The 144,179-nt window shown below is 43.6% G+C and overlaps 4 protein-coding genes, 1 long non-coding RNA gene and 1 pseudogene across 10 annotated transcripts in view; all 6 read right to left on the reverse strand.

Moving 5' to 3' along the window:
• Positions 1 to 7,401: 7,401 nt before the first annotated feature.
• On the reverse strand, positions 7,402 to 15,103 carry LOC310792158 (uncharacterized protein). Its single transcript, XM_083653882.1, has 5 exons — positions 14,821 to 15,103; positions 13,874 to 14,152; positions 10,942 to 11,049; positions 9,933 to 9,976; positions 7,402 to 7,992 (listed from the first exon to the last, which is right to left on the reverse strand). Exons 1-5 carry the CDS (start codon positions 14,873 to 14,875, stop codon positions 7,810 to 7,812), a joined length of 669 nt encoding a protein of 222 aa, XP_083510008.1. The 5' UTR covers positions 14,876 to 15,103; the 3' UTR covers positions 7,402 to 7,809.
• Positions 15,104 to 15,117: 14 nt separating this feature from the next.
• Positions 15,118 to 40,541, reverse strand: LOC310792367 (ATP-sensitive inward rectifier potassium channel 10-like; annotated as a pseudogene). The gene is made up of 5 exons: positions 40,527 to 40,541; positions 32,745 to 32,918; positions 29,875 to 30,002; positions 27,167 to 27,334; positions 15,118 to 15,132 (listed from the first exon to the last, which is right to left on the reverse strand). The product of its transcript is annotated as an ATP-sensitive inward rectifier potassium channel 10-like (transcript).
• Positions 37,342 to 66,650, reverse strand: LOC310791875 (SLAM family member 9-like). Of its 2 annotated transcripts, none has more exons than XM_083653550.1 (7): positions 66,572 to 66,650; positions 50,032 to 50,358; positions 49,660 to 49,947; positions 49,220 to 49,330; positions 48,393 to 48,436; positions 41,852 to 42,045; positions 37,342 to 38,206 (listed from the first exon to the last, which is right to left on the reverse strand). In XM_083653550.1, the coding sequence occupies exons 1-6, from the start codon at positions 66,645 to 66,647 to the stop codon at positions 41,881 to 41,883; spliced, it is 1,011 nt and encodes a 336-aa protein (XP_083509676.1). In that variant the 5' UTR covers positions 66,648 to 66,650; the 3' UTR covers positions 37,342 to 38,206; positions 41,852 to 41,880. The 2 variants fall into 2 exon arrangements, with proteins under 2 accessions (XP_083509676.1, XP_083509677.1); XM_083653551.1 differs by having other exon boundaries at positions 41,842 to 42,045.
• Positions 66,651 to 101,103: 34,453 nt separating this feature from the next.
• On the reverse strand, positions 101,104 to 107,932 carry LOC310791836. The gene is made up of 3 exons (XR_014553454.1): positions 107,889 to 107,932; positions 105,349 to 105,542; positions 101,104 to 101,702 (listed from the first exon to the last, which is right to left on the reverse strand). It is a non-coding gene; the product is annotated as an uncharacterized lncRNA (long non-coding RNA).
• Positions 107,933 to 122,433: 14,501 nt separating this feature from the next.
• On the reverse strand, positions 122,434 to 134,399 carry LOC310792177 (uncharacterized protein). Of its 4 annotated transcripts, none has more exons than XR_014553487.1 (6): positions 133,941 to 134,028; positions 129,499 to 129,810; positions 129,142 to 129,414; positions 125,525 to 127,280; positions 124,355 to 124,398; positions 122,434 to 123,056 (listed from the first exon to the last, which is right to left on the reverse strand). XR_014553487.1 is itself a non-coding variant. In XM_083653905.1 (6 exons), the coding sequence occupies exons 2-6, from the start codon at positions 129,551 to 129,553 to the stop codon at positions 122,874 to 122,876; spliced, it is 672 nt and encodes a 223-aa protein (XP_083510031.1). In that variant the 5' UTR covers positions 129,554 to 129,810; positions 134,306 to 134,399; the 3' UTR covers positions 122,434 to 122,873. The 4 variants fall into 4 exon arrangements, 2 of the variants coding, with proteins under 2 accessions (XP_083510031.1, XP_083510030.1); XM_083653905.1 differs by lacking the exons at positions 125,525 to 127,280; positions 133,941 to 134,028 and adding exons at positions 125,366 to 125,482; positions 134,306 to 134,399; XM_083653904.1 differs by lacking the exon at positions 125,525 to 127,280 and adding an exon at positions 125,366 to 125,482.
• A 1,599-nt stretch (positions 134,400 to 135,998) lies between these two features.
• Positions 135,999 to 144,179, reverse strand: part of LOC310792168 (ATP-sensitive inward rectifier potassium channel 10-like) — a gene marked incomplete at both ends in the record, with an annotated part of 13,130 nt that continues 4,949 nt past the window's right edge. The window contains 4 exons of the mRNA XM_083653891.1: positions 135,999 to 136,396; positions 137,200 to 137,377; positions 137,918 to 138,049; positions 141,013 to 141,224. Coding sequence (XP_083510017.1) covers positions 135,999 to 136,396; positions 137,200 to 137,377; positions 137,918 to 138,049; positions 141,013 to 141,224 — 920 coding nt within the window. The remainder of the gene's footprint in view (positions 136,397 to 137,199; positions 137,378 to 137,917; positions 138,050 to 141,012; positions 141,225 to 144,179) is intronic.

Here is a 144,179-nt window from a genome sequence, read left to right on the forward strand (position 1 = left end):
ATCACTAACATTCATTCTCTGCTCTGTTTAGGTGATTGATTTAATTATCTATTAAAAAACTTTCACATTAGTAAATGTAAACACAGCTAATGTTATCTTTACAACTCGGCCTGCAGAGCCGTGGCGAGCCCCCCCCCCCTCAGCTGAATCACCTCTCTCCCTTCTTTGGATTTTTATGGCCTTTTACATTTAGGAGGCTTTTTCTTTATCCTCGAGTGAAAGTAGTAATGACGTGTGTCATGCTTTGAATTAAACACTGTTAAAAGCAATTTCTGAGCAAGTTATACAATAAAGTATTTTTGAAACTAAAACTATGTTGATGACAGGATTCAGGCAGGAACTGGCTTGACTTGGTTTGCAGAATAAACAGGAAATGCAAAATGCCATGTGGGTTAGACTGCACAAGTGTTGACTCTGTGTATAAAAGAGCAGAGCAGAACTCGGCACATCAGTTCAACAGCTGTCAGCTAGTCTTCATTTCCCACAAGAGACATGAGACTCATGTCGATCTTTCTGATACTGGTCCTGCTGGTCTGCAGAGAAACACCAGGCAGGATGATCCTCCATGTGTTAAAATGTTATTTAATTTAACTTTATTGAAGGAAAAGCCCTTGAGATGAATGATCTCGTTTTAGAGGGGGACCTCATTTATTATTATTAATAATTATTAACAGATATAGCAATGATACCTGCAGGCTTTCTTTACTGTGATTATTGTTGTGATGGTGATGATAATGGCATGAGGCCTTGGGCAGGACTGAAGAATCCATAATGGCTGGGTTTCCCAAAAGCTTCTTAGCACTAAGAAGCTTCTTAGACCCCTCTGCAGCAGTGCAGTGAGATTGGATACTAATTGGCAAATTAAAAACCCAGGAACTTGGTGAGCTAGAATGGTTTAAACTAAGTAATTACATTATTATCTGCATAATTTTCATAACAATAAATGTCCATTTTGCTACTCTCTATCAATGAGGGATAGACCTTGTACCCAGTTCATGAAAGCTTTTACATTTGTAGCCTCAAATGTCACTGCCTGCTTTTTGAGCTGACTCATCTTTCCTGACTCAGTCAAGTTGTTCTAACATCTAATGGGTACTACTGTATATAACAGATGCTATTTCTACCACCTATATTTACAAGCACACCTTTACAGCGGGGGCTTGGAGCTGCGAGGCAGGGCAGTGCAACCTACTGTATGCGTGCACACACTACATCAATGTATCTGTATATAGTTCTTAGTTCATTCATTCAGCAGTTTTGTGAGACAAATATCCATAAAGCCAACACACACAGCTCTCTCTGGCGTGCTGGTGCATGCTACACCTGTACAATTTGAGGGAAACCTCTATGCTTCTTCGAGATTAAGGGTTGAATGAAATAAATTGCGTTTCGTTTTGTAAACTGTCCCGACTCCACAATTGGATGTGACACATGCTATTGGAAAGAACAAGTGGAAAGGAATCCATGTTTTGAATTGGTATTGTATATTAGTTTAATGTGCCACAGTTTATCTCCTCAATCAGATCTGCTACACAGGAGACCAGGGTTAAAATCCCAATTGGGGCACAATTTCACTTACAATTTTTTTTTGCATAAATTGTTAATCTGGACATTATGTATGAAGCTTCTGAATACACACTGTGTACATAGCAGAATAACTGAATATGCCCAAATCATCCCCATATCGGCTGTGATTTGGCCTAGTCCTGGACATCACTGAAAGATGTCATCATGTCATCATAATTTTGCTTGCTGGGATAGCTTGGTACGGTACATATTTGGAACTCCAAAAAGTTCTATATAAGACACACCAGGCAAAATGCTGACGTTTCCTCTCTGTGGTGTTTCTACACCAGTACACAAAATAAACAACCAATATCACACCACAAAATAAACAACAACAATGATGATGATGATGATACGAATAAAATTATATTATAGGGAATAGGGATATATGATTCTGTTTCGGTTGTTCTAGTCTCATATCTAGTCTCGTATATGGGCGACTGAAGTTTATTTATCTACCTCTTTTATAATGGCGTGACGCATGAGAAAACTGTCTCAGAAATGTACAGTTTACCCACCTTTTTTTTACCACTACAGCACTGCTCCACAGAAATTAAAGAAAAGTTTATAATTGACGAACAGTACGGTTCATTTTACATAAGCCAAGTAACATTAAACTTCCTTGATGCAGAATATCTCCTGAGTGGTGATGCTGATTGTGGTCTGAGTCTGACGATAGCGAGGATAGTAGTGGAGACCGGCGCAATTGTTACTTTTTTTTTTTACATTTTCCCCTCCAGATAACATCTGACCACAATCATCCTATGAGAAATATATGTGCGCCAATTGATATACCATATTATCACTGAGAAGGAGAAGACACCGAACCCCCAGATCCTCTCTCCCCAAAGTCTAACCTCCCCAAAGTCTTATAAATATTGACTAAATACATACATGTGATTTTGATCATGTTATCTTTCTTACTTTTACAGGATCCAGTGCTGTGAGCCGTGTGTTTGTGCTGAAGGGAGAGGATGTACGTCTGGAGGTCCAGAAACCTGATCTTCTGAAAGGAAAACTTTTGTTTTCCTGGCGATTCAAAGGTGTCATTGGAGTAGTGGGATTCTCAAATAGGCCTAATGCAGAACCAGGAGTCAACAGAACTTACATAGGAAGGGTTGAATTTTCTGTTGAAGATTACTCTTTGGGATTGAAGAATCTACAAGAAGCAGACAGTGGAGTTTATACTGCAGAAGTGATTAGCACACTGCAGACAGATAAAGTTGCTGAATACCATGTCACAGTTCAAGGTAGGTTCCTTAACATTTCAGACTTTGATAGAGAATAGTACCTGCTGTCCTGTTTGTAAAAGTCTTCAATCCTCTGTCTTCCAGAGGGAGTGTCTCCAGCTGTCCTGACAGTGGACCAGGGCCGGTTCCAGAACCAGATGACTAAGGGTGCATCCAAGATAGGAAGGGGTGCAGATGCCCGGCCGAAGGCCGGGCCCACTCGGGTGGCCGGCCGAAGGCCGGCCGCCCGAAAAATTTGACATGTTATTTTACTAAAAATAATGCATTTGACCATCATTTCAAGTAGAATGATACCACCCAAGCAAGAATATTTCAAGTGTTTCAAGTGCTTTACTGAAATATTTGGACCATATAATGATAATACAATTATCTCAACCTTAAAAGGTTACATATAAGTGCCAAAAAGCCATAAAATCACATCAAAGAACAAAGAAAAACAACAACGATAATTCAAGTTTAAACAGTAAGTGTGCAGCTGTAGCATTTATTTAAAATTTTTTTTTTTTTTTTTTTTTTTTTTTTTTTTTTTTTTTTTTTAACTTTTCAACTGAGCATGCAGACAATTAAAATAAGGGTGCAATGCATGCTTTTGCACCCCCGTAGAACCGGGCCTGCAGTGGACTCTGTCTCCTCCAGCTCAGACTCAGGCTGTAACCTCACTGTCACCTGCAGAGCTCAGGACTCTTCCATCAGCAGCACTGTGACATGTGACACCCAAACCTGCTCTCAGGAGGGAGGAGAGAGGTCAGAGGTCACCACCTCTGCTGCCTCCCTCTATGTCTACCTGTACAGTGGCTCTATCATATGTAACCATAGCAACCACGTCAGCTGGCTCGAGCGTAAGACTGATCATCCCTGCCATCAAGTCCCTGGTAAGACAGAGAGACAGACTGACTTGATGACACTGCAGATTGGAGTTTGAGTTATACAAACATTTCTCAAAGCAGAGCTGCATTGGAGGCAGAAAGTCATAGTTTACTAGTTTGTTAACATGAGAGACACACATTTGGGTCATGTTAGAGTAGAGGTCATGTTTTCAAGTCCTTGTTTTTTGATGATCTCATAATCACAATCTGCATTTTTTTCCAACTTCGTGCCTTAGAATCTTTATCTATGCAAAAAATAAATTCGGAACATGACTAGACCACCTTGTTTGGCTGCAGAGGTGGAAAGCATACGAAAATATTCCACTTAAATATAAGTGTTACTCTAAAGGGACATTAAATAATCTATGACCTTTATCAACATTAGCGATGACTAGGAGTTTCACATTTTCACACTAGGAGTCTCTTGAAATTATCTTTGTTCCAAAACAGAGAAGGGGCCGGAAAGTTTAATTACAGGAAGAACTGTAATCTGTTACTATCAGTGGTGTGGTGTCAGAGTCTCTGTGTGTCTGTCAGTACAGTATGTAATGTAACCTGCTGTCTGCTTGTTGTGCTCCAGGTTCAGAGGGAGTCTCTGGGATCTCAGTTTTTCTGGTGAAGATCGTCCTGCTGTCTGTGGGTCTCATCATCATGGTGTCGGCCGTCATCAGTGTCCACATCCTGGACTGGCTCAGAAAGCAAGAGTGAACCACCGATTCTCCACCGACCAAACTTTCATCTCATCACATTTTACACTGTAGGTATTAGCTCAGCTGAGGCTCTCATCCAGAGAAACTCACAGTGAGTGAATTCCAAGATCGATAATAAAAGCATTAAATGTATCGTTTTACTTCATTTCAAACTTCAGAATCTCACAATATGCCAGGCTGCTCCTGCAGCCAGTGGCGTGTCTAGGGAGTGGCCTGGGGTGGCATGGGCCACCCCTAGAACCCGATTGGCCACCCCAGGTGCCACCCCATTAAGCCCGTAGCCAGGGTTTAAGAAATGCCGAGGTCATTTTAAAATGCTTCAATCTGGTTCACTTTGAGAGCAAAATTAAGAGGCTAGATCTATAAAGAACGACAGACATCATGTTAGATTAATATCCTCTTTACTGTGCTGTTGCTTTACAATGATACAAAAAATAAATGTCTCCCCACATAATATATATTCTGCATACAGGTCACATATGGCAGAATACTGCTCAATTAAATACAATGGCCCATGACAAACATCACTTACAGGGGAGTTACTTACCCATTCACTTCAATAGAACTGTCCCCAAAGTCTAGCCCCAATCTAGCCCCAATGCAAAATTTGAATGTTGTGGTGTGTTATGTCTCTTCCTTCTATAGCACACAGAGAGGAAGCAAATTGTTGCATTTCTGATCAACTATGTCATATATCAGGTTATTTATGAGGGCTTTAAAACATCAATGACAGATGAATAGATCTGGGGGCTGCGGCTATTTAAAAAATAAAATAAAATAAAAAAATAAAATAAATACGAAAATACCGAGGTCATGACCTCGGTGTTGTTCAATGGTAGCTACGGGCATGCGCCCATATGGAGCTTTGCATCGAGATGACGCGAAGAGCAGCGGTCCGACACGCCCACAATTAACGGGCGCTAAGGCAAAATTAGCGCCATTGCGAAGATAGGGCCCTTGACTGTTTGGAGTGAGTACCAAGATCAGGGAGACATTTTATAATGCTGTGCTAGAAAGCCTTTTCATATGGCATGGCTGCATGGTTTGATACACTGACTGTTCAGCTCAAAACAAAAATTGAAAGAACAGTAAAAACAGAATGGAAAGTGATAGAAAAGAGAGATTAGCCATCCCTCCTAACTATTTTCGAGCAAAAAGTGGTTACGCTGGCTCTTAAAATTCTTAAAGACCCTTCTCATGTTCTATACACGGACTATGACCTGCTACCCTCGGGCAGACAATATAGAATAAACAGATGCAAAAGCAACCGCTTCAAGCTTTCCTTCTTTCCAACTTCTGTGGCACTGCTGAAGAAACTACCAACACTGCTGCAACCCGTAGGTGACAGCACTCCACTAGATGAGCTGAGGAGACCTCACACTTAGGAGGTTGTCACTGTTGATCCATTCTCTTAATTCTTAATTGGAAGGACATGTTAAGATTAAGAAAGTCTTGCTTTTATTGTTTCTTTTTGATCTTGCTCTTATTGTTTTTTATTTGTTTTTATTGTTCTTACTTTGTTGTTATTGTTCTTACTATTATGTTATTCAGGCTACTTTATTGAGCCATGACAGATTGCTGTCTGTCAGTGTCTGTCCATGTCTGCATGTATGAGATGTCTTATGACTAATAATAACCTATACCAATTAATTATGTGTATGCAATTATAGCTTATTGATTATGAAATGCCAATGGAACTTTAATTTTATACAACAGCTATATGTGTGGCACTTTATGCCTACCGGTAAGTTAAATGTCCCTTCGGGGACAATCAGGTTTATCTTCACAGTACCATGACACCCCCCCTAAGCCTACATGGTTACCCGCCCCTCCCTCTGGTTTTTACAGATGTGGTCACTGTACCCACTGTTCCAACTCCTCCGACACCAAACATTTTTCTCACCCACGGACTGGTAAAAAGTATAAAATCAACTCCTTCATGAACTGCAGCACCACACATGTGGTTTATATTCTGAAGTGTCCGTGCTGGATGGTCTACGTCGGACAGACCAAACGGGCATTAAAACCCCGTATTGCTGAACACAAGGCTGCAATCCGCAACCACAACATGGATTATGCAATAGCGAGACATTATGCTCAGGCCCAGCATGGCTCTGCTGCCACACTGAAATTCTGGGGTATTGAACATGTGTCTCCCTCACAGAGAGGAGGCGACACTGTCAACAAACTGTTAAGAAGAGAAGCATTTTGGATTCACAGCCTAAATACTGTTGAACCAAATGGTCTAAACGAGGAACTAAGTCTCTCTTGTTATTTATAACCTGTACCTTTCCATTGGGAGAAAACTGTTATTTGTGCCTATGTATTTCTATTTCTATTCTATTTCTATTCTATGGCTTATATTATATTGTTATTTATAAATGTTGGCTGGCCATTATAGCCTACTTCACTCTGCTGTTTGAGTGCTATTGGCTTACTGGGTTTGGGCACCTCCCATCCCTAGCAGCCAATGACAGACTGCGATGTGTACTGGGGAGGCTTTTTAAACAAGTTGTTTTGCTTGTCACCCTGTTTGACTCTGATGAAGACGCAGCAGGCGTCGAAACGTTAGTCACTGCACCTTGAATAAAGCAATTTTCCAGTGAATCGTGTGCTCCAGAATCCTCTTTGGTTTGTCCATTGAACTTTTGTCGTGATACTGTTCTGTCCTGAGAGCACCGACCTCCTTTTGTGGAGGGGCTGATGCGCAAGAGACTCCTTTTGTACAGGTTTATCTTATCTTATCTTATCTTATCTTATCTTATCTTATCTTATCTTATCTTATCTTACCTTACCTTATCTTATCTTACCATTTACCATACTGTAGGCTATACACAAATCATATATCCATATTAATTATTTTGTCAGCTTTCCATTGATGTTTTCAGGGAGCAAAATGGTTGTTGTACGACAGATATACGACCATTAAGCCTTAAACCATTGGAAACTAATTTGCGATTTCTGAATGCATGGGTGGACTCAATAGTTAAAAACTTTAATACTGAGGTTATACAAAGCAGAATCACAATGTCTATTAGGATAGCAAGGGATTTCAAAATAATATATATAGATTTGACATTTTAAATAAGTGAAAGAATATATAATGTACAATATAGACAACAGAACAACTTTAACAACCTGACTTCAAATATGACACGTAGAATAAAAAAAGATTGTCTGCAACTCTGCAAGCTGAGGTCATTTTTAGACAAGCAGAGCCAGCATACAGTAAGGTGACATTTCTCAAAGCCACATCTTCCGCAGTGCACAATTGCTCAACTGTGCATGATGCCAGTGGAGCGGCGAGGCCGTGCACAGTTGAACTGAAGGCGAGGCCGTGCAGCAGCTGAGCAGCACAAGCATGTCCTGTTCTAGTTTAGAACAAAGTGGATTTGTAGAATTCAGATTCAGAGTCTTTCAAGGCCTGGCAGGCTTGGTAACTGAATCATACAAGCTCTCCGGCTGGTTGTTGGCTCTAGTCCCATTAGGTCCCATGGGTGCAGTCTGATGCCCTACCAGCTGGTAGGTGGTGGTGATTTCAGAAGGGACTGAAGCATCAGCTGTGTGATCCTGATTCACAAGTTGATCTCTGTTTAGATTCTGATGGAAAATACGTAACTTTGTTAGAAACATGTTATTTGGAATTTCTACTTTTCAACAGCCTTATTCCAACATTTGCAAAATAATGTATGATACAATAATCAGTCATGTATCAGTGGTTCCCAACCTTTTTTCTCTTATGTACCCCTTGAGCTGTTTTGCCATGGCAATAGTACCCCCTCACTCAAGGGTGTTCTTTGTGCCACAAAGAAAACACTGTGGCTACGGTGGACGTACAAGTAGCTTAAATCCATACAAATATATTTGTCACTGAACTGCCAGTGTTTGGGATTGGCCTCTTTTTTCCTTTTGTCACCGGGCTCCCCTAAACCTGAATCCAGAGAGACAGCAACTGGACGTTTGAGCCATTTATCCACGGTTGCTACTAGCTAGTTGATTTGCGCACAATTTTGACATGGGTGAACGCCACTGGAAATGTATTGGAGTATTTTTTTTATCATACTTAATTTTTTTGATTTTTTTTTTTATCATTTTGGAAATAAATTGTAATCCCAAATCTTTCTTTCTTTTGAAATCATATCTAACCATAAAAAAATATTCTCAGATTTGAGTTTGAGTCTAAAAAGAAAATCATCAAATATGGGTCTAACTACTAAATTAAGGGTCCACAGCGCTTCAGTAAAATTGTCTGCAGCCTGTGCCAGATTCACTTCCATTCAGTTGAAAACAGCTATAGAATTTTTTCTATTAGGGCTATATTGACAGGGCTGGACTTTAATGAAACATTGAACACTCCTGCTTCTTCCAAAGAAGAAATTTTGTTTCTAGACAGTTCCATTATGAAATGACAGCCTCTGAAAAAAGTGCACTTTCAAGGGTTTTCTGTCGTTTTTTTTAACTTTCCAAGATATAGTCACTTTTATGAATACCTTTTGCACTCTAATTTCGAGCACATTCACTGACTCTGGCTGGTGTTTTCTGATGTGGTGGCGTGGTGTGGTTTCTGTGCAGCCTGCGTGCCCCCCCCCCCCCCCCCCTCTCTCCACCTCTGAGCTGCGGGCTCCTCCCCACACGCACAGAGTTTGTTTTCTCACAGACTCCGTTTTTGCCCCGGACAGATCCCAGCGCGCATCAAGGAAATGCCAAACGCGACTGAACAAAAAGGCTTGGCCGTTCGGCTTCGGATGCTGGCTTTCTGGCAGGGAATCGTGTGGAGATAGATAGAAGCATAAGAGCTCAGTTGTGAGCGCGGATGCAGCCGAGCCCACTGTCCGCTGCAGACAGAGCAATCTATACAGCTCTGGCTGAAGCATGCATCGGTTTCCTCTTTGATCACGTCTTTCCCTGCTTTCTCCAGCACAAAGTAAAGGATCTGAGGTGGGTGGCGCAGCCCCCGTGTCGATGTTTAAGGTGGCGCCGTGTGATCCCTTGAAGGGATTCATGCTCACTGGCTAGGTACGACCTTAAACAGCAGAATTATGGAATAATATGAATTATGATTTTAGGACGTCCACAGACGTCCTTGGCACTCCTCGTTACATTTTTTTAGGACGTCCAGAGACGTCCTTGGCACTCAATGTGTTAGGACAGGTTTGATAATGGCTGATCTGATGTACTTAGTTACAACATAATGGGTATTGTTTTATTTGTTTTTGTTTTTTAGGGGTGGGGGGGGGGTATTTTTGCCACGAAGCCACGCCTCAGTTGTGGATTTGGCTCTTCTTGAAGAGGAAATTAGTTTATGAATTGCCGATGCAGTCTGAATATCAGGCTAGGATAGAACAGTAGATAGACAGGAAAGGTGGGGAGAGAGTGGGGTTAACATGTGGCAAAGGACCATTGGTCGGATTCGATTCCGGGTCGGCCACGTGAAGGACTAAGCCTTTGGGGTATGCGCTCTACCAGGTGAGCTACTGGGATCTGAATCTGAATTCACCCTCATCAATGTGGCTAAAGTTATATTAAAAAGTGAGTCTTACCTGAGCAGTAGCATAGATTGTATTGTCCATGTACCTTCTTTCATCTAGAAATAAATACAGTAACATGTATTGACATGATGCAATGTAATGACATTTTGCTTTAATTTGCCTTTCCTTAATCAGCCTTAATTTCAATTTTTCTCATACAAAGTGAGTACACTATAGTTTGTTCGACATTAAGAAGGATATAGCCTACAGAAGATAGCTGTGGTGTAAGTCAAGTCAAGTCAAGTGTATTTGTATAGCCCTAATTCACAAGCCTGTCTCAGAGGAGGAGTTATCTACTGTAGCTAAGTCTAACTAAGCACAATCAATAAACAGAATTTAACAACAAACTTGTGAAAAAAACAAGCATAGCAAAAGAGAAGAGATACTGTATATAGGTGAAATAGGGATAGATCTGGTTCGAGATGTGTGTCTTAACAGCTACTCTATCGTTCGACAATTAAACACCTATTCTCACAACTCTGCATACAGGTTAGGCACACAGTCTGTCAAGGCTGTGTATTCCCAATGGGTTTAGTAGATTTTAATTATTAGCTTTAGTCTACATTTTAAGTCCACCACTGTTTTATTAAACACTGTAAAACGAATTAAATCTAACGAGTCCCACTTTTACACAAATTACATGGAAATCACTACACAGCATCATTAGACCTGCACAAATAAAGCTCTCTCTCTCTCTCCCTCTCTCTCTCTCTATTATACTCTATCTCTCTCTCTCTCTCTCTCTCTCTCTCTCTCTCTCTCTCTCTCTCTCTCTCTCTTTGTGTGTGTGTGTGTGTGTTTTTGTTTTAATTTGATAAAAAAAATGAACTCACAGCTCATTTAAATGTCTGACTTACTGTAAATGTAGGCTAGCCTACTATACACAGTCACTGTGAATGTATGCTTAATCCATGGGCAATCTTCACGTAAAATATGTTTCCCTGTCTCCATAGATTAAACTTGCAAAATTCCACACTTTTAATTATCATTCTGTGTTGAAATGATGCACACCGGGACTTACATGTTCCACACCTTCGGCGACGGAGAAAGAAGACAATACATCCTATGACTATAAATACAAAGCCCAGAACAGCTACCACAATGACCAATGTGTAACCTCGATTTTGATCTGTAAATACAAACAAAAACAAGATTGGAAATGTAGATCTACTTAACTTCAGATCATAGAGCATGCTACTGTAGCTTCATATCTTGAAGGCCTGTGTTGGTGATAGTGTAGATTACAGTTTTATTTCTGCAAACATTTCTGAGCGGCAGAGCTCCTCTGGAAGCAGCAATAATCTCATTGGAGTTCAAAGTGGTTGAGGTTGTCAGACCACTGTTGCAAGGTTGGTGACTGTTACACTCTATAGGCCTGGTGACTTTTTTATTTTAAAAGTGATTAGCGACAAATATAACCTGTTTTTCTGACCATTGGGGAAAGTGTTAATGTTTACTAAAAAGAAGTTGGTGACAAATCGGTACAGGTCGTGCTTCTACTAATTTATAAAGATCTACACAAGCTTGCACCCCCATACTTATCTGAGCTAATCATCCCTACTCCCACACGCCCCCTCCGTTCACAGGATGGTAATTATCTTACCGTCCCAAAAATTAAGAAAAAATCAGCTGGAAGTAGAGCATTCTCCTATCGTGCTCCATATCTCTGGAACCAGCTTCCCCGATCAGTTAGGGAGGCTGGCTCCATCAATATTTTCAAAACCAGACTTAAAACACACTTATTCTCACAAGCATATGATATTATTTGATAGTGCACCTTATTTTATTTTATTAGTATTTCTCTCATTGTGATTGATTTATTACCTGTGTTTTAACACCCTTGCCTTTAACTTTAACTTATTGTTCCTACTGTAGCTCTCATACTGTCTGCTTTTACTTGACTTCTTTTCAACCTGATCATGCACTGTATCATGTATTATTGTATTGTTTTATGATGTTTTCTTTAACAGTAAAGTGTTTTTGGGACCATGTCTCATGGTGATTTTACACTATAAATAAAACTGAATTGAATTGAATTGAATTACAGGTGATGCTGATTTGGCGCTGCTTGTCTAGCTACTCAAAGAGGACTGAGCACAGCGTTTGCCATCAGCAGTGTAAACCCCTGCTACCACTAAGAGCAGAGAGCAGGATTGCTGTAGCAAATGCATGCAAATTAGCACGTGAAATCATTTGGCAACTTCTGGAAACATTTTAAGCAGCTAATAGCTACTTTCCTTGGCAAAGAGTTTGCAGCACTGCTGTGCTAGACTGTGCTAGCCCAGTGCAAAGGGTCAGAGAGGACAGAAGCGAATATGAAACCAAGCGCTGCAATGAGCTAGCTTTATATATATATATATATATATATATATATATATATATATATATATATATATATATATATATATAATTTCCCATTTTTATATTATCCCATTTTTACCCCCCATTAGTGCCAATTTTAATTTATTTATCCTGGTTGCTGCTCCACCCTCTGCCGATCTGGGGAGAGCCGAAACTGGCTCCATGCTTCCTCCGAGACATGGGCAGTAACCAGCCGCTTCTTTTCACCTGACAGGGGAAGCTTCACCGGTAGGACATAGCACGTGGGAGGATCACGCTATTCCAACCAGTTCCCCTCCCTCCGAACAGGCGCCCCTAACGACCAGAGGAGGCACCACATCAGCAACTAGGATAATGCATGTTTTGGTGTGGGGTTCCTATATGAAGGAAGCCCCCAGGGGGCACGGGGAGAACATGCAAACTCCACACAGAAAGGCCCTTTTGACGACCCCACACGGGCGGTGGGCACTCGAGGACATGCGGACGGGCACACACTCCTTCAGCGCTCACAGCGCTTCCCAGGTGGGAATCGAACCCAGGACCTTCTAGCTGTGAGGCGACAGCGCTTACCACTGCGGCACTGTGCCCGCGTTGCAATGAGCTACAGGGGCATAAGTAGGGGCCCCCACACACACATACACACACACACTCACACACACACACACACACACACACACACACTTTACGCCCCTGGTTCACATTCGTTTTAAGTCGCGGCTGTTGTGATCCCATCACAAGATGGTCTCTAGTTAAATTTTTTGCAGTTCAAGTTTGCCGGCCCGGCTAACCTGCGGAGATTATTTCTGCCTCCACTGCAGCTCTGCTTTGAGAAATGTTTGTCAAACTAAAACTCTGATCTGCTCTAGTGCTCGCCACTGGCAGCTGGTTGGAAAAGACTGGGCTGAAGTCTGGGGAAGGAGAGAGAAGACAGCTGCACACAGAACACACAGGCTCAGAGCACGTTGGGAGGAAGCAGCAGCAGACATGAGACTAAGGAAAGCACTGACGGCCACAGCACTGCACCAGAGTCTGAGAAGCAGGGGGGAGATAGGTGCACACAAAGACAACGAGCACACAGAGTACATTTTTAGTGACCTGTTACTTTCACTTAAGAAGACTTTTATACCAAGGTTAATTCATACGGTGCTGCCTCATAGCAAATGGTCATAACATGCTGGGGTTGAAAGGGTAAAACTTCTGTCTTTCAAAACTCATTTTCCACCCTGATTTCTGTTTTTTGACCAAAACTTATTTCAAGAGACAACAAGCAGCAGATGTGCAATTCCTACTGGTGGCTGGTAGTAGGTGATAAAGATAAGAGATTATTTAATGTCCCTTAAAAAATGTCAGCAAAGTAACAGTAAGTGGAATATTTTTGTACCTGAATTCTTTGCATATTTGCACAATGTTAAGAAAAAATGCAGCTTGTGCAGATGAGACGATAAAAAAAGACTAGGGGCTTGTTACAATGACCGCAGCATGTGCCGTGTGTCTGTCATGTTAACAAACTCAACTCAACCAATCAGATTGTTTGTGCCTCCAATGCAGCTCTGCCTTGAGAAATGTTTGTAGAGCTAAAACTCCAATCTGCAGTGTTGGCATGTCAGTCTTACCAGGGACTTGATGACAGAGACGTTCAATCTCCTTCATGTCCTTGCTCGAGCTGACCTGGTTGCTATGGTTACAGTAGATGGAGCCACTGGACAGGTAGACAGAGAGGGAGGTAGCAGAGGTGGTGACCTCTGACCTCTCTCCTCCCTCCTGAGAGCAGGTTTGTTTGTCACATGTAACAGTGCTGCTGATGGAAGAGCCCTGAGCTCTGCAGGTGACAGTGAGGTTACAGCCTGAGTCTGAGCTGGAGTCCACTGTCAGGTTAACTGGAGACACTCGCTCTGGAAGACAGAGGTTTGAACGCTTTTACAAACAGGACAGCAGGTACTACTCTCTATTAGGGATGGGCATTTCTAGCAAAAACACTATTCGAAATTCGCTGGCCAAAGTCGACTTTTAATCGAAATTCGAAAGAAAAAAAAAAATGTAAAAAAAAAAAAAAAAAAAAAATTGTGAGTGAAATGTTGCATTGTCTTCCCTGATTCTAAGTCTAAGGCTTTATTAATTAATAGAAAAAGCTTCTGCTGTGGATTTTTAGCTCAAACAAGCATTGCACCACTGAAGTAAAGAACATGTTACATGACATTGACATTCGAAAATAAAAAACAGTTTTGACAATCATGAGTGGTTCATTAAATATTTAGTAGGCTCAGGTCTGAGTGCCAAAGGGAAAGGGGTGCCAAAGTCACCCCCTCTCCCTCTTCATGGGATTTCATCCGCCATTCAGTTTTCCATAAACTTTGCTTAAAATGCTTATAAAAATTGTTTTACTTGCTCAAACCAAGTGATTCGACTATACTTAGAATCAGGGGAGACAATGCAACATTTCACTCTAAAAAAAAAAAAAAAAAAAAAAATCGACCTTGATAATAACAACGATTATTCGAAAATTCGAAATTCGATGCCCATCCCTACTCTCTATCAAAGTCTGAGACCTTAAGGAACCTACCTTGAACTGTGACATGGTATTCAGCAACTGAATGCTTTTCATCAGTCCCAGACATTTCTGCAGTATAAACTCCACTGTCGGCTTCTTGGATATTCTTTAATCTCAAAGAGTAATCCTCAGTAGAAACCGCAACCCTTCCTGTGTATGTTTTGCCAACTTTTTCTTCTTTTTTATCATTTAATTTTACTACATTGTATGTGTCGTTGAAACTCCAAGAGAAATCAAAGTCTCCTTTCAGAAGATCAGGTTTCTGGACATCCAGACGTACAGGAGCTCCCTTCAGCACGAACATAGGGCTCACAGCACTGGACCCTGTAAAGTGAAAAGACATAACATGATCAAAATCACATTTGGTTAATTAGTTTTACTTCACAAATATAACACTAAGTCAATATTTTATCACAACATATGCATATGCATAAACTTAAACTTAATAAATAAAAACCTTAATAGAAACAGTTTACAGCACGATTTAGTGTAAGGAAATAATGACCATAAAGAGGGGGGGGGGGGGGGGCATTGAGCAAAATAAGAAAGTGAGATTGTGTCTAAAAGGGTAGTCACGTAGTGGTTGCAGCAGTTTATATGGAAGAACACATTTACAGTCAGTAGCCTACGAGCTCTTTTCTCACACTAAAGAATGTACTGGAAGGCGTGTACAGTCTAGAGCCCTGCACGGGCCTAAAATGTAGGCCCTAACCGACCTGAGCCCAAATAGTTATCAGGTCTCAGGTCCCGTCAGGTTCGGGTCAGGTAGCAGACAGGGCTGGACTGGGACAAGAAAGTGGCCCTGGCATTTTTGGCCCACTGGCCCACTAGCCTGGGTAAACCCAGCCCCCAGTGACCTGCTCTCAGGCTCACCCTGCTTACAGTCACAAGCTAGTGACTGGGAACTGAGAGAGCAGGTCACGTGGGGGCTGGGTTTACCTAGGCTACTGGCCCACCACAATCGGTCGAACAAGACACACCTGTACACCATCCATACGGTCCCCTTAATTATGCGTACCTACTGTACTGTTCCCCCCAAATGACTACAAAGCTGACTAGTGCCGTGGACAAGTGTAAGTGTAAACAGGGCCGTAGCCAGGGTTCCGAAATAGGGGAGGTCCAGCAAGGGGAGGCCCTAACGGGCGCCGCCGAAAAAAAATTGAGGTTTTTTCCCCCCCTTTTTAAGCCATATTTAGAGTAATATATCATTTTAAATCAACATTAGGATTATACTGTTGTGATGTCATTATTCAGCGTTTGAAGCTCAATTTGGGCCGTTTGAAGCCCAATTTGGGCCGTTTGAAGCCAGATTTGGGCCGTTTGAAGCCCTATTTGGGTCGTTTAAAGCCAGATTTGGGCCGTTTGAAGCCTGATTTGGGCCGTTTGAAGCCCAATTTGGGCCAAGTCCAATTTTACAATGAGATGCACCCACTTTAAACCTGAATAAAGTAATAAAACCACTAGTAAACCAGTAGGCGGCGCCTCAGTGAGTGGCCTGGCCTGGCCTGCAAAAAAAAAAAAAAAAAAAAAATTTTTTTTTTTTTTTTTTTTTTTTTGGCAGGCTGAAATATTAGGGGAGGTCCGGACCTCCCCGTCCTCATAGCTAGCTACGGCCCTGAGTGTAAATACAAGCCTGATTTGCTGTAATGTTTACAATATACAAATGTAAACACACCTTTTCTGGCTGAGAGCTACTCCACTGTGTTGGGGAAACTAAATTAAAACTGTAGTTAAAAAATGAATAATATGGGAATAATAGAGATATATGATCACAATGAATTGGTTGAGGTGGATAATTTGCTCTTTTAGTTGTTATTATTGCACCACAACTCAGAATACAACCCTGATTTGCTCTAATGCACCGTAGGTGGCGTGGTACCCCCTGGGGCTGACACGGATCCACGTGACTACGTCACGTCCTGTCAGCCCAGGGATAATCACTTACGCTTTCTTCCAGCCGCTGAGAAGACGTGTTTTCTAAAGCTCCGCGGTTAACTCTGAGTTAGCTCTCTTACATAGCTTTAGATACTAGGCTCGTTCCGGCTGATTTGCCCACCTCAAGAGGTTTGCGTGGACAGGATAAAGCAGGCTTCGGGGACCCGACCCTGTACCCTCCACCAGCGGCGTCGGAACAAATCATCTAAAAGCTAAGAGTATCTTCCTTGCGTGATTTCTAACCCCACATAAGATAGGCAATAACCACGCCCTGTGCCCGCCTACGCAGCAGTCAAGCGCCGGGATTGGCCGCTCACGTGAGCCAATGGGACGGTGATTACTTGACAAGCTCCTGGTGCGTGACAAGCAGACTGACAAGGCTTCAGCCTGCATGCTCAGCTCAGCGTGCCGCTACAACATGATTTCGGTAAAAGGGTAAATTAACAATGTTTTAACTAATTTTTCTCCATCAAAACTTCTTAGCAAAACTAACACAGTTAGTTTGTTCTTATAGCACAACTTTTTTCATCTCGTCTTAATATACCAACTGAATAACTCTTGAGAAACGGACAGCGATTTCAGCGGACATTGAGAGCGGACATTGAAATGAATTATGGTCGCATAATAATTGTAATCTACACAATGTAGCCTACACAATCTACAAAAACATGCATGTGTTCACGTTCACGTATCGTTAATTTCCTCATATAATATAATGTATCATATCGTTAATTTCCTCATAATATAATGTATCATATCGTTAATGTCAAGCTCAATTCTTACCCAGAGAAAAGGTAGCCTATAGCACTGTATAAATGTAACATGCAATAGTTTTTTAAACATCTTTATTTTAAAAGATGAATAAACCCAGGTGCTTTAGTCCCAAGCTTCAACAAGCAGACATTTTATCTCAAAAATCAAATACAATAATAAAATACATTCCAGTTTTTTCTTCTACATTTTTCCCAAGTCCAGCTGGGAATCCCTCTTCCAGTCCCAACAAAAAAACTACAAAAATAATAGAAATCACGCATCTTCCTTAGTTAACTGTTTATTGGTACCGCCGTGTAGTTCTGCTGCTACCGCCGTGTAGTGGTTATTGCTGCCGCTGTGTAGCTTTGCTTCGCTCCCCTGGCTGGGGCAGCGTTTTCGTTTGAGGGCCGAAATAGGTCCACGCTCAAAACTGTTAAGCTAGGTTGCATACGTGCTGTTAGCTTACAGTGTAGCACTAGAGCAATAGGCTAGCCAGCCTGGTTTTTGCGGATAAGCTAGCGTGCACCCGTGTCGTTAGCGTCCGTTTGCTTTTTTTAGGCGCCGGCTATATTGTCAGAGCGCGCACGTTACTCCAGGAGTAACGTTAAATAGATAGTTAGCGAGTTGCTCAGTGCAGCTAGCTTGGACTAGCTTGTAGCACTCCAGCTACCTGGCTGCGTCCCCAGACAGGGTAACGACTACCTCTGTGTAGGGCGCGCGGTAAGCGAGAGTAGTAGCTAGAAGCCATGCTCTTCAGTTAGCTAGATAGCTAGCTTGCTACCCGTGCAGCCAGTATCTAGTGTTGTAGCACTCCAGCTTCTTACCGTCGCAGGCTATTGCTTACACGGTAACCCCGTTATTCCTGTTAGCAGAGAGAGGGGGGAACAGCTAGGTGCTGTGTTAGCTGTGAGGCTACGCTGGCCGGTTACGACCGGCACAATGAAAATGATGTGTGCACTGCCTAAGGGCATGAGCACGCTGCACAGGCGTTGCTGGGACCTACATACGGCTTGTAGTGTAGATTTTACTGGCACCGGCCCCTAAGGGGGCACTCTGAGATTTAGCTGAGCGAGTACGCTAGCTAAAAGTTGTTGTGACTTCTCTCAGTTCCTCCCCTTCTTATCCAGCTTGCTTGTCTGCTAAGTGTTGCGTGCAAATAGCATCTACTAGATTGTAACTCCCTCTGAGGAGTTTCTTCTGAGATTGACTAGCTTCGCGGGCCGCTGGCCTCTGCCTGCGGTCACGCTTGCTTCCCCGTGTTACTCAGGGTAGAGACTCGCTGCACCGGCTTGTACGCAGGCTTGTGTTAGCGCACACTTGTCTCTCAGTGCATACGCTAGCTTAGCTAGAGGCTGGTTCACACCTGTTCTCGCGGGTTAACAGGTTGTGGGTATTGTTGCCCCCCCGTCGGGCTAGGCTATTGCCGCTTACGTTACCGTTGCACGCGCACGTTCGCTAGCCTCCGGGTTGCTTACTGTCTAGCCTGTGCTTCTTGTTAGCCTGCTAGCCTGCTTAAACGGTACTCCCGCTAACAGGGTGCGGCCCGCGGGAGCTTGCTATTAGTGATTAGCTTCCGGCTTTCTCTTGCTACTAGCAGGGAAAGTCAGCGAGGGGATGGGCTGTGTGTATCACTGCATTGGCCGAGTATGAACCGGCACGTTAAGTGCGTGTTCTGCCTTGAGCATGAGCACGCTGCACAGGCGCCTTGAACCCGCGGTCTTGCAGCTGCTGGGCTAGCCCAGGGCCGCAGCTAAGCTCTTGAGAGCGGACCAAGGTCCGCTCTCAAAAGAGTGTGAAAGCTAGCTTGCATACGTGCAGATAGCATTAGTACTGTTTAGCACAGAACTATAGTATGGTTGCAGATAGCTGGCGTGCACCCGTGCAGTTAGTATCTGTGTGCTAAGTACATTGGGCGCGAGCTACCTCCGCTACAATAGACGTACCGCCCCGTGCTGGCGCTACGCGTCCAGCAGGGGTTACAGCTCGCCAAGGTCTGGGCTCAGTGCCAGCCTTTGGCTGGTAGCTCTAAGGACAAGCCCACCGCCCTTGGTGCCCAAGGCCCGGGGTGGTTGGGAGCTCTCCATGGGTCGCACTCCCTTGTTGGGGCGCCCCCTGCAAGTGCAGGTAGCCTGGCAGGGGGCACAGCGCACCTTGGTCCATCGCCACGGCCTGGCCTCGGTTGGCAGCGCCCAGGTCAAGCCCACCGGTTGGCTCACCAAGGCTGGGCTCAGTTCCAGCCTGCGGCTTGTAGCTTTAGACCCACCGTCCTCGGTGCCCAAGGCCCGAGTTCGGTCGGGAGCTCGCCCAGGGTCTCATACCCATCATCAAGGCTCGCCTTGGTCCATTGCTGGTCCACCTAGGTAGGTGGACCAGCTTTTACGGAACTGACCATGCGGCGGGGGGGCGTAGCCTCTCACGTCCCGCCCCCCCATCAGGGTACCGGATCAAAAGGTCCCGGTGCCCAGCAATATGCTCATGACGGGTTCCGCTCCTTTGGCCACAAGAGACCATCTTGTCCAACAGGCTCGATGCCTGGGAGCATCTATGTTCCCCGTCCCCATTACGGCGCACCCTCCAGAAGGGATACGCTCTACAGTTTGCCCCGCACCCACGTTCGACGGGACCCCCAATCCGGCCGTGGAGGGGGAGGCCATGGACATACTCCACAAGGAGGTTATTCGTTCCTCGCCAGAGGGGCGATTCGCTCGGTTCCCAAGGCAGATGTGCGCTTGGGTTTTCTACCACAGGTACTTATCGTACCCAAGAAGGACGGCTCCATGCGTCCAAAATTGGACCTTCGGCATCTCAACAAGACGCTGAGGAAGTCCCGTTCCGAATGCTCTCTTCCCCGCCTGTTCAACGAGTTGAGACAGGGGGATTTCTTACTTCCGGGGATCTGAAAGGTGCGTTCTTCCATGTCCACGTGGTCAGGAGACACAGGAAATACCTGAGGTTCTCCTTCCTGGGGAAGGCTTACGAGTTCTGTGTCTTGCCATTCGGCATGTCTTGAGCCCGCGAACCCTCACGGTGTGCGTGGAGACAGCCTTGGCTCCCCTCCGCGCGAGGGGGATCCGCGTCTTCCTATATCTCGACGACGTTCGCTTAGCGGCCGACTCGAGGGTCCGTGCCACGGAACATACCAAGGTGGTGACCGATCACCGGCAAACCTTAGGGTGTTTGGTGAACTGGCAGAAGAGTGGCCTCGTCCCAGCACAGGCGGCGACCTTCCTGGGGCTCGAGCTAGACTTCCTGTGAGCCTTTCGCCAGAGCGACACGCTCTGGGAACAGCGCCTCCGGCTCGTTTTAGTCTGTTTTGGCCCAGGCAGACATGGTTTGCGGACCTGGTCTCCCTGGCGCAAGATCCGCCCTGGGCGTTGCCGGTACGGGCCGATCTCCTATCCCAGGCAGAGGGGGAGGTGTTCCACCCCTCCCCAGGCAGGTGGAAGCTAGCGGTCTGGCTCCTGAACGGGACCAGTTGCTAGCACAGGGCTTGCCCGACAATGTGGTGCGCACTATTCAGAGTGCTAGGGCTGCTAAAAATCGACCCGCACTCAGTACGCGTACAAGTGGCGGGTTTTTTCGCGATGGTGCACAAGTAAGGGTGTGGATCCAGTGAACTGCAGCGTGCGCCCAGTTCTCTGTTTCCTTCAAAGCTTGCTTGACGCGGGCCAGTCCCCGCAGTCGATTAAGGTGTACGTAGCCGCGATTTCGGCTTGCCACATGGGGATTGAAGGGACCCCCGTGGGGGTGTGCCCTTTGGTCTCGCGCTTCATGAAGGGGGCGCGTAAACTGCGCCCGCCGTTGCGGTGCGTTTTTCCCAAATGGGACCTGGTTACGGTGCTGGACGGGCTAACGGGTCATCCGTTTGAGCCCTTGGACTCCGCCGATTTAAAGGTTCTGTCCTTAAAGACCGCGCTGCTGCTGGCCTTATCGTCAGGGAAGAGAGTCGGTGACCTGATTGCCCTCTCGGTACAGCAGGCCTGTATGGTTTTTGGGGACGATGGGCGCAGGGTTACGTTGCGACCTAACCCGGCGTACCAGCCCAAGAATATTAATGCTAGCTATAGGTCTATGGTTATAGACTTATCAGCATTCTGTCCCCCGCCGTTCAGTTCGGGTGAGGAGAGACGTTTGCACATGCTGTGCCCCGTGAGGGCGCTCTCGGCCTATGTGGCCAGGACGCGTTCATTACGCATTACAGATCAGCTGTTGGTTTGCTTTGGGCAAAGGGCCCAGGGCGGACCCCTTTCCAAGGATCGCTTATCGCACTGGATAGTGGAGGCGATCGCGTTGGCATACTCTGCCGTGGGCAAGGTTCCCCCGGAGGGTATCAAGGCGCATTCGACGCGAGGTGTTGCGACATCCTCTGCGTTGTTGCGTGGTGTGTCGGTGGAGGACATGTGTGCCGCGGCCTCATGGTCCTCTCATCACACTTTTGTCAGGTACTACAGTCTCGACGTGTCCGGTTCGCAGTTCGCGCACGCGGTGCTGTCGGTGGCAAGAAAGTAGTATCATTGCCACACTAATATGTTATTCGGTTAGGCATAAACGTTGCCATATGGCCGTGGTTCACTGGTGCCTTTCGGGTCGCCCTGTGGGTGCTCCCGGCAGCAAGGTCGGTTGAATTGAGGCACTAGTGAGAGCTTGAGTTCGAAACGAAGTAAAACGTTAGGGTTGTGCTACAACCCAGGTTTTACGAGTGAGAACGAGAGCTCTCACTACCCAGCCTTGCTGTGTCAATGCGTCACGGGGTGCGTCGGATCTCAGCGGGCTGGAAGAAATTAGAGTGATTATCCCTGGGCTGACAGGACGTGACGTAGTCACGTGGATCCGTGTCAGCCCCAGGGGGTACCACGCCACCTACGGGTGGCTGGTCGGTTTTGATGAAAAGCAATTTTGGAGCAAAATGACAGTCTTCCATAGGGCTGCGTCGCAGCGTTGTAGGCACTAGTGAGAGCTCTCGTTCGCACTCGTAAAACCTGGGTTGTAGCACAACCCTAACGTTTGTAACAACCTACCTAAACTACATGACCCAGGCTACTACTGAAAACGCAACTGCGAGTTTTGGAACTTTGACCATGTTTAGCCATAGATATCTGACATCATAACAGTATCCCTGGAGATGATGCGCCATGGCTGCAGTTATGGAAATCGCCAGCTCACGGGCTTCCAAAATCTGAGTGACTGACAGACAGACAAACACCGCCCACCCACCTAGGTGCCATCATGCAAATGTGCCATCGGCTTATACAACTGTACATCAGAGTTGCTCGAGGGACATCACTGATGACATCACTGATGATATCACAATCGTGACCCACACTGCCACCACACACACCGCCATCCACTTAGCCAATTTTAATTAAGAAGATAATTAGTTGTGTCTCTCTAATATGATACACTGGTTTGATTATGCAGTAAATCATTTCATTTGTAGATAGGCCAGTGCATGCAATATCTAATCATCAATTTATATTAGTAATTTATCCGGGGGAATTTCCACCAATACAAGGCTTCATAGTAGTTTAGACGAAGAAGTGATGTGAAGTCTGACTCAAGACCCACCCTCCTGATTTGTGGATGGGTTTGTTCTAAGGGTAAGCCAATCAGAGGTGGAGTAGAAGTGACATGTCACATTGCGTTTGTTTTTCCACAGTTTAAACCTGTGTCAATGTTAAAACTGTGTCAATTTGAGAATAAAATGACATAAAATTAAAGAAAAAAGTATTGTATGTAGGATTTAAAATACACAAAATACAAGGTCTGAAAGTATTTTGATACAAATTACACCTTATTTTTCTCGGTCCAGCCAAATACAAATTACAAAATACACAAATGTATTTGAAATATGTATTTTAAATACATGTATTTTAAATACTGCATATCTCTGGATATACCTACCTGGCAACCCAAACCCCCTCATTACCCTCCATGAATACCTCACAGATATTAATGTAAGAGCTGGGTGACTCAAAATGTTTCCCACAAGCTCCACTAACTTAATTCAAAACAAAATGGTAGCCTGTCTTCAGGGGTGAAGCAACCAACCAGAAATGTAAGAATGTATTCTGAATCTAACCTTTACTTTGACAAGCAGGTGAAGAGGAATCATGTCTGTTTTTTGAGCTGAGGAACATTTTCAAAATCAAACCATTTCTATCTTCTACTGACCTGGAGAATGTCACCCACATGCCTTTATCTAGTTTATACTACTGCACCTGCCTCTACTGCCTCAGTTACTAAAGTCCCTCTCTCACCTCCAGCTCATCCAGCAAGCAGCTGGCAGGTTTTAATATGTACAGTATCAAATGTAGACAGCACATCACTCCTTGCTTCCTTTCACCAGTTACCTGTATCTTACATAATTGATTTAAAGATTGTATTGATCATCTTTCAAACTCGTCTAGGTCTGAAAACAAAAGGTGACCCTGTTTTAGTTTTAAAACACTTAAGAGCACTTCTTAAGCTTTTTTCTTTCTGTTGAATGATGACATTGCTGACATCTCTTGAGTATAAAAACCTGATAATTTATGCTGTCTGCTGTCAAGTATAAAAAAAAACTCCAATGTTCGCATGAATTTAAAGTTTACACACTCTGATTTATATATGAGCTTCACGGCCAATTGGATATGACATACTGGAAAAATGTATAATTCAAGTGACGATCAATGAGACAATAAACTAACTTCCTGCAGTAAAGTAGTGAGCTATGAGCAACATCACCCAGACTTCCAAATCTATCAGGCAGCCCTGCTCCTCTTCTCAGAGGCTATCAAAAGATAGAAATACCATGGTTGTATAATAGTTTTACCTTGCATTTGGCCTGAAGACAGAAGAAGTATCCAGAGAAGTAACAGTGTTGCCATCTCGAAAGAAACCTCACATCAGGAAGTTGTCTGGCTGTCACAGCCAGACAGAGAAGAGAGAAGCCAGCACCCGAAATGTATTTTTGAATATTTAATTAGTTCCTCAAAACTGGGCAGCAGCAACGAACGTTTCAGTCAAAAGACCTTCCTCAGCGTTGTGCTGTGTCAGGCAAAAAAGACAGCTAAATACAATCATGCCGGAAGTACAATCAATTAATAAATAAAACATTTTACAACATGATATGCCTTACCAATAGAAGCAAGGATCTGATTATCAAGTAGTAATGAGAAAAACATTTAGAATAATATATTTACAATAATCACAAGTACAAGTGTTGTATAAACATTTATACAATTAAAGCGTCAAAGACGGAAGTACTTCACAATAAGGCTCTGTGTAAAGAACCTCACAATACCAACACGTAGAATAGGCTCTAGTGCCAACCAGGGCTGGAAGCACAATTACTTAAGAGGTTGGTTAACCTTACTTGTAGTGAAACAGATAAAAAGGGTCCTATTGTTCTCAGTCCATTAGATAGGAACATAACATACATTGGGAATATAACAAGAATATATATATATATTTTTTTAAGTTTTAAAGAAAACAGCCAATTGAGGCCTTTAGGGTGTTCTGTTTGTAGCGTGTGAATCCAGAAGGCCTCCCTTTGCAATAAGGCTCTGTCTCTGTCGCCCCCCCTCTTAAAGGCTGAATTATGCTCACCCTGCCGTGAAGGGCGCGGGGGTGGAGCGAGGGGCGGGCGCGTCAAATTACGTAAATTTGTTGGGCGTGGTTATTCGCTAGCTCCAGCGGCCGCTCGCGTTGTGCCTGATTTTTTTTCTAACAGCGCGAGCTTCTCTCCAAACATGGCTGCTTTCGAGCCACTGAACCCTGAACACTGAGCTGTGTTTTCACCACATTTCTTGACCCATGTGGTAGGCTATAAACTTAGATTTGCAACTGTTCGTTTTTAGTCATTTCACCAAGTAAATGTGTTGTGTTGAGAGCATGATTGAGAGAGATTAAAAGCAGCACAGAGTAGTAGGCTATCAGGGCTGAGAAGTAAAAACGGCTTTCAGTAAAAACAAGTTTGGTGAGTCCTTCATGTGCTGATGTGCGGTCGTTTGAGAGTGAAAGCGCACTCAGTACTGCACAGAGTTTCATTGCGACTTTTCACGGGCTGTTCTCACCATTGTACAATACATGCTGATCACTTTCTGAGTATAATGGCATCTGCCCCAGCGCGAGGTCTACACGGTGACTCACGGAGACTCGCGGGGCCCCACCCCCACGGAGCTTTGCTCGAGTATAAGAGCACCTTTAAGGGAGCAACAGCTTCGATCCCCTGGAATCTGAGACAACACACATCATGCCCAAATGAATTAAAGTGTCTGGCTACAGACGACTTCTCATCTTTGTTTCTGATATTACTTTTATGTTCAGAAATGCAAATTTTTAGTTCCCTCGTGGTTTTGCCTACATAACAGAGGCCACAGGGACATTTCAAAAGGTAAACAACAAATTTGGTTTTGCAGGAAATCCTACTTTTGATAAGGAACTTCTTACCCGAGTGTGGGTGTAAAAAGGACCCACCTCTGATTAGTCCGTGAGCCAAAGGCTGTTTTTTTGATGAACCTTGTTTCGTCTGATAAAGTTTTTTTCTCTGCTGATTCTTGTACCTTGGGGGTACCTATTCAAAATACAGGAGGGTGCCCGGTGAGCACCCTTGAGCATTTTTAGATATTAACCCCTTAAGTGCCAAAATCCCATAAAAATCGGGATTTATGAGATTTCATGCAAAATCAAATGCATCAAATTTGCTTTCTCCAATGTTTATTCATAAAGAAGCAAGGATGTCATGTATAATGTAGCCTATTTGATTCCCGCGCCATGTGCCCCCCCACCCCCAATAAAAACATGAAATAAGCAGAGGACTTTTAGTCTGATAAATCACTCCCAGTTGTTGAAGCGGTGCATGTTTGCGCAAGTCAGACCCTTCTCCCCCACTCCCCTCTCTCTGGCACTGTGTGTGTGTGTGTGTACGTGTGTGTGTGTGCATGTGCGTGACTGCGTGAGTGTGTGCATGTTTCACTGGCTTTGAGCTGCGACACTTCCTGTCTCCACTCTCAATTCTTGCCTACAGCTGGGGGGAGGGGTCTAGGTGCACTGCTCAAATCCTGTGTGCACATCTCGGCAGGGGAGTTTCTAGGGAGTGGCCAGGGGTGGCACTGGCCCTGAAATCTCATTGGCCACCCCAAAATCCTGAGGATGCTGGCATCTGTGGCCAACAACACTGTCTTTCAGAGGCTGTAGCGGGCTTATTTTTAAGCTAGAGTGAAGTTAGTCTAAATTTTGGTGAGGGAAAACTTTCTACATCCTTCCTAAATGCCACAATCAGTGCTACCCTTGCTTGAGTCTGTGCCCCACTTGGGCCACCCCAGTCAAGATGGCTGGGACACTGCATCTCGCCTCACACACATCTCGCCTCAAACAGACACACGTCACTTATAGATGCGGCTGTGCCGCTTAAAACGTCTTGAGGGTAGAGATGTAACAGTATGAAAATTTCACATGATTATCGTAACTAAAATGATCACGATTATTGTATTATCACTGTATTCATAAAGAAAATGCTGAAAATGTTCAAAAAGTACTGAGAGACTCACTGAAATCATTTTACAACATTTTATATTGAAAACTCAGATCCAAAAAGGATTGATACACTCACTGAAATCATTTCTCAAAGGCTGCACGTTTGCATCTGGGAAACTGTTGCCAACTTTGGTTGATGATGGACAGTATTTACCATGTTTTTCAAAGCACTGCTGTCGTCGATGATGTGGTGAAAGGTGAGGGGCAGGATGAGGAAGGGGCTGTCGCTGGACGTGTCCACCTGGAACGGCACGTTCCTCTGCTCCAGGCGAACCGTCTCACCCTCCTTGGTCAGAGACGTCTGCAGCAGCTTCCCTGTCACCTGACCAAACATCGTTCAGCTATGGTAACCAAGTGTGTTTTGAGTAGTAGTACTGGTAGTAGTAGTGGTTGTACAAGTAGCAGTAGCAGTATTAATATCAGTAGAAGTAGTAGCAGTCATGGCCGTAACTAGCTATGAGCACGGGGAGGTCCGGACCTCCCCTAATATTTCAGAGAAGAAATGTTTTTTTTTTTTTTTTTTTTTTTTTTTTTTTTTTTTAATAAAACAATCTGCATGGAAAAGCATGAAAAACACTGGATCGCTTTTATTTTGAAACGAAAGGCAGGTCAGGCAGGAAGTCATCTGACGCCGCGTCCGCGGTAACTTGATTCCGAGAGAGCAGCAGCATGGTGGTGAGTGATGACTGTCTGTCTGCCTGGCGAGATAATTGAAGGTGAGCGAGCTGCGAGACAGTGAGCGAGTGAACGACAGACAGTGAGTGACACTGACAGATTTTTTAGCAACAACCAAGAAAGTAAGTGTCTAGTCTGTCTCTTAAGTAATGTTACCTGTGTGACACGTTGGGATGCTACTGGCTAATCATGCATGATGCCAAATGCCAAGCTCCCGAAGTCAGGTATGCAGGTGGCTATATGCATGGTTTCAGTTTCATGACCCAATAAGTAACAAAAAGAGGTGGTGTAAAGTTAAAAACAACATAATATATTTTATTTTATTTTTCAATCGTTCCTATCAGGAATAAATAAATGTCCCTCTGTATGTTTTTTTTTATTATCGATGATGACTTTGTGTGTTGTGTACGGCTTGGGTTGTGTACCTGTGTTTGTAGGTGTCATTTTGATATGAATTTGGCTAAAACAGTTTGTGTTTGTTAGTTACAATTATGTTGACAGGAGAGCTGAGCAGGTGGTGACATGAAAGAGAATATACTGAATAATGACATCACAACAGTATAATCCTAATGTTGATTTAAAATGATATATTACTCTAAATATGGCTAAAAAAGGGGGGAAAAAAAACTCAATTTTTTTTGCCACCGAATCCGCCTCCCCTTGCTGGACCTCCCCTATTTCGGGACCCTGGTTACGGCCCTGGTAGCAGTATTAGTTTTAGGAAGAGCAGTGGTTAGTAGTAGTAGTGGTGGTGGTGGTAACTTAGTAGTAGTAGTAGTGTTAGTAGGTGTATAGCACTACTAGTGGTATAGTAGCACAACTACCAATATTACCACTACTACTCCTGCTACCACCACTCATAATTAGTAGTGGTAGTAGCAGGAGTAGTAGTGGTAAAGTAGGGGATGTCTGCCCACCACCTCAAGCTCAACCGTAAGACCGAGCTACTCTTCCTCCCAGGAAAAGACTGCCCTCTCGCAGATCTCTCCATCTCCATTGACAACACCACTGTACTTCCCTCCCAAACAGCTAAGAACCTTGGGGTGATCCTTGACAACCAGCTGTCTTGCTCTGCCAACATAGCTGCTACAGCACGCTCCTGTAGGTTCTCTCTCTACAACATCCGCAAAATCCGTCCCTTTCTCACAAGAGAAACGACTCAACTCCTGGTCCAGTCTCTTGTCTCCTCCCGCCTGGACTACTGCAACGTGCTCCTGGCCGGCCTACCTGCCACCGACATCCGACCGCTTCAGCTCATTCAGAACGCTGCAGCCCGTCTGGTATTCAACCAACCCAAATTCTCTCACGTCACTCCCCTCTTCCAGGAGCTCCACTGGCTTCCCATCTCGGCCCGCATCAAATTCAAGACACTGGTACTGGCCTACAGGGCAGTACACCAGTCAGCTCCCCGGTACCTGCAATCCATGGTCAGGTTCCAAACCTCTCAGCGCTCCCTTCGCTCCTCCACCAGTGCAGGTCGCCTCGCCCCTCCTTCGCTACGGGGGCTCAAAAGTCGCTCATCCGATCTCGACTCTTCTCGTCCCTGGCACCTCAATGGTGGAACGAGCTTCCACCTTCGGTCAGGACAGCTGAATCACTGCCGATCTTTCGGAAAAGACTAAAGACACACCTTTTCAGGCTCCATCTGGGCCCTTCTTGATCTAACTTTGTTCTCTCTCTTTCTTAAAAAAAAAAAAAAAAAAAAAACTAACCTTGTACCACTAACCTAAACTTGTACCACTGTTCCTTCAGAAGTTGTAGTTGTCATAGACTGTGCTCCATAGTTGATTGCTCTATTGCTGACAAAAAATGTGTTATTGTAAGTCGCTTTGGATAAAAGCGTCTGCCAAATGACGTAATGTAATGTAATGTAATGTAATGGTAATGGTCGTAGTATAGCATAGTATTAGTAGGGGTTGTACTACTAACTCCTAATGGAACTATAGTAGTAGTAGTAGTGGTGGTGGTAGTAGTAGGAGCAATAGAAGTAGTAGTAGTATAATAGGGATGAGACTGTTATAAGAGAAATATCAGAAAGCTCACACACACACACACACACACACACACACACACGCACGCGCACACACGCACGCACGCGCACACACGCACGCACGCACGCACGCACGCACGCACGCACACACACACACACACACACACACACACACACACACACACACACAGTATTACCTGACAGCCTAGCAGCAGGCTCTTGCGCATGTTGGCCACCCTGATCATGAGGCAGGGCCGGCCCTCGAGCGTGGACACGCATGCTGGCTGAACTTCACCGTCTCTCCTCGCTTCTTTGGCTGAGCGATCTGAACAGAGGAAGTTTAGTCAGCCCTTTCTAAACCTGATGACCTGTTCATAGAGCAGGTGCATGTAGGCCAGTCAGCCCTGTCTAAACCTGATGACCTGTTCATAGAGCAGGTGCATGTAATTCAGTCAGCCCTGTCTAAACCTGATGACCTGTTCATAGAGCAGGTGCATGTAAGTAAGTCAGCCCTGTCTAAACCTGATGACCTGTTCATAGAGCAGGTGCATGTAGGCCAGTCAGCCCTGTCTAAACCTGATGACCTGTTCATAGAGCAGGTGCATGTAGGCCAGTCAGCCCTGTCTAAACCTGATGACCTGTTCATAGAGCAGGTGCATGTAGGCCAGTCAGCCCTGTCTAAACCTGATGACCTGTTCATAGAGTAGGTGCATGTAGGCCAGTCAGCCCTTTCTAAACCTGATGACCTGTTCATAGAGCAGGTGCATGTAGGCCAGTCAGCCCTTTCTAAACCTGATGACCTGTTCATAGAGTAGGTGCATGTAGGCCAGTCAGCCCTTTCTAAACCTGATGACCTGTTCATAGAGCAGGTGCATGTAGGCCAGTCAGCCCTTTCTAAACCTGATGACCTGTTCATATAGAGCAGGTGCATGTAAGCCAGTCAGCCCTGTCTAAACCTGATGACCTGTTCATAGAGCAGGTGCATGTAGGCCAGTCAGCCCTGTCTAAACCTGATTACCTGTTCATAGAGCAGGTGCATGAAGGCCAGTCAGCCCTGTCTAAACCTGATGACCTGTTCATAGAGCAGGTGCATGTAGGCCAGTCAGCCCTGTCTAAACCTGATGACCTGTTCATAGAGCAGGTGCATGTAGGCCAGTCAGCTCTTTCTAAACCTGATGACCTGTTCATAGAGCAGGTACATGTAGGCCAGTCAGCTCTTTCTAAACCTGATGACCTGTTCATAGAGCAGGTGCATGAAGGCCAGTCAGCCCTTTCTAAACCTGATGACCTGTTCATAGAGCAGGTGCATGCAGGCCAGTCAGCCCTGTCTAAACCTGATGACCTGTTCATAGAGCAGGTACACATGCAACGCTGTCTTGGATCAGCTGCAGCTGTTACCACGTATTTTATTACCAATATTTTAACATTTTGTTATTTTTAAGATTGAGCATTACGATAAAAACAATAGTGCTTACAGTCAAATTTGAATTATATTTGTTGACTTTTTAAATGGCAAAAGAGTAAAATACGCCTTTTTGGCACAAACATTGTCCCAATACAGCCATGCAGAATATGGGCATATGTAAGTAAACAACTGTAAAACACATTCATTTCCATACAAATCCAGCAATTACACTTCATTCAACACTGAAATATAAAACAAGATCAGGTTTTACAGCTCTTTGGATGTGTCCTGGCTGGTACACATTCAAAGAGTAAAACTCCTCATAACACATAGGGATAAGTTCATACCAGCAGTCTTACTATCATAGCTCATCTTGGCCAGTTTACCCTCATAACATTACAATATATCATTTTGAATATAGGCCTAAGTACGTCATTTTTTTTACATTCATCTGCCATGTTAGCATTACTTGACTTAAGTGCTGTTAGAATCCTCGACCCAAAAGGCTTGGTAAGTGTCAAAAGAGGTGTTTTGCTAGGTGTCAAAAGGGTGTAAGTGTAGTATACACCCGGTTGCCACGGAGGAAATGATTCAGTTATTTGTTAATACTACAGTACAATAAATGAAGAATATAGTCTATTTGTATATACTTATATTTAGTGTAGTATTAGCAAATATAATTGAATTATTTCCTTACACATAAAAATCATACTTGCCATGCCCATCTGTCTAATTGCCTGTCAGTCAAAACATCACCACATTCATTGTCATTTCCCCCTGGTGTGGGTAATAGTCTGGAACAATGTTTATAATGAAATCTTGATGAAGAAATATTCAATATGAAGTAATGAGAAAATATTTGAGATACAAGTGTAATTATTAGGTAATAATTAATTAATTAATTAAAGTAAGGAAATAATAGTATCCTGCAGTAGGGGGGCCACGGCCAAAGACTAATGCTATTTGGGGGGCCTTGGCATGGAAAAGTTTGGTCAACCCCTGCCCTATACTGTACTTTTACTGTTATGGCGTTGTGTGTTTAATTACAACTTATGGGGGGGTCATTTCTATGTTCCCCGAGTCCTATGTTCCCTGGGTCCTATGTTCCCCGTTTTTCCCAAATGGTGTCCACCCGCTATGCCGACCACCCGCAATGCCGACCTTAGGTTTAGCGTGGGGGTGGGAGAGGTTAGGTTTTGGGTTAGGGTCTGGGGTAGGTTAGGTTTAGGCATGGGGGGAGGTTAGGTTTGAAGTGGGGGCTGGGAGAGGTTAGTGAAAAACGGGGAATATAGAACCCGGGGAACATAGACATGATCCCCTTATGGGCGATGTCAGTTGTGTCCTTTTGGCACTGAAAATATCTCACTGAGACCTTTCAAATACTCATATTTGCCCAAAATCCAAGCCCTTGGTATATTATGCCTGAATATTTATAAGAGGACTATTTAGGGGGGCATAGTACACACTACACAGTGCTGGTTTGACTTGAAAACGCTTGAGAAAAGGTTCATTCAATTTCCATATTAGGGAGAAATAAATATGAATGTGAAAATATCATGGATCTGTTTCCATGCAGAAGTTTCCTCTTTTCTCTTTGAGACATGGTTGTACCTCCAGCATGTTGTGTCATTCTATAGACTCGGCTGGATTTCTTCAGCGTACCTTGGCCAGGAAGGTACCGGTGATGAAGATCTCCATCACCATGGTGAGGACCAGCTGGATGATGAGAAGGATAATGGCGGCTGGACACTCCTCGGTGATGCAGCGGAAACCTTAGCCAATGGTGGTCTGGGACTCCAGGGAGAAGAGGAAGGCCCCCGTCAGAGTCTGCGGTCCCTATCGTTGCATCGGCGCTGTTTCTAGGCCGAGCGCCTGGCCCAGCTCAAATCAGTGGGCGTGGACCAGCGCACTTGATATCGTCGTGCTGGCGCTAGACGCAGCCTCAACCATTACAACCACGCCTTTTAAGCGTAAAATTATGCACCGTCATGCTCATTGGATAACTGCAATAAACGAATCGCACGCTTGCCTTTTTAGCTCCAATTCCAGTGATCCCGCAAAACCAGACGAAAGCCAAACGCTCTGCCCCCCCCCCCTCCCTTCATCCAGTCTGTCTGTCTGCATTATAGGCTATTATTCCATATTATTATGCTTCTCAAACCAATCTAACTGCAGTTTCAATACTGCAAGCATGTAAATACGCTACACTATAGCAAGATCAAAGTGAAAATAATGTTCTAAACGCATCAGCTAGAAAAATATAGCCTATTAGATTGGTGAAAGTTTGTCCAGAAAGATATCATTTTCTCTCGCCTGCTGCAGGAAGGATGATGCACATAAATATAGCCTACATTATGTAAAGTCATTGCATAAATGTGTTTTTATTGTAAAACTAAGTGTGGAGTAGGGCCAAGTTATTGGAGCGGACATCACAGTATAGCAGATGACAGTAGAAAGCGCGTTCCGCTGTCACTTATCTAAATCACGTTAAATCGACAAGGGATATTTATAGCCCCAATAGGACATATATGTTTCACATAGGGTGGTGTTTTCATTTCGATGTTTTATTTGGTCCAATATTGAAATGTTCTACAATTGGAGGTTGTCTTACCATTACACATTAGTTAGATCCTCCCTTAATATAGGTTTTCGCCTCATTTGGTTGCTATTTAGTAGCGAAATGGAGAGGCACAATGCATGTTGGGACGTTCACATTGCAGTCAAGTTACAGCTTATTTTTTCTATGGGACTCTGAGCGAGGGAGTCAGAGACAGTCGGTATTGTGCCTGTCAGACTGAGGAGAGAGGGAGAGAGGTGACACAGAGAAGGGTGAAAGAGGAGAGAGCCAGAGGGGAGCGTCCGCGCAACTGGCGCACTCTGAATAGGCCTGGTTTTCAAAGGCGCAAAGCGCTAAATGTAGGCCAGGTGCGAAGATAGCAGTACGCCGGTAGTTAGCGCCGACACGCCCACTTTGGCCCATTCTGGGACTGCGCCACGCCCATTCGGCCTAAAGCGCATTTGGCAGCCTAAAGCCATATTGATATCGTCCCAAAACAGGCGCAAGGCACGTTTTTTTGCGTTTAAGGCCCGTTTTAGCGCCGAAGGCTTGTGGGAGAATAGGGCCCCATCTGCATCTGCATCACACACGGCATGTGGTTGGACGGAGGGTCAAACTCTGCAAGAGCCCAGTTGAAAAGACAAGGAAAATTAATTTAAAATTCAATTATAAAAATGGATACTGTGATTCCCTGTGCTTATTTTAAACCCTGCACACCTGATTATTGACTGCTTGTTGTGTATTTAGGTACATTATCAAGCCTCAGGCCTGACTTCAGTTTGCACTAACTTTAAGAACCACAATGGAAACAAGCCCTCGGGCTTTATTGTGTTTTATTCCTTTTGAGCAATATGTTGATGTTGTGTTTGTCTTGTACATACCCGCTATTATTGTTTCAATAAAGTTATCAATCAATCAATCAATCAATCACTACGACAGTTCCCACAGTGTTTCCTCTTTCACAACAAGTATTGCGTAACAAATCTATCTTCAGAGTTAGAATGTGTAAGTCCCTTCTCTTGAGTAAGAGCCACTTTACTTACTGAGAAATTACAGATTGTACTTAGAAATAGTTACTCGTTATTAGCCATTGTGAGATACTTTCTGATGATGTTTATGTAATTACACAATTACCCATAATGCAAAGTGCTATAATGTTGCTATTTGTAGAATATCTCTGGAAACTGTAAAGAATACCCAGTCAAGATGTTTTATATTTAACGATTGATATTCTGTTACATCACCACAAGGCCATCTTGGTAGCAAAATAACAGGTGATTGTAATCAATTAACAGGTGATTACAATCAAACAACAAACACTTAAAATGTACACAATCAAATAAAATTGACTTACTTACTTACTTAAATGACACAGCCAATGAGCTGTGTGTATTGTAAAGTGCCATATTGGTATGAAATGCATGTGACATGATGGGAATACTATGAATACATAGAACTTAATGAATAGGGTGAAACCTGACTTGTTGGTCGGATTGGTCACTTAGGTTTCAATGAACAAACAAGAGTTAACTTAACAGTCAAATGTGAAAAACACTTGTTGTCAGTGGTGGTAAAAATCCCTCTCATTCTCAAGAAAAGTGTAGGCGTTAAGTGTAGGTGCAGTGTGACCCGGATGCTGAGACTGAACCCATGAGTTTTGTCCTTATATGGCTGATTCTCAGTCGTTCCATCCACCCCAGCAACACTTCCTCCCCCAGTGACACCTTTAGACTGCTAGTCATATCACACATCATCTCAAACCACATTTGCTGCACACTTAGTTTTGGTGTTGAGTGTTGCATGCAACGTGTTTTCTTTAGTCGGAATCACACATTGACTTTTTGACTCATATAGGGACTGAAAAGTAGCACATTATTTACTGGACAGAGTTTTGCCGGCCTGTCATCCTGCCAGGGTAAAGATTTGAGTGGCAGCGGGGTCGAGACAAAGACTTATCATGTCATCTTTACTGTACTCATTAACTCAAATCAACTCTCAATAACTGTCAAACTAGATGAATGATGAATAGTTTGACAGTTATTGAGAGTTGATTTGAGTTAATGAGTTATTAATTTGAGTTAGTGTGGACCAGTGATGTCACTGGTCCACACTTTAACACTCAATAACTGTCAAATTAAATGACAGACTTCAAAACCGTTTACAGTTTTCTGATATACTACTGATGTTCTAATGATACAAAGCTGGTTGAAAATGGGCGGAGTGTTCCTTTAAGGGCAGGCAAACAGAGGGAGAGAGAGGAGGCAGAGATGGCAGGGAAGACAGAATCTTTCGTTATACCTACATGTACTTATGTAAGGGATAACGTATATTGAGGCGGTGATTACGGGGAAAATAATGACCGACAGGTGAATGATTGAGCCCGACGCGCAAGGGAGGGCTTAATCAATCACCTAAAGGTCATTATTTCCCAGTAATCACCGCCTCAATATACATTATCCTGCTTAGAACACGGCCTACAACTAAATCGTTCAATAATCTGACAAAAATAATTATTCAAATAGATTTTTTAATAGCGTTTTCAACGACAAAGCGGTTTCATTCGTAATTGGCACACAAGACACCACAGCTGCAACTGGTTGGCCTAATTAGTAGTGTTTTCTGACAAAAAGCTCTTATCAACTGATTAATCCAGGTGTGGCAGAGCAGCGGTCGGTTGTCGAGAAATAATGGCCGGTGAATCTTGTTGATTGACCAATCAGAATCGAGTATTCAAGAGAGCCGTGTTCTAATGCTTAATTGATGCTGATAATGCTTGTTGTCACAAGTACTTGTAAAAACACGCCCACTCCCTCTGGACATAACTAGAGCTGCTCTGTGAGCATCACAGGCATAGCACTTGGGGCTTGGGTGGGTAAAGGGTTGGGGGTGACAAACCTCAGCTGAGGCCCTGCACAGCGGCAGCTTGAAGCTGGCCGCTGCTACCTCCAAATCCCCACTCAGCCTGTCATTTTGAAGTCTCTAAGAATGCTCCTTCCAACAGTCTCTCTGTCAGTTCAGGCAGGCAGGAAGGTCCCCTTTTTAAGCCAGTTCACCTTTACAAATTTCTATCTATGGTCATTTTTCATTTGTGTGCTTTATTTTACATAAGTTGCCTTTAAAGGCAATTGTTGTCATCCACCTTACGAACCACATTAATTAACATATGGTTTAATTAACTTAATATCTCCTCTCTATCTGCTTTGCCATCACATTCCTCCGAGGTCACAGCATACAGCTGTTTCCACCCTGCTCTGTCAGAGCTGTCAACCACACTAACGCCTGCAGTTTACTTTCGTCTCCTACTGTACATTTCCTGAACCAACTTATCAGCCTTTATGATTATATTTTAAAAAGTATGATCATACTTTCCACTTTTACTTTCAAATGATCGATACATACATTTCTAATTATTCTTTTTTTGTGATCATTCTTTTATTGATTTAAATTTTCCAACATACAAAAAAGAATGATATTATATTAATTCATGTTATTATATTGTTCGAATAGTTTGAACAGAACATAATGACATAGGCATAAACAACAAGCAAACAGTCTCCACCACTCAGCAAAGAATAGATAAACGCAACCTATCATGCATTCTATAGCAATCCCTTTCTTAACCTCAATTCAATCATGAGAGACTCGTAATATAATTTTAACAAACTTTATTGAATCAGAATAGACAGTTTGAGTATGGCGTATGACTCCATGATGTGACGCTCCTCTTGCTTATGAGAGAGGGGCGTCAGTGCTGTATGAGATAGGACATCCCCCTTAAGGGGATCTGTTTCCAACAGGAGTCATAACATTGGTGGTGATCTGGGGAGGTGGTGGGATGAAGCTTCTTGCTCTGGAGATGCTGGATGAATGCGTGATGCTGACACGAGGTGAGTGATGACTGCACAAGTGTGATTTAAGCTGTGGTGATGGGGGCTTTATATAGTACCAGGAGAAGGGCATTTATGATGTCATAACTGACGTCATTTGGGCAACTGACGTCACACTGCAAAGGTGACGTCATGGAGAAGGTGACGTCGGAGATGGAGACGTCATTTAGTGACGTCATTTGGGCTGAGGGTTATGACAGCATGGGGTGCTCTATTAATGCCTTATTTGGTCTTCCATGATTGAACTACAGTCTGCGACTACACATCTCATTGCTGATCAATACACACATTTCTAGAGATTCTACAACATAGCAATTATTTTCTTAACCTTAACTTATAGCAATGCAAAGCCTTGTTAGTTACCTGAAAAGTAACAGTTTATTTACAACATTTTCACTTCATAAATCATGTTCCAACGGCTTCATCCTCTGCCTCTTTCTCCTCGCCTCCTCAGTTGCATTGATGTCATTAGATCACATTAGATGTAGAGCCAATGACAGAGTTTGTAATAAGCGGGGAGCGGACATCTGGCAGCGACTGAAACAGTCGCTCCAATGGGAGAGCAGCTGTAGAGCAGGGGAGGGTTACCAGTAGCCTGTTTCCGTGCAGCCAGACTCCTCTCACGGAAGGGAGGGGAGGCTGGCCAGCGAGACTACTCTCAGCGAGACTCCCTCTGTAGGCTATAAAGAAAAAAAGAAAGAAGAAACAGGTAGGACAATTACAGCCTCTGACTGACAGTGGCTCAAAACGGTATAACAACTTTTTATTCATCTTTTTTATTCATCGGTTGTGCCTGTCTACATATAAATTAGTGACATTTTCCCCAAAATACAGATGGTTCTGTGCTGTTGGTATTTGGTAGCCTATCTGATGCCTACTGTGCTATAGGAGCAATTGACACGCAAATGAGGCACGTCAATTAATGCTTGGGGCCAAAGAACCTATGGACTGCAGGCTAACAGGTAACTCGTTTTATTATCATTTATTATTCATCATCATCAACAAAAACGTTCTAATTTTGCCAGACATTGGTGCGTGCCTGCCTGGCATCTTTGACACATATATCTAGTCTTTATTGTTGAAAATTTAAGTCAGTGAGGTCCGTCAATGTCCACTAGTGTTAGCTAGCCTAGAAGCTAACCATCTCAGCTGTTGCAATAGTGATTGTTTTGAGAGAGAGAAAAAAAAACGTTTTGCTCACATTTAATAAACTGCCCAGGCTCTATCCATGAAAAACGACTGAGGTTTAAATTGCTATGAAACAGTTTTATGTGGGTGAATTGGCGTTGGCGTTGCTGGTGTTTAGAACCAAACCATTGTTGATTAATGTTAAAGTTTGTAATACAAATACCTAAACAGCTACATTTAGGTTAGATTTATTTGCAACAATGAAAACGACTGTTTTTTGCAAAATGCATAATTTGTGGGTGTTTTGTTCTTCCAGTCAAAAGAATAGGAAAAACAAAGGAAGGAGAGAAGGGAGTGAGAAGACACTGAGAGGAGAGCAACAGGTGGAGAAGGATGGTAACGTTTTGGGTAGAGAATTCAACCAAATGTTGTAAAACATCAAACATGCATGCAGAGGAGAGGAGACAGTATGCAGTGGGCATGAGAGTAGATGAGAAAACATCCAGAAGATACTGTATGAGACAGCATGGAGAAGAGACTTTAGGAGATACAAGCAGTGGGAAAGAGGAGATGGGAGAGACATGCAGAGGAGAGAAAGAGATTGCAGGATATGAGACTGCAGGACGGGAGTGTAGAAGAGAGAACTGAAGAGACAGAATGCAGTGGAGATTAAACAATCCAGTGAAGAGGAGAGCAGAGCAGTGGCAGGAGAACTGTGAGGAGACAGAATGCAGTGGAGAGGAGAGTAGAACAGTGGAGAGGATGCAGACAGTGTCAACTCTCTCCTTTAAGAGGTGAATCTCGTTTATTTCATGTTAATAACACAATTCCATTGAAGAGTTTTGGTAGCCTAAAATTTGTTTATATGGAGAGTTCATTTAGTAACCTTCTCATTGTCTGTCAATTGCCTTTTACAGAGAGGAGAGGAGAACTGAGGAGACAATGCAGTGGAGAGGATGCAGTGTCAACCCTCTAAATATGATTTATTTCCACTGTACATATTGTGTTACTCTGTTATCTCATTGCTGCTGCTATATCATGCACCTTATCACTGTACATATGTTATTACTCTGACTGTACATATGTTATTACTCTGACTGTCACTTATCTGCAAACCATGTCAACACCAAGCATACTTACTTTTGCTACCTCTACACCAATATCTGTATCCTTTTATAATATTTTATGAGTTTGGTATGTTTCCACTCACGCAATATTTTTACAAGTCTGTTTATACTCTGTTAATACTATATATATATCTGTTAAAATCGAAATCACTTTGTAATATTTTATAGTCTTTAGACCCTTTATATTTTATTTCAATCATGAGAGACCAGTGGGTAAAATTTAACAAGCAAGTTTTATTCACGAATAGCTTGGCAACTAATTTTGGCGTAATGACTCCATGGTAAGATGACCCTCTTCTTGTGGTGAGAGAGGAGGGCATCTGCTCAGTCTAGGATAGAGAATCCCCCTCTGTAGGGAATTCTTCAGGAGTCGAGACGTTGGTGGTGGACTGGGGAGGTGGGTGGGGCAAAACACAGCTCCCGAGAAGACGATCGGCCCAGGTACAGCCAACACTAAGGTGAACAGCCAGGCAGAGGCTGATGATGCGATGACCATGGCTATATATACTGCCATGTCATAGGCTCAGCAGCGACGGCATAGCGGACATCATATTGACAGGGGCTGATTGGCTATAGAGGATGGGGTGATGAGTCACGAGACACACGTCATAACAGACGTCACACTTGACTTACAGTATGTTGAAAGCTGTTTGCTATTGTGACTGGTCTCCATCTTGAAACTCGGTCGAGACCAACATTTGTTTATTTCTTGTATTTGATCTTATCAATATTAATGAGCATCTACCACACCAAGACACATTCCTAGTAGGCTATGTGAAAACATACATTGGCAAATAAAATTAGTCTGATTCTGATTCTGATTTCATGTTAATAACAGAATTCCAATGAAAAGTTTAATTGGTAGCCTATCTTAGAGGAAAAGAGAACTGAGCAGACAGAATGCAGTGGAGAGCAGAGCAGTGCAGAGGACAGCATGAAAGGAGCAGAGAATAGTAGGAAAACATGTATTTAGAACAGGGGTGGGCAACATTTCTTTCCTGAGAGCCATACTGACTTACATCAAGTAAGCGAAGGGCCACACATTAGAGATTATACTTGCCAACACTCCTGATTTTCGCTGGAGTCTCCCTATTTTTAACCCTCTCTCCCGTTGTGATTGGTAATTTCTTGTTAATCTCCTGATATAATTGTGATACAAATCCAATGGCTGTAGCAGATGAGATTTATTTATTTATGAGTTTGTTCTTATGTTTATTCCTTGTCTCTGTCTTCTCCGCGCCTGCCCATGTTCCCTCGTTAGTCTGCCTTTTCCTCCCACCTGTTGCCTATGTGTCCTCGTTAGTCTGACTCTGCCCCATGGTCCATGGATGTATTAGGTCTGCCCTAGTCTCTCCCCAGACTCAAATTATGTTGAATCGCTGCGCTCCGCATACTACATACAGTAAATGAGTCTGTGCCACTTCACAGCCACTGCTGGTTTTTCAAGGCGGGTGATGAGAGAGCGGTTTGAAAAATGGGCTGCGCCTCCCGGCTCCCGCCTCCCGGCTCCCGCCTCCCGTGTCGTCTGATCGCAAAGACGTTACTGATTGGGGAGGACTGAATCCATCACTGGCATATCACTGGCAAAGTGAACGGTTCCCTCCCATAACCAGCCGGCTGAGGGAAAGTGTCCCAGACCCAGAGAGAGCTCTGCAGCATGCAGTAACGTAGTGTATCAGCCTAAAAACTCTCATGGGTCTGGCATTGAGACTAGTCTGCCCTAATACCTGAGTTCTCCCCACCAATCAGTTCTCCCGATTTGCCCTCTGTGTTCCTGCCTTCCCAGCTGTCCTTCATGTTTCATTAGTTACCTGTGTCTATATATTAATTGTCTCAGTCTGTATGTAGTCCTTGTCGAGTCATTGTCTTTCCTCTCGTTGGTATCGTATGTATTTTGTTGTCTCCTGTAATTACCAGTGTTTCAAGCCTTGTTTGTTGGAGTTTAGCCTAGCCTTGTGCTAGTGGGTTTTGTTATTTTGGTATTTAAAGTTTCAGTAAAACCTTTGTTGCTTCTAAAACCTTGCCTGCTGCCTCTCTGTTCTGCATTGGGGTCCACACACCTGTACACACCTGACAGAATAGAACATCTGATGAGTCTTTCAAGGCCTGGCAGGCTTGGTAACTGCAGCATACAAGCTAGGCTGGCAGGTAGCTTGGGTCCCGGGTGCTTGAGGCTGTACTGTGCTGTAGATGGTGGTGTCTCCAGGAGGGACTGAAGCATCAGCTGAATGATCCTGATCCACAGGTTGCGCTCTATAAGCAAACTGAAATAAACATATAAAATTTGATTATTTGTTTTGCTATTTTGACTTTTCAATAGCCTTCCAGTGTTTCATATTTGGAAAAGGTAACACTGATACTCCAAGCAATTAAGACAAATATAAAAATAGTCATATACATGGGGACCACCAGGGGTCCTTGAGGTGTTCCAGGGGGTCAAATGTATGTAATCAATGAAAGCATATCTAACAATAAACAATATTCTCAGATTTGAGTTTGAGTTAAAAAGTTATCATCAGATAATGTGTGCTAAATTCGAGATCCTTGATATGAAAAGGTTTCAGAATCACTGATCTTCAGCATGATGCACTTACAACATAGTGTAAATTTTATTGGATTATAGTATTATACTTTTCCAAAGGTTAATACGCAGGTACATGGAAAGATTGGGGATTACAATTTAAGGTCAGCTGACAATTTAATGAAGCCAGCCCATCTCCAGCATCAGCAGAGCACCAAACACCAGGGATGTTAATAATTAATCGACAATTGATTAATCGATCGTTAAGAATTTCATTGATCAAACTATATGTTAACCGATTATTCGACAATGTAGGCTATGTGCTATATTATCTTTTTTTTTCTTTGCTGAAATGATTTAACACCACAAGAGCAAAATTTAACTTTCACTGCTCATAGAGAGAAAGAAAAACGCCAACCAAGCAGGCAGAAAGTCCAGTATGGGAGAATTACAGTAAAAAACATAACAGTATTCATTGTAAACATGTAATACAATGTTGAAATACAGCATGTCCAGCACAAGGACAGCTAATGCAGGACGTTTAGTTGGTTAATCAACTTGTTGGGTAGGCCTAAAGACCCTTGTAAAACCCTCCATTTTGTATTTTCTATTTTGTATGTCAAAAGCTGTTTTTTAATATAATGATTAATTGATCGTTAACATGACCAATTCATCGATTAAGGAAATTGATAAAAATGTGCATCCCTACCAAATACCCGGGAAGTCTTGGTAAAACTGACACATTTTCTACTACTTGCTTATAGTGAATATGTGTCGTCCCAACACTACATCAACACTACACATTTTAAGTAGTGATCATGCAGAGGTTCTACTACTTGCTTGTATAGTAAATATGTAGTCCCAACACTAACACTACACATGCAGGGCTAACGAGGCAACATTGAAGGCAGGTGTGGAAGAAAGCAGCACAGAAGGAAAGGACAAGACCAAACTAGACAGAGTTCATGACAACTGCAAAGCTAAATGTTTTTTTTTCCAATGTTGTAAATTAAATAGAGATGTCAAGCAGAGGAGTTTCAGCAAGAAAGAGGCTCAAAATACCCAAATACAGTCAATCCAACTGTGACAGCGATGACACAATAACTGTAAGTAGAAGGCATTTTCCTAAACCACAATCAAGTCTAGCGTGGTGTGTTAGCTAGCTAAAGCTAATGTTAGCCTGTGTTCACGTCACCAAATATGCTTTTTATACACTATCAGATATTGTTGGATAATCTGTTTGTATATTCCCACATGTGACTTACAGGTGGCTATTCTGTGCATTTGTCATAGGTTACATGATGGGGAAGTGTGGCTGCAGCAAAAAAGATGTTCTGAAGATCGTCAAGGCAAAGTTAAATTAAAATGTGATGTAATGTAATGTTGGTCTCGACCTAGTTTCAAGATGAAGACCAGACACGCTACCTCACATCACAATAGGCATCAGCTCCCAGCCTAAGTCGAGCGTAATCCTAGTGTGACGTCAAGCGTAATCCTAGTGTGACGTCCGCTATGACGTGTGACTCATCACCCCATCCTCAACAGCCAATCAGCCCCGCAACTTGCCAATATGACGTCGGTAATGACGTCAATGCCGAGGCTATGACGTGGCAGTACTTATAGCCATGCTCAGCGCGTCATCGTCCTCTTTCCCTGATCCTTCTCCTCCATGGTCACTGTACCTGGGCTGATCATATCCCATCCTCTGAAGCTATGTTTCGCCCCACCCACCTCCCCAGTCCACCACCAATGTCTTGACTCCTGAAGAATCCCCTACGGGGGGGGGGGGGGATTCTCTATCCTAGTCCGAGCAGATGCGCTCCTCTCTCACCTCAAGAAGAGAGGCATCTTACCACGGAGTCATTACGCCAAAGAACTAGTTGCCATGCTGCCATGCCATAGAATTAGTTGCCATGCCATTTCATGCCATAGATCTAATCGCCATGCCATTTGTGAATAAAGCTTGCTTGTTAAATTCTACCCACTGGTCTCTCATGATTTAAATGCTATACATGATTTTTTAAAGTGTAAAATAAATACATAAGACAATATCCAGTCAATTTAATAAATGTATTTGAAATAAAGCTTGTGTAAGCTCATTCTTGTTTGATAAGAATAATTTATATGCACAATAATATAGCATGATACTGAATAGGCAACTAGTAGCAAATGTGTCAGTTTTCAATAGTAATTCAAAAGGGTTTGTGTAGAAATGAAAGAAATCCAATAGTGATCAGTAGTGCTAAAACACTACACATGGGCCTACAGAAGGAGGTAGTCATTCCATAGGGATTGTGAAGGCATGGAGCAGTACATAGACTGGGTCAATTTTCAGAAAATCTGAACCCCGAAGGCAAATCATGTTAATTTATGGCATACATGCTTTTTAGGGGTATTGAAGGGTGCTGAGTTCAAATTTGCTGTATGCCCAGCTCAAAAATGGACGGAAATGCCTCAAAACCAAGATGGCCGCCCCCATCGGCATGAAATGTATTTAACTACATCTTTTTGACTAAACATGGTAGAAACTTGAATGAAATGTGCTTTTGTAGGTTTTCATATATGAGGAATCCAATACCATATCCTGTTTTAAGCTAAAATGTGAAGAAACTGTTTGAAACCATATACATTGCGAAAATTGTCAGCTTTAGTGATGAATAATTCGTCAACCAAATAAGATCCAAAAGCAAGTTGGTCCTAGATGTTTAAGAATAATTTGATTACTTTGCAGTTTGTCTTTGAGATATGTCCAATGCTGTGATGGAACATTTGCCCCGCCCCCTCCCACAAACAAAGGCTCTACTCTCAGAACGACAGAACCTTACAGAAAGGCTGTTTTGCTGAAGCAAAGGGAACAAAAAGCACCTAGCTAACCTTACTGGCTAACGATAGCTAAATGAATATATAACGATATGTTAACACTCTTCTTTTAAATGTATCTCTGAAATGGTCGGCTGGTGACCAAAAACATTGCTGAAGGAACAGACTGTAACATTACCCAAAAGACAATACACAAAATGTTAACAGGTAAGTCAACATCAGCAAAGATAGGAATATAATGTGATACATTTTGTGTTGTTTGAATTATATTTTAGGATATTGCTGCATGAAGCTTATTTAGCTATCTAATGTTATCCAGTGGGGCCTGCCCATTGGTCCGACCTCCCATTAGTCCGACCATTAGCGTTAACATTAAGGTTAGGGTTGGGGTTTTGGGTTAGGGACATTGAGTGGTCAGACTGGGTTATGGTAAGTGTTAGGGTTAACGTTAAGGTTTGGGGTATGGGGTATGGGGTGCTCATATGAAAACAATAGTCGTGTTAGCGCGCGATACAGATGTGCTTCTTCTACTTCTGGCACACTATGACAGAATGGCATGTACACATCTCTACATGAAAGCTAGGACTTTCCAAGGCTCCAAAGTATCTTCCAGTACATGAAATTCACATGTTGCTATCTGCTGATCAAGTGGACACACTACTTGCCTTCTATTTCCTCACTGGCTGTGATAGTGTGTCTCAGTTCAGTGGCCACAGCAAGAAAACGGCCTGGCAGGTGTTCCAGCAACATCACACGGATCTTATTGGCCTTGGCAAGGGCCCTCTCACAGACGACATAGCGATGTCAACAGAGAAATTAATCTGTAAGATGTATGGTGTGCCCGAGGTTGATAACTGCAACAACGCAAGAGTCAAGTTGTTTTGTAGAGGTCGTGCACAAGAGACTCTGCCACCAACCTCAGATGCAGCAAAGTTTCACATCATGCGTGCACACTATCAAGCAATTGTCTGGAACCAAGCTCACTTGCCAATGTTGCCATATCCCGATCTTCCTCCAGTGACCGAAATGGGATGGATGCACCTTGATGGTCAGTTAGTGCCACGGCTACTCTCTCTGCCACCTATGCCGAAAGCATGCAGGGAGATCACCTCATGTGGTTGTTTGAAGGGGTGCCTCAGCCAACGCTGCAGCTGCAGGAAATTCCGCATGGAATGCATCGAGGCTAACCTGACGCTGCCAGATGGACGGTATAGCTCCACATACGTTTCACTAAACCAGTCGATCTGGGAATGCAGTAACCAGACCCTGACGGAGGCGGGCACTTTTTCCAAGCTACTTGGCAGGTGATTGGATGACCCATCTGTCTATCACCACTGGTGCGTGTTAACTTCAACCAATCAGATCGCCGAAGGTGCCTGTGCCTGATCTCCGTGGTATTCATTGATTGAGTCCTCACCGTCGTAAAGTCACCTTCGAAGCATGAAGTTAGATTATAACGAACTAGTTGTGTGGCTTAGCCTTCCCAAATGTTGCCGTTAATTTTTTAGAATTTATATAGAATTGGGAACGTTACATTCAATTTAATTCAGACTGCCTGTCACTTCCGCGGCGGCAGCCATGTTGACGAGTGAAAAGAACTACAAAAGACCATGTACCCACTACTTGCCCAGACGAGCCTGAGCCCGCCTAAGGCTGCCGCTGATTCGTCGGGCCGGCATGGTTCGGCCAATCATCTTAACTGCCTGTGCATGACAAGATGGATTACGTCGAGAGAATCTCTTTTGATCTCGCGAGGTTATCCATCTTGCAAGCAAGGTTACATCGAGGCATGCAACTGCAGGAAACTTGGCAACACCTGCCGGAACACTACTGATGACTGGGAATGAGTTAATGTGTTCAATAAGTTAATCTACCTGACTGCAGGGTAAATAAAACCAACCATTTTTGCAATAAATATTTATTTGCCTTTTATTTTAAAAACTGAATGTGTCATTGTATTTGCCATATATGAAAACCTACAAAAGGGTTACCCACTCAGGTTAATTGATGACATACATGGTTTGTAGGGGTACTGGACTCAACTCAATGCATATTTGAAAACCAAAGTAAGGAAAGTATTCACCTAGGATAAACCTGCTTCTGGATTTTATTAGTTTGAGTAAATAAAACCAACCAACTACCAAATATTCATCACTAAAACGACCATTTTTCACAATATTTATGAGTTTCAAGCAGTTTCTTCACATTTGATCTCAAATCAGAATATGGCAATGGATTTCTCATATATGAAACTATACACAAGCACACTTGATTCAAGTTTCTACCTTGTTTAGTCAAAAAGATATGTAGTTAAATACATTAAGCCCAGTGGTGGCGGCCATCTTGGTTTTGAGGCATTTCCGTCCATTTTTGAGCTGGGCATACAGCAAATTTGAACTCAGCACCCTTCAATACCCCTAAAAAGCATGTATGCCATAAATTAACACGATTTGCCTTCAGCACTTTATACAAGCACATTTTCAGGAATTCTGCCTAGTCTAACATGTGTAAGCATTGTTTAGTAATTAAATAATAAATGTGAAGGAATGAATAGTTTTTATGTAGTCATTTCCCAAAAGCTAAATAGTAAGACAGAAGTAATTAAGTAATAATCATGCAGTGATTCAATAGTAATTCAAAAGGGTTTAAATTCAATAGTGATCAGTAGTGATAAAACACTACACATATAGAAGGATGTAGTAATTCCATAGGGATTGTGAAGGCATACAGTAGTAAATGTGTAAGTATTGTATAGTAATTCAATAATAAATGTGAAGGGATAGTATGTTTATATAGTAATTTCCCAAAAGCTAGTGAGACAGAAGTAATTAAGTAGTAATCATGCAGTGATTTAAATAGTCATTATGTAGTAATAATCACCAATAGTGATCAGTAGTGAAAGGGGCCAATTCTCTACTCATTACTACTGAAATCACTACATAAATCACTACACATCTCAATAGCAATCAAGTAGTGGAACAGTAGGTTTTGTGTAGATATTGTGTAGTAGTGATGAGTAGTGATTCAGTAGTACTTTTTCATGAGGGAGGAACTAGGCTACTGTACATTATCTCTGGAATGTCACCCAGGTAAATTTCTAATTCTCATTCTAATGTTGAAAAGATCAGCTCTCTTAATTGTATCTATTCTATTAGATTAGATTAGATTAGATTTCATCCTCATCAGGTAATCAATAAATTATTGAACATCTGAAAGTCCAGTATCCTCATCAATGTCAAAGGTTATATAAAGAAAATATTTTAGTCTTACCTGGGGAACAGCATACAATGTATTAACCATGGCCTGACTTTCATCTAGAAAAAATACATTAGCCATATTTACTGACATGATGTACATACCATAATGACATTTTGCTTCAATTTGCCATTAGTCATCCTTAATGTATCATTTTCTTCTAAAGTTAGAACACTATTTTTTTTTACAGTAAGAGTAATATAAGAAAGGCCTACAGAAGATGGTTGTGGTGTAATTTGCCCATAAGCTGACATAGGCATAGTATTGGTTCCAGATGTAGTGTGTCTTAAGAGTTAGCCTACTGTAAAACACTAGTAGCAGTCTACATTTTAAAACTTTAAAAATCATGTAAAAAATTCAACAGCTCTGTAATCTTCTGAGGTTATTGGCCCACACAAGGCAACACTTTCATACACTGGTACCACCACTCTAATTTATTATTATTATTATTATTATTATTATTATTATTATTATTATTATTATTATTATTATTATTATTATTATTATTATTATTATTATTATTATTATTACTAGTACTACTTCTACTACTACTACTACTACTACAACAACTGTAAAACTAATCAAATCTGACTAGCGCCACATATTTTGCACACATTACATGAAAATCATTATGGAGCATCATTAGACCTGCACAAATAAAACGTTTGCAGGGTTTTGAATTTGATCAAAAAAATTAGGCCAGAGATCAAAATGTCTGACTATAAATGGTACTCTATGCACATGTGAATTGCTGCTCCATGTCTAATCTTCAAGTAAAAAAGATTTTGTATGGATTATTTGAATTTTCATTCTGTGTTGAAATGATGCACCCTGGGACTTACATGTTCGACGCCTTCGACGATGGAGAAGTAAGACAATACATCCTGCTAATATTACAAGTATGAAGACAGGTATCACAATTTTGCTGACCCACGAGTGGTTTGAATTTGGACCTGTAAAGAAAAAGAAAAAGAAAATGATCTACTTCAAATCACCCTGCAGAATAGAAAGCATGCTGCATAGCTTTATATCTTGAAGCCTCAAATGCTCCCCCCACCCCCACCTCCAGTTTTAATTCTGCAAACATTTCTGAGGGGTGGAACTGCTCTGGAAGCAGAGATAATAAGGCCAAGGGGAGAATAGAGCCATGCATGTGTTGTGTGTCTCTCATAACAAACTAAACTCAACCAATCAGATTGTTTGTGCCTCCAATGCAGCTCTGCCTTGAGAAATGTTTGTAGAGCTAAAACTCCAATCTGCAGTGTTGGCATGTCAGTCTTACCAGGGACTTGATGACAGAGAGGTTCAGTCTTCTTCATGTCCTTGCTCGAGCTGACCTGGTTGCTATGGTTACAGTAGATAGAGCCACTGGACAGGTAGACAGAGAGGGAGGTAGCAGAGGTAGTGACCTCTGACCTCTCTCCTCCCTCCTGAGAGCAGGTTTGTTTGTCACATGTCACAGTGCTGCTGATGGAAGAGTCCTGAGCTCTGCAGGTGACAGTGAGGTTACAGCCTGAGCCTGAGCTGGAGGAGACAGAGTCCACTGTCAGGACAGGTGGAGAGACTCGCTCTGGAAGACAGAGGTTTAAAGGCTTTTACAAACAGGACAGCATGTACTACTCTCTATCAAAGTCTGAAACCTTAAGGAACCTACCTTGAACTGTAACATGGTATTCAGCAACTGTCTGGTCTTGAGCCGCAGACACTACTGCAGTATAGATTCCACTGTCGGCTTCTTGTAGATTTTTCAATCCCAAATAATAATTTGTAATAGAAAGCTCAACCCTTCCTGTGTAATCTTCATAGACTTTTTCCTTTGCATTAGAATATAATCTTACTACATTACTACTTGCTGCTACATTGTATTTGCTTTTGAATGTCCATGTAGTAAACTCAAAGTCTCCTTTCAGAAGATCAGGTTTCTGGACATCCAGACGTACATCCTCTCCCTTCAGCACAAATACACTACTCAAAGCACTGCCTGTGAAAGTAAGAGAGATAATATGATCAAAATCACATGTATGTATTTACGGTAGTCAATATTGATGTTAAAACAGTTTTGTATTTCTGACAAATTGGACCATCACCGCTTTGACAGCTATAGAAAAGACAAGTGGTTGAGATCCCTCCTTTGGCGTGAGCAGGGAGCCAATGGACATTGAGTTTTTTTGTTTGTTTGTTTGTTTGTTTGTTTGTTTGTTTGTTTGTTTGTTTGTTTTTTTGTAGCACACAGAGGCCCATACCACAAATGGAGGATAAACAGATCCAGGATCTGTCCCTTGATCTGGTTTGGCTTAACCGGATCAAAGCAATCGAGCTATCATGACACCGGTTATCAGCTGGGTCTGTTAATTCAGGATTTCCTTATCAGCTCTGAGCTTGTGCACCTGAAAATGCTTGTGAACAGCAGCTCGTGCCCACGATAGAGGCGTGGTTTCGTTTGTAACAACTAGCCAATCACAATGCAATATGGACAGCTCCGGATTTTACAGCGTCAGACACGCCTCAAATTTCCTCATTCATTGAAAGCCACATCAAAGTGTATTAATTAACGGAGCTTTACTGCATGTCACAATCAGTCCGCATTGGATATGACTCTGTTACTGAAGGACTGTCTAAAGTTACCACTTTTATTCACATCAGTCATTTGATTTCTGCTGCTGTTTCTGCCTAGTGCCTATACAGCAGATTAATATAGGCCTACTCAATAAAAGTTTTCTGCAAGTAGAAGTCTAAATTTCCGAAATCCGTAGGCTTATTTAGATCATAGATTTAACGTTAGAAATATAGGCTCTGAATCAACACAGTGCGGGCATAGTTTTCATTGAATTAAAAAATAGCCTATAAAAATAGCAGCTCCGTTGCACAGGGCACCTTAGTGTGCTTTGGAGACGTTTATGATTCCTTTTTACGCAGGTGATTTAGCGATACTTCTCCACGCAGCGTTCAGCTGCAATCGGCAGCGTCAAACGTGCTTGGGAGCAAATATAAATGAATACTTCACGCTGGAGGAACAAACCATAATCTTAAGGAAATATGAAGAATTCAAAGATGTAATAAAAACTAAAGGCAACACTGCTGTACATAATAATCACAGAAAGGAGGGCTGGCAAGAAAATGCAGATTGTCTCTTATTCAGCTTGCTTGATTTCACCACCAAAGGTCAGCATCTCCGTTGCGCACACGGTGCGCTTTGGAGACGTATGATTAAAAGACTCTTCTCTCTTTTTCCAGGATGCTCATTGGTTCATGGGCGGTGCCTTTTAAGGTTTAATCTTATCCTTGCAACTTAACCTGCTCTTGACCAAGTTAAACCAAAACCGACCAAGTTGGTTGGATGGAAATCTATCTCGGTCAGAAGTTAACTAGCGTCGTAGCACGGCAAACCCAGGGTTAAACCTGAAGTTACCTCGCTAAGCAACTAATCTTGCTTCATGGTATAGGCCTCGGCCATGCGATTATCATCGATGTGTTGACTGTTGCTTACTGAGTTTTTTTTGTGTGTGCTAATTTTGTTTTGCTCGTTTTTACACCCAAAATAACTCTAATCTAATCACTTTTGCTGTGGTGTCCTACTTCTGAACCCTTGAATGATCTTCCCTTGCTCTCCCTGTGTAGTTCTGTGTGCAGGGCAAATCCTATGGAGTGCAGCTCCATAGCTCCACCCAAAATTCTGTTAGTTGCCCTCACTCCATCCGTGCCGGTACCCCATCTATCCACATCCCAGGTAAGTCTGCAAGTGTAACCGAGTTGAATCAGCACGGATTCCTCGTGAGTCCCGAGTGGTAGCGAGTGGATTGGTTAAACTCACTTCCCAGGTATAAAGGCATGTTAACCAGCTCCGCCAAGGGAGCTAGCTCTCTTGGTGTTGCGGTTAACATGTTGGACTCCCAAGCCGAGGGTCGGCAGTTCGAATCCACCCCTGGACAAGCCCTTAACATGGGTTGCTGCAAGTACCACCTACACAACGCCGTTACATTGATGCCGTGTTACATTGATGCCGTGAACCCGGATGTCCAGTGGGTGTGGAGTGAGTTTAAGGGGGTGAGTGTAACCGAGTTGAATCAGCACGGATTCCTCGTGAGTCCCGAGTGGTAGCGAGTGGATTGGTTAAACTCACTCCCCAGGTATAAAGGCATGTTAACCAGCTCCGCCAAGGGAGCTAGCTCTCTTGGTGTTGCGGTTAACACGCTGGACTCCCAAGCCGAAGGTCGGCAGTTCGAATCCACCCCTGGACAAGCCCTTAACATGGGTTGCTGCAAGTACCACCTACACAACGCCGTTACACAAGACCATTGAGGGAAAGAGCTGGGTAGACAAATCTTGAGACCTCTTAGTCAAAAGAACCCTTCCCAAGATTGATAGATCCCTTTGAAGCCATAAATTCAAAAGTTTTAGGGCCCAATCTTCGTACAGCGCTATCGTTTGCGCTGCTGTTTGCGCGCCTCTTATTGCTATCTTCCCTGCGTCTTAAGCTATCGTCTGCCTCCACCGTCCAGTTTTGCGTTGGGGTCTAACGGCGGGTTTACACATACGCCTAGAGCGACGCTTAAAGCTACGCTTTAAGCTACGCCTAGGCATATAGGCATTGTTTCATGCACGCTAGGCGCCTATTTGCGTTCACACAGGACGCCACACTGAAGCCCCGCTCTGCGCTAGGCTGATCACATGAGCAGCGGTTTTTTACACTTTTCAGATCTGATTTATAGCATGGGTGAGTCCTCTTTTTTATTGCAATGTGCAAGTGACGATGTCTGTCTATTTCCTGGCCCGCTGTAATTGTTATTTTCCCTCGGGTAATCATGTGACTATGAGTCATCAACACCATGAGTGATACATGTATTGAGACAGGGGGGGTATATATACATCTGACAGAAAAGACGTTAATAGAGGAACACATGAAGGACAGCTCTCCTACTATGCACTCGTTCCACCCTCCCTTTTGGGCAAACTCGGTAGAAAATATGGCCCAAGTCCGTCAGAAACAACAGCCAGCTTGACAGTTCAGCACGCCTAGACGCTGAAAAATAGAACAGACGCCTAAACGATAAATGCAGCGCAGCGCGAGCGTGGCTTCAGCGCAGCGTGGCAGCGGTATGTGTGAACGCTCTCATCTGTTAACAAGGACGCCTAAATTTTATGCGTTGCTTGGCGTTGCTTAAAGCGTCGCTCTAGGCGTATGTGTAAACCCGCCGTAAGCGCAGACACAGGTGTAGGCGTGGCCCAGGTGTGTCCGTGGGCCTCTAGCCTATCACCTGTCTCGCGCAAGTGTCATTTAGCGCTCTGGCAAAGATACCGTCAGTTTGTTCCGAGCACAAAGAGAGGTTTGGGTGTTGACCGTTCCAAAATAGGTGTTCCAGCGCAATGTGTTAGAAAAAAAGGCCTGGTCGTAGCGCAAAAAAACCCTCTACACCAGGCGTATACGCCTGAGCGCAGACAGTATTCTCCAGCGCAGTGCAGGAAATCCTCGCTTGGATAGGCCCATTACGCACGGCTCGCGCGCAGACACACTTCCCTCCTCAGAATGCCAGTTGATTTTCAACTAACCTACACTGCAGCAAAAAACACCCCTTGATTTAACAATGATAATTTGTTTGTCATGGTTTTGTGCGAAAAAGTGATTTGCGTTTTGAATTGGATTACCAGGGGAACGAGGGTCTGGCGGGACGGGAGTCTGTGTGTAGCGCGGGGAGGGGTGCTTTGTGTTCGGCTAGTGTGCCGTGTCCTGGAGGGGGGTCTTCCCGGAGAAGGTGTAAGCTGGGCCGGGTAGGCAGGCCGGGTGGGTCGGTGCACAGGGTGGGTAGAGGCACTGAGGCAGCGCTGTGGATTGAAATCAGTTTCTGGCAGCAAATCACTTTCTGACACAACACTGGCCAGTAGGCTATACAGTAACCATTGATAGTATACAGTAACCTCTCCCTGCAATTGCACCATGCAACAATAGCTTAACCCGAGTGGACAATTCTGGTATAGGCTATTGAAATAGTCTAGAATTAAAATCTCACACATCCCTACCCTATTAAAGAAACAAATATTTTTAAATGTGTATGTTATAGCCTATGAGTGAAACGCCTAATTAATAAGCTACTAATTACAAAAGCATCAATTTTCGTTACGAATCCGAACTGGTTCATCCTCCAATTCTCTCTTCCCTCTCTCGTTCTCTCCCCCCTCTCTCTCTCTCTGACTCTCTCTTTTCTCTCTCTCTCTCTCTCTCTCACTCTGTCACTCTGCTTGCACTGTGCAAAAAAGAAGCTGCTGCCTATCACAGATGTGATGGCGGTGACGCCAGTGGCGCCGGAACGAGTTTGCAATAAGGGGGACACAATTTTTTTTTTATGTTTTTTTTATGTTTTTGTCCGCATACGGGCGCCGACGAAAAAGTTGACGTTTTTATGGACGTTTGGATGATTTTTAGCCATATTTAGATGAATATCTCATTTTAAATTAACATTAGGATCATACTGTAGTGATGTAATTATTCAGTATTTTTCCTTTTCTCACTCACTTGGTGACCTGATCTCCCTTTAGGTAATTTTATAATTACACGACAACAGACAGCAACACAGGCAGAAACACTGAACTTATTATTATTATTATTATTATTATCACTTCGAAACACAGTGCAAAACTTGTCATCTCAACACAAAAATAAAATAACAATAACCGTATACGATTCTATAATCGTATACGGTTATTGTTATTTTATTTTTGCAGCCAATGACAGTGAGTGCAGTACAGAGTCCAGGTCTGTCTGTCTCTCAGGTGTAATAATCCCACAATGATCACGGCTTTAACAAGTGTCACAGGCTGTGTAAACAGTGTAAAGTGGGCTCTCTGTAACTTGATCCCTGTCTGTCTCAGGTGTAATAATCCCACAACGATCACGGCTTTAACAGCATCACAGGCTGTGTAAACAGTGTAAAGTGGGCTCTAAAGGTGCGTTCACACCGACCTATTAAAGTTTTTCGCTGGCGTCGAGTTTACATACAAAGTCAATGCAAACGAGCGATTGAGCGTATATTCGCCTGGGAGAAAAATCGCTGGGCGTCCGAGCGGCAGAGACAGAGCGATAGGGAGAAAATACGCTCGTCGCCCGAGATGAAATATCCCAACTCGAGCGAAAATACGCTGGCATCAGTCGCTCTCCGCTCAACGCTGATTGGCTGCTGTGTGAGAGTGAGTCAAGGATCACACTGGCTTGAAACAAACCGCTGGTTTATTGTGTGGCAACAAACCGCATTGACAGGCTGACAGCTGACATGAAAGTGAAGTCTGTCCTACCGGAATGGAGCTCGCATTAGGAGCACGCTGATAGGCTTTAGCTTGTAAACAATGACGGTGGCTCGTAGTGGACAAACAGCATGACATTGCGTAACGTTATATCCCCCACATGTCCGTCATTTCGTGTGCCTGTTGATGAGCGATTTAAACAGAGGGACAGAGCGATTCCAAAGGGTTGAATCAAGCGACAGAGCGAAAAATTAATATCTCGGTGTGAACGCACCTTAAGCGTCAGGGGCAGTTGCCCCCTCAGATTTAAAAAAAAAAAAAAAAAAAAATGTTTTTTTTTCATGATCTCACCTTGTGAATCCTGTTAATATGGGCAGAAACACGCCTATGGAGGTTTGCGCTGAGATGACGTGAAGCGCAGCGGCCTGACAGCTTTGCGCGGTGCTATTCCAGCACAAAACGTGCGCTAACGCAAAATTACCACCGTTGCGAAGATAGGGCCCTTAGTCTTTTTCAGTTTGGAGGAGAAATACTATTAGTACTATTTGTTTGAGGTGTGATGTACAACAACACATTGAGCAAAATAAGGAAGTAAGATTCTGCAGTCTTAAATGGCACGCAGGGTTTCCGTTTGTGGTTGCAGCAGTTTACTGTGGAACATTTATAGTCAGCCTATATGAGCTCTTTCCTCACACCAACAAATGTAAGTTCCTGCTGGTTCTCTCAGTGACAAAATCATCTCTCAAATTAAAGATTTACAACACGGCACTGTGCACTTGTTGCATGAAATGTTTATTTATGTATTTATTAGATGAACTTTTTGTACACTTACATTGAACTGATAAGCAGGAATGAACTAGTTAAACTCTCACCAATAAAATTCTCTGTCACCATAGGTAAATCATTGTCATCATCATCATTATCATTATCGTCATCATCATCATCAGCCACCACCATAGATACAGTCGGTCTGTGTGGGAACACCCACAAAACGTTACATCCGGTATCGTTATGTCAGTAGGACGAATGGTGGATGGTGGGGGAAAACCCCCCATATCTCAATGGGATGACTCACCAAAAGACGGAGGTGAGGCTACACTACAGGATTGGGGATTCAAGAGCAGGTACATATACTGTTTTGTTTGTTTGTTTGTTTATTTGTTCAGATGTGCGTTTACTGTGGGGGTTGAAGTCTGCCTGGGCTGGGCTAGCATCTAAATGCTAACTATGCTGAATGGGGCGAACGGGAGGATTTCCCCCATGCTGACCCATTGACCACGCATCTATGACGAGACACCGCCTGAATGTATACGCTCATTTTACTTGCAGGGTTCCCCAGGGTCAAAAGCCTGTCTCTCGCCTCCAGCTCATACAGCAAACAAGTCTTCAGGAGTTCAGGTTTTAACATGTTACAAAAGTAGACACCACTCCAATCCTTGCTTCCCCTTCACCAGATTACCTGTCGCTTCCAGAATTGATTTAAAGATTTTTATTTTATCATTTTGGTCTGATTTTATTTGTATTTTTTTCATTTTGGTGCCAAAACAAAAGGTGGCTCTCCCAACTACACCCCTCCCTCCCTCCAGGCCACAGGGAAGTGGAGGGCTTCTGGTAATTTGTTAAGTTCCTGTATTGCTCTTCTTTGTTGATAAGGTTAAGGACATAAGGTCTAGCATTCTTCCTAGCCCCTGCAGTCCGTTTACCAGCACTTTTAGTCGTCCCTCAACTTTAAACTCCTTTAATCCCATTAGTTTGGCTGACCTGGTGAAACTGATCAGCAAACTAAAACCGTCATCAAGTCCTCTAGATGTCATCCCTTCATCTTTATTTTTCAAAATTCTACCAATTATTGGTCCTGTTTTACAAACTTATGTAAATTCATCACTGTCGTCAGGTTACGCCCCATCCTACGGCAAGCACGCGTCCATACAGCCAATCTTAAAAAAACCAAACCTTGACCCCTCTGTGCCTAAAAACTATAGACCCATTTCAAAACTCCCTTTTTTATCTAAGATTTTAGAAAAAGTAGTCGCCCAGCAACTCACCGAGGTGCTGGTGATGCACAACATCTACGACAAATTTCAATCTGGATTTCGGCCGGGGCACTCCACTGAGACCGCCCTGCTGAGGGTAACAAATGAGCTGCTTATGTCCACCGATGCTGGAGAGTACCAGATTTTAGTTCTCTTAGATCTCAGTGCCGCTTTCGACACTGTGGACCACCTTATCCTGATCGATAGGCTTCGTGACTGGGTGGGCATTTCAGGCACTGCCTTAGATTGGTTTAGGTCTTTTTTATCAGGTCGCAGTTTTAGTGTACAGATAAATAATTTTGTTTCCTCTTCCGCTCCCCTGTTCTGTGGGGTCCCACAGGGATCGATCCTGGGGCCTGTCCTATTTGGAACATATATGCTTCCACTGGGGAGACTAATCCACAGTTTTGATATCTCATATCATTTGTATGCTGATGATATCCAGCTCCGCTTCTCCTTCAAACCAAACGAGATAGGTCAGATTTCCAGACTTCTAGACTGTATTAGTGCGATCAATGCATGGTTGGCTGAAAATTTCCTGCAGCTAAATAAGGACAAGACCGAGGTGCTCATTATCGCTCCGGATAGTGTCACATCCACGATAAAAAATAGGATTGGCCCTCTCTCCTCTGCCGTCCGCCCTAGCCTACGTAACCTAGGGGTCTTTTTTGACCATTCTCTTTCACTAGACGTCCATATAAAACAGCTCTCTAAAAAATGTTTTTTCCACCTACGAAATATTGGCAAACTTCGATCCACACTCTCTCTTCCTGAGATGGAAATGCTGATTCACGCCTTTATATCGTCACGATTAGATTACTGCAATGCTCTTTTCCCACTGCTCAGTAAATCCGCTCTACGCCGCGTGCAGGCCATTCAAAATGCTGCCGCGCGCTTGCTCACCAGGTCTAACAGGAGTTGTCACAACCCCCCCGGTACTCAAGTCACTTCACTGGTTACCTGTTGCCTATAGATTCCAGTTCAAAATCATCACCCTCACCTACAAAGCACTACACTCTCAGGCACCTGTTTACATCTCGGACCTACTTCACCCCCTTACTTCTGCTCGTTCCCTCAGATCTAATGATCTAAACCTGCTTCAGGTTCCTCGGACACGCCTCAAGACCCGTGGCGACCGAGCCTTTGAGGCCATGGCCCCTAAACTGTGGAACAGCCTGCCTCCGCCCCTTAGATCGGCTGGTTCTGTGGAGTCCTTTAAACGCCTCCTAAAGACTCACCTGTTTAGAGAGGCTTTCAAAGATTGTTGATTGTTGATTGTTGATGTTTTATTGAAAGATGTATCTTTACCAACGTGGTCCATTTGTATTGTGTAGGATATTTTGCAGTATTGTTTACTGTCCTGAACACTAGTTCAGTGACCTCTATTTTTATTCTCGATTCTAATTTGTTTTCTCTGTATTTTCTTTTGCTTTGTAAAGCACTTTGTGATTTCGGTCTGTGAAAGGTGCTCTATAAATAAAGTTATTATTATTATTATTATATGTTACTGTACAGTATGATTGATCCCTGTATAGACCTATTCCTGGAAGGTCTTGCTTTGAAGAAGCTATGTTTCAGCCCAGCCCACAGCTGACATATTGCGAGTTTAAAGGAACACTCCGCCCATTTTCAACCAGCTTTGTATAATTAGAACGTCAATAGTATATCAGAAAACTCTAAACGGTTTTGAAGTCTGTCATTTAATTTGACAGTTATTGAGTGTTAAAGTGTGGACCAGTGACATCCCTGGTCCACACTAACTCAAATTAATAACTCATTAACTCAAATCACCTCTCAATAACTGTCAAACTATTCGTCATTCATCTAGTTTGACAGTTATTGAGAGTTGATTTGATATATATATATATATTTAAATATATATATATATATATATATCGTCGGTGTCGGGCCAGGACCTCGAATGTCACTTTTTTCACTTTTTTACTTTTTGTCATGAATCAATGCCATTGGTCACCCTTCACGTCTCTGTGTGGTTTTTAACAAATGCAACCAATGGAAAAGCATTAAAACGAGCTTGTGAGTAAATCTCGTAACGCCATTCGCCCTCAATCTGTCAGTCAAACCTCGAAATCCCCCCCCCCTACCTCCGTGTGTACCCCCCCACGCAGGACAATAAACCCGGAAAAGACACACGGCAGACGCGCTGTGTATTTCTCATATCGTTTTGACTAATCCTGGCTTCCTCTGACGTTAATATATCAATCAAATGTTTTCCAGTTATTCCTAGGCTGCAAACTTGTTTTAACATGCAAATCGGAGTGCTTTCTGACAAGAATAAAGTAACGTTAACGTTACGTTATGTCAGACTATTTCTCACTTCATGCGAAAGCCCCCATTCGGCCATGAGAGGCGAGGGGCAATCCTGCTGCTCCTGCGCGCGCCCCCGCGGCCTGGAGCTTGGGGGCTCGTGCATGAGGATGCGGCTGCCTCCCGCTTGACTGGTCCATGAGAAAGCGCTTCCAAGTCGGACTGATAATATAAACAACATCATTTGAGCTTATCCAGGTAAGATATTAATAAAGTAATGACACATTCAGCGGGAAACTAACTATAATTAAGACATGTGCCAACTTTGACGACATTTGGTTCAGTAGTTTAAGAGCAAACAGGTTTTTTTTACTTCCTGAAAAGTTTCTGTTTTGGAAATTCGAGGTCCTGGAACGACAGCGGCGATATATATATATATATATACAGTATATATATATATATATATATATATATATATTGTAGCGTTCCAGGTAATCCAGGTATTACCTGTAATGTGATGTGCAATAGAAGTGTCTAGATTGCACCTAGGAACTAATGTGTGTGGGTGTGTTCCTAGGGGGAAGGGGGTATATAGGACCAGCGGCCGTGGGCCGGAGGTCAGTCTAGCTATGGAGCGAGCTGAGACCGGTTGTTGTGTGTAGAGCTAGCGGTGTGAAGCTAGCTGCTAGGAGCTAAAGGAGCCTGTGAATAAAGACCCTGTACCAACTACAACTCTCCGGTTCCTTGGCGTATCACCGATACGTTACATTGGTGTCAGCAAGTGAAGCGGTAGCGCCTCTGATTCGGTCGAGAGGGGAGAGAGTGAGGAGGAACGGCGGAGGAAAAGTTGGAGATCAAAGGCTCGAGCGACCTAGCGGTAGCAAGCTAGCTGTGTGAGCTAGCTGCTACGAGCGCCACGTGTGATGGTGCGCTTAGAAGAATGCCTGTCGGCGAACGGGAGAAAAGAAGAGCTGACGACGGGGATCAGCTCGGTGCTGGCGGGCATGGAAGCCCGCTTGATGCAGGAGATCAGACGGCTGTTGGAGGCGACACCAGCCTGGGCAGAGGGGCTTATGGAGCTGCTACGAGAGGTCGCACAGCACGGAGAGAAGCGGACGGAGGAGCCGCAAAGACTGTGTTGGACCTGTGGAGAACCGGGCCACGTGGCGAGGTGGTGCCGAGACGGTTCCGGGAGACGGACCGGGCATGCGGAGCAAAGGTACTGGGGACAGCAGGGAGCCTGCTGGGCATGCGGTGGATCGGGACACATAGCTAGAGAGTGTCGAGAAGCTGTCGGGGACTGGAAGACAGCGAGAGAGGAGAGACGTGCAGGCGGCGGACAGGTGAGGCTTTGTTGGACTTGCCAGTCGCCTGAACATTTAGCCAGAGACTGCACTAAGAGTGCGAACGCTGGAAGAGACACACAGCCGGGGGAGCAGCCGGAGCAACAGCCAGAGGAGCAGCGGAGTAGCGGAGCAGTGAACAGCCCGAGGGAAGCGGGAGACATCACCTGCAATGCTGTGGCAGTCGGGGAAGCGACACTCGAGCCTGCGGGTGAGCCTGGGGAGTTACCGCCGGGGGAACCGGCCCAGCCTAACCGCTACACACCCCCCACGGTTGCACTGCAAAGAGCCGAGGTGGAGATCGACGCCGGTGGTGTTTGCCCTGCTGCCCTCAACACGCCGCCCCCTGGGGGAGCGGGACGGGAGGACGAGCGAGTGCAAGACCGGGAGGATGAGAACGTGACTATGGAGGATGTCGATCTGGAGGAGTGGATACGCAGACAGGCGGAGGACGCTAGCGTTGGACCGGTGCCCAGGTGGGTGGCGGCCGGATGCCGGCCTCGCCTGGAGGAGATGTGCATGTGTTCAAGTACCACGAAGGAACTGTGGGAGTTGTTTCCGGACCTGAGGGTGAGGGAGTCGGGGATTCTGGGGTTGGATGGGCGCGGGAAGAGTGGCAGCGTCGTGGTGGTGCCCAGCTGCCTGTGGGGACTGGCGCTACGGGGGGCGCACAGGGGCCGCAGGGGTCAGGGGCATCGAGGGCCTGAAGAAACACTCAGCCGCCTTTGTCGAGTTTTCTACTGGGTACAGATGAAGGGAGACGTAGAGGACTACTGCCTTAGCTGTGTCGACTGTAATGTGCTTCAGGTGGGACAGAAGCTGTAGAAGGGGGGATGGAAATGTTGGTTTAAATGAATGTGTAAAGAAGAAAAGAGAAATACGGTAAATGTTGGGGTCAAATGTTGAACTGAAATGATAGGTGGGTTGAATTGAAAATGAGTGTAAAGAAAAGAAGGGGAAAACGTAAATGGGTTTGAGTTAAATTGAAATGTGTGTAAAAAGATAATTGAAATGTGGGTTGAATTTAAAGGAATGGGAAAAGAGGAAGGAATGGAAAGAAATGCAAATGGTGGTGGTGGAACGGAAATTGAGAAGTGTGCTAAAAAGATAAGAGACTATGTGGGGAAATTGATGTGGTGATGGAAAATGTTGTGGGGTGTTGTGTTTTGGTACAGGGGGATATGTGGGTTGTGGGTGTCAACGTGGGCGTTGACTAATGTTGGGTGAGGAGTATGTAGCGTTCCAGGTAATCCAGGTATTACCTGTAATGTGATGTGCAATAGAAGTGTCTAGATTGCACCTAGGAACTAATGTGTGTGGGTGTGTTCCTAGGGGGAAGGGGGTATATAGGACCAGCGGCCGTGGGCCGGAGGTCAGTCTAGCTATGGAGCGAGCTGAGACCGGTTGTTGTGTGTAGAGCTAGCGGTGTGAAGCTAGCTGCTAGGAGCTAAAGGAGCCTGTGAATAAAGACCCTGTACCAACTACAACTCTCCGTTCCTTGGCGTATCAGCGATACGTTACAATATATATATATATATATCAACTACTTTTGCTGGGCAGTCATTATTGGTGTCTACAAAAACAACATTTTAATTGAATTTGAACCAGAGCTACCAAAATAATGAAAGCATTCAAGTAATTGAGGGATGCATTATTATAGCAAGCAGGCTAAATTCCGCCCCCGCAATGTGTGACTGTTTCTCTCTTGACATAGGCTACAGTAACAAGTTTTATTTAGAAAATCGGCAGGATGTTTTATTTTATTATTCTTGTGAATTCCTGCCCAGCTCGATCTGCTCTGTGCTGCTTGACGCAACTCAAAGAGAGAAGTGAAAATACACAGGCCGATTTGTTTAGTGGAGCAGAGCGGAGAGCCGCTTCGGGGACGCCTGTGGTGGACACAGGCGTTCACTAGACAGGCTGCGACCAGCTCGAGTGTCCGCCTCGCGGTCGTAATGCAGAGACTTTAGGTAAAAAAGAGAAAAAAGTTGAATGGATGCGCATCTAAGGAGCTTTAGAAATGAATAGACGCAAAGCCATCGGAAAAATAAGTAGGTAGACGGCGTCTACCTCCGTCTACCCTCCACTACACCACTGATAGAAACAAAATATATAGGGAGATTTCAGGGGCCTTAAAATCCCCACGTAATCAAGCCAAAAAGCATGCAAGAATATACACTGAAACTAGGAGAAAATAAAGCAAATTTCAAAGATTCCTAAGCTTATGCTTGTTTAACCAATATACCCAATTCAGCAGTTATTTTTACCGTTCCGAGTGATTGTATGTTTATCATTTCTTGATATTGCCTTTGAGGGATTTTACCTTGTGAAGTAGCATATTTACATTTTTAGCTGATGCTCTTTTTCTAGAGATATTCACAGTGTGAACAGAACAACAATAAAAAAAACTTATACTTATGAAGATTGCATTGATTGATTGATTGATTGATTGATTGATTGATTGATTGATTGACTTAAGTGTCATGCACTTCTGGTGCCCAACCCTCATGGGTTTACAAGACACAAGACACTCATAAATACTTCTACTACTACTTCATCACTTTACCTTGAATCACTTTACCTATTGCACCTACCTCATACACATAATACCCCCCGACATGCGCGCGCGCGCACGCAGACACACACACACACACGCACACACACACACACACACGCTATGCTAAGGGGAAACATGTTAACTGTGTAAATAATAACCATGCAATGACTGTCCGAAAACTGTGTCTCAATAACCGTGCAATTACTGTCTCAAAACATTACTTATATAGATCTAAACAACTGTGCAATATCTGACTTATAGCATGTTTACAATCCAGTGTAGTTTACATATACTTAGTTTGTACACATTCAACTATTATTATAATATTAATAATTCATGATTATTTCTCCTATATTATGTATAACGGTCATTCTACATCACACTTATTGTATAATGTAAATAGCAGCAAACTTATATGCACCTTTGATCGATGTCCTTGTTTGTTGTTTTAGCTTGTTTGTATACCCTTTCTTTCCCTTGTAAGAACATTCAGAGCAACATATAGGGGAGTCAAATTCCTTGTATCTCCACATACTTGGCCTAGAAAGCTGATTGTCATTCTGATTCTGATACAAGGGTTCATTTAAAATAACACAAGTCGCAAGTCAGTGTTACCGTATACAGATCAAAACGTCACTTTCTAAACAAAAAGTTCTGTAGTGTTAATTTTGTCGGCTATTTTTTTATTTAGTCTTAGTCCCGTGTTAAATGTCCTTGTTAGTCTTTATCATATTTAGTCAAACCTCATCCTGTTTTTATTTAGTCAAGTTTTAGTTGACTAAAGGTTTGAGCATTTTAGTCTCAGCTTAATCAAATAAAACCATAAGTATTTTAATCAATGAAAACTGTTCACATTTTACTCTAGTTTTAGTCAATTAAAACAGTTGAATCTGCTGATGCGCTTGCACTAGTAACGGCAATTCGAAGCAGTGTTGGCAACTCTTTCCCAGGGAAAGTAGCTAATGCTGACTCTGCCCACCCGGGCCAGTGTCGGCGTGCGGCGGTAGCAACGACAAGTGGACCGTATTTACAGTCCCTGCTCAGCCCGCAGCTGAGAGGAGAATGGAGGGAGGCTGGCTGGCTGTGCTGTGTAGAAAGTGTAGAAAGTGCTCAGACCTCTCTGGATATAATGTAGACAAGCAAGTAGCTGCACATTTTGGGAACACAATGCCTCATACACATATAGATAAGACCCTTAGCTAAGACTGGGCGGGTGGTGTTGTAACTACTGTAAATATTTTTAAGACAGCTAAATGTCAGCTACATCTATGATGCTGCAGCACAGGAACCTGAACTGCTGCATTGAGGAGGGGAAACAGTCTATAATTAGTGTTCATTTTGTCGTCTATTTTTAAATTTAGTCGTAGTCCTGTGTCAAATGTCCTTGTTAGTTTTTATCATATTTAGTCAACCTCATCCTCTTTTTGTTTAGTCAAGTTTTAGTCGACTAAAAGTTTGAGTATTTTAGTCTCGTTTTAGTCAATGAAACTAAAAGTCTGAAAATTTTAGTCTTGTCTTAGTCTTGGGGAAAAAGGGAGTCGACTAACATTTTTCGTCATAGTTTTCGTCGACGAAATTAACACTGCGTTCGCTCCCATGCCTGACAAATACATTTTGCTGTGAGGAAGGTTCGTTTTTTTAAACACAACTAAATTTTATCATAATCGTCCAACAAAAAAAAAGTCAACATAAATAGCGGACATTTTACTAAAAAAAGTATGTCCCTTGCGTTATCATAAGCAGTGCAATAGAACAAGAAATGTATGTCATTTTCAATTTCACGTAATTCACATAGTAAACAGAGTCTATGATCTTCAGGGGTAGCATTGAACCTACCAGTCTCTAGTGCTAATGGAAGAGTTCGGGAGCGTAACTGAGCACACAGAGATCTTTTTCGTCTGTTCAAATCAAACTTCACATAGAGTACAGCAGAGTAACTGTATATTATGAGATGATAGGTTCTCAGTTTTGGTTTATAACATTAGTCGACAGACCATTTACCTTTATAGAAAATAAACATATTATTCATCGTCTCTCGGGTGTCACAAAGTAATGTGTTATTATGAAAGATAAATGACAAATCATTCAAATAAAATAGGGATTTCAGTTTCCCAGGGATGTCTATGGGAAGATGTCCCAATTAAATATATTTTTAGTGAGCCTTTTTTCACGCCAAATGTTGGGGGAACCATCAAGTAGAATATTGACGCTTCAGTGCCACTGTGCCGGAATGGAGCCACTATCGAAACAAAACTGAAATAACTCAAATAGAACATTAAAAGGTCTACAGATAGATGACACCTTTTTAGGAAAGGTCTTTGGAGTGAAAGCCCAGTGGGGTTCTTTTGAGCTATGTATATTATATTTAGAATCAGGAGAGACCATATAAATTTCACTCGGGCCAAAAAAAAAAATATATATATATATATATATATATATATATATATATATATATATATATATATATATATATATATATATATATATATATATATATATATATATACAGTATATATATATATAGAGCCAGTCCTGGCGCTGGCAGGGACATGGTAAGAGAGATACTGTAAGAGAGGTAAAAAAAAAAGGTGCCTGTGCCTGTGCAGTGCGCGTAGAAAGTGCACAACTGACTATTGCACAACGCCCCCCCGCCATATACTTTTGCATAATGTGCTAACAAAAAAGCTGACAGGAAATAAACTAGCAACATTATTCCAGTGCAATGGTCTGCACTAGACCCTACAGTATATAGAGTTTTACCTTGTATTAGGGCTGAATACAGAAGACAAACGGTCCAAAGAGGTACAGGAGCATGCATTGCCATTGCCATTGCCATTGCCGCCAATTTCGCAAATACTATCATATCAGGAACTTGGAGGTTTAGTCCGGGGGCGTGTTGACATTTGAGGAAATGATGTCGAAGCTGTCTGACGTAGAACATTTAAATCACCTTTATTTAGACAATCTATTGATTGATTGATCGTGTAATGTATTCATATACATTTCCATTTACCTTATAGTTATTAATGTTGGTCTCGACCGAGTTTCAAGATGGAGACCAGTCACGTTACCTTATCACAATAGCAATCAGCTCTCAACATAAGTCAAGTGTGACATCTGTTATGACGTGTGTCTCGTGACTCATCACCCCATCCTCAATAGCCAATCAGCCCCTGTCAACATGACGTCCACTATGACGTCGCTGCTGAGCCTATGACGTGGCAGTATATATATAGCCAACGTCGGCGTAATGACTCCGTGGTAAGATGACCCTCTTCTTGTGGTGAGAGAGGAGGGCATTTGCTCGGTCTAGGATAGAGAATCCCCCATCCTAGACTGAGCAGATGCCCTCCTCTCTCACCAGAATCAGAATCACTTTTATTGCCACAGTATGAAAGTTACATACGAGGAATTTGTCTTAGTGTCTGTATGCAGCGTAGCGGACACATCAATATACAGAGATAAGAAGTAGGAAGATAACTAAAGACAATCACAAAGTTACAAGTGCAATCAAATTGAGTAAATATATACAATATGTAAATGAGTGGTGAAGTGTTCTGTGGATGATAAATATGAATTTACATTGAATTTACATGAGATTTACAGCCTGAGTTAAATAGACGTTAAATAGGCAGTGGATTTACATGAATTTACAGTCGGAGTTAAATAAGAGTTTACATTGAATGTACATGAAATTTACAGGCTAAGTTAAATAGGCATTAAATGTGCAGGGAATTTACATGCATTTACAGTCCCAGTTAAACAGGCATTAAATTAGATATGAGTTACAGTTTTATGGGAGGGGGGGGGGGTTCAGTTGAGTTTAGGAGGAGGTAGTGAGTTTGTGTGTGTGTGTGTGTGTGGGAGGGGGGGTTGTTGGTGAGGTCCTTGGCGGAAGGGGTTTCCAGGCCTTGTTGGTGAGGCTGATGGCGGTTGGGAAGAAGCTGGTCTTGTGGCGGGTGGTTCTGGTCTTGGCAGACCTCAGTCTCTTGCCGTGGGGGAGTGTCTTAAAGAGTTTGCGGCCAGGGTGGGAGGGGTCAGCCATGATCTTGCGAGACCGCTTCAGTGTCCTGGCTGCATGCAGGTCCTGGAGGGATGGCAGGTTGCATCCGATTATCTTCTCAGCGCAGCGGATGATGCGCTGAAGTCTGTTCATGTCTTTGAGAGTGGCAGCAGCATACCAGACGGTGATGGAGGAGGTGAAGATGGACTCAACGATGGAGGTGTAGAAGTGCACCATCATGGCCTTTGGCACTTTGAATTCGGTGGATTCACGGGGGAGAAGGAGAGAGGGGGAAGGCCCGGAAGCCGCTCCACCTGGTACTGGGAGCCGTGGGCGGGGTGGGGCTCCCCCCCCAGTCTCTTCAAAGCTGCCGTTCCTCCTCAAACCAAGAGCTCCCTTGAACCCAGTAACAATGACACAGAGGAGGAAGCACGGGAGGACGAGCGCGACGAACCCCATGAGAGTGACGAGGACCCGAGACAAGTGGAGTGCTTGCCAACAGACGAGGAACGAGACGAGCTGAGCACATCTGAGGTCCTGAGATCCGGGCGGTGGCAGACAGCGGTGTGATCGTCAGTGAAAGCCAGGGGAAAGCCGAGCAACCGCAGCAGAGGGGTAACGTTACGACGAGCCCCTCTCTCAAGTTAAGTGCTGTTGTTACCCCTGGCTCCTTCTTCCTCCCCCTGTATTTTAATTCATACGGCGTTGGCCAGATTTTAGTTATTTTAGTATTTTAATATTTGATACTGTAACGTTCCTGGTAACTCATGAGGCAGAGGCTTCTTGATGGTACAAGGTTCTTTATTCCCAGTTAGTTATATTACAACTCTCAGCGGTTGTCACGCTCATAGCTAGCAGCCTTCCCTTCTAGCAGTGTGTGGAGACTGACGCGCATGCTCAGTCCTCCCCGGAAGTATCCCCACAGCATAGTGTTCCCCAATACAACACTCCCACACATCAGTTCCTATCTGTAGTTGAGACACTACCAATGCTCACCCCTGTATGTGTACTGCTGATTCGCTACATACTCCCCGCCCAACAATAAGGTCAACGCCCACGTTGATAACACATCACACACCCCCTTGTACCAAACATCTTTTTTTAACAGCTTCTTTGTTTTTTTTCTTTCCAACCACATTTTATGTTGCACTCTCAGACTTTCCCACATCTCCTCCCCCACAATATCTCATGTCATGCACCTCCTTTACTTTCTGTTACAACATTTCAACATTTCAGCATCTCCAACCACCATCTCCTCTCTTTTTTTTTTTTTTTTAATAATACAACTCAAAGTTGTTGAATCGTCCTGGAGCCCTTGGCTCTCTCCGTGGCCGTGTTAGTCTCTGTGAATCTGCCTGCGGGGCTGATCCCACCTGCAGTGTCTCTGGGCTTTCACGTCCCTGAGTGGGGCCCGCCCGGTCATGGCCGGACGCCCCTCTCTGTGGAAACAGAGTCCTTCTTTCAGCCGGTCTAGGTGAAACCGCCGGGTGGCCGAGATCTGGGGGAAAGGTGCACCCCCCCCCCGGTATGGGGCCAACCTGTCTCGGTGGAGTACCTTCTTGCCACCAAGTGGCATCTGCACTCGGTACACCACCTCCCCCATTCTCTCCATGACCCTGCATGGGCCTGTCCAGTGACAGTCCAGTTTAGGGCTACGCCCTTTTTTTCTCCGGGGTGTGTACACCCAGACCAACTCCCCCCCCTGGAAATGGTTTCCCTTTGCCCTCACATCATAATTTCTTTTTTGTTTCATGCCTGCTTTCTCTAGCTGGTCCCGAGCGAAGTGGTGAGCGGACTCTAAGCGATCTTGTAGCCTCCTGGCGTACTCTCGCCCTGGGGGAGCGTCCAGTGCATCTGGTGGCTTGCCGAACGCCATTTCTGCTGGTGTCCGCAGTTCTCGACCTAACATGAGCAGAGCTGGTGTGCAGGAGGTGGACTCTTGTGTGGCAGATCTGTAGGCCATGAGGATGAGAGGCAGGTGCGTGTCCCAGTCCTTCTGGTGTTCCTCCGTGAGGATGGCCAACTGCTTTTTCAGCGTTCGATTGAATCTTTCTACAAGGCCATCGCTCTGGGGGTGCAATGCTGTGGTCCGTGTCTTTTTAATGTTCAGTTTCTCGCACATGGTGGCGAACACTCGTGACTCAAAGTTTCTCCCTTGGTCACTGTGTAGGGTCTCTGGTGCTCCGAACCTACTGAACATGCCGGTTACTACTGCGTCGACCACCGTCCCCGCCTCCTGGTCGGGTAGTGCGTACGCCTCTGGCCATTTTGTGAAATAGTCCATGGCGACCAGGACGTACTTATTTCCACTGTCTGAGCGGGGGAAAGGTCCCATCACGTCTACCGCTACCCTCTCCATGGGGGCTCCTGCTGCTAGCTGTTGGAGCGGGGCGCGAGACTGGTCTAACGGGCCTTTGTACGCTGCGCAGAGGTCGCAGCGTCGACAGAAGTCCTGTACGTCTCTCCCCATCCTCCCCCAATAAAAGCCTTGTCTGATGCGACGGAGGGTTTTGTTTACCCCAAAGTGCCCAGCCCCTACAGTTCCATGGCAGCTCCTGCACACCTCCTCCCTCAGCGTCGTCGGCACTACTTTCCGCCACTTATGCTCTCCTGTCGCTGGCTCCTTCCAGGACTTCATCAGCACTCCGTTACTCAATCTCAGGGTGTCGAACCCTGCCCACAGCCCTTTGGTTGTGTCGGTGGCCCCTGCCACCTCTTCCCAGGGCGGCTTCTGGCCCTCTTCTACCCATTGCAGTACTGGTGACAGCTCCCTGTCGTTTTCTTGGTGGCCCCTCCAATCCGCTGCCTCTGCCACCCGCAGCGTCTTGCACACTGGTCCATCCCCCGTGTGGTTAGGGCAGATCCTAGCTTCCTCTTGGAGCTATCTCTCTCTTCCTTCTCTCTTTTCGCAGTACGTACACCCTCTCTCTGCACAGGGTCGTCGTGACAGGGCGTCTGCGTTGACGTGGCGCGCCCCTGCCCTGTGTTCTATCGTGAAGTTGTAGTCTGCCATTTTCTCTAACCAGCGGCACACTTGTCCCTCCGGCTCTCGGAAGGACCATAGCCACTGCAGCGCCGAGTGGTCGGTCCGTATGGTGAACCGCGGCTGTCCCAGGAGGTAATATCTAAAGTGTCGTAGTGCTTCTACTACGGCGAGGAGCTCCCGGCGGGTGACGCAGTAGTTACGTTCTGCTTTATCGAAAGTCTTGCTGTAGTACGCCACCACCCGCTCCCCGTCCGGCCCCGCCTGGGACAGCACGGCCCCCATACCCCCGTTGCTGGCATCAGTGTCTAGTAGGAACGGCAGGGCGGGGTCTGGTGCTCTAAGCACCGGAGACTCGGTCAGCGCTTTCTTGAGGGCTTTGAAGGCTAGGTGGCATTCTGTCGTCCAGTGGAAGTCTGCGTTCTTCTCTTTTAGCCTGAACAGTGGTTCCGCTATTTTAGAAAACCCGTTTACGAATTTCCTGTAGTATGCGGCTAGCCCTACGAAGCTCTCGAGTTCGCCTTTGTTTCTGGGGGTGGGCCACTCCATGACCGCCTGAGTCTTCTCTTCCAGGGTGCGAATGCCCCCCGCGCCGATGCCATGCCCTAAGAACTCCACCCTCCTCTTTAGGAAGTGGCACTTGTCTGGGTGTAACTTTAGACCCGCCTCTGCTATCTTCTGCAGGACTTTTCGTAACGCCCCCACTGCTGCCTGGAACGTGCCCCGTGTGTCAAGATGTCATCTAAATACACGACGCATTCGGATCGGGGAATGTCTCCCAGCAGCTTCTCCATTAACCTCTCGAACGTTGCTGGTGCGTTGCACAGCCCGAAACTGAGTACTCAAAACTGCCACAGCCCCTTCTCTGTGCGGAAGGCGGTCTTTTGTTTGGCATCGTCGCGGAGGGGCACCTGCCAGTACCCGCTATGGAGGTCTAGGGATGAGAACCAGGATGACTCTCCCGCGGCGTCTAACAGTTCCTCGATGATGGGCATCGGGTATGCGTCTTTTTTCGTCACTTTGTTCAGCCCCCTATAGTCTACACAAAATCGCATTTTGGGGCTATTTTTCTTTCTCACCAGCACTACCCCTGACGCCCACGGGCTGTCTGATGGGTCAATGATCCCCGCCCGCAGCATGTTCTCTACAGCTTCGTTCGCTATCTCTCTCCTCGCTGCTGGGACCCGACGGGGATATGACCTGACGGGTCGCGCCCCCTCAGTGTCTATTTCGTGTTCCACCAGGTGGGTACAGCCTAGCTCATCATCTGACATGGCGAAAATGTCTTTATATTCCTCTAGTACCCTCCACAGTTCATCGCTCTGCTGGGTCTCTAACCCTTCGCTCTGGCGTTGGTGCAATCCCCTGAGCATCTCTAACCTCTCTCTCTCCCCCTCTGCCTGTTGCGCTGGCTGAGGGCAAGTGTTTGGAGGTGGGCTAGGGGCGGGGCTTTGTGGAGGGGCTTGGTCTGCTGGGTGGGGCTCATGCACTACGGTGACGCGATATACAGTGATGTTATTTACATTAGCTCTCTCCTCTGGAACGGTGGGAGGGTGGCCCATCTGGACTACTGGCCCCCCTGCAAATGTCAATGTGCTTTTTCCTAGGTCTACTGTGCATTTGTTTAGCGTCAAGTAGTCTTCCCCCAGGATGCAGGGTCCCGTCATTTCTACCACCCACACCGGAAAGTCCACTGTCTGTCCCCCCACTGTTATCATTACGTGTCCCCTCCCCCTCATTGGCATCAACTCACCGGATACTGTTCTTAGCAGTTGTGCTGCTGGCTGCTCCAGGCGCGTCCCCTCGGGCATCATGTTGACGTTCACCAGCGTTGCCGTACACCCCGTGTCCACCAGGGCGGCGCAGTATCTCCCCTGTAGGTAGACTGGAACATGGCAGCCGTTCATCGCGCGCGGCCCGCTCTGCATGTTGACAGCTCCGGCGATGTCGTCTACTTCGGGGCCCGGCGGAGCCCCACCTCCCCGTTGCTGTCGGTGGGCTCCTTCCTGCGATGACGTGGCTACGGGGACTGTGGCATCGTAGACCCGTCTCGCCCCATCTGGACGGGCCCTGTGCCGTTTCCCTGGTTCCACGCTCTCCGGCGGCAGTCTGCTTCCCGATGCCCGGGGCGTCCACATCCCCAGCAGATCATGTTCCCTCTGGCCCAGCTGTTGTTCCGCTGGGTGGGCTGCCGAGCGGGGTTGGGCTGCAGGGTCGCTCTGCGGAGCAGTTGTTCTGTCAGTTGTTGTACTGACTCGGACAGTTCTTTCACCCTGTCGCCTTGCTCTTTCACCGTGTTGCTTTGCTCTGCCAAGGCCGTCTTCCACGCTGGCTCTTCTTGTAACTGGCTCTCCGCTGCCATTCTCACCACTGGGGCGGCCTCCATTATGCCGCTGCTCTTGTCCCAGCCTTCTACTGTCTCTATCTCCAGTGCCAACCCCAGCGCTGCTCCCAATGTTTTCGGGTGTCCCAGCGTTACCTTCTGGCTTAGACTCCGTGGCTCGATGGCCTGGACAAAGTAGCTTAGGGCTAACCCATCCAGCGTCTCCGTCGGTAGCTGGCTGTATGCGCGCCGGCTGAGAGTCTCAATGTCCGTTGCCAGTGCACGTAGCGACTCACCCTGTCGTCTGCGTCTGTTACACAGTTCCGCAGCTACGATGGCCTGCTCCTCACATCGGCCGAAACGTCTCTGCAGCACCCCCATCACCACATCCAAGTCCTTTGTATCAGCTATTGCCGACACGCACGCCGTAGCCTCGCCCTCGAGGGCCATCACGAGGTAGCTGGCTCTCTCCCTTCTCGTCCAGCCATTGCAGCCTCTTCAAACTGCTTGCAGTATGCCTCCCACTCGCCTTTACCGTTGAATTTTGGCGGGGTGATTTCCTTTCTTCCTCGCCGCTCGCCGTCCTTTGTCGCCTCGACCCGTGTCCCGTCTTTGTCCTCGGGCCGTAGGCTAGCTCCGCTGGGCTGTGGCACAGCCTCCATGGCTACAGCGGCAATGTCAACCCGCTCGATCTTCACTCTCACCGGTCCCGGTTCTTCCGCTCCTTCTCCCGCCTCGCTAGCTTGCCTGCTAGCTCCCTTGAGCCGCGGGATAGCTTCCGTGGCTACGGTGATAGCTCTGTCTGGTTCGGATTTTATTTTCACCAACCCCAGGCTTTCTGCTGTTTTTTCCTCCTGGCTCTCTGTGGTAGCGGCTGCGTCTACCCAGACATCTTCCTCCTCGGACGGCTGGTAGCCCGCCCCGGCTCTTGCCTTTCCCGCCTCTCGATTGAGTCGTTTGCGCTCTTTCTTCAGGAACTTGTTAACCATTTCGCCGAATCTGGAGGCAATATTCACCGTTTAAACTTCTGACGCCAGTGTAACGTTCCTGGTAACTCATGAGGCAGAGGCTTCTTGATGGTACAAGGTTCTTTATTCCCAGTTAGTTATATTACAACTCTCAGCGGTTGTCACGCTCATAGCTAGCAGCCTTCCCTTCTAGCAGTGTGTGGAGACTGACGCGCATGCTCAGTCCTCCCTGGAAGTATCCCCACAGCATAGTGTTCCCCAATACAACACTCCCACACATCAGTTCCTATCTGTAGTTGAGACACTACCAATGCTCACCCCTGTATGTGTACTGCTGATTCGCTACAATACTTTCCCCTTGTTTTTATTGGGCCTTTTTATCCCCAGCCAGTTTTAATCGTCCCTTTAATCTCCGTTGTCCAAGCCACCAGGACTTTTATTGGGCCGTTTTTTAGCACAGCAACCCCTAATCTCAATCGAGTGTTTATGCATGTGTTTTTTAGCCTTTTTACCTACGGGTTCTTTTATCAAGAGTGCTGTGCTGCTTGACGTGTATTTTGCTGTGACGGTTGGCTGACGCTACGTTTTGGCCCCATTAAGGAAAGCCGGAGGAGACCAGGACCGGAGCCACCGGGAAGATTGGATTATTACTGGAACAGTGGACTTGGGGCTGGGCCAGGGAAAATCATCTTTTAATAACTTTTTGTCAAATAAACTCAACTTTTTACCTTGGGTTTTTAGTGGTTTTTAACTCTGCTCACTCCTGATTTTAAAGAACCTGTGCAGTTTTCTTCCTGTTTAATAAGAGTCCTAGCCTCTCTAACCTAGGTGGCGTTGTCGGCAACATTTGAACTATTAAGCAGATTTTAATGTGGTAAAGTGGCCACGTTACATACAGACCGAAGAAGTAGGGAGAGAGGACATCGCCCTGGGCAGCGCCGGTGCTGATGGACCGAAAGTCAGCGATGTGCTTACCCAGCCTCACGTGCTGCTTCCTGTCAGTCAGGAAGTCTGTGGTCCATCTGCAGATGGGGTCGGGCATACCCAGCTGGAAGAGTTTCTCCTGTAGCAGGGCTGGGAGGATCGTGTCAAATGCCGAGCTATGAACAGGATCCTGGCATAGGTTCCTGCATTGTCCAGGTGTGTGAGGATGTGGTGGAGGGCCATGTTTATTGCATCTTCTACAGACCTGTTGGCTCTGTAGGCAAACTGTAGGGGGTCCAGGAGTGGGTCTGTGATGGATTTGAGGTAGGACAGGACAAGGCGCTCAAAGGACTTCATGACCACAGAGGTCAGGGCGATGGGTCTGTAGTCTTTAAGTGCCGAGGGCCTTGCCTTTTTTGGGAGGGGGATTATGGTTGAGGTTTTGTAGCATGCTGGTACGTGGCAGGTCTCCAGTGAGGAGTTAAAAATGTCTGTGAATACTGGAGCCAGCTGGTCAGCACAGTGCTTCAGGGTAGAGAGTGATACGGCGTCAGGGCCAGCCGGTTTCCTAGTCTTTAGCCTTTTAGGCTCATTTCCACCACATATAACAGCACAGTTATATGTATATCTACTCGATCTGGAATTACTCGGCTCTACTTGATATAGACTCTGTTTCCATAGCAAGTTTACTTGCCTCCGCCCACACCTGGTCGTCATAGTGACTACATATCTGCCCTCCGCCCAAGTATGCTATAAGTAAAATTAAATCCATACACGGAACTTTTAAACTGATTATGAAATACTGGTGCCTCTAAATGACCTACAGTGTACATGGGCAAATGTGACAATCGGCTAGGAGAATGGATATCACTTTGTTGTTACTCAAACTCACATGCATGCACTGCGCGGGGACGGCAGAGGCGCTACGGGGAGAACCCCAGCGGCAACTCAACAGGCAAGACCGCAGCTTCACCTGCGGCCTAACGGAGCCAACTACAAAGGGCTTCCCGAGGAGCGGACTTTTTTCTCTCTCAAAACAATTGAAAACCACCATGTTAAAGCTGAGCAAGGAGATCGATTTTATTTCACCAGAGCCGAAGGCAGCAACACAAAAGAAATAACTTCTGGAAATAACAGAAGAGAAGGTAAGCCCCACTAAACTGGTATCCAGCATTGACAGTAGATGCCTACAGTAACCACGATTCTGCCTGACCAATCAGTCATCTGCAGTGTTTTCACGTCACCGTATGGTACCGGGTCCACAGCCCTAGAACCTCAACAAAGCAGGGACCAAAAGCAGCACGACTCAACCCGGGCTGTCCACGTTTTTGATTGGTGGAATGAAACAAACAGAACAGGTGGGAGGGGGAGAGGACTTGGTAGGGGGGGGCAGGGGCGCTGCCAGGGATTTTGGGCCCCATGACAGGACATAGTGTCACTGATGCCGGCGTCCGAAGGGCGCCGGCTGAAAAATTTGGGCTGTTTGAAGCTGATTTAGAGGATAATATCGCATTTTAAATTATATTAGGATAACACTGTAGTGTTGTCATTATTCAGTCTTAACCATCAATATTTGCTCCTTTTCTCACTCTCATCCCTGTTGAATCATCATACTCTCTCTCTGCTCTGAATACACCAGAGGGAACAAAGAAACACTATCAACTAATGACTAGAAAGAATATTGATACACATGTGGAGTCCAACAGGAGAGTGTTTAGCATGAGACTGTTGTGATATCATTATTCAGTCTTAATATCATTATGTTCTCCTTTTCTCATTGGCTGTCATTTGTGGGCTGCTTTTCCTTTCATATAATGGTCATTATGTGGACAAATAAATTGTGTTGATCCTTCTTATTTTTTTATTATTATTATTAGTATTACAAATGCCCCACAGACCCACTGCAATTGTGCCAACTACCATGTCATTCAACACAATGCTGCTGTGTGTGTCTCACCTCCTTCATCAGTTATTAACGGCTTGCAAACAATTGTTTGCATTGATTAAATGTTCGCTAGACAGGAGGGAAATGTAAACACTCTGTGAAGTAAGCATATTTCACTAAGGTCTAACAGGGTAATTTCCAGTAGTTAAGAAAAGTTGAATAAATGTTCAGATGGCGCCGGACAGACTAGACCAGTGATACTCAACTGGCGGCCCGCGGGCCACATGCGGCCCGCGGGCGCCCCCTGTGTGGCCCGCGATGGAATTGCAAAAAAAAAAAAAAAAAAAGGGGGGGGGTTTTAGGGCCCCTGTCAGCTTCAAGGGCCCCTAGAATCGTCCTAGGTTTCCCCCCCCTATACGGCGCCCCTGGAAGGGGGTAGGATTAGGTGGAGGGGGGAGTAGTGAGGGGGGGTGGCGGCATCTGGTGGAGTTGAGGTGAGGATGTAATGTCATGTGTGTGCTGTCTATAGTATCTTTGACTGTCTGTCGATTCTCATGTAAACCTGTATATCCATTAATGACTGTACGGAGTGCATCTCTTGGCCAATATATATGTAATTACATTCATTGAAGACGACTTCCATGACTCCTGACTTGCTTTTTGACTTCAAGATGGCTCATTATTCTTTTTGGCTGTTAAATTCCAGTCTGCATCACTATCAGACAGGCATGTTGTTCATGCAAGAATGCAATGCAACGCATCAATACTGGAGAGAGCTGGGGCCCTATCTTCGTACAGGCGATATCCCCTATTAGCGCTTGCGCACCTGTTTGCACCTGTGCCTTAACGCAGGCAAGATAACAGTCCGCCTTGCGCATTTGTCCAGGTGGTATGCCGAGTTTTGCACCCCCGCCCAGCAGCAAAAAAAAGCATCCCCACCTCACGGGAGCATAATTGTAATGATTTATACAGAAATGTAACTGTTTAAAAATGATATAATTGTCTGGTAGACGTGACCTCCCTGATTTCTAAGTTAAAACAGCCTCGAAATATGTTGGGGATGCAATTCTCGGCGGGGATGTGGAAACGTTCATGACACGTGTCGCAGGCGCAAATTAGAACCGTGCCCAAATCATTTGTGCCCCAAAATGCCTGCGCAAATGGGATTTGGGTGGTCTTAACTATCAGAATTATTCACGGGTGTGTTATTCACGGGTGTGGCCAGGCAATGCTGGGCATTACATAAATCAAAACCAATCAGATTCCCGTCTCGCAATGGCTGTTTGCGCGAGGCATGCAATATGCGTAATTCTCTCCATGCGTAATAGAGTGTACTCAATCGTGCGAGGACAGAGAGAGATGGAGAGAGCTTATTGACAGATCATTTGTGGTGCCAACGACCCTCCGGGTTATGAAGGTAAATAGCCTATGTCCATTGTCCAACAAATTTCTCAATTGATTTCCCTCTTTGCGATGTGATAAAAGTTTCTCAGTGAGTTATAGTTGATTGCCTCACTGAATTATCTGCTAATACCCAATTTTAGCAGCATAATTTGATGTCCTGGCGTGGCAAGGCTGTGCGTAATGACATATCCAAAAGGAATTTTACTTTGCACTGCGCTGCGCAGCACAGAGATTATGGTACGCTCCAGTGCAGTGAGGTATTTAGCACGTAAGAGGTCCTTTTCAAAGCTCTTAGCGCAAAGTAATTCCGCGCTGCTGACGATAGGATAATGCCATCTATCCCCACATTTTAGCGCTGAAACGCCTGATTTGGCATGTGGCACGCCTATGCCCAGTACAATTATGCAGGCATGTGCTTGTGCCTGCCCCCAATTTGCATTGCGCACGGCGTTAAATGAGCGCAAACGCTAAATTAGCGCTTTTGGGGAGATAGGGCCCCTGGCCTTTTGCCTTCTTTTTTATGCCATAGAGATGAAGCCAAGTTTCTCCCTCCCTCTCTCCCCCTATAGTCCCATCATTAATTCCCAGCAACCCCCCCTCCTTCTGCATCTTTGTTGAATGAATGTTGTTGTTTGCTTTCTGATTTTACTTCTGTCTTGTCGTTATTTACTATACGTATTTTATATGTGTTGCCTTGTGCTGACCTGATGTACTGTTTGTATTGTTTTTTACCCTTGCTGCGGCCCCTTGGCCAGGTCACCATTGTAAATGAGAATTTGTTCTCAACGGTTTTTACCTGGTTAAATAAAGGTCAAATAAAAATAAATAAAAATAAAAAGACCCTGAAGCTTATTTATATGCTTCTCAGGTTTGTTGAAAGCATTTATTTTGCCTATTTTAAAACAGGCTGCTTGTTGTATCACATCATGGTGGCCTGCTGCCAGACTCACAGCCATTCCCAATTTCTTTGAAATGCTGAATACTAGAGATGCACATTACATTGATTGGCCTAATTGTGGCATTATAATTATATATTGTAATTTTTACTTAACATGGCCAGACGATGCATTTTGGCACATTCTGGAGTTAGGGTTATGTGAGTGGTTAAAAAATACATTAAGTGTCCTGATGAGGGCGCTATATTTTTTTTTAAACAGTTCTACCTTTGAAGGACCATGACAGCTGCACCACGGATCTGCTTTTGATGAAACTTGGAGGGATGATGCACCAGTGATTGGCCCAAGGCCTGCCTGCATCATTAGTGGGGGGTGGGGGGTGGGGGTTGAATATTTTTGTATTTGGAGGGTAACTCTAATAACACCATCAATTACTGTCCATCTTTTATGAAGAAAATTTTTTACAAATTGAAATGATCAGTCTTACTTCTATGGCTCCTTTTACAAAGTCAAATACGAAGTGCATGAAGATGGAACTCCTGGCTATAGTGATGATGACATTTAGAGATTGGCTTCTATGTGAATGTGAACTAAGTTGCATCCTCCCTCTGTCGGAAGATCATACGTGTCACTTACCCTGCGGAAATGTCCCCACCACTTTTTAAAATGGGTATTTTGTCAATTGCTTCTGCTGCACAGGCAGAGGTGTGAGTTTCATGTCACACTGTGTGCACGTGTTAAACGGTGCAAGCGTTTATCGAAAATGCCTCGCCTCATGGGTGAAGTTAGACCACATTGTTGACTCATTCTATAGGTGACAACTTCTATGTCCCCACCACTGTTCAACACAAAGTGACATCTTTAGGGGAAGATGGATTATTATGTCTCTTGTGTCTTTCTAAAAGCTGCTCATGCCTCCTTTCAGTCAGAGAGTTTATAGATGCAGAGAAGCCTCAGAGGCTATTAGCCTGTCCAGTGTGTCTGTGTCTGTGAACGGCTCCGGTTTTAATCCAAGCTGGGTGGGGGTCCTGCCACTGGATATACTGTGTAGACCACTACTCCTTTTAAATAATCTGGCAGAGTTGGATCCTTAAGCACCTCCTCAAACTCATTCACATGCAGCAACTGTGAAGGTGGAGACACCAAAGCACAGTAGGTAGATTAACAGAAGAAATGCAGACGTGGAAAAGTGAAGAAATGTTGGTGGCATTCCTACATCAACTGGAGCAAAAATAATTGTTCTTCAGCTGCATGGTTCTTAGATCTGTGGATTGCAGATTTGGAAAGATTGTGATAAACTAATATCATAAGTAGTCATATCATAAGTAATATCAAAATAAGATGACGTTTAAACAATTCATTCTCAAGAAAAACTGTTAAATGGAAAATTGAAGAAAAAAAATCTAGGCCCAATGCCAAAATGCCAACAATTAAAAACAGGCTTACGAAAAAATAAGAATAAATGAGATTGCAAATTACATGAGAATAAAAGTTACCTATCTTTTTAAAAACATGTATGCAAAAATGTTTTTCAAGAGCTGTTGGACACTGATTTTGCTAGGCTAAATCCCACAGGCGGGACGTTTCAAAGCCAGGGGTACCTCCAATGTGTTTGGGTCTGATGAGGAGGAAGTAGAGGAGGAGACAGAAGAGGAAGACAGGTGTGAAGACAATAAGACATCCAGAATGATCAGCATCACTCCCAGCAGAGACATGGGCCCATAAAGCAGCCTCTGTGCCTGACTAGAGGCATACACAGGTCTGGGTCAATCATTTAAACATGGACTGCATCTTGATCTGCTCAAGCTTTGATTTATATGGATGGGTATTTGGGTTATTCATTTTACCCAGCCAGTCCAGGGATTCAAACTGATGTCCTCCCAGTCACACGCCAGCTTCTCTAACCATTAAGTTCCTCTTTCCTGCCTTTCTGAAGCATGGTTGAAGTAAGTTTCCCCCAAAGCATGATATTGTAATCAAAGATGGAAAGCAACTGTCATGTATTTACTGGAGTAGACTGAGGATGGAGACCGGGTAATGGTGCAGCACTACCAGGCCCGGTTCTACGGGGGTGCAAAAGCACGCACTGCACCCTTATTTTAATTGTCTGCATGCTCAGTTGATTTTTTTTTTTTTTTTTTTTTTTAATAAATGCTGCAGCTGCACACTTACTGTTTAAACTTGAATTATAATTGTTGTTTTTCTTTGTTCTTTGATGTGAATTTATGGCTTTTTGGCACCTATATGTAACCTTTTAAGGTTGAGATAATTGTATTATCATTATATGGTCCAAATATTTCAGTAAAGCACTTGAAACACTTGAAATATTCTTGCTTGGGTGGTATCATTCTACTTGAAATGATGGTAAAATGCATTATTTTTAGTAAAATAACATGCCTTCGGCCGGGCATCTGCACCCCTTCCTATCTAGGATGCATCCCTAGTCATCTTGTTCTGGAACCGGCCCTGAGCACTACACATTTATTATGTACTACTTGTATTACTTGAGAAAAGCGAATAAAACGAAGTTGAGAAAGAAAAGGATATTCTGCTATTGCAGCACATAGTCCTTCAGCCTATAGCTGGTAGCTTGGTTGTGCGCCCAGACCTGGTCTGAGTCTCCAGCTGCAAGGGCTCTTGGTCAATGTCTATGTTATGTTCATTGCAGAGGAGGTTTTTCCAGTGAGGCATAGGAGGATGGTCCTCCTCCATTAGATTGGGGATTTTATATAAAAAAAAATATAATTTATTTTCTTTTTTTTTTTATATTTTTCATTTTTCATTTTTCATTTTTTTTTATAATAAAATATCAATCAAATGTGTTTTTTCTTATGTGCAGACGCTCATTTTTTCATTCATTATATTCTTATATGCTTAAAATGCTTCAACAACAGTGACCTGAACTGAACTGAACTGAGCTCCATGCAGAGAGTCACTCTGGCCCTGCTCCCAGCGTGCGGTAGGCAGATAAAAAAACATTCGCCCTGTGGGTGTTTATTTATTTGGTAATTTATCTAATGAAAAATATGATTGGTTGAAAAACACTTGCAATTCACAGAGAACACGTGAGAGTGATGTGTTTTCCAACCAATCAGATTGAGCTGGAAGTGATTACGCCCTTAGCCCGGTGAAACCAGGTGAAATCTAATTGGTTGTTGGTTGGATAGATTGCTGACATTGATTGACATTGTATTGTCCACTCACTGCCTGGTCTCTGACGCTGAATGAAGTAGGAAGTGAAATCCAATGCCTGTGATGACCTGACAGGAAGGATTTACGACTTTTACTGAGACAGTAGCAGCATATCATATTTCCCTCTTATTTTTATTTACTTTTTTATCAATCAGTAAGTGTTCACAAGCGAGACAGTCGTTGCATTGGATTACCACCCAAAACGAGTTTCGAGTTGCGTGAGACTTGAGCTGCGCCATACTGGGCTTTTTGCAATGTCAGAAAACTGGAATATTTGCAACGTCTCAACTGCAGCGTTTCCACTACAGACAGCATGGATATTCAAGTAAGTCAATTGATTTCAAGTTATCCGAGCCTTCTATTAAATTCGGCGTGGAAATGGTTCACCGAGCAGCGCTATTTTTGACGTATTGAAGTTTCATCCTGTAATTTTTTATACTAAAACCCGCAACCTTAAATTCACACATTTTTTAACTGAATTTGGCCTGTAAATCGATGGCTGACAGCGAGCTCAATTTTAAAGCTTGAATGGTGATCTTTATACCATATATGAAAGTAGAAGAAATAAGAAATCGATTGGGACGAAGCATGTCAACCTAGGATGTCGGGAAGGGGGGGTAAATAATGCTCCAAAGTTGATGAATTGGAATGTAACTAAACGAGTATGTTGATGCAGCAGCACTGTGCAGGGGAAAACACACTCTCGTTCCAGATGCAATAAAATGTAATTTAACACTATTTGACAACAGTTTCGGCCATAGACTTTGTCAAGTATCATACAAACAGTGCAAGACAGCCATCATAAAGACAGGTGGGCTGATTGAATGGACAACACCTGTCTTGTGAAAGCACACCTGAGTGTGATTACAATGACATCATAGGATCAGTCATGCAGTAATAGGCTACATTTTCGGTACTGACGCAGATTAATCAAAACATTGATGTCACAGGTAGGCTGTATACCATAATATATCATGAATCTAGGTGAATAAATAGATTTATATAAATAGTAATCACAGCCTAATGCATAGAGATAAATCCTGAAACCTTCTCGCAACAGTTCTAGCCTAAGCCAGTGGTTTTCAAAGTGGGGTCCCCAGCAAAAAGGGGGGATAATCTATTTTCACTATAATTCCATGCCATCCATAAGTAACACAATCTAAGATAGTGTAGAAGTGAGTAACTAGGCTAATTATAACATAACAGCACAAATAATTGACAAAAATCTCGAAATAAATATACAGTATTTACTCTGAGAAATGAAATAATGAGAAAAGGAACAATTATTGATGGTTAAAACTGAATAATGACATCACAACAGTCTAATCCTAATGCTAATTTAAAATGAGATTTGGGCGTTTTGGGCAAAAGAGAAAAAAAAAACGCCCAAATTTTTTCACAAATTTTTTACCTCCCCTGTTACCAATCTCACCAGCCGCCACTGGTATGTATGTATGTATGTATGTACTGTATGTACAGTATGTATGTATGTACGTATGTACGTACATATGTACGTATGTACATATGTACGTATGTATGTATGTATGTATGTATGTATGGAGTATGTATGTATGTACTGTATGTACAGTATGTATGTATGTACGTATGTACGTACATATGTACGTATGTCACTGATTCTTGAGAGTCGGGACAAAACATGTCCTACATAGAAAAGTCTAATTTATATTAAAAATCCAGAAATTCATCATGATTTACATACTTACAAAGTTAAATCTAAAGGAACTGTGTATACCTATGTTATTTTTTTAGCACAAATTTGTATCTTTTTTTAGGTAATTTGTTTAAATGTATGGTCTGTGGTTAGAAGATCCATGTTATTGTACTTGTCCTCAGCAAGAGGTCACAATATTGACCAGCCCAAGAAAACTACAAAAAACTCTATAATTGTGAATACATATATATAAAATAAAAAAGAAGGGTTATACATATATAAAACAATGCATGAAATGAATGTCAAACAATATTTTCCGTAAAAATCTCCCTATCAAAGTTGTGTCCTCAGTTTCTGTCAACTCCGTCAGACTTTTTCGTAAACCTTATTAAATCAGGAAATAGCATGGTCAGCTATATCCCTGAGGACCCCTTTTCATCTCCCCACCTGTGCTGAATACAACACTACCACACATGCTCTGGTAAGTTTTACATTTTTTGATATTTTAGACAAACAATGTCAATATTCCTATGGTCACAGCTGGACCATGTCAACACCATCTCTCCGTTATGATACGGTTTTTTTTAACCATAGTGGATTGAATTTAAAGTCCCTGGAAACCAGAAATATTTCTTTATTATTTAGCATTTTGAGTTCATCACATCACAGGATCCTATGTTAATAAGCCACCAGCCGAATTTGAACGATGATGAACGTCGCAAAGTATATAAATTTAGGTTTGACAGCCATGGCAAAACTCATGAGATTTCATTATTTTTTAGAGTGTACTTTCTCCCGCGGACTGTGTGGGCGTGTCCTCCTGTCTACAGCAGGGAAATTTCTGTCTCTCGGAGAGCGCGAGAGAGAGGGGGGGAGGGAAACGGAGAAAGAAAGAAAGAGAGATGAGTGCACACCCCGTGTGTGTGTGTGTGTGTGTGTGTGTGTGTGTGTGTGTGTGTGTGTGTGTGTGTGTGTGTGTGTGTGTGTGTGTGTGTTCGCGCGTTGCTCCGCGGCTCTGAGAGGAAGAGATCTCTGTCCGTTCTTTGCCCCCACAGCGTGTCTGTCTCCCACTCTGTGTGCTCTCTCTCTCTCTCTCTCTCTCTCTCCCTCTCTCTCTCTCTCTCTCTCTCTCTCGGGACTAGTGAGAGAGAGAGAGAGAGAGAGAGAGAACAGCATAGCGCTCGACACAGCCTGGTGACGCGAAGTTACTCACACACACACACACACACACACACACACACACAGTAGGGCGAGTTGCGCGCGTGTACAAAGGTTATATAGAGCTTATGACGTCATAAGCTCCTGCATTTTAGCACCTCACGCACTGCTCTCTTCAATGAGGAAGTACTTTGTAGAATCTTGTAGAAAAGTGTCGATTTTAAGGCTTTGGGTTGAAAGTTATGTATAATAATTTCTGAGGCAGACAGTTACTAACATAAGACCCTAAATAACATAGAACGTTTTTGTGGATTTTGGTTTCCAGGGACTTTAAGCATTTTAGTGAGGTTATTGAGACAGCTAGCAACTGATGAAAAACCAGCTTGCTGCTGTGTACGATACATGTTTTGGAGGGAAAATACCTGCCCTTACGTCAACTCAGTCAGACATCAACTATGTCAGGTTCTACGTCTGACAGAGTTGACGTGTAAGCTGATGGAGTTGACAAATCCACCTATAACCTCTTATGTGCTAATATAATATTATTTGTGAACATAGTAAAGGATTAAAATGTTATTTCAGGGTTTTATTTACACATAAATGTACATTATATAGCATGTATTACATTATTTAACCATACTGTATAACCTACACTTCTGACTTGTAGAGCATGGGTAGGCTGTGGTCTGCTTATTATTGTGTAACTTTCCAAGCACTTATAATAAAAAAGCCAGTGTGTAGATTTTTGCAACTACTGGTTGTGAAACTGAATATTACATTGAATGGTGGCCTCTGTAGAGGGACCCACTTCTATGGGCTAACTCTAATGTCAGGAAAATGCAACATTTCTTATTTTCATGGAATTATACTGGAACATGCTTATGAATATTAGCCTATATTCAATTTCTGCTAAATCCATTACGTTTATTTTCATCACTAGATGTCACCAACTGCACCTTTAAGATGTTACATCAATCAATCAATCAATCAATCAATCAATCAATGAATCGTGTCAAGTAAATTGAAATCTGATTCCATAGTCTTATTCTAATACATTTTTCATTCCTTCAATTTGTATTGTAGGAAAGCATGGCCAGACAGAAATTGTCAGTTGAGGAGCAAAGGAGAAGAAATAGAGAGTACCAACGAAAGAGAAGAGAAAAATTAAACGGTGACCCAGAGAGCAAACATGACATGCAAGAGAAGGAAAGACAAGGTGAAAGAAGAGAAGAAAAAAAAAGGAAGAAGAAGGAAGAAGGCGGAAAAAAACTACGAATGCTGGTGTTGTGAAGTCAAACAAACTGGATGACAGTTTTCAATTAGTTTGGAAGATACACTTCTCATGCAACCTCTCAAACAGGTTCCCTCAACATGACAAATACACCAGGTCATTGCACATGAGAACAGGATCCACCACAGACAACTATCCTGCTTTTGCAGCGAGATGTTGGTTTGCCAGTGCTTCAGCTCAGCTACCTTCTATTTCCATGGCTAGCCAGAGGAACAGCAAAGTGATACAAGCACGGCAAGGAAGAAAATACCTTTGGCCATGTTGATGGAGGATAGGCCTGCACGATATGAGGAAAATCTGCGATGTGCGATAACATTGTTCAATATAGCAATGACGATACGACTTGCGATAAATAAACAAATATTAAAGTAGGCCGCATATTAGCTATACAGTTCCTATGTCTTTCTGCTTTAATAATGCTAACATAGACTCCAAACATAGCCTGTGCCCACTGAATAAAGAAATTAAATACACACTGACTCTAACTGAAACTACACACAGCGTGTTTGGGCTTTGGCAGAGGGGCAGAGCGCACTGTTGCAAGGGAAAGGTGTACGCTGGATTTACAACTCAAGACAAAATGATCAGATGCTGAGTGGGAATGCATGGCGCATGTAAATAAAACCACTTTTGTTATTCATTGCATTTCAGGCAGTCTTTGCGATGTGTTTATTGTGCATGTTCATATTGCGATGACGATAAAAATACGATTAATTGTGCAGCCCTAATGGAGGAGCTGGAAAGATACGGAAGGGGAGATGGAGATGGAAGATGTGGAGGAGGAGTTGGATAAGGAGCCTCAGAAAGGTCCTGAGCATCAAGACGTGAAAGTGTTGTTTCTGCATCCCCATGGTCCAACAGCAAAGGTTCGACCTAAGCTTGGCAGGAAGGATGTCTGTTTCTGCCCAGTTGAAGACATCATAGTGAAACTAATGCATCACCAGTCCGATCACGAACACAAGAGATCTACAGCATAGCCCCTGATGTGATGGACTTCATAGAGCGTGAGGATGTCCGACGCCTGTTGCTCAAGGCATGAGTGCAGGTTAGACAAAATGAAATCTTAAATAAGCTAATTGACACACACCCACTCTCTCTCACCCCCCATACACACACACCCCTCCCCCACCCACACATGCATGCCACTTTAAAAAATAAAAATCACAATGAAGACCAAGCAAATGAACAACTGACAGTATTGATTTGTAATCTGTCTGACACTTTTCATTTATCTTTCCAGTTAGTCACAGGACCCACACCAGAAAGGCACCAGAGGACCCACACAGGCTAAGAGGTGGAGCCGGAGGATGTGGAGGAGAGGAGAGGAAGCCAAGAGGAGAGGAAGAGTAGAGGAGGAAGTGGAGGAGGAGGGGAGAGGAACACAGGAGGAGAGGAAGAGGAGAAGAGGTGGAGGAGAAGGAGGAGGTGGTAGAGAGGTAGATGAACACAGGGGGAGAGGAGGGAAAGGAGATCATTGTTCTTTTGATAGTTGGAAAGCAGGTAGCCTTCATCAGCGTTCCACAACACCTGCTGAAACACGTACGTTGTGGCTGTGCTGTACTCAACCTATTAAACGCATAAAGGACATTCTAGAGTGCTGGCCTTTTCTCCATTTTATGTTTCTACCTTGGCCCTGCACCTTGATTTACTTTCTTTTGGAGTGTGCTCGCTACTGCTGTTTTTTGACATTTATAATAGTTGGAAATGGTGTAATTTACTTATTCTTATGTTTATTATAATTACATTTTTGTTCAAGTTCTTCATTTATTGTCACCTCTATCTGTTTAAAAACCCATTTGTTCGTTAATTAGTAATGCACACACCTTTTTTGTCAACACCGTCAGTTTTTCGTCAACACCGTCAGTTCAATCATGAGAGACTCTTAATATAATTTTAACAAACTTTATTGAATCAGAATAGTATGGCGTATGACTCCATGATGTGACGCTCCTCTTGCTTATGAGAGAGGGCGTCGGTGCTGTAAGAGATAGGACATCCCCCCTGAGGGGATCTGTTTCCACGGGAGTCATAACATTGGTGGTGATCTGGGGGAGGTGGTGGGATGAAGCTTCTTGCCTGGAGATGCTGGATGGATGCGTGATGCTGACACAAGGTGAGTGATGACTGCACGAGTGTGATTTGAGCTGTGGTGATGGGGCCTTATATAGTACCAGGAGAAGGGCATTTATGATGTCATAACTGACGTCATTTGGGCAACTGACGTCATGCTGCAAAGGTGACGTCATAGAGAAGGTGACGTCGGAGATGGTGACGTCATTTAGTGACGTCATTTGGGCTGAGGGTTATGACAGCATGGGGTGCTCTATTAATGCCTTATTTGGTCTTCCATGATTGAACTTCAGTCTGCGACTACACTTCAATCATGAGAGACTCTTAATATAATTTTAACAAACTTTATTGAATCAGAATAGTATGGCGTATGACTCCATGATGTGACGCTCCTCTTGCTTATGAGAGAGGGCGTCGGTGCTGTAAGAGATAGGACATCCCCCAAAGGAATTTAAAGTTATTTCGGGAACAGGGAGAGTGAAAACGGGGGTCATCCCCCAAAGGAATTTAAAGTTATTTCAGGAACTGGGAGAGTGAAAACGGGGGTCATGGAGCTCGCCTGGGGTATGCTTTAGTCAGGTCGTGGGCTGACAGGGGGAGAATTTATGCATGTCGGGAGATGAGGGGCTGAAGCGGGGATGCAAGGGAGTGGATGTGGATAGCCCGGGCATGGGCGCATCGATGAGAAAAGGAGAGTTTGATCACCACCAACGAAGTGCTTGCTGCCTCTTTAGTCATGGAAGAAGGGATCTCTGGGCTGATAGTATGGCGTCTTGCTCTGGTCGAATGTAGGATGCATAGGCGGTTGAGGACCAGCGCCCCAGTTGTTGAAGGGAGGCGGAGGACACCCCCTGCGTGGCTGCTGATGTGGCTGCTCCGATCCTGAAGGAGTGGCTGGAATAGTTCTCCGCAGGGATGTTGCATTTCTGGAGTGTGGTCTTGAAGTGATGGATGAACCAGGATCTCGTCATGTGATGATGGGGAGAGATGAGGAAAAGGGGGGCCGAGGGACTAGTTGGGGGCCTGACTCTAAGGTATCGAATCATGGCCGAGAAGGGGCAGAAGGGAGATTGGATGCGAGCAATGATTATAGAGCAAGCTCCGCCTACTTTGGTATGTTTCAGGGAGATGCTATAGTGGTCGGGGTGGAATTTTAAATCGGAGAGAGTTATGTCGCGTGAGGGTTGAAACGTGGCGGGGGATGTAAACTCGCTGATTCTGAGGAACCCATAAAAGGCCAGGGAAAATACGCACTCTAAGAGGCTGTCTAAAAAGGTGGAGTGGATGCCTTGTCTGAGGCTGGTTAACATGTGCCGTAATATGGGGAGAGTAATGGGACGCCGGGAGTCGGGGGCAGACGGAAAAGCTTTTGAAATGCCTTTTAATAGTAGTTTAACAACTGGATTTGTAAATAGACTGGGAAAAGCCGGGTCGAGGCCCCTGGCGTAAAATTGGATGCCTGCCACTAGGCTGCGGATGTAAGGAGGGCGGAGGTGGCGGACATCTACGCAGAAAGAAATGAAGGCGCATACTGTGGGAATTAGAACGGGGTGAACGGGCTGGTTGACGGAGAGGCAGAACATGGCAAACATTCGCCAAGCCGCGTCGTAAGCTTTGATGGTGGAACTGGCCAGTCCTTGCCTAATGTAGGACTGGGCCGAGTGGAGAAAAGGGGTGAGGTGGGGATTGCTCTCTATGAGAGCGTGAGGGCGGAAAAGGAGGGGTGAGGTGTCGGAGTCGAGTCTGCTTCGGGGTAGAGTCTGCGGAACGCCTGGAAATTGAAACGGGAGAGGTGATCAGCGATTATGTTAATATGCCCGGGGATGTGCCTGGCGACCATGATAAAATTATGGGTGACGGAAAGCCAGGTTAGGCGCCTAACAAAAGGCATAATGGCCGGGGAAGATGATCGCCCTTTATTGATGATGGCGACTACTGCAGCATTATCGCATTTGACTGCTATCCTTTTACGTGCCCAGAAGCGCCCCCATATGTGACAGGCAGCCACTATCGGGTATATTTCGTATAGAGCGGAGGACTGATCCAAGCCGGCAAACTGCTGCGGCCAAGTGCCAGCGAACCAGTGGCCTTGGTAGACCCCCCCGAAACCCACGGATGGGGCTGCATCTGTGAACAGTTTTAGGTCGTCGGCAGACGAGACGATTTCATCATAGAAGAATGAGATTCCGTTCCAATTTTCTAAGAGGTGAGCCCAGAATTTGAGATCGGATCAGCATCCCTCGTTGAGGGTAACGGAGTCAAGGAGGCTGGGGACTGATGATGCTAAATCGAGCAGCCTGGAAATGAATGACCTCCCTTGGGGAATAATGTGCATAGCAAAATTCAGGTGGCCGAGCAGAGACAGGAGGTCTCGTTTTGAAATGTGGCTGGCTGCTGAATAGGACTGAGCTATTTTGCGGATGCGAGACAATTTCTCGAGGGGGAGGGAAGCTTGCATAAGCTTGGTGTCGAGATTAATGCCCAGGAATTCAAGAGATGATGAGGGCCCGGAGGTTTTATCCTCAGCTAGAGGGACGCCCAGCCTGTGAAACGTCTCTTTGAGTTTAACTAGGGAGATTGAGGGGACGGACGGAGGGTCGATGAGCAGAAAATCATCTAGCAGGTGTAGCACTGCGGGGAGACGGATATTGTTTAGCAATATCCAGCATAGGGCTTCTGCTAGTGAATTAAAGATGGCGGGGCTGCTTCTGCACCCAAACGTGAGCCTTACGGAAAAATAGAATTTTGAATCCCATTTTATTCCGAATAGATGCCATTGGGAGGGATGGATAGGGATGACTTTGAAGGCGTCTGAGATATCGGCTTTAGAAAGCCACGCACCTTTGCCTGCCAGTTTGATTAGACGAATGGCGTGGTCTATTTTTGCATAGTGGAGGGAATAAGGTTCGGGAGGAATGAGGCTGTTTATGCTTGGAGTGGGGCCATGATGAGGCGCTGACAGGTCTATAATTAGGCGCTTTTTGCCGGAATATTTGCGAGTGGCGACGCCTACTGGACTTGTTCGGAACACCGGGAAGGGGGGAGAATCAAATGGGCCGATTATGAATCCTTTTGATAATTCCCTGCTAAGGAGTTGAGAAACTACTTTGGGCTCTTTTTGAGCCGTTTGCAGATTTTTAGAGACGTGGGAAATTGTGGGGGGAGAAATTACTCCTATTTTGAACCCCTGGGAGAGGCCGGTTAAGAGATGATCGGTAAATACGCGATCGGGGTGGCAGGCTAATTCGAGGCCCAGGGCTGGGATGTCGATGGGGGTGGATGGGAGGGATTTTATGATTGTTAGCCCAACCTTTCTTTTTTGGGGAACTGCCTTGGGGGGCGGATCCTGCGGGGGCAGACGGAGCGGGGGTGCGCTTCCCTGCAGGCGCTGCAGACGTGCAGAAAAATGCAGTTAGGGTATGTGCAAACTCCCTCATTAAAATTATTGCAAATAGCCATGTTGTTATGCATAACTACCTTGCGCCCCTGGCGGTCAGATTGAGATGGCTGGAAGGTTTCCTGCTGGAGGAGGGGGGGTGGACCGGCCGGAAGCGGTGTGTTGCTCCCGGAAGCCTGGAAGGCGGCCGCAGCGCATAGGGGCGCTGTGTGGCCTGTTTCGCCGCAGGAAAAACAGGTGATCGCCTGGTGACCACCCGTGACCAGTACCAATAGCTCGGTATCCAACATGGACCAGTCTAGACGGATGTTGGAACGAGTTATGTACAGCGCCGCTTTTGTAGAGAACGCTTTGTGGTACTGGTAAAATATGTTTTTCCCGTACCTGAGGTGGAGGTCTCCCATCAGAGCCAAGTACTCGTCTAACTCGACGCGACGGCTGGGGTACACTGAGCATATGATGTCGCGGAAAACCCCGAACGCAACGAGGAATTCGGTTGGTGATAGATCTTTGGCGAGACGGGGGTCGGAAGATTTCAGGACGGCCGATATATCTTGGCCGCCCGTTAACTTTTTGCTGCACTCAGCAGACGGCAGGATAATGCTGACTAGATTGATATCCCTGCCTTGAAGGATCATGGCTCGAAGCCTGGGCGATATGTTTGCTGAGAGTGGGATATACGGCCTCCCGTGACCGGGGGAGTGGATGGCCGAGGCGAGGGTATTCATAGGGGGGATGAGTGCGGGGAGGGGAGGGAACTCGGCGCACGCACCTGGATTTTGGAGCGGGGCTGGCTGGGCTGATATCGCCGGAAGAAAAGCGGGCTGAGAAGGGGGATACAAGCCTGAAACCTGGTGCGCTGTTTGGGCTGCTGCCGTGGGGAGCGTGGGGCTCGAGAGCAGCCTCAGCCGGGCATCGATGTCGGCGAGGGCCCCGACCATTGAAGACATCGTTGCGATCAGGGGATCATGGAGGCCTGGAGGGGCTGGACGCCTTGGCGCGTCCGCCGAGGAGCCGGCGGTCTTGGTGCGCTTCGCTGGGCCTTTCTTGGAGGTGGACTTCTGGGCTCTTTTGCCACGGCCACGGCCTTCGGAGTGCTGCGCGGACTGTGATCCGGGCGAGACGAGGACCTCCGGGACGTTGGGTCTTCTTTTGCGGCCGCGGCCCCTGGTGCGGGGAGCGTCCGGTGAGACGCCTGAGACGCCCGGAGATGAAGCCTGGGGATCGGGGATTTGCCCGGGGCTGGCCGGGGCGTTGAATGTGCTCTGGAGGAAGGCGTCCACGGTGGAGCTGAACATTTGCTGCTCGTCTTCGGACTCGGACATGGTGCTGGACTGAATGAAGCTTCTTGCCTGGAGATGCTGGATGGATGCGTGATGCTGACACAAGGTGAGTGATGACTGCACGAGTGTGATTTGAGCTGTGGTGATGGGGCCTTATATAGTACCAGGAGAAGGGCATTTATGATGTCATAACTGACGTCATTTGGGCAACTGACGTCACGCTGCAAAGGTGACGTCATAGAGAAGGTGACGTCGGAGATGGTGACGTCATTTAGTGACGTCATTTGGGCTGAGGGTTATGACAGCATGGGGTGCTCTATTAATGCCTTATTTGGTCTTCCATGATTGAACTTCAGTCTGCGACTACACTTCTTTGTCAACACCGTCAGATGTATGTTTTGGTTAATTTTTGAAAATAATGTTTATTCTTTCTTCAGTTTATGTTGTTTATGTAATAAAGGAGCATCTGATCTACATCCTCTTATGTCTTATTTATTTAAGGAAATTGTTTTTATACTATTAAAATTAAAAACAAAGTTTGAAAAATGCAGATTTTTAGAAATCTGGGTTTTCGGAATAGTGTGAAATCACAACTTAAGTTTACATATTGTATTTTATTACATATCAGAGTAACTAAGCATTATTACAACATACTTCAGAACTTTAGATTCTTGTTGGACTGGGAGAATTAAAATTGTATACTTTTTAGTGTGTCTGACGGAGTTGACACAAATCAAGTTCTAAAGGGAAACATGTTTATTTGTAAAAACGTTGTTTTTATTTAGAACCTGTTCCTTTACGTGGTTAAATAGCTAAGACTTTTCTCTACAGAAATATATAACTCTAATGAATAAATCTAATGGATTAAAAAAAAAAGATTTTTAAAACCTGTTTTGTCCCAACTCTCAAGAATCAGTGACGTACGTATGTACGTATGTATGTATGTATGTATGTATGTACGTATGTATGTATGGTTAATGGAGACAGCAGTGCCTCATTCCTGCCCTTGTTTCTGATCAGAGTAGTATATCAGACCTCACTGCGCTGCTGCAGATGTGGCTTGTATTGTCAAAAATGGTCAAAGCCTCTTCCATTCTGAGCTCACCAAGTTGCCATGTTTTTAATTTGCCAATTAGTATCTGATCTCACTGCTGCTGCAGTGGAGGTCACTGCCTGCTTTTTGATCCGACTCATCTTTTCTGGCTCAGTCAAGTTGTTCTAGAATCTAATGGATAGCTTTAGTTTTTGATTTCTCTGTATATTATGTTTTCTTCTCTGAATTACACTGCATGATTAGCAAACCATTTTTTATTTTTTTTGTAGTTAGTTGTACTTTATTGTCCACAGGGAAATTCACTTTGATCAAGTCAGTACAAGGAAAACAAGACAAGACAATGTATTAAAAAAGTGGCTAAGATCGCAGCATACAAAAAACACATTAAAAGACCACAGTAAAATACCTAGCTCTAAAAGTTCTCTGTTTTTTTCTGTGTGCACCTGCATGCCTGCATGGAGGGGGGTGGGGAAGGTGGTACAATGGAGCCACGTTTTCAAAGGGTGTTCAGGGGGGCTATGTTTGTTAAGGAGCCTGATAGCAGAGGGGATGAGCTGGCCCTCCCCCTGTTTGTTTTAAATATAGCGGCGGCATATCTCCTACCAGAGGGCAGGATCTGAAAGCAGGTGCTGAGGTTAGGAGTTGAGTTGAGTTTAATTTGAATAAACATGTTTGTTTACAACAACAACAACAACAACAAAATCATATATTTATAGGGGCACATGTGCATAAAGTGTCCGTTACTGTGTCCATTACTTGTCTTATCTTCTACTAAAATCCATCTAGGGCAATCTCTGTTTCAATTTTGTGATGTCACTCAACTGGAAATGATGTCATCAGTGAGATATCATATTAGTAATAATATTACGGAATTTGAAAACAGAAACATATATTTATATAAAACTACGGGGTAGTTATACTATAACTACACTCCTTGTACCCCGTAATTATACTATAACTACACTCCTTGTACCCCGTAGTTATACTATAACTACACTCCTGCATTGTCTCACACAGCAAGAACTCTATAGAGGCTTCCTTGGTCCTGACATCTGTGCTGACCAGTGTTCAAGACTGGCTTCATGGCTCATGTCTGCTTTTAAACAGCAAAAAGACTGTGTGCATGATGTTCACTAAGAGGCCAGTCGAAACTACCATATCGAATGTGTTCCTGGGGGGTGAGGAACTTGAGCTGGTAGCGCAGTTCAAGTACTGAGTCATTTTGGACTCAAACCTAACTTTTAAAAGTCATATTAAGAAGGTCTCAAATACAATACATTTTAATTTACAAAATTTCAAACAAATTAGACCCTTCCTGACAGTCGGTGCTGCTAAGACGTACCTGTAGTGTATGATTCTATCTCACATTGATTACTGTTTCACAAACTGGTCTTTCACAGGTCTGATGACTCTCAAAACCATAAGACAGATATACAAGAGAGCCATAAAGGTATTCTACAAAAAGCCATACACGTACCATTGCTGTAACAACCTGAAAAAATATTGTAACCCCCTTTCCCCCCCCCCATAATTTTAAGTGTTTTAAACTAGCATGTGTCATGCATAAAACCCTACATGGACTATGCCTGCCTCCCCTGGGGGAGTTCATAAAAAGAAAGACTAATGGTGATCTTGGCACTAGGGCTGCCACCAGAGGGGACTGAAGCCAAAGAAAAAAGTACTGTGCAACAGCTTAGCATGACCATATGACTCCATTATGTTGTACATGTGGAGTTTTTTGTAAACACTAGTAAAACATATATATACTGTAAATTACAATGGCAAAACTTTTTAAGTTAAGGTTAAGTATGATCATCTCAAAAGTGAAATGTTTAAGGATATGATATTTTCTATTTTCTAAGTTGCTCCTCTCCTTTACATACTGCATGCACAATACACATACAGTACTGCACAAAAGTAAACATTACTACACGTAGATCATACGTGCACACGCATATACTGTACATATACCTACTTGATGCTGATAATGCTCGTCACAAGTGCAACAAATTGTTTACTTGTAAGAACACGCCCACTCCCTCGCTCTGGACATAACTAGAGCCGCTCTGTGAGCGTCACAGGCATAGCACTTTGGGCTTGGGTGGATAAGGGGTTGGGGGTGCCAAACCTGCTGAGGCCTGGCACAGTGGCAGTTGAAGCCGGCCGCTGCTACCTCCAAATCCCCACTCAGTCATTTTTAAGTCTCTAAGAATGCTCCTTCCAACAGTCTCTCTGTCAGTTTAGGCAGGCAGGAAGTTCCCCTTTTTAAGCCAGTTCACCTTTAAAAATGTCTATCTATAGTAATTTTGCAATTGTTGTCATCCACCTTACGAACCACATTAATTAACATATGGTTTCATTAACTTAATATCTCCTCTCTATCTGCTTTGCCATCACATTCCTCCGAGGTCACAGCATACAGCTGTTTCCACCCTGCTCTGTCAGAGCTGTCAACCACACTAACGCCTGCAGTTTACTTTCCTCTCCTACATTTCCTGAACCAACTTATCAGCCTTTATGATTATATTTTAAAAAGTATGATCATACTTTCCACATTTACTTTCAAATGATCGATAGCCTACATACATTTCTAATTATTCTTTTTTTGTGATAATTCTTTTATTGATTTAAATTTTCCAACATACAAAAAAGAATTATATTAATTAATGTTATTATATTATTCGAATATTTGGAACAGAACATAATGACATAGGCATAAACAACAACCAAACAGTCTCCACCACTCAGCAAAGAATAGATAAATGCAACCTATCATGCATTCTATAGCAATCCCTTTCTTAACCTCAAATCTCATTGCTGATCAATACACACATTTCTAGAGATTCTACAAGATAGCAATTATTTTCTTAACCTTAACTTATAGCAATGCAAAGCCTTGTTAGTTACCTGAAAAGTAACAGTTTATTTACAACATTTTCAGGTAACGCTTTAGAATACAGCCCGCAAATAAGCATGTAGTTATAGTATAACAACGGGGTTTAGGGCTGTAGTTATAGTCTAACTACGGGGTTTAAGGAGTGAATTAATACTTTAACTAGAGGGTAACAAGATCTGTACTTATAGTCTAACTATGGGGTTTAAGGAGTGTAGTTATAGTATAACAACGGGGTTTAAGGAGTGTAGTTATGGTATAACAACGGGGTTTAAGGAGTGTAGTTATGGTATAACAACGGGGTTTAAGGAGTGTAGTTATAGTCTAACTACGGGGTTTAAGGAGTGTAGTTATAGTATAACAACGGGTTTTAAGGAGTGTAGTTATAGTCTAACTACAGGGTTTAAGGAGTGAAAAAATACTTTAACTAGAGGGTAACAAGATCTGTACTTTAGTCTAACTACGGGGTCGCGGGCTGTATTATGAAGCAGGGACAAATGTTTGTACTTATAGGCTAATTACAGGGTACCACACTGTACTTACAGGGTAACTAGGGGGTTTAAGGAGTGTAGTTATAGTATAACAATGGGGTTTAAGGAGTGCAGTTATAGTATAACAACGGGGTTTAAGGAGTGTAGTTAGAGTATAACAACGGGGTTTAAGGAGTGTAGTTAGAGTATAACTACACTCCTTAAACCCCATTGTTATACTCTAACTACACTCCTTAAACCCTGTTGTTATACTATAACTACACTCCTTAAACCCCGTTGTTATACTCTAACTACACTCCTTAAACCCTGTTGTTATACTCTAACTACACTCCTTAAACCCTGTTGTTATACTATAACTACACTCCTTAAACCCCGTTGTTATACTCTAACTACACTCCTTAAACCCCTTTGTTATACTCTAACTACACTCCTTAAACCCCGTTGTTATACTCTAACTACACTCCTTAAACCCCGTTGTTATACTCTAACTACATTCCTTAAACCCCGTTGTTATACTCTAACTACACTCCTTAAACCCCGTTGTTATACTCTAACTACACTCCTTAAACCCCGTTGTTATACTCTAACTACACTCCTTAAACCCCGTTGTTATACTATAACTACACTCCTTAAACCCTGTTGTTATACTATAACTACACTCCTTAAACCCCGTTGTTATACTCTAACTACACTCCTTAAACCCTGTTGTTATACTCTAACTAGACTCCTTAAACCCCGTTGTTATACTATAACTACACTCCTTAAACCCTGTTGTTATACTATAACTACACTCCTTAAACCCCGTTGTTATACTCTAACTACACTCCTTAAACCCTGTTGTTATACTCTAACTACACTCCTTAAACCCTGTTGTTATACTCTAACTACACTCCTTAAACCCCGTTGTTATACTATAACTACATTCCTTAAACCCCGTAGTTACCCTGTAAGTACAGTGTGGTACCCCGTAATTAGCCTATAAGTACAAACATTTGTCCCCTGCTTCATAATACAGCCCGCGACCCCGTAGTTAGACTATAAGTACAGATCTTGTTACCCTCTTGTTAAAGTATTTTTTCACTCCTTAAACCCCGTAGTTAGACTATAACTACACTGCTTAAAACCCGTTGTTATACTATAACTACACTCCTTAAACCCCGTAGTTATACTCTAACTACACTCCTTAAACCCCGTTGTTATACTCTAACTACACTCCTTAAACCCCGTTGTTATACTCTAAGGCTGGCTTTACACGGTGAAACTTGCACGCAACTAGTTGCAGGTTGCAAGTTGCATGCAACCCAATTTCCATGCAACTTCACAGTTACACAAAGCAATTAAAAAATAATCAAGTCTCGTGCAACTTGGCAGTTTCTTCCAGCAAAACTAGCTAGCTAGATTGGTCATTTTTCATCTATTGTATGGTTTTCTTCTTTTTTCAAGTGAGAATTGTCATTCTGCATCTTTGTATCGTATTTCATATCGTTTTCTCGCTGGAAAATATCAATTCGGACTCGGAGGTGTTGTATCGGTTTCTCTTCTGGCACTGGCTGGCTGGTTGGCTAGCTAGCTAGCTACTTTGTTAGATAAAATATGGCTGTCCCGGGCCCCGAGAATAGGAAGAGAGCTATTAGTGCATTAATACTCATGGATATGTTGGAGGAGGAGGAGGAAAAAACACAACATGAAAAAAAAGTTAAACGTATGTGGGTGAAGGACTGGCTACTTAAAAGACATACCAGTGGATCATTTCACACTCTTTTCAAGGAGCTTGATCCAATGAGCCTCCGGTGAGTGCATTGTTATTATTTTTCTCAAATGTATTGATTGATTCAAGGAAAATAAATAAATAAATAGCTCGTTGTTGCCACCTTGTGACAACAGTATGAAATTGTAGCTTCATATATAGATAACTGATTATCATTAAAACATATATAGCATAGCATTGAACAGTTATGTGATCACTATACTTCACAACATGTTAATATTATTATTTTTAACCCATGTAGATCCTGGCTCCGCATGGATCAGAATACATTCAATGCTCTGGGATGCTCATCAAACATCTGAAGTTCGTTGCGGGTGTGACCATGTACGGCCGAGTTACAAACCGCTTTCTGTCTGGCCAATAGGGGGCGATCTGCCTATCACTCCAAATTGTCATGTAGATGTGTTCCGGCTGGGATGGTCATCAAACATGTGAAGTTTGGTGCGCGTGTGAGCATGTAGGGGCGAGTTACAAACCACTTTCTGTGTTGCCAGTAGGGGGCGCTATGACTATAAATGGATATTGACATATAGATGTCTACAGGCATGGACAGTTATGCATGACACGTTTGGAGCAGATTGGACAATCTACAATAAAGTTACTCCAACTTCCTGTGTGGCCAGTAGGGGGCGCTCTGCCTATAACTCCAAATGGTAATCTAGATGTCTTCAGGCTGGGATGCTCATCAAACATGTGAAGTTTGGTGCACGTGTGAGCATGTAAGGCCAAGTTACAAACCACTTTCTGTGTTGCCAGTAGGGGGCGCTCTGCCTATAACTCTAAATGGTCATCTAGATGTCTTCAGGCTGGGATGCTCATCAAACATGTGAAGTTTGGTGCACGTGTGAGCATGTAGGGCCAAGTTACAAACCACTTTCTGTGTTGCCAGTAGGGGGCGCTATGACTATAAATGGATATTGACACATAGATGGCTTGAGGCATGGACACTTATCATGCATGACAAGTTTGGAGCAGATTGGACAATCTACAATGGAGTTACTCCAACTTCCTGTGTGGCCAGTAGGGGGCGCTCTGCCGATAACTCCAAATGGTCAACTAGATGTCTTCAGGCTGGGATGCTCATCAAACATGTGGATTTTGGTGCGCGTGGGACCATGTCCGGCCGAGTTACAAACCACTTTCTGTGTTGCCAGTAGGGGGCGCTATGACTATAAATGGATATTGACATATAGATGTCTTCTGAGACTGCGCACTGATTCAGACAGCCAGAGCCTATGTGATCAGCTGACTGGTTCTCAGCATTTTGATTGGCTGTTGCATGAAACTAGTTCCACAAAGTTGAGCGCTTTGCAACTGTTGCGGCTGAGTTTCACAGAAGTTTCAAGTGAGTTGCAGAAGGATTTATACCATGCAATTCATTTGCAACTTGGTTTCACCTAAGTTTCATGCAACTAAAGTTGCGTGCAAGTTTCACCGTGTAAAGCCAGCCTAACTACACTCCTTAAACCCCGTTGTTATACTATAACTACACTCCTTAAACCCCGTAGTTAGACTATAAGTACAGATCTTGTTACCCTCTAGTTAAAGTATTAATTCACTCCTTAAACCCCGTAGTTAGACTATAACTACAGCCCTAAACCCCGTTGTTATACTATAACTACATGCTTATTTGCGGGCTGTATTCTAAAGCGTTACCCATTTTCATAAAACGGTTCTGCTTGAAATATCTTCCATCCTCCGTCACTTCATAAATCATGTTCCAACGGCTTCATCCTCTGCCTCTTTCTCCTCGCCTCCTCAGTTGCATTGATGTCATTAGATCACATTAGATGTATAGCCCCTTTCAGACATCCCCTGGAATTCCGGAGTTATCTTCTGCCTCACTTCCATTTCTGTCCCACTCTGCTCCTCTCTGACTTCCTCTTTTCTCATCTCACCCCTCCACTTTGCTCCACCATTAACACTTGCCACACCCATATTATAATACCCAAATCTTTCTGCAATATGGGCCATCATCATCATCAAGTATTTCTCCTCTCTCAGTGGACAACACATTGTCTATGGATGGCTGAGAGCAGGAGTGGAGCTATGCTGTTTATGGGAGGTGGGATACGACTCCTGCTGTGTCCCAGAGCCAATGACAGAGCTTGTAATAAGCGGGGAGTGGACATCCGGCAGCGACTGAAACAGTCGCTCCAATGGGAGAGCAGCTGTAGAGCAGGGGAGGGTTTATACCAGAGGCTGGCCAGTGAGACTACTCTCAGTGAGACTCCCCCTGTATAAAGAAAAAAAGAAAGAAGAAACAGGTAGGACAATTACAGCCTCTGACTGACAGGGGCTCAAAATGGTATAACAACTTTTTATTCATCTTTTTTATTCATCGGTTGCGCCTGTCTACATATAAATTAGTGACATTTTCCCCAAAATACGGATGGTTCTGTGCTGTTGGTATTTGGTAGCCTATCTGATGCCTACAGTGCTAAAGCAGCAATTGACACGCATCAAATGAGGCACGTCAATTAATGCTTTCTGTTTGGGGCCAAAGAACCTACAGGCTAACATAACTCGTTTTATTATCATTTATTATTTATCATCATCAACAAAAACGTTCTAATTTTCCCAGACATTGGTGCGTGCCTGCCTGGCATCTTTGACACATATATCTAGTCTTTATTGTTGAAAATTTAAGTCAGTGAGGTCCGTCAATGTCCACTAGTGTTAGCTAGCCTAGAAGCTAACCATCTCAGCTGTTGCAATAGTGATTGTTTTGAGAGAGAGAAAAAAAAACGTTTTGCTCACATTTAATAAACTGCCCAGGCTCTATCCATGAAAAACGACTGAGGTTTAAATTGCTATGAAACAGTTTTATGTGGGTGAATTGGCGTTGGCGTTGCTGGTGTTTAGAACCAAACCATTGTTGATTAATGTTAAAGTTTGTAATACAAATACCTAAACAGCTACATTTAGGTTAGATTTATTTGCAACAATGAAAACGACTGTTTTTTGCAAAATGCATAATTTGTGGGTGTTTTGTTCTTCCAGTCAAAATAATAGGAAAAACAAAGGAAGGAGAGAAGGGAGTGAGAAGACACTGAGAGGAGAGCAACAGGTGGAGAAGGATGGTAACGTTTTGGGTAGAGAATTCAACCAAATGTTGTAAAACATCAAACATGCATGCAGAGGAGAGGAGACAGTATGCAGTGGGCATGAGAGTAGATGAGAAAACATCCAGAAGATACTGTATGAGACAGCATGGATAAGAGACTTCAGGAGATACAAGCAGTGGGAAAAAGGAGATGGGAGACGACATGCAGAGGAGAGAAAGAGACTGCAGGATGGAAGTGTAGAAGAGAGAACTGAACAGACAGAATGCAGTGGAGATTAAACAATCCAGTGAAGAGGAGAGCAGAGCAGTGGCAGGAGAACTGTGAGGAGACAGAATGCAGTGGAGAGGAGAGTAGAACAGTGGAGAGGATGCAGACAGTGTCAACTCTCTCCTTTAAAAGGTGAATCTCGTTTATTTCATGTTAATAACACAATTCCATTGAAGAGTTTTGGTAGCCTAAAATTTGTTTATATGGAGAGTTCATTTAGTAACCTTCTCATTGTCTGTCAATTGCCTTTTACAGAGAGGAGAGGAGAACTGAGGAGACAATGCAGTGGAGAGGATGCAGTGTCAACCCTCTCCTTTAAAAGGTAAATATGATTTATTTCCACTGTACATATTGTGTTACTCTGTTATCTCATTGCTGCTGCTATATCATGCACCTTACCACTGTACATATGTTATTACTCTGACTGTACATATGTTATTACTCTGACTGTCACTTATCTGCAAACCATGTCAACACCAAGCTCACTTACTTTTGCTACCTCTACATCAATATCTGTATCCTTTTATAATATTTTATGAGTTTGGTATGTTTCCACTCACGCAATATTTTTACAAGTCTGTTTATACTCTGTTAATACTATATATATATCTGTTAAAATCGAAATCACTTTGTAATATTTTATAGTCTTTAGACCCTTTATATTTTATTTCAATCATGAGAGACCAGTGGGTAAAATTTAACAAGCAAGTTTTATTCACGAATAGCTTGGCAACTAATTTTGGCGTAATGACTCCGTGGTAAGATGACCCTCTTCTTGTGGTGAGAGAGGAGGGCATCTGCTCAGTCTAGGATAGAGAATCCCCCTCTGTAGGGAATTCTTCAGGAGTCGAGACGTTGGTGGTGGACTGGGGAGGTGGGTGGGGCAAAACACAGCTCCCGAGAAGACGATCGGCCCAGGTACAGCCAACACTAAGGTGAACGGCCAGGCAGAGGCTGATGATGCGATGACCATGGCTATATATACTGCCATGTCATAGGCTCAGCAGCGACGGCATAGCGGACATCATATTGACAGGGGCTGATTGGCTATAGAGGATGGGGTGATGAGTCACGAGACACACGTCATAACAGACGTCACACTTGACTTACAGTATGTTGAAAGCTGATTGCTATTGTGACTGGTCTCCATCTTGAAACTCGGTCGAGACCAACATTTGTTTATTTCTTGTATTTGATCTTATCAATATTAATGAGCATCTACCACACCAAGACACATTCCTAGTAGGCTATGTGAAAACATACATTGGCAAATAAAATTAGTCTGATTCTGATTCTGATTTCATGTTAATAACAGAATTCCAATGAAAAGTTTATTTGGTAGCCTGTCTTAGAGGAAAAGAGAACTGAGCAGACAGAATGCAGTGGAGAGCAGAGCAGTGCAGAGGACAGCATGAAAGGAGCAGAGAATAGTAGGAAAACATGTACAGTATTTAGAACAGGGGTGGGCAACATTTCTTTCCTGAGAGCCATACTGACTTACATCAAGTAAGCGAAGGGCCACACATTAGAGATTATACTTGCCAACACTCCTCGCTGGAGTCTCCCTATTTTTAACCCGCTCTCCCGTTGTGATTGGTAATTTCTTGTTAATCTCCTGATATAATTGTGATACAAATCCAATGGCTGTAGCAGATGAGATTTATTTATTTATGAGTTTGTTCTTATGTTTATTCCTTGTCTCTGTCTTCTCCCCACCTGCCCATGTTCCCTCGTTAGTCTGCCTTTTCCTCCCACCTGTTGCCTATGTGTCCTCGTTAGTCTGACTCTGCCCCATGGTCCATGGATGTATTAGGTCTGCCCTAGTCTCTCCCCAGACTCAAATTACGTTGAATCGCTGCGCTCCGCATACTACATACAGTAAATGAGTCTGTGCCACTTCACAGCCACTGCTGGTTTTTGAAGGCGGGTGATGAGAGAGCGGTTTGAAAAATGGGCTGCGCCTCCCGGCTCCCGCCTCCCGGCTCCCGCCTCCCGTGTCGTCTGATCGCAAAGACGTTACTGATTGGGGAGGACTGAATCCATCACTGGCATATCACTGGCAAAGTGAACGGTTCCCTCCCATAACCAGCCGGCTGAGGGAAAGTGTCCCAGACCCAGAGAGAGCTCTGCAGCATGCAGTAACGTAGTGTATCAGCCTAAAAACTCTCATGGGTCTGGCATTGAGACTAGGTCTGCCCTAATACCTGAGTTCTCCCCACCAATCAGTTCTCCCGATTTGCCCTCTGTGTTCCTGCCTTCCCAGCTGTCCTTCATGTTTCATTAGTTACCTGTGTCTATATATTAATTGTCTCAGTCTGTATGTAGTCCTTGTCGAGTCATTGTCTTTCCTCTCGTTGGTATCGTATGTATTTTGTTGTCTCCTGTAATTACCAGTGTGTCAAGCCTTGTTTGTTGGAGTTTAGCCTAGCCTTGTGCTAGTGGGTTTTGTTATTTTGGTATTTAAAGTTTCAGTAAAATCTTTGTTGCTTCTAAAACCTTGCCTGCTGCCTCTCTGTTCTGCATTGGGGTCCACACACCTGTACACACCTGACAGAATAGAAAATCTGATGAGTCTTTCAAGGCCTGGCAGGCTTGGTAACTGCAGCATACAAGCTAGGCTGGCAGGTAGCTTGGGTCCCGGGTGCTTGAGGCTGTACTGCGCTGTAGATGGTGGTGTCTCCAGGAGGGACTGAAGCATCAGCTGAATGATCCTGATCCACAGGTTGCGCTCTATAAGCAAACTGAAATAAACATATAAAATTTGATTATTTGTTTTGCTATTTTGACTTTTCAATAGCCTTCCAGTGTTTCATATTTGGAAAAGGTAACATTGATACTCCAAGCAATTAAGACAAATTTAAAAATAGTCATATACATGGGGACCACCAGGGGTCCTTGAGGTGTTCCAGGGGGTCCCAGCAAATGTATGTAATCAATGAAAGCATATCTAACAATAAACAATATTCTCAGATTTGAGTTTGAGTTAAAAAGTTCTCATCAGATAATGTGTGCTAAATTCGAGATCCTTGATATGAAAAGGTTTCAGAATCACTGATCTTCAGCATGATGCACTTACAACATAATGTAAATTTTATTGGATTATAGTATTATACTTTTCCAAAGGTTAATACGCAGGTACATGGAAAGATTGGGGATTACAATTTAAGGTCAGCTGACAATTTAATGAAGCCAGCCCATCTCCAGCATCAGCAGAGCACCAAACACCAGGGATGTTAATGATTAATCGACAATTGATTAATCGATCGTTAAGCATTTCATTGATCAAACTATATGTTAACCGATTATTCGACAATGTAGGCTATGTGCTATATTATCTTTTTTTTTCTTTGCTGAAATGATTTAACACCACAAGAGCTAAATTTAACTTTCACTGCTCATACAGAGAAAGAAGAACGCCAACCAAGCAGGCAGAAAGTCCAGTGTGGGAGAATTACAGTCAAAAACATAACAGTATTCATTGTAAACATGTAATACAATGTTGAAATACAGCATGTCCAGCACAAGGACAGCTAATGCAGGACGTTTAGTTGGTTAATCAACTTGTTGGGTAGGCCTAAAGACCCTTGTAAAACCCTCCATTTTCTATTTTCTATTTTGTATGTCAAAAGCTGTTTTTTAATATAATGATTAATTGATCGTTAACATGACCAATTAATCGATTAAGGAAATTGATAAAAATTTGCATCCCTACCAAATACCCGGGAAGTCTTGGTAAAACTGACACATTTTCTACTACTTGCTTATAGTGAATATGTGTAGTCCCAATATGTGTAATCCTCTGAAGCTATGTTTCGCCCCACCCACCTCCCCAGTCCACCACCAATGTCTTTACTCCTGAAGAATCCCTTACGGGGGGGGGGGGGGGGGTTCTCTATCCTAGTCCGAGTCTGCTGCCATGCCATAGAATTAGTTGCCATGCCATTTCATGCCATAGATCTAATCGCCATGCCATTTGTGAATAAAGCTTGCTTGTTAAATTCTACCCACTGGTCTCTCATGATTGAAATGCTGTACATGATCTTTTTTAAGTGTAAATACATAAGACAATATCCAGTCAATTTAATAAATGTATTTGAAATAAAGCTTGTGTAAGCTCATTCTTGTTTGATAAGAATAATTTATATGCATGATAATACAGCATGATACTGAATAGGCAACTAGTAGCAAATGTGTCAGTTTTCAATAGTAATTCAAAAGGGTTTGTGTAGAAATGAAAGAAATCCAATAGTGATCAGTAGTGCTAAAACACTACACATAGGCCTACAGAAGGACGTAGTAGGGATTGTGAAGGCATGGAGCAGTACATGTGTAAGCATTCTTTAGTAATTAAATAATAAATGTGAAGGAATGAATAGTTTTTATGTAGTAATTTCCCAAAAGCTAAATAGTAAGACAGAAGTAATTAAGTAATAATCATGCAGTGATTCAATAGTAATTCAAAAGGGTTTAAATTAAATAGTGATCAGTAGTGATAAAACACTACACATATAGAAGGATGTAGTAATTCCATAGGGATTGTGAAGGCATACAGTAGTAAATGTGTAAGTATTGTATATATTCAATAATAAATGTGAAGGGATAGTATGTTTATATAGTCATTTCCCAAAAGCTAGTGAGACAGAAGTAATTAAGTAGTAATCATGCAGTGATTTAAATAGTCATTATGTAGTAATCACCAATAGTGATCAGTAGTGAAAGGGGCCAATTCTCTACTCATTACTACTGAAATCACTACATAAATCACTACACATCTCAATAGCAATCAAGTAGTGGAACAGTAGGTTTTGTGTAGATATTGTGTAGTAGTGATGAGTAGTGATTCAGTAGTACGTTTTCATGAGGGAGGAACTAGGCTACTGTACATTATCTCTGGAATGTCACCCAGGCAAATTTCTAATTCTCATTCTAATGTTGAAAAGATCAGCTCTCTTAATTGTATCTATTCTATTAGATTAGATTCGATTCGATTTCATCCTCATCAGGTAATCAATAAATTATTGAACATCTGAAAGTCCAGTATCCTCATCAATGTCGAAGGTTATATAAAGAAAATCTTTTAGTCTTACCTGGGGAACAGCATACGTTGTATTAACAATGGCCTGTCTTTCATCTAGAAAAAATACATTAGCCATTTACTGACATGATGTACATACCATAATGACATTTTGCTTCAATTTGCCATTAGTCATCCTTAATTTATCATTTTCTTCTAAAGTTAGAACACTATTTTTTGACAGTAAGAGTAATATAAGAAAGGCCTATAGAAGATGGCTGTGGTGTAATTTGCCCATAAGCTGACATAGACATAGTATTGGTTCCAGATGTAGTGTGTCTTAAGAGTTAGCCTACTGTAAAACACTAGTAGCAGTCTACATTTTAAAACTTTAAAAATCATGTAAAAAATTCAACAGCTCTGTAATCTTCTGAGGTTAATGGCCCACACAAGGCAACACTTTCATACACTGGTACCACCACTCTAATTTATTATTATTATTATTATTATTATTATTATTATTATTATTATTATTATTATTATTATTATTATTATTATTATTATTACTACTACTACTAGTACTACTACTACAGTACTACTACTACTACTACTACTACTACTACTACAACTGTAAAACTAATAAAATCTGACTAGCGCCACATATTTTGCACACATTACATGAAAATCATTATGGAGCATCATTAGACCTGCACAAATAAAACGTTTGCAGGGTTTTGAATTTGATAAAAAAAATTAGGCCAGAGATCAAAATGTCTGACTATAAATGGTACTCTATGCACATGTGAATTGCTGCTCCATGTCTAATCTTCAAGTAAAAAAGATTTTGTATGGATTATTTGAATTTTCATTCTGTGTTGAAATGATGCACCCTGGGACTTACATGTTCGACGCCTTCGACGATGGAGAAGTAAGACAATACATCCTGCTAATATTACAAGTATGAAGACAGGTATCACAATTTTGATGACCCATGAGTGGTTTGAATTCGGACCTGTAAAGAAAAAGAAAAAGAAAATGATCTACTTCAAATCACCCTGCAGAATAGAAAGCATGCTGCATAGCTTTATATCTTGAAGCCTCAAATGCTCCCCCCACCCCCACCTCCAGTTTTAATTCTGCAAACATTTCTGAGGGGTGGAACTGCTCTGGAAGCAGAGATAATAAGGCCAAGGGGAGAATAGAGCCATGCATGTGTTGTGTGTCTCTCATAACAAACTAAACTCAACCAATCAGATTGTTTGTGCCTCCAATGCAGCTCTGCCTTAAGAAATGTTAAAAGCTAAAACTCTAATCTGCAGTGTCAGCATGTCAGTCTGTCTTTCTCTTACCAGGGACTTGACAGGGTTCAGTCTTATTCCCGAGCCAGGTGACCTGGTTGCTATGGTTACAGATGATAGAACCACTGGACAGGTAAACACGGAGGGAGGCAGCAGTGGTGGTGACCTCTGACCTCTCTCCTCCCTCCTGAGAGCAGGTTTGTTTGTCACATGTCACAGTGCTGCTGATGGAAGAGTCCTGAGCTCTGCAGGTGACAGTGAGGTTACAGGAGTCTGAGCTGGAGAAGACATGGTCCACTGTCAGGTCAGGTGGAGACACTCCCTCTGGAAGACAGAGGTTGAAAGGCTTTTACAAACAGGACAGCAGGTACTACTCTCTATCAAAGTCTGCAACCTTAAGGAACCTACCTTGAACTGTAACATGGTATTCAGCAACTGACTGCTTTTCATCAGTCCCAGACATTTCTGCAGTATAAACTCCACTGTCGGCTTCTTGGATATTCTTTAATTTCAAAGAGTAATCTTCGGTAGAAAACTCAACCCTTCCTGTGTAACTACTGGAGACTATTGGTTTCGCTCCATAATTTAATTTTACTACATTGGATTTTTCTTTGAATCTCCATGATATATCAAAATTTCCTTTCAGAAGCTCAGGTTTCTGGACTTTCAGATGTACAGGATCTCCCTTCAGCACAAACACACGGCTCACATCACTGGACCCTGTAAAGTGAAAAGACATAACATGATCAAAATCACATTTTGTTCATTAGTTTTACTTTACGAATATAACACCAAGTCAATATTTTATCACAACATATGCATAAACTTAAACATAGAAACAGTTTACAGCACCATTTAGTGTAAGGAAATAATGTCCATAAAGAGGGGGGGGGGACATTGAGCAAAATAACAAAGTGAGATTGTGTCTAAAAGGGTAGTCAGGTTTTCTGTTAGTGGTTGCAGCAGTTTACTATGGAAGAACACATCTACAGTCAGTAGCCTACGAGATCTTTTCTCACACTAAAGAACGTACTGGAAGGCGTGTACAGTCTAGAGCCCTGCACGGGCCTAAAATGTAGGCCCTAACCGACCTGAGCCCAAATAGTTATCAGGTCTCAGGTCCCGTCAGGTTCGGGTCAGGTAGCAGACAGGGCTGGACTGGGACAAGAAAGTGGCCCTGGCATTTTTGGCCCACTGGCCCACCACAATCGGTCGAACAAGACCCACCTGTACACCATCCATACGGTCCCCTTAAATATACTTACCTATTGTACTGTTCCCCCCAAATGACTACAAAGCTGACTAGTGCCGTGGACAAGTGTAAGTGTAAATACAAGCCGGATTTGCTCTAATGTTTACAATATACAAATGTAAACACACCTTTTATGGCTGAGAGCTACTCCACTGTGTTGGGTAAACTAAATTAAAACTGTAGTTAAAAAAAATGAATAATATGGGAATAATAGAGAGATATGATCATAATTAATTGGTTGAGGTCAACAATGTGATCTTTTAATTGTTATTATTGTACCACAACTCAGAATACAACCCTGATTTGCGGGGGGTCTACCAAGGCCACTGGTTCGCTGGCACTTGGCCGCAGCAGTTTGCCGGCTTGGATCAGTCCTCCGCATTATACAAAATGTACCCGATAGTGGCTGCTTGTCACATATGGGGGCGCTTCTGGGCACGTAAAAGGATAGCAGTCAAATGCGATAATGCTGCAGTAGTCGCCATCATCAATAAGGGACGATCATCTTCCCCGGCCATCATGCCTTTCGTCAGGCGCCTAACCTGGCTTTCCGTCACCCATAATTTTATCATGGTCGCCAGGCACATCCCCGGGCATATTAACATAATCGCTGATCACCTCTCCCGTTTCAATTTCCAGGCGTTCCGCAGACTCTACCCCGAAGCGGACTCGACTCCGACGCCTCACCCCTCCTTTTCTGCCCTCACGCTCTCATAGAGCGCAATCCCCATCTCACCCATTTACTCCACTCGGCCCAGTCCTATATTAGGCAAGGATTGGCCAGTTCCACTATCAAAGCTTACGACGCGGCTTGGCGACTGTTTGCCATGTTCTGCCTCTCCGTCAACCTGCCCGTTCACCCCGTTCTAATTCCCACAGTATGTGCCTTCATTACTTTCTGCGTAGATGTCTGCCATCTCCGCCCTCCTTACATTCACAGCCTAGTGGCAGGTATCCAATTTTACGCCAGGTGCCTCGACCCGGTATTTCCCAGTCTATTTTCAAATCCAGTTGTTAAACTACTATTGAAAGGCATTTCAAAAGCTTTTCCGTCTGCCCCCGACTCCCGGCGTCCCATTACTCTCCCCATGCTACGGCACTTGCTAACCAACCTCAGACAAGGCATTAACTCCACCTTTCTAGACATCCTCTTAGAGTGCGTATTTTCCCTGGCCTTTTATGGGTTCCTCAGAATCAGCGAGTTCACATCCCCCTCCACATTCAACCCCTCACGCGACATAACTCTCTCCGATTTAAAATTCTACCCCGACCACTATAGCATCTCCCTGAAACATACCAAAGTAGGCGGAGCCTGCTCTATAGTCATTGCTCGCATCCAATCTCCCTTCTGCCCCTTCTCGGCCATGATTCAATACATTAGAATCAGGCCCCCAACTAGTCCCTTGGCCCCCCTTTTCCTCATTTCTCCCCATCATCACATGACGAGATCCTGGTTCATCCATCACTTCAAGACAACACTCCAGAAATGCAACATCCCTGCAGAGAACTATTCCAGCCACTCGTTCAGGATCGGGGCAGCCACATCAGCAGCCATGCAGGGGGTGTCCTCCGCCTCCCTTCAACAACTGGGGCGCTGGTCCTCATCAGCCTATGCATCCTACATCCGACCAGAGCAAGACGCCATATTATCAGCCCAAAGATCCCTCCTTCCATGACTAAAGAGGAAACAAGCACTTCGTTGGTGGTGATCAAACTCCTTTTTCTCATCAATGCGCCCATGCCCGGGCTATCCACGTCCACTCCCTTGGATCCCTGCCATTGCCTAAAAAACCCCAGTCAGCCCCTCATCTCCCGGCATGCATAAATCTCCCCCTGTCAGCCCATGACCTGACTAAAGCATACCCCAGGCGAGCTCCATGACCCCCTGTTTTCACTCTCCGAGTTCCTAAAATAACTTTAAATTCCTTTGGGGGATTTTCTATCTCATACAGCACTGACGCCCCCTCTCTCATAGCAAGAGGAGCGTCACATCATGAAGTCATACGCCATACTCAAACTGTCTATTCTGATTCAATAAAGATTGTTAAATTGTATTACAAGTCTCTCATGATTGAAATGTAAACACACCTTTTATGGTGGAGAGCTAGTACAGTGTTGGAGAAACTAAATTAAAACTAGTAAAAAATAAAAGAATAATATGGGACTAATAATGAATATAGTTTGTAATTAACAACCTACCTAAACTACATGACCCAAGGTACTACTGAAAATGCAACTGCGAGTTTTGGAACTTTGACCATGTTTAGCCATAGATATCTGACATCATAACAGTATCCCTGGAGATGATGCGCCATGGCTGCAGTTATGGAAATCACCGGCTCACGGGCTTCCAAAATCTGAGTGACTGACAGACAGACAGGCACCACCCACCCACCTAGGCGCCATAATGCAAATGTGCGCCATCAGCTCATGCTACATCAGAGTTGCTCGAGTGACATCACTGATGACATCACAACTGCCTGAGTGACATTACAGTTGGCAAATCAGTTGCTCGAGTGACATCACTGATGACATCACAATTGCTCAAGTGACATCACTGAAGACATCACTGATGATATCACAATCGTGACCCACACTGCCGCCACACACACCGGCATCCACTTAGCCAATTTTAATTAAGAAGATAATTAGTTGTGTCTCTCTAATATGATACACTGGTTTGAATATGCAGTAATCATTTCATTTGTAGATAGGCCAGTGCATGCAATATCTAATCATCAAATTATATTAGTAATTTATCCGGGGGAATTTCCACCAATACAAGGCTTCATACTAGTTTAGAGCACTTACTTTTTCTCAGCATTTGGCAAACTGCAGAAATATTCACTCGACATCGTTACTTTTGTTTTCGCTGCTCAGCTGTATAGACGGTTTGCATGGAATGGTCAGTCCTGCACTTGAATGTTTTTTTTTCTTTTATGTCCATAGCAAACACTGCAACAGGAAGTGAGCGGGGGTTCAATTTAGAATGTTTTTGTTGTCAAGTTAAAACCGTCTATAAGAGCTGGGTAGACAAATCTCTTAGTCAAAAGAACCCTTTCCAAGATTGATAGATCCCTTTGAAACCATAAATTCAATAGTTTTAGTCTAAAATGACAGGCAGGGTTTCCGTTTGTGGTTGCAGCAGTTTGCTGTCGAACATTTATAGTCAGCCTATATGAGCTCTATCCTCACACCAACAAATGTAAGTTCCTGCTGTTATGGTTCTCTCAATGTGACAAAATCTTCTCTCAAATTAAACATTTACAACATGGCACTGTGCACTTGTTGCATGAAACGTTTATTTATGTATTTATTAGATGAACTTTTTGTACACTTAGATTGAACCGATAGGCAGGACTGAACTAGTTCAACTTCTATCTCACCAATAAAATTCTCTGTCAGTAGGTAAATCGTCATCATCGTCATCATCATCATCATCATCACCCACCACCATAGATACAGTCGGTCTGTGTGGGAACGGCCACAAAACGTTACTTCCGGTATTGTTGTGTCAGTAGGACGAATGGTGGGAATGGTGGGAGAAAACCCCCCATATCTCAATGTAGCCTAGGTAAACCCAGCCCCCACGTGACCTGCTCTCTCAGTTCCCAGTCACTAGTGACTGAGAACAGGTCTGAGAGCAGGTCACGTGGGGGATGGGTTTACCCAGGCTAATCTCAATGGGCTGACTCACCAAAAGACGGAGGTGATGTTCCACACTACAGGATTGGGGATTCAACAGCAGGGACATAGACTTCTGTTCAGATGTGCGTTTACTGTGGGGGTTGAATCCCAGATGCTGTCTGCCTGGGCTAGGCTAGCATCTAATGCTAACTATGCTGAATGGGGCGAACGGGAGGATTTCCCCCATGCTGACCCATTGACCACGCATCTATGATGAAACACCACCTGAATGTATACGCTCATTTTACTTGCAGGGTTCCCCAGGGTCAAAAGCCTGTCTCTCGCCTCCAGCTCATACAGCAAACAAGTCTTCAGGAGTTCAGGTTTTAACATGTTACAAAAGTAGACACCACTCCAATCCTTGCTTCCCCTTCACCAGATTACCCGTGGCTTCCAGAATTGATTTAATGATTTGTATTTGATCATTTTGGTCTGATTTTATTTATTTAATTTAATTTTGGTCCCAAAACAAAAGGTGGCTTCCCCAACGACACCCCTCCCTCCCTCCAGGCCAAAGGGAAATGGAGGGCTTCTGGTAATTTGTTAAGTTCCTGTATTGCTCTCATATGTTACTGTATGATTGATCCCTGTATCCCTTTAATACACAACTGGGGTCCCGCAACTGGGGTCCCGCAGGGTTTAAATTGTCCATATCTTTGCAAAAAAAATAATGTCATTATCCAGGGTTCCAGGTATTCCTCAAGTAACTTGTTTTGATCATCACAAATGCTTACTTTCATTTTCTCTTTTTTACTTTTTGAAAAATAATATTTCTTGTAACACTACCCCTTTAATACACAACTGGGGTAAGAAAATGACCCCTATTAATTTCCTATGTAATTTCATGCTAGGCTGAGTGTTTCTTTGCCATATCTTTGAAATAAATGTATGTTATCATGTAATATCACATGTATTCAATAAATATATGTTTTTTCATCACAAATCACATTTTTTTTAGGTTAAATTGTTTTACTACTATTTTTACTAGTGCTTTTTGCTGGGGGATCCCATTCAAAGACAGCCACCCTATGCAATTTTAACAGACGGAACTATTTATTGAGTTCATGTTTGCATGGATCCTAATTTAAAGTGCCACATAAGGGGGGTGGTGGGGACTGTCAGTCATTTTGAAGGAGTTAGCCACGGATGCAGCAGACATTTCCCCAAGTGCTGTTGACAACCATAAATCCTGCTCTTCTTAAGGTAAGCTGATGTTTAAAAGGAGGAGTGGACATAATGGACCAAATGGTGCGCAACTACACCTGCAAGCGCAGAACCCGGAGATGGCCCATGATGCTCTGCTACAACGTGCTGGATGTTGCCACCCTCAATGCCTTCACCATATTCACTCCACTCCACACCACCCTGACTACATGGGTGGTGTGCCCCACGCATGGCGGCTCTTTATCAAGGAGCTCGCGAAAGAGCTGGCGCCTGGAGGGCACACCCACTCTCCAAAGTCACAGGGGCGATGGAAAGATGTGGGGTGAAAAGAGAAGACCCAGCCACCACCACCCAGCCACAGGAGAGCCCAAAGAGGAAGAGATGCGAGATCTGCCCCCGTGCCAAGGACAGAAAAGCCACCAGCATCTGTTCCCATTGCACCAGGCCTGTGTGCAAGGAACACAAACATGAAGTTGTCCTTTGTGACCCATACGCACTGAAGTGATTTTGTTTAAATCTTTTGTCACATTCACCACTATTCAATATTACACTACAGTTACATTGTACACTATAGTTCAATTTTAGTGTTATTGCTTATAGATCACAGATGTGTGACAATGTGACAAATAAAAATATTTGAAATATGAAATAATGTTTGGTCCAAATCATTGGAAAATATTTATTTTAACAAAATTATTATTAAAGCCTTTCATTGTCTTGTTTTTAATCATACTTGTCTACATGGGTCGTTTTTGAGCCATGTGTGGAAACTTGATGTAGTACCGCAAAAACTTTTTTTTCATAACGTAACAAAGTAAACATGAAAATAATGATTTGTTGTAATGAAAAACGTGATATTTAATGAGTACTTGGGACATTAAATGATTAAATAAATAGTTTTCAAAATATATAGCAAAGAAACCCTCAACCATGCATGAAATTACATAGGAAATGAATAGGGGTCATTGTTGACCCCAGTTGTGCAATGGGGGTATGAATATGTTATGCATTAAGGAAGGTTTTGCTTTGAAGAGCTATGTTTTCAGCCCAGCTGACATATTGCGAGTTTAAGTGTGCATACATGTTTGTTTCCTTCCCTGTTCTTTGTTTTGATATCAATGTACTTATTTTTGACCAATTCTTTTCCTAGAATCCAAATTGAACAAACAAGCTAATTGAAGCTATGTGTGACTCTAAACTACCAACATTCAAACCACCAACATCCCATATTTGTTGTACCAATTTTAGAAAAAACAACAAGCTCAACAATAATGGTTTACTGCAGGGAAGGCATGGGTAAAAAGAATAGAGATAACATAAAATAAAACTCATCAATGTCATTGTCATTGTATGAAAACTGAATAATACATATGACATAATAGAAACCAGTGGTGGTCCCTGGAGAAGTGGGTAGACTGTAATTTACTTTGTATTACTTTGCCTGCTGAGCTGCCTTGGTCCACAACTCTGTGCTCCCTCACACACATATGTATGTGTGTGTGTATATATATATATATATATATATATATATATATATATATATATATATATACACACACACACATACATATATATACAAGTGTCATGCACTTCTTGGTGCCCAACCCTCATGGGTTTACGTTTACAGGACACAAGACACTCATAAATACTTCTACTACTACTTCATCAATTTTACCTTGAATCACTGTACCTATTGCACCTACCTCATGCACATATACCCCTGACACGCACGCACGCACGCGCACGCACGCACGCACACGCACACACACACACACACACACACACACACACACACACACACAAACACACACACACAAATAATAACCATGCAATTACTGTCCCAAAACGTTCCTTATCTATAAACAACTGTGCAATATCTTATAGCGTGTTTACAATCCAGTGTAGTTTATATATACTTAGTTTGTACACATTCAACTATTTTTCAACTATTATTATAATATTAATAATTCTTATAAGACTTATACCCCTATAGCTAAGAGGTAACTTGGGATAATATTTTTAGGATTTCGGAAATGCTTTTGTGCCATTGTGCCGGAATGGTGCCACTATCGAAACAAAACTGAAATAACTCAAATAGAACATTTAACAGCCTACAGATAGATGACACCTTTTTAGGGAAGGTCTTTGGAGTGAAAGCCCAGTGTGGTTCTTTTGAGCTATGTATACGATTTAAAAAGCGTTGAGTTTTTCAAGTTTATTTGTGTTCACTGAATTATAGACTTATATTAACACACAATCTGCGTGTAATAGTCAAAAATGTACATCGTAAAATGGTTTCAACATTCAAATGGATAGTCATACCCAACATCACAGAATTTTCTGCAATAGAGAAATGGTCACTTTTCCGCAACTATTCAAATAGTCTAATAATACTACCATTGTCTATCATGGGTGACCATCCATTTGTATGTGGAAACCGGAAACCCTCTTTTAGTTTTAAACATATATATGTATTTTTCTTCCTTATATGATGTTGATTTCACTCGACCCGTTTCTCTGAATATAGAAAAAATTATAATATTATTCCTGCTGTAAATCAATGTTCACTTGAATTGAAAGTTTGTCATCGATGGGCGTCATTTTGGTACCTTGGCTTATAAGCACATTTTAAAATTTAAATCAATCTGAAAGTGTTTTCTCATTGTATGTGGTTTTATCCACTCCACTAATGTAACTCAAACTTTAGAGAGAACAGGCCAAGCACACAAGCCTCATTCAATAATTTGTATAGCGTTCAGCATACAAACCAAGGGTTTACATCTGCCATTAATTTTTCCATCTATATTTTGTAAAATGCTTATGAAAATAGTTTTATTTGGTCAAACCAAGCGATTCTGCTATATTTAGAATCAGGAGAGATCATATAAATTTCACTCAGGCCAAAAATAAAAAATAAAAATGTTTCTATCTCAGTATTTTCTCAGTTTTAAATGTCATAGTAGATAGATGATAGATAAATACTTTATTAATCCCGAGGGAAATTCTGTTGTACAGCAGCTTCCAGTTGTACATACAAATAAGATAAAACGCATGTTAAAATACTAAAAAAGAAGAGGCAATAAAAAGATAAACAAGATAAAAAAAGATAGGAGAGCCAGTCCTGACGCTGGCAGGGACATGGTAAGAGAGATAAGAGGTTAAAAAAAAGTGCCTGTGCCTGTGCAGTGCGCGTAGAAAGTGCCTGCAGTAGGCTACATACGCAAAAAAAAAATAGTAGTAGTAGAAGGGAATTATAGAAACAACTCACCAAAATTTACTACTGCACAACTGACTATTGCACAACCCCCCACCCCCCCCCCCCCCCATCCCCATTTCCTGTTGCATAATCTGCTAACAAAAATAGTTTTACCTTGGGCTGAATGCAGAAGACAAACGGTCCAAAGAAGTACAGGAGCATGCATTGCCATTGCCATTGTCATTGCCGCCGATTTCACAAAGACTATCATATCAGGAACTTGTGGGCTTAGTTCGTGTGCGTGTTGACATTTGCGGAAATGGTGTTGAAGCTGTCTGACGTAGAAAATTTAAATCACCTTTATTTAGATAATCTATTGATTGATTGATAGTGTAATGTATTCATATATATTTCCATTTACCTTATAGTTATTAATACTAGTATGCATAGATACACAAATTCAGATAACCTGTAGTTTACATTTGCGGTTCCTCTTCTCTCACTCTATGCACTGTGTGTGGGGCATGATAATGTTATGAAATGTGACACACAGCAGGACAGGGGAAGAAACTTCCCCAACCCACACTGGGCTTGTTTTTACTTGGACAGCATGCTTGTTTGTCCTCCTAACCCTCAGGTTGTGTGTGACATTAACCCCGCCCATGTAAATTGGAGAGCTCCTGTCCAGCTGCCAGCATCTGGGACTGATTAGTAATGGAACGATTTGATTGGTGTGCTGCTTGGTGGTGTCTCCTATAAAAGCAGGCAGCTCGGACTGGCTGGGAGAAGAGCCTTGTCATCATCACATGCTGTGGAGCTGCTGGCTGAACCCTTGAGCAAAGGAAAGTGAACCGTTTTTAAGAGTTGTTGCCTGGACTCTTTTAACACTGACTTTTTAATGAAAAGATGGACCTGTTTTTATCAAGAAAACAGTCTTGAATGAAGAATTATTGTGAATTGGACTAACCCATTTTTCTGTGAAGTGGACTAATTCGTTGAGGACCCAGCCTGGTGGGAGGAAGAGCCGATGATGTTCAGAAGGAGAGCGGACCTTCCCAGCCAAGCCCTGTTGAGGTGGGTGGACAAACTGAATGGATGCAACTGCATGGTTGGCCTACGCCCTGTTACTAATCTGCCTCTGTGTGTAGAGCCATCCTGACCCAGTCGGCCGTGGGCCTGGAATGTGAGCTGGACTCAACCAACTTTGCACATTTGCACACACATCAAAAAAAATGTATTAATAGATTCAACAAAACAACAATTTCCATAACAAAAAATAGAAGAAGGGAAAAAAAATAATAATCACAAAGTCAGCTGATCTGAAAACGTTGAACACGTCAACAAAACGAAAAAACAAAACATGAAATGCACCACCCCCCACCCACATCCCAAACACAACACGCATACTCACACATACGATACGATACGATACGATACACTTTGTCAGTTCAGACTGACATTTGTCTTGCAAGACAGCAGCAGTCCCACACACAAACACATGACAAAGAAAACAAAACCAAAATTACATGACACACATACAGCACACAGAGAGCACTGGTCACTGTTCCACTGACCCTCGGCCATGTTCTTGATTAAGCCTCGATGATCGACTGATGTATAAAGGACTTTCTTAGTCTGACCTTCTTGAAAGTTGGGATTAAGTATCTCCTGCCAGAAGGCAGGATTTCATATTCTTCATGTAGCACATGATTAGTGTTTGAGGCAATATTTCTAGCTAACCTCAATACACTGTTGACGTATGTAGACTCGTATAGACTATGGAGTGGTTTACCAACCATTTTTGAACAAATATTCGTCTGTCTTAGTAGTTGTGATTTTAAGGTAACAGACAGGCATCCATACCAGGTGGTACTGCAGTACTGTAAAACACTCATCACTGAGGTGAAAAATAATAGAAGAATCTGTTTACTAGCACCAAAAGATCTTAACCGGCGAAGAAAGTATAGTCTTATACTAGCATATCCTCAATAATAAACCTCTACAATCTCTCTCACACACACACACACACCATATCAGGGAATGTTACAGATCAAAAGAATCTGGGAGAGAGGATAATTCTAAGAGCTCTTTGAGTGAATGAGCAACATTCTGCCAATTGATCAAGGTGGATTCGCTTGCACTGTTGTTTCTGGCAGTTGACAACTCCCAAGACATCCAGAAAGGAGAGGACCCAATGTCTGATGGTACAAAAATAAACTGTTAAACCTTCTCTGGAGTTGGTGTGGTGGTTTCAAACCTGGTCACTCTTAGAACCCCTTTTCTATGCTGCTTTGCAGCTCATATCTTAACAATAACATAGCTGCTTGTGTGCGCATTTGGCACGTGTCGGCGCTGCTGACTGAGAAGTGAATGTGGATAATGTAACAGTCGTAAATATGCGTAAGTTGGAACATTGTTTGACTGTTCAGTTTGTTCGCTGCCAGCTCACATCAGGGCTATAGGCATTAGACTACCATAGCATTTCCCCGCAGCCAATGAAAGCCAAAACACGACCAAAAATGCCACAGTAACATTCGCTAATTCATCCAGAATCCTCCCCGGGCATGTCGAGGCAGAGCTGGGCGATAAATTGTGCAGGTAGCCGTTTTCAAGTGACTTATCGGCTAACTTTACGGCCACCCCAATCAGCCTCCCAGCGAGCATTTTTAGGTTGAAAAGACGTTTAAAAAACGTTTAGGGTCAACGTTGAAAAAACATGCAAGAAAGGTTCAAGAGTGAAAGTTTTTTCACCGACTATTTGCAGACGTTGATTAAACGTTCACATTTAGACCATATTTCACCAGGATCAAAAATTCAGCCCTGCACACGGGATTCAAACCATGTTCTCCCTCGTTCAGCACTCTATGGAGTGAGCTATACATTTACTTATCTGTTACAGGGAGCCGGGCACATATATACTCTATCTCGCACACAACTTGTAGACCACGGGATTGTACGATACCACAGGCTCAACGATCGGGAGGACAAGTTATTTTATGTGATGTGTACGAGACTACAGACTAAATTTATGTTGTGTGTGTGTGCATCTATAGTCTGTAGGCTGTACGCTTCAGAGGTAACTTCATTTAACACCAGAAACTCAGGGGGTACACAGAGCCTCGTATACAGTCTGTTACAATAACATAGCGTGCCCAGAGCACCTCGTTCCGCACTTGGTGCAGACCGGTGCAGACTTGCTTTGGTCTAGTCAGTCACAGCTAGTAGCTAGCGCATGCGCAAGCGCGTTGCTGCAGGAACTCAATTCATTATGTTATAGTATTGCGCTAAACTATTAACCATAGTTGTGTCCTGGAAGCTTTTTGCTGGCACCACATAGCCTATATAGTCCCATATTTATGATATTTCATGTGACATAAAATGCGTTGAAATGTAGTTTTCGTGTAGACCAGATTTCAACTCTCAGTTACACAATAAAATGGACAAATGCCAATTCACACACTATCAATATTGTCTCTATCCCAAGCTACAACAAATGTTTTAACAATATGATTAACCAAATTGTGTTTTTTTACACATTGACGTTGTAACCGCATTTTAGCCGGTTGAAAAGAGGGTGAAATTAGGTCTTAGACGTTCAGACCCAATATCACCCAGATTTAAACTAAAAATCAACGTTGAAAAAACGTTTTGTGCTCGCTGGGCTGCCTCAGCTAGAGCAGAGATGTTGCCGCAAACAAATTCCACACAGCCAGAGCATCCAGAGTCCTTTGTATCAACATTATTACACTCAGAAGTTGACGTTTGTAATGTCTGGCTCATATCTGGCAGATTAATAGATTTTCTTTCAGTCCTTGGTGTTAGGTTTGCAGTGGGTCGTGCATTGCAGTGTGTGTATTGTGTATGTAGGGGCGCTCGTTTCACGCTGCGTCCCAGGGTCCGGGGTCTTGAAACACACCACCCCTTCAGGAAACAAGAGTGAAACTCATCCAGCGCCCCCCAAATAACAGTCCTTTCCGTGCCATATGACGGACGCTGAAAAAGTAATTCATTGACCACGTGGTAAAAACTTTAATACTGAGGTTAGAAAGCAGAATCACAATGTCTATTAGCAAGGTATTTCAAAAAGATACATAGCCTACAGATTCGACATTTTAAATAAGCGGAAGAATAGCCTATATAATGTACAATATAAATAACGGAACAACCTGACTTCAAATATGACACGCAGAATAAAGAATTACCGTCTGCAACTCTGCAGCTGAGGTCATTTTTAGACAAGCAGAGCCAGCATAAGGTGACATTTCTCAAACCCACATCTTTCACGGTGCACAATTGCTCAACTGCGCATGATGCCAGTGGAGCGGCGAGGCCGTGCACAGGTGAGCTGCGGGCGAGGCCGTGCAGCAGCTGAGCACGTGCAGCATATGAGGCCGGCGATCATGTCCTGTTCTAGTTTAGAACAAAGTGGAATTTGCAAATTGTAGAATTCAGATGAGTCTTTCAAGGCCTGGCAGGCTTGTTAACTGAAGCATACAAGCTCTCCGGCTGGTTGTTGGCTCTAGTCTCATTAGGTCCCCTGGGTGCTGTGTGAAGCCCTACCATGCTGTAGGTGGTGGTGGTGTCAGATGTGACTGAAGCATCAGCTGTCTGATCCTGATTCACAAGTTGGTCTCTGTTGAGATTCTGAAGGAAAACACGTAATGTTGTTAGAAACATGTTATTTGGAATTTGTACTTTTCAACAGCCTTATTCCAATACAATAATCAATCATGTACATCAGTGGTTCCCAACCTTTTTTGTCTTATGTACCCCTTGAGCTGTTTTGCCATGGCAATAGTATCCCCTCACTCAAGTGTGTTCTTTGCGCAGCAAAGAAAACACTAGCGGGTTACATGCTGCCACTCCGACGTGCTGCCACTCCGACGTTCTGCCACTCCGAAATATCGGCACTCAGAAAGGGGGTCTATATTCCCCGTTTTTCACTAACCTCTCCCAACCCCCACGCCAAACCTAACCTCCCCCCATGCCTAAACCTAACCTCCCCCAGACCCTAACCCAAAACCTAACCTCTCCCACCCCCACGCCTAAACCTAAGGTCGGCATTGCGGCTTCTAAGGTGAACGACCGCCAGTCCGAATAATGGAAGTTAACGTTCGGAGTGGCAGGGCTTCGGAAAGGCAGAGGAACCCCGGTGGACGTACGAGTAGCATAAATCCATTGTCACTGAACTGCCAGTGTTTGGGATTGGCCTCTTTTTTCCTTTTGTCACCGGGCTCCCCTAAACCTGAATCCAGAGAGACAGCAACTGGACGTTTGAGCCATTTATCCATGGTTGCTACTAGCTAGTTGATTTGTGCACAATTTTGACATGGGTGAACGCCACTGGAAATGTATTGGAGTCTTTTTTTAATCATACTTGGATTTTTTTTTTTTTATCATTTTGGAAATAAATTGTAATCCCAAATCTTTCTTTCTTTTGAAATCATATCTAACCATAAAAAAATATTCTCAGATTTGAGTTTGAGTCTAAAAAGAAAATCATCAAATATGGGTCTAACTACTAAATTAAGGGTCCTTGATATGGACCGGTTTGATAATGGCTGATCTGATGCACTTAGTTACAACATAATGGGTATTGTTTTATTTGTTTTTGTTTTTAGGGGTGGGGGGGGGGGGGGGCATTTTTGCCATGAAGCCACTCCACAGTTGTGGATTTGGCTCTTCTTGAAGAGGAAATTAGTTTATGAATTGCCGATGCAGTCTGAATATCAGGCTAGGATAGAACAGTAGATAGACAGGAAAGGTGGGGAGAGAGTGGGGTTAACATGTGGCAAAGGACCATTGGTCGGATTCGATCCCGGGTCGGCCACGTGAAGGACTAAGGCTTTGGGGTATGCGCTCTACCAGGTGAGCTACTGGGATCTGAATCTGAATTCACCCTCATCAATGTGGCTAAAGTTATATTAAAAACTGAGTCTTACCTGAGGAATAAAATAGATTGTATTGTCCATGTTCCTTCTTTCATCTAGAAATAAATACAGTAACATGTATTGACATGATGCAATGTAATGACATTTTGCTTTAATTTGCCTTAATTTGCCTTTCCTTATAATCAGCCTTAATTTCAATTTTTCTCATACAAAGTGAGAACACTATAGTTTGTTCGACAGAAGGATATAGCCTACAGAAGATGGCTGTGGTGTAAGTCAAGACAAGTCAAGTTTATTTGTATAGCCCTAATTCACAAGCCTGTCTCAGAGGAGGAGTTATCTAGCTAAGTCTAACTAAGCACAATCAATAAACAGAATTTAACAACAAACTTGAAAAAAAAACAAGCATAGCAAAAGAGAAGAGATATATAGGTGAAATAGGGATAGATCTGGTTCGAGATGTGTGTCTTAACAGCTACTCTATCGTTAGACAATTAAACACCTATTCGCACAACTCTGCATACAGGTTAGGCACACAGTCTGTCAAGGCTGTGTATTCCCAATGGGTTTAGTAGATTTTAATTATTAGCTTCAGTCTACATTTTAAGTCCACCACTGTTTTATTAAACACTGTAAAACTAATTAAATCTAACGAGTCCCACTTTTACACAAATTACATGGAAATCACTACACAACATCTTTAGACCTGCACAAATAAAGCTCTCTCTCTCTCTCTCTCTCTCTCTCTCGCCCTCTCTCTCTATTACACTCTATCTCTTTCTCTCTCTGTGTGTGTGTGTGTGTGTGTGTGTGTGTGTGTGTGTGTGTGTGTGTGTGTGTGTGTGTTTTAATTTGATTAAAAAAATTAACTCACAGCTCATTTAAATGTCTGACTTATTGTAAATGTAGGCTAGCCTACTATACACAATCACTGTGAATGTATGCTTAATCCATGTGCAATCTTCACGTAAAATATGTTTCCCTGTCTCCATAGATTAAACTTGCAAAATTCCACACTTCTAATTTTCATTCTGTGTTGAAATGATGCACACTGGGACTTACATGTTCCACACCTTCGGTGACGGAGAAAGAAGACAATACATCCTATGACTATAAATAGAAAGACCAGAACAGCTACCACCACAATTGTAATGACCAATGTGCCACCTGGATTTTGATCTGTAAATAAAAACAAAAAGAAGATTGGAAATGTAGACCTACTTAACTTCAGATCATAGAGCATGCTAGATGCTACTGTAGCTTCATATCTTGAAGGCCTGCGTTGGTGATAGTGTAGATTACAGTTTTAATTCTGCAAACATTTCTGAGCAGCAGAGCTCCTCTGGAAGCAGCAATAATCTCATTGGAGGTGACTGGTTGGTGACTGTTACGCTAGACCTGGTGATGTTTTTATTTTAAAAGTGATTAGCGACAAAAATAACCTGTTTTTCTGACCATTGGGGAAAACTTTAATGTTTACTCAAAAGTTTTTGGTGACAAATCGGTACAGGTGATGCTGATTTGTGCTGCTTGTCTAGCTACTCAAAGAGGACTGAGCACAGCCTTTGCCATCAGCAGTGTAAACCCCTGCTACCACTAAGAGCAGAGGGAGAGCAGGATTGGTGTAGCCAATGTATGCAAATTAGCATGTGAAATCATTTGATAACTTCTGGAAATGTTTGAAGCAGCTAATAGCTACTTTCCTTGTCAAAGAGTTTGCAGCACTGCTGTGCTAGACTGAAGCTCAGTGATGAAGGCAAAGGGTCAGAGAGACTAGAAGCGAATATGAAGCCAAGCACTGCAATGAGCTAGCTTTTTTATATATTTTCCCCCGATTTTTTTATCCCATTTTTATCCCCCATTAGTGCTAATTAAATTTATTTATCCTGGTTGCTGCTCCACCCTCTGCCAATCTGGGGAGAGCCGAAACTGGCTCCATGCTTCCTCCGAGACATGGGCAGTAGCCAGCCGCTTCTTTTCACCTGACAGGGGAAGCTTCACCGGTAGGACATAGCACGTGGGAGGATCACGCTATTCCAACGAGTTCGCATCCCTCCCGAACATGCGCCCCTAACGACCAGAGGAGGCACCACATCAGCAACCAGGATATTGCATGTTTTGGTGTGGGGTTCCTATATGAAGGAAGCCCCCAGGGGGCACGGGGAGAACATGCAAACTCCACACAGAAAGGCCCTTTTGACGACCCCACCCGCGCGCTGGGCACTCGAGGACATGCGGACGGGCACACACTCCTTCAGCGCTCACAGCGTTCCATCAGCGCTCACAGCGTCCCAGGTGGGAATCGAACCCAGTACCTTCTAGCTGTGAGGCGACCGCGCTTACCACTGTGCCCCCGTTGCAATGAGCTAGCTTACCCTCCGGTTTAAACTAGTCTTAGCTAAGATTGTCCATTTACCAGCCGCGACAGCGTGAGGCTGGTATTGTCTTCAGATTGTGAGTCTGTGTGTGTGTGTGTGTGTGTGTGTGTGTGCGTGCGTGTGGGGTTTATGTCTGTGGACAGATTTTGCGAACGCGACAGCGTCACAACCGTGCAAGATGCAGTCACAGATCATCACAATAAAGCAACGGGGGCATAAGTAGGGCCCCAAACACACACACACACTTTACGCCCCTGGCTCACATTCGTTTTAAGTCGCGGGTGTCACGGCTGTTGTGATCCCATCACAAGATGGTCTCTAGTTTTATTTTTTGCAGTTCAAGTTTGATGGCGCCGCCCGGCTAACCATGCGTAATTATTTCTGCCTCCACTGCAGCTCTGCTTTGAGAAATGTTTGTAAAACTAAAACTCTGATCTGCTCTCCACTGGCAGCTGGTTGGAAAACACTGGGCTGAAGTCTGGGGAAGGAGAGAGAAGACAGCTGCACACAGAACAAACAGACTCAGAGCACGTTGGGAGGAAGCAGCAGCAGACATGAGACTAAGGCAAGCACTGACGGCCACAGCACTGCACCAGAGTCTGAGAAGCGGGGAGGAGATATGTGCACACAAAGACAACGAGCACACAGAGTACATTGCTTTTACTTTCACTTCAGAATACTTTTATACCGGTTACTTTATGGTGCTGCCTCATAGCAAATGATCATAACATGCTGGGGATGAAAGGGTAAAATGTCTGGCTTTCAAAACTCATTTTCCACCCTGATTTCTGTTTTTTGACCAAACTAACAAGCAGCCGATGTGTAATTCCTACTGGTGGCTGGTAGAGGGTGATAAAGATAAGAGATTATTTAATGTCCCTTAAACAATGTCAGCAAAGTAACACTGTTTAAGTGGGATATTTCTGTACCTGAATTATATGGGATACACCACTTTTTTTTAAAGTTTAGCTCATTTGCCACATCCCCCCCACATAGCCAAGATACCCCCTGCCTTAACAGGATAACACCGGCATTGTCCAAACAGTATGCAGTGAGATACAGTCGTGAAGTTAGTAATTATCGCCATAGAATGGAGGCCAATGGTATCGCTGTTAAAAATCCACTAAAACACACATCTCACGGCGCTGAAATACATGTTGTGCTTCAGGGACTCACCACACGATGAAATATCAATCCAAAATGCACATAGTGGTGTTTTTGGAAGGAAAATAGACAGCGGCACTACTTTCCAAACATGGCCACCGGGCGCACTGATCTTACACAGTGCCTCAAAGCACCATGGAAACAAATGTAATCAAAACAAAGGACAACTGCGATAGTTACTAATCATGGCGGACTTCGTGAGAGAGGATGATGACGATTACTACTGGACAAACCAAGACCCCGAACCTTATATTTGAACCAGAATATACTGAGGAAGAACTACAGGCTTTAGACGCAGAGTGGGCAAGACGAGAGGCAGAGGCAGCCGAACAGCCGGGCGGCCGAGGGGAGAGAACGAACCGGGATGGACTGGTGGTGTAGATGTGCAGCATGCCGACTGTCTATTTTCCTTCCAAAAACACTGTTATGTGCATTTTGGATTGATATTTCATCGTGTGGTGAGTCCCCGAAGCACAACATGTATTTCAGCGCCGTGAGATCACACATCACACACAGAAACAATGCAGTTTGTGCAGATGAGACGATAAGAAAAGACCAAGGGGCTTCTTACAAGACTGCGGGCTCTATTCTCCCCCTGGCCTTAAATTTGCGTTTATGGCTGGGTGCGACGCATTCCCTAATAGGGTTAGGGTTAGGCATCTCTCCTGCATCTCTGCTGCGGGGCTACTGCGGGCCTAATTACGCACGCGCCCTGCATTTCCCACTAATTAGTCCGTCATTTTCCCCTTGGCGCACATAAAGAAACATGCTTCCTTCACTGTCTGCTTGATGGCGAGAGGGACTTCAGCTGTAGGCTACTCGTGACAAAACCAGACATCGAATTTTCAACAGTTAACTTTTGAAGTAGCTAGGCCTAGGTTACTGGCCCCGGCGCACTGAATAAGGCCTGGTTTTGAAAAGCGTTAACCGCAAAATGAATGCCGGTTGGGAAGATCGCTTTAGGCTGGTATTTAAGGCCGAAACGACCATTCTGGCCTATTCTGGCACTGCGCCACGCCTCTTCAGGGTAAAGCGCATTTCGGGGCATAAAAACATGACGGTATCTTCCCGAGTCAGCGGTAGGCAGGCGTAAAGCGCGTTTTTTTGTGTTTAAGGCCAGTTTAGCGCCTAAGGCCAAGGGGAGAATAGAGCCATGCATGTGTTGTGTGTCTCTCATAACAAACTAAACTCAACCAATCAGATTGTTTGTGCCTCCAATGCAGCTCTGCCTTAAGAAATGTTAAAAGCTAAAACTCCAATCTGCAGTGTCAGCATGTCAGTCTGTCTTTCTCTTACCAGGGACTTGACAGGGTTCAGTCTTATTCTCGAGCCAGCTGACGTGGTTGCTATGGTTACAGATGATAGAACCACTGGACAGGTAAAGACGGAGGGAGGCAGCAGTGGTGGTGACCTCTGACCTCTCTCCTCCTTCCTGAGTGCAGGTTTGTTTGTCACATGTCACAGTGCTGCTGATGGAAGAGTCCTGAGCTCTGCAGGTGACAGTGAGGTTACAGGAGTCTGAGCTGGAGAAGACATGGTCCACTGTCAGGTCAGCTGGAGACACTCCCTCTGGAAGACAGAGGTTTGAAGGCTTTTACAAACAGGACAGCAGGTACTACTCTCTATCAAAGTCTGCAACCTTAAGGAACCTACCTTGAACTGTAACATGGTATTCAGCAACTGACTGCTTTTCATCAGTCCCAGACATTTCTGCAGTATAAACTCCACTGTCGGCTTCTTGGATATTCTTTAATTTCAAAGAGTAATCTTCGGTAGAAAACTCAACCCTTCCTGTGTAACTACTGGAGACTATTGGTTCTGCTTTATAATTTAATTTTACTACATTGGATTTTTCTTTGAATCTCCATGATATATCAAAATTTCCTTTCAGAAGCTCAGGTTTCTGGACTTTCAGATGTACAGGATCTCCCTTCAGCACAAACACACGCCTCACATCACTGGACCCTGTGAAGTGAAAAGACATAACATGATCAAAATCACATTTTGTTCATTAGTTTTACTTTACGAATATAACACCAAGTCAATATTTGATCACAACATATGCATAAACTTAAACATTGAAACAGTTTACAGCACCATTTAGTGTAAATAATTAATTACCATAAAGAGGGGGGGGGGGGACATTGAGCAAAATAACAAAGTGAGATTGTGTCTAAAAGGGTGCAGGTTCTCTGTTAGTGGTTGCAGCAGTTTACTATGGAAGAACACATTTACAGTCAGTAGCCTACGAGATATTTTCTCACACTAAAGAACGTACTGGAAGGCGTGTACAGTCTAGAGCCCTGCACGGGCCTAAAATGTAAGGCCTAACCGACCTGAGCCCAAATTGTTATCAGGTCTCAGGTCCCGTCAGGTTCGGGTCAGGTAGCAGACAGGGCTGGACTGGGACAAAAAAGTGGCCCTGGCATTTTTGGCCCACTGGCCCACCACAATCGGTCGAACAAGACACACCTGTACACCATCCATACGGTGTAGTCACCGTGCAGACCTCGCGCTGGGGCTGATGCCATTATACTCAGAAAGTGATCAGCATGTATTGTAGCTATTGTACAATGGTGAGAAGAACAGCCCGTGAAAAGTCGCAATGAAACGCTGTGTAGTACTGAGTGCGCTTTCACTCTCAAACGACCGCACATCAGCACATGAAGGACTCACCAAACTTGTTTTTACTGAAAGCCGTTTTTACTTCTCAGCCCTGATTGCCGGGGTCCGGGCGCTAGTCCGACCTCCCGCTAGTCCGACCTCCCACTAGTCCGACCTACACTGCCATAAATTCGGCTGTGTCACCAAGCCGACCTTAGGTTTAGGCGTGGGGGGTGGGAGAGGTTAGGTTTTGGGTTAGGGTCTGGGGGAGGATAGGTTTAGGCGTGGGGGTGGGAGAGGTTAGGTTTTGGGTTAGGGTCTGGGGGAGGTTAGGTTTAGGCATGGGGGCTGGGAGAGGGGAGGTCGGAACAGCGAGAGGTCGGAACAGCGACATGGAACCTGATTGCCTACTCTGTGCTGCTTTTAATCTCTCTCAATCATGCTCTCAACACAACACATTTACTTGGTGAAATGACTAAAAACGAACAGTTGCAAATCTAAGTTTATAGCCTACCACATGGGTCAAGAAATGTGGTGAAAACACAGCTCAGTGTTCAGGGTTCAGTGAATCGAAAGCAGCCATGTTTGGAGAGAAGCTCCCGCTGTTAGAAAAAAAATCAGGCAGAACGCGAGCGGCTGCTGGAGCTCGCGACTAACCACGCCCAACAAATTTACGTAATTTGACGCGCCCGCCCCTCGCTCCACCCCCGCGCCCTTCACGGCAGGGTGAGCATAATAGGCTACATCTATTATAATACATCCATGGGCTACATGCACAACTTTTTTACTTCCTGAAATTAGTACAGCTTCTTTATTTCCTGTCCTACACTATTGGATGAACTGATTAATCAGGTGTGCCTGATCATTGTTGTGACTGCAGCACACCCAGGGCCGCTGGAAGTCATTTTAAGCAGGGGGTGCTGGGAGGAAGGGACTCTCGGTGGGGCCCGCTAGGGCCCCGCCGAAAAAAAATTGGGCGTTTTTTTTTACATTTTTTTGCCATATTTAGAGGAATATCTCATTTTAAATCAACATTAGGATACTGTTGTGATGTAATTATTCAGTATTTTCTCCTTTTCTCACTCATTCAGAGCAAAGAGGGAGATATATAGCATAATGATAATGCTCTATATCTCCCTATTTGCTCTGAATGCACCAGTTAACATGACACAGACTTAACATGATAGAAATATTATCAGCAAACTTAATGACTAGACTAATTATTCTGATCTGAATGGCATATATCAAGAAACATTGACTCCTCTCTTTGCTGTATAGTGGGAGGTGCATTTTTGAGTAGGCTATTAAAATAGCATGTCAAGTTCACATTTCTTTATTGCCAGATTAAACAATTCGTATTGGTTGTTGGTTGGTTCAACACAACATGTGCATGCATGCGCGCTTCTTCTTCTTCTCTAGCCAAGCATGTAACTTCCTTGATTGTTATTGTTGATAATTCTATTTAAATAGGCTACATTTTCATTTCCCGAAACATTCTTAAACAAGAAAGGAACATAGTGCACTGCAAAATATTTTTAATTACATTTGTAAAAAAAAAAAAAAAAAAAAAATTTTTTTTTTTTTTTTTTTTTTTTTGAAAAAATCTAGGGGGTGCTGCAGCACCTGCAGCACCCCTACTTCCCGCGGGCCTGAGCACACCTGACATTAATCAGTTCATCCAATAGTGATGACAGGAAATAAAGAAGCTGTACTAATTTCAGGAAGTAGTGGAGTTGTGCATGTAGCCCATTCAGCCTTAACGCTGCCTGGACGGTGGCTCTGTGTGGACCCGGGGCAGAGGCTCTTAACACGGGTAGTGGCTCCCTGGAGGTCGGGGTGGCTGTGCTGGCTACCAGACATATCAATGGACCGCAATAAAAAGAACATTGTTTTGAGAAAGGCACGCGAGGAATTAACGTTGGTTGGGGACTGAAGTAAGTTCAGAAAATATGTGTTTTAGTAGTTACTCCAGCTACGTTAGCCACTTTCGCTAGTCGGCTGTTTTTCATTATTTATCGGCTTAATATTACTATAACTTAACAACCGATAACGATAGCTGGAATAACACAATAATATACACATATTTTCAGAACTTGCCAGGTTGTCAAACTGCCAGGAAATGTGTTTTATAAGATGGGGCCTAGTACGCAAGCACCAGCCATGAGCTAATCGCTAACCCGTTAGCGTCACATAAACAGAGGTTTTATTTCTGGTATTAAAGCAACAAACATTTTTATATGGATATCTCAGAGAAATGCTTTGACTGTGGGGCTGTTCCTTCTTCACAAGCTCCTTTCTTAGTTGTTGTAAGGATATACGGTAAACAGAGACGAGACTAGCCAGCTAGGCTAACGTTACCACTGAGCTATATTAAATGGAACGTTACAAACGGTTACAGCAGGCTGCCCTACCCACACTATACCAGTAAACAACGTAGCGTAAAGCGTCAAGGTTAGATTTGTAAAACCAACATTTACTCCAAAAGGAATTAAATCATAAAGTTAATCAAAATGCCACGGAAACATTGGCTAGCTTAATCAACACAGCAGTGGATCGGATAATTTCCCCAGTGAGGCCGAGAGCAGCCTCCACTTCCGGTCCGGGCTGAGAGCACAGCAGCCCGGAGGAGAAATCTCCGACAACCAAAATCAGATTTTCGTACAGGCGTCATTTTGATAAACTGATCTCATAGTGGGACTCTTCCTGGTTACTTTTGGCGAGACAAAAAATATTACAACTTAAAGTGTTATATTTACAGAGCTAGACTGTGTATAAATACACAACGCACTGTGCGCATTCTAGAAACAGCATCTCTACATAAGAAAGTTCAGAGGGGCGGGGAGCCCACAGAGGTTCTAAATCAACGGAGCTACTGCGCAGACTCTGGTTCACTGATTTTCACTGGATTTTGGCTTCAATAGAGCATACAGGGAGGAGATAGGGACACTCTCCATTCATATATCTCAGTGGTTTTAACATGTACAGTACCAAATGTAGACAGCACATCACTCCTTGCTTCCTTTCACCAGTTACCTGTATCTTACATAATTTAAAGATTGTATTGATCATCTTTCAAACTCGTCTAGGTCTGAAAACAAAAGGTGACCCTGTTTTAGTTTTAAAACACTTAAGAGCACTTCTTAAGCTCTTTTTTTCTGTTGAATGATGCCATTGCATCATCTTGAGTATTAAAACCTGATAATTTATGCTGTCTGCTGTCAAGTATAAAAAAACTCCAATGTTCGCATGAATTTAAAGTTTACACACTCTGATTTATATATGAGCTTCACGGCCAATTGGATATGACAAACTGGAAAAATGTATAATTCAAGTGACGATCAATGAGACAATAAACTAACTTCCTGCAGTGTAAAGTAGTGAGCTATGAGCAACATCACCCAGACTTCCAAATCTATCAGGCAGTCCTGCTCCTCTTCTCAGAGGCTATCAAAAGGTAGAAAATAAATACCATGGTTGTATAATAGTTTTACCTTGCATTTGGCCTGAAGAAAGAAGAAGTATCCAGAGAAGTAACAGTGTTGCCATCTCGAAAGAAACTTCACATCAGGAAGTTGTCTGGCTGTCAGAGCAAGACACCCTGTCAGCACTGTGTGTGTGTGTGTGTGTGCGTGCGTGCGTGCGTGCATGCGTGGGGGGGGGTTGGACGAATACAGCTACTGAAAGAATACTGAAAGAATAGAAATAATCATTATTTATTAAATTGCTTTTTGGGGAGAGGTTTCCCAGTTTTTCCCCACTTCTCTCCATCTGCACACACTATTAGCAGACATGAGCAGAATTAGGCTACATAAACACATTATTTCCAACATAGTTAAATCCATCATAATCATCTTACTTTGTCTCTCCGCATCATTGTCACGTTTGTATTTCCATCATAATGGAAGCATTATCAATGACGTACAACATGACTTTAACTGCATCTACCTCTGGTGTAATCCTCAGCTGACCATTACCCGTCATGGACTTGTGTGTGAAAGGGAACACACACATTGTTCAGTATTATTTCACAATGTTAGTTCCCAAAAACATAGCCTACAATATGGAAGTAGTAGACTTCCACTTAAGAGAGAGAGAAATAGAGAGGCAAAGTGACCGCCTACTTCCTGCTTCAGCACTGTACCAGAGATTTTTATCCGCCATTTATTTTCCCATAGACATTTCGTAAAATGCTTATAAAAATTGTTTTACTTGTTCAAACCAAACGATTCCGATATATTTAGAAACATATAGGCTGCACAGTTACAAACAACATAAGCCTCTTACATGTAGGTCAGCGTGACCTGCAATAACCTAGGCCTACACACCCTTCTACAAGCACCGATTCATCTACAAACAGTAGCTCTTTATTTGTGATTATCTAGAAACAACATCTTGCTTGTATCAATCGATTTGCTTCAAACCACTGATACAGAACAACAATACAGTCTTGTTAACTTTGTAGGAAGGAGAAATCATTTTGAAGCTTCAGTTTATTTGCTTTCAAAAATATGCTATTCAGTGTATAAGTGTTTTAGTCATATTAAAAGCTTACATCCACAAGCTAAGTCCAGTTATAAATGCTACTTTCCTTCCTAAGGCGTGAATGTACTTATGTACTTACATAAAGTGCTACCCTTCTGTCTTTGTAAACATCAACAGACTTACAGTACATACAGAAAAATACAGAAAACAAGGCCAAATATACACAGCACCTTGAACATATTATATATTATAATATGTATATTCAGTCTGATATCTGTCTACATTCCATAGTGTGGTTTTACATTAGTCAATAACAGTCTCTCCAAAGTGCTTCAGCTAGAATATTACAGTGCATTGACATGTATACACAAAACATTAATGTTACGTGTGTGTGTGTGTGTGTGTGTGTGTGTGTGTGTGTGTGTGTGTGTGTGTGTGTGTGTGTGTGTGTGTGTGTGTGTGTGTGTGTGTGTGTGTGTGTGTGTGTGTGTGTGTGCGCACGCGCGCATATGTGTGTTTCGGTAAATCCAGTTCTATTTCATGCTGCATGAGTTCTGTCTCCAATAGGCTACCACAGACATGTACATGGTTGTCAGGGGAAGTTTGTGAGCAGGGTAGTTCCGTGTTATTGCGTGTGTGTGTGTGTGTGTGTGTGTGTGTGTGTGTGTGTGTGTGTGTGTGTGTGTGTTGAATAGCTGCAGTTAGGCATTATATTGTGTTGTGCTTCATTGTACACATGAACACAGTCAAACCCAGTCTAAAACGTATAGTGCCAGCACACATTCTGACATTGAATAGTTGTCAAGACGGCCTTTGCCAAAATGATGGAAATTATGTCCCTTGTCGTCCATAGCTGCTGCCAGCATCTTTTTGTCAAATCAGACTTACATTTCTTTCTGATATTTCCAAAGCTGGTTGAATATGATTTTTTTTTACCATGCCATAATGTCATATTTTCAAAATGCTTGTGCAATCGTTTGGGTTGATGCTGAACTTGGCCACCTCTTGCACGTTGCGGTCCATGAAGTGCTGGCTGGGATGTATCTCATCTTTACCAGTCCAGCCGTTCACACATTGCTGATGCGCACACTGAGGGCACTGCTGTCTCTGACCCGCCCGCGGTCCTCCCCACTCTCCCTGTAGCTCTTCTCCAGACGAATCTTCTCCGGGTCGACCCCCTCTGTCACAGACCCGCCCCCGCTGCCCTGGAACCCGTGCTGGGGGCTGGCCGGTTTGAAAACGGGCGTGGTCTTGGTCTTGACCACTTTGTCAAAGAAGGCGAAGTCGGCCACGTATTTGCCCGAGGGGGAGAGGGAGACGACGGGGGGGAACTCGTAGCCCCAGAGGATCTCGTCGGGCAGGTAGGAGGTGCGGACCTGGCAGGTGGCAGAGGTCGGCTCCACCGTGGCGCTCATGATCACCAGCAGCTCAAAGTCGGCTAGGTCTGGGTCTGTCCAGCCGCCACCTAGTGGGAGGGAAGGGAACAGAAGGATGGATTACAGAAGGGTGTAGGAAGAAATGAAAGAGAGGGATAGGAGGAGAGCAGAAGGAAGGAAGGAAACAGGGAAAATTCACTGAATATTTAAGAGCGTAATATAAACAGCAGCTAGCGACTGAACCGCTTCAACCCCTCCATAGTCTCTCCCTCCCTCCTCTCTGCTCTCACCTACCCATCTGTACTTCGCAGGTCAAAAAATCTGCTCAAAATAAGGCGGGATATCCAATCAAAATAAGGCGGGTAACCAATCACCTGCCAATCATCTCCGAGTGTTGTGATGGATCGAATATCATCAAACTTCTTTCCCGTCTGAAGCATTTTTTAAACGGTGCAGCCACTTCTATAAGTGACTATGTGTGTGAGCACGGGATGTGTTCACCGAGATGTGTGGACGAGATTTAGGCTAGGCCCCTCCCCCTCTCTTCAAACAAGGAACAACAAGGAAGTGAGAGTGGGGTCAGATGGTGCGGCAGCTCCAAGCCGATGAAAGACGAAAGCCGCACACACACATGTGCACGGACACACACGGGGTTGGACCTTCAAATCCTGCACCGCTTACTTCTACACCTGGGTGTGATTTTTTCCCTTTGGAAGATGACACTTCCTCTGTCCACATTTTAATGGCCGGATAAGTACAGGCTGTCTCTGGAGCATTCGAAGATTGTGGAAGAGAGAGACTACCCCCTCCACCCCATCATTGATTGCCTGATTTACTCATAATAGTACCGCCCCCGGCCAAATCTCTCTCCCTCAGTGGCATCCTTCCTTACCCTTGGCAGCCCAGGCTCTCAGGGGGCTGCTGTCGTCGATGATGTGGTGGAAGGTGAGGGGCAGGATGAGGAAGGGGCTGTCGCTGGACGTGTCCACCTGGAACGGCACGTTCCTCTGCTCCAGGCGAACCGTCTCACCCTCCTTGGTCAGAGACGTCTGCAGCAGCTTCCCTGTCACCTGACCAAACATCGTTCAGCTATGGTAACCAAGTGTGTTTTGAGTAGTAGGACTGGTATAGTAGTGGTTGTACAAGTAGCAGTATTAATATTAGTAGAAGTAGTAGCAGTATTAGTTTTAGTAAGAGCAGTGGTTAGTAGTAGTAGTAGTAGTGGTGGTGGTAACTTAGTAGTAGTAGTGTTAGTAGTTGTATACTGGTGTAGCACAACTACTACCAATTACCACTACATCTGCTACCACTCATAATTAGTAGTGGTAGTAGCAGGAGTAGTAGTGGTAATGGTCGTAGTATAGCATAGTATTAGTAGGGGTTGTACTACTAACTCCTAATGGAACTATATTAGTAGTAGTGGTGGTGGTGGTGGTGGTGGTGGTGATGGTGGTAGTAGGAGCAATAGTAGTAGTAGTAGTATAATAGGGATGAGGCTGTTATAAGAGACATATCAGAAAGCTCACACACACACACACACACACACGCACGCGCACGCACGCGCACACACACACACACACACACACACACACACACACACACAGTATTACCTGACAGCCTAGCAGCAGGCTCTTGCGCATGTTGGCCACCCTGATCATGAGGCAGGGCCGGCCCTCGAGCGTGGACACCACAGCATGCTGGCTGAACTTCACTGTCTCTCCTCGCTTCTTTGGCCGAGCGACCTGAGCAGAGGAAGGTTAGTCAGCCCTTTCTAAACCTGATGACCTGTTCATAGAGCAGGTGCATGTAGGCCAGTCAGCCCTTTCTAAACCTGATGACCTGTTCATAGAGCAGGTGCATGCAGGCCAGTCAGCCCTGTCTAAACCTGATGACCTGTTCATAGAGCAGGTGCATGTAAGCCAGTCAGCCCTGTCTAAACCTGATGACCTGTTCATAGAGCAGGTGCATGTAAGCCAGTCAGCCCTGTCTAAACCTGATGACCTGTTCATAGAGCAGGTGCATGCAGGCCAGTTAGCCCTTTCTAAACCTGATGACCTGTTCATAGAGCAGGTGCATGTAAGCCAGTCAGCCCTGTCTAAACCTGATGACCTGTTCATAGAGCAGGTGCATGTAAGCCAGTCAGCCCTGTCTAACCTGATGACCTGTTCATAGAGCAGGTGCATGTAAGCCAGTCAGCCCTGTCTAAACCTGATGACCTATTCATAGAGCAGGTGTATGTAGGCCCGTCAGCCCTGTCTAAACCTGATGACCTGTTCATAGAGCAGGTGCATGTAAGCCAGTCAGCCCTGTCTAAACCTGATGACCTGTTCATAGAGCAGGTGCATGTAAGCCAGTCAGCCCTGTCTAAACCTGATGACCTGTTCATAGAGCAGGTGCATGTAAGCCAGTCAGCCCTGTCTAAACCTGATGACCTGTTCATAGAGCAGGTGCAAGCCAGTCAGCCCTGTCTAACCTGATGACCTGTTCATAGAGCAGGTACATGCAACGCTGTCTTGGATCAGCTGCAGCTGTTACCACATATTTTATTACCAATATATTAACGTTTTGTTATTTTTAAGATTGAGCATTACTATAAAAACAATAGTGCTTACAGTCAAATTTGAATTATATTTGTTGACTTTTTAAATGGCAAAAGAGTAAAAATATGCCTTTTTGGCACAAACATTGTCCCAATACAGCCATGCAGAATATGGGCATATGTAAGTAAACAACTGTAAAACACATTCATTTCCATACAAATCCAGCAATTACACTTCATTCAACACTGAAATATAAAACAAGATCAGGTTTCACAGCTCTTTGGATGTGTCCTGGCTGGTACACATTCAAAGAGTAAAACTCCTCATAACACAGAGGGATAACTAACCAGCAGTCTTACTATCATAGCTCATCTTGGCCAGTTTACCCTCATAACATTACAATATACCATTTTGAATATAGGCCTATGTACGTAATTTTTTTACATTCATCTAATTTTGAGGTAGGATTATGAATTATTAGGGATACATGTAGGCCTATATGCATGCTGTGATCATGCTGCCATGTTAGCATTACTTAAGGTGCTCTTATACTCGAGCAAGCTCCGTGGGGGTGGAGCACCGCGAGTCTCCGGGAGTCACCGTGCAGACCTCGCGCTGAGGCAGATGCTATTATACTATCAGAAGTGATCAGCCAAGTGATCAGCATGTATTGTACAATGGTAATAGTGAGAACAGCCCATGAAAAGTTGCAATGAAACGCTATTATGTGCACTACTGAGTGCGCTTTCACTCTCAAACGACCGCACATCAGCACATGAAGGAATCACCAAACTTGTTTTTACTGAAAGCCGTTTTACTTCTCAGCCCTGATTGCCTGTGCTGCTTTTAATCTCTCTCAATAATGCTCTCAACACAACACATTTACTTGGTGAAATGACTAAAAACTAACAGTTGCAAATCAAAGTTTATAGCCTACCACATGGGTCAAGAAATGTGGCGAAAACACAGCTCAGTGTTCAGGGCTCAGTTGCTTGAAAGTGGCCATGTTTGGAGAGAAGCCGTGCGGAGGTCGCGCTGTGAGAAAAAAAATCCGGCACACGGCAAGCGCCCGACCGAGCTAGTGAATAACCACGCCCAACAGATTTACGTCATTTGACCCGCCCGGCCCTCGCTCCACCCCCGCACCATTCACGGCAGCGTGAACATAATTCAGCCTTTACGTCAGCAAGCTGACTTAAGTGCTGTTAGAATCCTCAACCCAAAAGGCTTGGTAAGTGTCAAAAGAGGTGTTTTGCTAGGTGTCAAAAGGGTGTAAGTGTAGTTACACCCTTTTGTCAGCAAACAAACCCCTATACCAGTGGTTTTCAAAGTGGGGGCTGGGGGGGCCGCCAGGGAGGAAATGATTCAGTTATATTTGTTAATACTACAGTATAATAAATGAAGAATAGAATCTATTTTTATATACTTATTTAACGTATATTTAGTGTAGTATTAGCAAATATAATTTAATTCTTTCCTTACACATAAAAATCATACTTGCCATGCCCATCTGTTTAATTGCCTGCCAGTCAAAACGTCACCACATTCATTGTCATTTCCCCCTGGTGTGGGTAATAGTCTGGAACAATGTTTATAACGAAATCTTGATGAAGAAATATTGAATATGAAGCAATGAGAAAATATTTGAGATACAAGTTAAATCATTAGGTAATAATTAATTAATTAAAGTAAGGAAATAGAAGTATCTTGCAATAGGGGGGCCACGGCCAAAAACTAATGCTATTTGGGGGGCCTTGGGATGGAAAAGTTTGGTCAACCCCTGCCCTATACTGTACTTTTACTGTTATGGCTTTGTGTGTTTAAATACAACTTAGGGGTCATGATGTCAGTTGTGTCCTTTTGGCACTGAAAAGATCTCACTGAGACCTTTCAAATACTCATATTTGCCCAAAATCCAAGCCCTTGGTATATGCCTGAATATGTATAAGAGGACTATTTAGGGGGGCATAGTACACACTACACAGTGCTGGTTTGACTTGAAAACGCTTGAGAAAAGGTTCATTCAATTTCATTCAATAAATATGAATGTGAAAATGGCATGGATCTGTTTCCATGCAGAAGTTTCCTCTTTTCTCTTTGAGACATGGTTGTACCTCCAGCATGTTGTGTCATTCGATAGACTCAGCTGGATTTCTTCAGCGTACCTTGGCCAGGAAGGTACCAGTGATGAAGATCTCCATCACCATGGTGAGGACCAGCTGGATGATGAGAAGGATGATGGCGGCTGGACACTCCTCGGTGATGCAGCGGAAACCGTAGCCAATGGTGGTCTGGGACTCCAGGGAGAAGAGGAAGGCCCCCGTCAGAGTCTGCATCTGCATCACACACGGCGTGTGGTTGGAGGGAGGGTCGAACTCTGCAAGAGCACAGTTGAAAAGACAAGGAAAACTAATTTAAAATTCAATTATAAAAATGGATACTGTGATTCCCTGTGCTTATTTTAAACCCTGCACACCTGATTATTGGCTGCTTGTCATTTATTGAGGTACATTATCAAGCCTCAAGCCTGATGACTTCAGTTTGCACTACGACAGTTCCCACAGTGTTTCCTCTTTCACAACAAGTATTGCGTAACAAATCTATCTTCAGAGTTAGAATGTGTAAGTTCCCTTCTCTTGAGTAAGAGCCACTTTACTTACCGGCAGTTAACTGAGAAATTACACATTGTACTTAGAAATAGTTACTCGTTATTAGCCATTGTGAGTTACTTTCTGATGATGTTTATGTAATTACACAATGACCCTGTAATTTGTGTACCATAATGCAAAGTGCTATAATGTTGCTATTAGAATATCTCTGAAAACTGTAAAGAATACCCAGTCAAGATGTTTTATATTTAACGATTGATAGTATTCTGTTACATCACCACAAGGCCATCTTGGTTGGAAAATAACAGGTGATTGTAATCAATTAACAGGTGATTACAATCAAATGACACACGCAGCCAATGAGCTGTGTGTATTGTAAAGCGCCATATTGGTATGAAATGCATGTGACATGATGGGAATGCTATGAATACATAGAACTTAATGAATAGGGTGAAACCTGACTTGTTGGTCGGATTGGTCACTTAGGTTTCAATGAACAAACAAGGGTTAACTTAACAGTCAAATGTGAAAAACACTTGTTGTCAGTGGTGGTAAAAATCCCTCTCATCCTCAAGAAAAGTGTAGGCGTTAAGTGTAGGTGCAGTGTGACCCGGATGCTGAGACTGAACCCATGAGTTGTGTCCTTATATGGCTGATTCTCAGTTGTTCCATCCACCCCAGCAACACTTCCTCCCCCAGTGACACCTTTAGACTGCTAGTCATATCACACACATCATCTCAAACCACATTTGCTGCACACTTACTTTTGGTTTTGAGTGTTGCATGCAAAGTGTTTTCTTTAGTCGGAATCACACATTGACTTTTTGACTCATATAGGGACTGAAAAGTAGCACATTATTTACTGGACAGAGTTTTGCCGGCCTGTCATCCTGCCAGGGTAAAGATTTGAGTGGCAGCGGGGTCCTGACAAAGACTTTAGCTGAGTATAATGGCTGCTGTGCTCTTTGCTGTAATCTCAATACTATAATAATAAGACGAAGGGGCGCGCACAAAACAAGGCAGCTAGGCTGGTCCTGAGATGCTCACCTAGGTCTAGCGTAGGCGTAGCTGACATGCATGCATGTCTCACATGGCTTACAGGCCAATGTACACCAGATACGTTACGGCTGTCGGATCCTAGCCTAGGTAAACCCAGCCCCCACGTGACCTGCTCTCTCAGTTCCCAGTCCCTAGTGACTGAGAACAGGTCTGAGAGCAGGTCACGTGGGGGATGGGTTTACCCAGGCTAGTCGGATCCCGCATCTGTCTGACAGATTACATGAGTGTGGGTCTGTTCGCAGCCGTACCGGAGCCATACCGCATCTGTTCCAGAGGCGGTGTACATTAGCCCTTAGTGTTGAAGATCGGCTAACTTACTTATATATTTTCATAGAGCGATTCAAACACAGATTCCTAACTTTCTTTTCAATAACATAATAACACAATAACAGTTCAAATATTCATACACACTCCACTAGAGGGGCTAGTGGTGGTCAGATGACTTTACCCCGACCTAGAACCAACTATATGAAAAAAGCTGTCATATACAGGGCAATCGCATCATGGAACCCTCTTCCAATTGTTCTATCAATGGAAAGGCTTGCTTTAAAAGGAAACTCCTACCTACACGCAGATACACTATTCTGATACCTATCATATCTCTTTTAGTCCGTTTCTTATGATTACAGTATTATTGTCTTAGTTTCTAGATTTAGCTTTTTATTTGTGTTTCATCTTCATTTCTTCATCATTCAGTCTTATTCTTATTTGCTTTTATTTGATGTTTTATTCTCTTTTGTAATTTTGTTGGCGTCAGCTAATGGGGATCCTTTTAAATAAAGAAACAGTTGCTCAGTTAATCAAGTTGCTCAGTTGCTCGACTGCAGAGCAGGTGAGCACGCAAAGCGAGTGAGGCCCAAGAAATGAGTGCGCAAAGCACCCAATATTTCTAGTTTACCTTATCTGACCAGACGGCAGTTTTGCAGTTCTTTTTTTATATATATATGAATAACTGCTGGTTATCAGATGTTAGCATTCGTCTCTTTATACACATGAAACCTTGTGGGTTGGGTTATTTCCTGCAGTTGGTTAACCTTGTGAGGCAGCTGGACTCACGAGATCATGATCACACAAGAAATGTATCTTTCCGTGCAGACAGATATGCTGTGGTGGAAAGTCCTTAAGAACAAGTACTCGAGTACATGTACTTGAGTAGTCTTTTGAGGATGTGCACTTTTTAAGTATTTTTATAATGCTATACTTTTACTTTTACTTGAGTACTTCTAATAATAGATATTCTACTTGATTATTTTTAAATGTACACTGAGTAAATGAGTAAATTTAGATTTTTGTTTTGCACACGGCACTATGAAAACAGCACAGTAGCATTGGGACTGCTCGCTGACATGTCCAGAATCACTTCTCGCATTTAGGGCGCCTAAACTGGTGGCTTGCACCAATTGAATTTGACAGGTGTACACGATCCAGGGGCGTAGGCAGAAATTCAATTATGGGTGGGCCTGGATAAAATTGGGTCGGCCTGGATAAAATTGGTGGGGCAATTGCATGATGATATTTTTGCACGCAAAGCGCGCAAAATTCCTAGATGTCATGAAGTTGTCATGCATTAGACTCTGGAGATGATGTGCCCTGCGTTTTTAGGCTACAAAACCATTAGCTAACAAGGCAACAGCAAGTTTGCCTCTAGAAAACAACCAATTAAA

The sequence above is a fragment of the Poromitra crassiceps genome, assembly GCF_964638095.1.
Source record: "Poromitra crassiceps genome assembly, chromosome: 17".
Lineage (NCBI taxonomy): Eukaryota > Metazoa > Chordata > Actinopteri > Beryciformes > Melamphaidae > Poromitra > Poromitra crassiceps.

Excerpts from the sequence above, each read along its gene's own strand:
- LOC310792158 (XM_083653882.1), bottom strand. The coding sequence starts at position 14,875 with ATGTCTGGGACTGATGAAAAGCATTCAGTTGCTGAATACCATGTCACA. Across the intron at positions 11,050-13,873 it reads TCTCTGTCATCAAGTCCCTG|ATCAAAATCGAGGTTACACA; the intron begins GTAAGACTGACA and ends TTGTATTTACAG. Across the intron at positions 9,977-10,941 it reads TCGCCGAAGGTGTGGAACAT|ATGAAAGAAGGTACATGGAC; the intron begins GTAAGTCCCGGT and ends ATTTATTTCTAG.
- LOC310791875 (XM_083653550.1), bottom strand. The coding sequence starts at position 66,647 with ATGGCAATGGCAATGGCAATGCATGCTCCTGTACCTCTTTGGACCGTT. Across the intron at positions 50,359-66,571 it reads GTATTCAGCCCTAATACAAG|GCAGTGCTTTGAGTAGTGTA; the intron begins GTAAAACTCTAT and ends TTACTTTCACAG. Across the intron at positions 48,437-49,219 it reads TCGTCGAAGGCGTCGAACAT|ATGAAAGTCAGGCCATGGTT; the intron begins GTAAGTCCCAGG and ends TATTTTTTCTAG.
- LOC310792177 (XM_083653904.1), bottom strand. The coding sequence starts at position 133,995 with ATGGCAACACTGTTACTTCTCTGGATACTTCTTCTTTCTTCAGGCCAA. Across the intron at positions 129,415-129,498 it reads ATACCATGTTACAGTTCAAG|AGGGAGTGTCTCCAGCTGAC; the intron begins GTAGGTTCCTTA and ends TCTGTCTTCCAG. Across the intron at positions 125,483-129,141 it reads TGAACCCTGTCAAGTCCCTG|ATCAAAATCCAGGTGGCACA; the intron begins GTAAGAGAAAGA and ends TTTTATTTACAG.